General features: G+C 38.8%; 2 protein-coding genes across 2 annotated transcripts; one reads left to right on the top strand and one right to left on the bottom strand.

The window, feature by feature from the left end:
• The first annotated feature begins 58,958 nt into the window (after positions 1–58,958).
• Crispld1 (cysteine rich secretory protein LCCL domain containing 1) lies at positions 58,959–94,527 on the top strand. Its single transcript, XM_028874030.2, has 15 exons — positions 58,959–59,333; positions 60,243–60,562; positions 77,723–77,841; positions 78,142–78,274; positions 79,117–79,232; positions 80,043–80,143; positions 81,520–81,660; positions 82,075–82,135; positions 82,241–82,307; positions 82,508–82,638; positions 84,393–84,436; positions 84,524–84,596; positions 87,790–87,865; positions 91,207–91,337; positions 93,435–94,527. The coding sequence occupies exons 2-15, from the start codon at positions 60,305–60,307 to the stop codon at positions 93,484–93,486; spliced, it is 1,503 nt and encodes a 500-aa protein (XP_028729863.1). The 5' UTR covers positions 58,959–59,333; positions 60,243–60,304; the 3' UTR covers positions 93,487–94,527.
• A 7,074-nt stretch (positions 94,528–101,601) lies between these two features.
• LOC114696354 (PRAME family member 12-like) lies at positions 101,602–103,068 on the bottom strand. The gene has a single exon (XM_028874017.1). The coding sequence runs from the start codon at positions 103,066–103,068 to the stop codon at positions 101,602–101,604; it is 1,467 nt and encodes a 488-aa protein (XP_028729850.1).
• Between the last annotated feature and the right edge of the window lie 41,111 nt (positions 103,069–144,179).

Raw genomic sequence — 144,179 nt, forward strand, 5'->3', positions numbered from 1 at the left:
TGAATGAATATCAACCTTTTCTAAATATTCGCACACATTTTCGTAAATGGAATTTGAAATAAAACGTGAAATATTATTTTGTCCAATTTAAGGATTACTATATGGTAATTAATAATTACTTATAAAATGGGCAGCCTCATTACTACAAACAGAGTTTTTAATGGCAGTTTTTTAACCTTGAAAGTAATTTTTATTAAGGTCTGACATTGTAAACTCCAGCGGAAGTCTTCCAAACAGTATTTCTGGTGATTTACTGATCCAATCAACAATTTTCTGTATTTTTACATGTCCTAATCAGTTATGAAATAAGTTAAAAGTCTTAGTTAAGTGAATATTTTGGTACAAGGAGAATTTATAAAGAGGATTTTATTGATTTTATGTAACAAGTGATGATACTGACTGGACTTAATTCAGATGTGAAGATATGCAAAGGAATACAATGAGGCATTCTGTCCATTTGTCAGAAGTCTGTTTGAAGCAAATGGCCAGACTCCTGAATAATAGAAAGGGATGATTCAGCGAGAATGTAAGAGTTGGGAAACTGATTATGCAGGATCATCTGAAAGTATGGTCACCACACAGAAAATAACAGACATGACAAACTCCTCGAAGAGTGCAAGGGTAATATATTTTATACTCCTTTATACTATTTGGCAATGCCCTATTATTTCAATAGTATTGGGAGCCCATTAAGAAGAAGCTATTACTGTGGCCTAAGAAGAGACATAACATTGCAAGGTACCTAAAACATGAGTTAAGCTAGGTAGGCCATTTAATCACCTGGCTAATTAACCTCCAGAAAGTTTGATTCATGCTAAAGAAATGGGAGGGGTAGCTGTTCCCTTAATGAGATGGTGTAAGCTTGTTTCCCAGAATCTCAGCCCTGATATTTGCTTTTGAGTATCAGCCATATGGCTGTGTTAAACCTGCCCACTGTTGTGAAATATTCAGAAAAGGTGTAACTTTTCCTTTTCTTTCTCTCTTTCCTCAGCATGCCTGCCTTCCCTGATGCTCTGGGTTTCCTTACACTTTCCTCAACACTCCTAAAACTTCTCAACTCAGAAGTTAGTCCTCTTGGTCTTTCTCCTGGACAGCTGATAAGATTTACAACTTGCCTGTCCTGGAAATTATTTTTTTAATGTAATAACAATTATGCTCAAACTTTTTCCTGAGTCCATTCTTAAATTTTTTCATTAAGAAGACCAAGAATCCTTAGAAAGACCCCCAATTTTCTCCATAACATGTGGCTTAAAGTGGGGCTCCCCAAAATTTTGGTAACACTATTAAAGTGAACTCAATATAGTAGCCCATGCTATATTGTAAGGTAACATAGCAAATAAGGCTGAGTACAACATATATGTTTAGTAATAGTATGTGGCTATATTATACATACCATATATATGCATGTATATATTATTATAACTGGATATGTTATACAGTAGTCTCCCTTTGGTGTGGTTTTGCTCTTCCTGGTTTTACTTGCCTGTGGTCAATAGCAGTCTGAAAGTATTACATAGAAAATTCCAGGAATAAATAATTGATATTTTAAATTACACACCATTTGGAGGTACACGGTGAGATCTTAAGTCATCTGCTCATTCCTGCCCACAAATATAAATCATCCCTTTGTTCGGAGTATCCACACTGTATGCTACCTGCCCACCTGGGTTCTAGTCACTTAACTGTTGCAGGTTTTAGATCCACGGTCCCGGTGCTCGTGTTCAAGGAACCTTCATTTCATTAATAGCCCAAAGGGGGAAAGTGGTGGTTCCAGAAATTCACAGACTCCAGAAGAGGCATGGTGTGCTTTCTTCAATTCTCCTGATCTCATCTCCGTCACTGTGCCCAATACACTGCTATAAGGTATTCTGAGCAAGAAAGAGGGTGGGCTTCACAGCCTACTGTTATACTTGCTTTATTTTATTGTCTATTTGTCGATGTCCCTAACTTACAAGTTCAGCTGTACCGAGTGTGTTATTATTCGGAGGGTATAGAGGTCACATTTTAGTCTCTAACAGACGTTTTTCTTCTTTAAATTCAGTTTTATGGTTTGCCATCTTGTTTTGTTGTTGTAATTGTTGCTACCTCTTAAAAAATCCATTTGATCTCTTTATGAATATCATTGCTTAATCTCGAAAAGGATTTCTTGCCTCACACTAATATTAAAAACAAACATGAGAAGTGAAATTACTTTAACTTCAAAAGCGCAACACTATATAGATGCAAAGATCTAGAATATTATGAAAATTAGAATAAAACTTTCTGGAGATCACTTTACACCTGTAATGATAGCAGACCTCTAGACGTACATCGGCTTTATTCTGACGATGCACACCTATGTATAGTTTAAAACACATAAGAGTGACCTTTAGAATGATATTTGAGAGGAGAAATACAAATTAACCACTGTGTGGTCACAAGCAGTAACACGGAGCCAGCAGTTTACACCCACACACTCACTACCACAGGAGACAAACAAGGCTGAACCTTTACCTACTCTGCCTTTGGTCACACTGGGGACAAATTCTATTAACAGATTTGCCTTCAGCACGATGTTGGGTTGTGAGAACTGAAGGAAGACTTGTCTCTATAAATGGTTTTAGCATGTCAACATTCTAATTAACATCCACATGTAAGGGGCCTGTTGTTGTTGGCTGATGTACCTCGGGAATCCTGAAAAACCATGCAATTGAAGAGCCCTGTTGATGTAGTGTATAGCAGCCTGTGGCTTTTTTTGAAAGGGGATATTAAAGCTGGATCCAGATTACAAATGTTTAACCTGGCAAGTAACACTATGACCTCTAAAGCAAATATTGTGTCATTAATATAGCAATGTCCACACATGGGGTTGGCATTCTGAAGTGTGCTGTCTGTAAACATTTTCAAATTATATTTGAGATCCTTAATTAACCCCATTAGGCTTACAGATTGAAGTCAGCATCCAAATAACACTGAAGTACAACTGAATGAAAACAAAAATAGTTATTTTTGTGTGTAGTTATTTTTGTGTGTTATGTGGCTCTAAGCCAAGCTAATGGTACTTTGAATTTATTTTTCCCCGAAAGGGTCAATTTTTTAACATGTAGGAAAATATATGAAATGAAAGCCATCAAACCCATTCATTGGATATCTTGTTTAGAATTGGAAGCTACCTTAAATCCCATGTGTATGACCTCAATTTACAGGTAAGAAACGAGATGTCAAGTGGGTAAGTTACACAGGCTGAAATATACAACTTTACTATTATGTTTAATAAATTACCTTCATTCACATCAAAGCTTTTAAATTGTGAACTCTGAAATAGATCTATAATGGCTATTCTTGGTTGTCAACTTGACTATACCTGAAATGAACTATAATCCAAAAATGGAGGGCATACTTGTGACCCAGACTTTGAGGCAAGAAGACAACATGCGTTTGATCCCATTCTTGAGGATGGATGACATACGCCTTTAATCCAGACCTTGAGGCTTTAATCTGGGCCACACCGACTGCTGGAAGGACAATGGAAGAAGGAATGGTATGTGTTTGTCCTTTGCCTACTTGCCCTCACCTCGTCAGCATATTCATTCCTTCACTGGCACTGGAGACTACTTCTTCGGGATTCCAGAATATACAGAAGACCAGATGGGACAGCCAGCCTCATGGGACTGCTCAACTACTGGCCTCTTGGACTTTCCATTCACAGGTAGCCATTGTTGGACTCAGCCTATAAGTCATTTCAATAAATTTATATATATACATATATATATGTATATATATATGTATATATGTATATATGTAGCTCTAAGCCAGTTTAATGGTACTTTGAATTTATTTTCCCCCAAAGGGTTAAATTTTTAGCAAGTAGGGAAAATATGAAATAAGAACAAGTGAAAGAGAGAGAGAGAGAGAGAGAGAGAGAGATATTGATTCATTCCATAATTTCTGTGACTCTAGTGAACCTTGACTAATACAAGATCCAAAATTTCTTCCCAGCAACATTATGAGCTGATGCTAGTTTTCATAACCGCATCCTTCCTTTTAGATGCACCCCCTTGTTACCACAGTGGTATGATTCCATGTTGTGAATACTCTGTCCATCCATCTGTAAGTCAAGTGACGGCCATTGGTCTTGTTTCTGAGCCTGATGTACTGTTCTTGGTCATGTTCTTTGTACTGCTCAGGGTACTTTCCTTGGTATGATAATGGTCTTCACTTTTCTCTCTTCAGTGCTACAATTGAACCCAGAGCTTCCCGTGTGCTAAGCAGACACTAACGCTGGACTGTGCCTCAGTTCCCTGTCCTCGGGTTTTCTGTCCTAGTTGTTCATTTGCGCACTCTGGCATCATTTGCTGCTTTTTGTGTCTGTTAGCATATCCAATCTTATTGTGTTTGACAGCCAGCAATCATGTGTTCCACTGTAGTTTCCTGGTAAACTTCTGCTCTCTCTAATGCATGTGAAAAATGCTTCAGTGTTTCTTCTCTCTGTCCATCTTCCCTACGTTTGATGATCTACCTTATTTCACAGTAGACTGAGATGTTTCCTGGCCTCTGTCATCATAAATGACTAACTACGTAGACGTTTGCTGCAGTGGGCTTTGCTCCAAACAATGTATAATACATCATATTGTAAATTTTCCTCACTACTAATTCATTATTTAATCATCTTGTGATTAGAAACCAAAACAAAATATTAATGAGAACTTCTTCATTTGGATGAAAATCCACTAGCACTTAAAAATCAGAAGACATTAGTCATAGCTGGAAGCTGAGGAATGCCACTAGACAGTTTGTAGGAAGCATGTTTTAAAAGTTTCAATCTGCGGTGGTGGTGGCATACACCTTTAATCTCAGTGCTCAGGAGTCAGAAGCAGGTGGATCTCTTTGTGAGTTCAAGGCCAGCCTGGTCTACAGAGCTAGTTCCAGGATAGCCAGGGCTACACAAAGAAACCTTGTCTGGAAAAAGTAAACAAACAAACAACAACAACAAAAAAAGTTTCAATCTTAGAGTCTTTAGGTTAAACACCCAGGAGTACACACACACACACACACACACACACACACACACACACACACACACTCACCTTCTGTCTCACTTTCTCCGTCTTTCTCATTTTTTATGTCCCCTGTATAACTTACTCAAACCTTCATAACTTCTCTTTCCCTCCCTGGAGAAAACATCCAGCCATCCCAATCTTATTATACAGAAATCCTTCTTTACTAAAAAATGTTTCCATGCTTACATCCTTTTAAACATTTCTTCTCCTACTTAGTGGTTTCCTTTCCTTTTCTTTTTTAATGCCACTGAATATAATAGCACCAATAACTACATTTACCATCTTACATATGTATCATAATGTAATAAATTATGGTTATGTATACACACACTGTTAAATTATGAGGCTTTTGTAAGTACTCAAGCAAACCTCATAAAAAACATGAGACAATCAATCTTGTACGTTGTACAGTCAAGATAGTGATCTGCCATACCCATGCTTTTGATTTGGATATATGAAAGCAGTAGAGCAAAACATCATCAAATAAGTGTTTACAGCATCCCACATAAGTCAGTGGATGAAGATGTGTTACAAACGTGTTACTGGAGATGCTGTTTGAGAGTGTTTAGGCCAAGTCTTCTCCCCCCTCACCCTTTGGCTCTTTTCACAATAAGGAACTGTCATGGAATAAACACTTACAACATCTGTTGAGAGGAGCTTAATTTTCAGCTGTTCTCAAGGGCACAGTGTGTTTTCTCAAAAATTAGAAAGCCATCTTGACTCAGGAGTGGGAGTTTGGGGTAGACGTTTTGAGAGTCTGGAGGCTACTTTCTCTATTAGGCCAGGCTCAAATATACAGAAATACAAGGCACCCTTTTTCAGGGTCTGTGGGTCAAATGAATGATAGATACCACCATTTTTCTAGTTAGGGTATCCCTTGGTTATCCCTTTGTTTTCTTTTCCATGTTTGAGAAAATGAGGAGTCTGTCAGGCTCAGTAGATCCTTAAATCTGTGTTGTTTTCCCTACTGTGACCACTAGGGAAGAGGAGGCCTATTAAAAGCTTTTCCTGTGCACTATGACATTGATGCTTCCTTAATGTTTTGCTGGTTAACCTTGCATATGCTGGACAAAAAAAAAAAAAAAAAATCCCTTGAGGTAAATACTGAGCCTTCCGTGTCAGGGAAATCAATAATTTCTAATGATTATATGAATCAGTGAGGTCTAGACTTTCTTGTGGGTTGAAACTCTGCTTTCCTTATGTGTGTCCTTTGACTCCCCTCCCTTTATGCAATTTATTATATATCAGTCAATGTTTCATTTCTCTGTTGAGATAGGAGGTAAACATGGTAGCAGCCAGATGGATCAGGGTTAGTAGAACATCTTTGTAATTTGTACATGTAACTTGAAATACTGAACACAGGAAATGACAACAACCTGACATCTAAAAAGACTCTATTTTTCTCTCAAATGTCTGTTTCCCTGCACCTGAGAAATGAAAACAAAGCAAGGTACAATGGGGCAGCAATATCTAGAACAGAGGAAAGAACAGTCTGTCTCAGCTAGAGAAGTTAGACCTGGACATGCCAGTTGGGGAGAGGAAGCATGAAGGGCTAGCATCCATATCCTCCCAGTAGGTGGATCCCACCTCATTCAGGCCGGTGAAGTTGTCCACTGGCAGCGGCCTGTCTAGTCCTCAGAAGTCATGCTACAGTTTGAGTCTCAGCTGTCATCTGTGGTTCCCCAGAACTCAGCCCAGAACTGCTTCAGATTCACTTGGGCATCTCAGGTCTAGCCATCCTAAGAGCTAGTTCTGGCTGGCTGCTGGTGGTTCTGATGGCACATAGCTGGGAACCCAGTAAAGTAATGCCTCAGAAACAAAAGAACTCATCATCATAGATATGTGTTATTATGTACTCAGCCTGTTACAGTAAATACAGTGACCTTCTAACAAGGCATATAGTGTGTGTGTGAGAGAAAGAGTATTTATGACAACAATTACTGAAAAAAGAGGCCTCAATTTGAAGTAGATCAAGAAGGGCATATGGGAGGGTGTAGTGGTTTGAAAGAAAATGGTGCCCAGAGGGAATATCACTATTAGGAGGTATGGCCTTGTTGGAGGAAGTGTGTCACTTTGGGGCAGACTTTGAGGTCTCTGTTGGAGCCCACTAGGTGTCCTAGTGTCTGTACCCAGCAGGACTGCATAAGAGGTCGATTGGACCACAGGCCTGGGTACCAGGTGTTTATAAGGGTCTACACTAGACTGTAACTAGCAAGGGGGGGTGTCTTTTGCTCCACCGCTTGGCATTGTTATAAATAGACCTTTGGAATAAAGTTCTGGGCCGGTGGATAAGGATCCAGGCCCACCTGAGTCTATCCTGTGTTTTTTCTCTCTCTACTTCTAACTAAGTCTCTTATCACTCATTTCTCAAGAGTTCCTGGGGTAAATAAATGTGGGGGCTGGTCCTCTACAGGTCTTGTATGCTTAAGCTATGCCCATTGTGGGTCACAGTCTCCTTCTGCTGCCTGTGGATCAACATGTAAAACTCTCAGTTCCTCCAACACCGAGTCGGCCTGTATGCTGCCATGCTCTCTCTATGATGATAATGGACTAAGCCTCTGAAACTGTAAGCCAGCCCTAATGAAATATTTTCCTTTATAAGAGTTGCCATGCTCATGGTGTCTCTTCACAGCAATAAAACTCTTACTAGGACAGATGAATTGGAGGGAGTGAAGGAAAAGAAGGAAATAATGTAACTATATTATAATCTGAGAAAATAATTTTAAAAAATGAAGATCTGAGTTAGGTTAGCACGGATAGAGCAGGCAACAATACATATAGCCTAGGCATGTGGCCAGAAACAACAAGGCAAGGGCAAGTAAGAGGAAGGAATTCCATGGTCTGTACCTGTGGGGTCCATGTGCCTTACCACCAACTTTAACTGGGCCCTCCAAACCCAGTTGCAGAGAGAAGAGTCATTGAAGGAATCAGGAGTAGGTAGGCTGTGGGTCCCTGTCCTGATGGCCATTACTCAATGGCAGTCTCAGGGAGCAGAGGAGCTGGGGAGCAGGGTCTGGGGATGCGGAACAATCTTGGGGACTGTGTCTGAAGCCGGCTTGTTGATTGAAGCAAGGGGGCTCCCTTATATAGCCAGAGTCAGGAAGGAGGGAGGACAATTGAACAAGGGGGGCGGAGGGGGGCAGATGCACCTAATTTGCATATGCAGACCTGGTGGAAGACAGGCAAGTGTTAATGACAGCACCAATTCAAATATCAAAGCTCCAGGGAGGAAGTACTGTGGTGGAGGTAGGGACTTTTTAAACCTATCAATTAGGTTAACAAATCCTCATATGATTTCTGAGGAGCCAATTCTCTGGTGGGAAACAGAAGGTTAACTGACTCTAAGGTGATGTGGCCTTTGTCTTTATGAAGTTTAGTAGGCCCAAGCCTGATTTAGGTAGGAAGCAGCCCCACTACTTCCATGATCTCTTGAGAGCTGTAGGTGGTACGTGCAGCAGCAGGAGCAGCAGGAGCAGCAGGAGCAGCAGCAGCAGCAGGAGGAGCAGCAGTAGCAGCAGGAGGAGGAGCAGCAGCAGGAGCAGCAGGAGCAGCAGCAGCAGCAGGAGGAGGAGCAGCAGTAGCAGCAGAGGCAGCAGAGGCAGCAGAGGCAGCAGCAGCAGCAGCAGCAGCAGCAGCAGCAGCAGCAGCAGCGCTCTACTGTCTCTCATCCAGCTTGGGAAGCCAAAGTAGGTGTGCCTAATCTCTATAGATCATGCTGTTGCTTTGGAAAGCACATGGAGCAAATGGAGAGGGTAGTAACCATGGCATCATTTATCCTACCCAAGCACGGAGCGGTCTGAGATCACATAGACCTGTGGCTTTCTCTGGGGAATGAAGTCTCTTAGAGAACAACACATTAATAGTAGTTAATACTCATGTAAGACCTGAACATCCCACACAGAAACGAAATGGCAGTTTTGTCTTCTAATTCCAGGAGGAATGTGGGTGGCCCTGGGTCCCCATGAATCTATCTATGTGGGCGCGTCACCAAGTACACTTTCTCTTGGCATCTGCTGCTGCTGTGACTCTTCTCTCTATCCAGGACCAATTTCAGTCAGTGTCCCATGTACATTTCTGCTCCCAGTCTCACAAGCAGCAGAAAGGGAAAAGAGGGGGAAGAGGATTAATGAAGTCTCCCACAAAAGTCTAATGTCAAACTAACATGCTTGGTGCCCCAGCAAAGAGAAGATGAAGTAGAATGGGAGAAATTGGAGATGGAGCAGATCCTGCCTCCTTCCTGAAGGAAGATGTAATATAAAGTAAAGGAGCACAAAAAAAGAGAATGCTGGTGTTGTGCTCAGCCTCTTTCAGATTATCTAGCCTAGAACTCATCAAGACTTTGTTATCTTAAAGAAAATACATTTATTGTTAGCATGGACACTGTATGTGTGTAATGCTCATGAATTTATTTCTCTGTCTCTTTATTGCCAACATAACAGTGTTATATGATGATCAATACTGAAACTTATTGAACAAATAATGAACAAGGGTAGCATTGTTTAATGAAGTTCAATGAGTGTTAACTGGGGGGTCTGGTAGGTATCTCTTCGAGCTGGAAAGTTACCGTAAAGTATGAGCTTGTGGCTTCTTTATTAAAGTCATTCTTTATAGTGGTACAGGAACCTTTGTGTCCATTTGGATCTTATGAATACAACAAAAATAGGAATGGTTTGCACAGGATACTCTATTACCCTACTGTACCTTTTAAAGTGTACCTTTCAGAGTACATTCCTCTGAAGCCTTAATTATCCACTCATTGTTTTTATTTAGTCAATGTTCCATTATTTATTATTATGAATTATATGTCATTAGATTAATATTTAAGAGAAAAAAATTTAACTGGCATGTACTTGGCCTAATTTGTGACCTATAATTAAAAACATATTGTTATTGCTGGAAAGATGGCTCAGTGGTTAAGAGGGTTTGCTGCTCTTGCACAGGATCGGAGTTTATTCCCAATACGACATCCAGCAGCTCACAAATGTTTGCAATTCTAGTTCCAGGCCATCAGACATCCCCTTCTGGCTTCACTGGACACCAACACACACATGGCTTACACACATGCTCATAAATACCATTTGGTTAAAAAAAAATCATTGGGAAAAGAAAAAAAAAAAAACCAAGGCATTAGAAAAAGAGGTAGATGGGCTAGGCAGATGGCTAAGTGGTTAAAAAGATTTAGTCTTGGGCTGGAGAGATGGCTTAGAGATTAAAAACATTGATTGTTCTTCCAGAGGTCCTGAATTCAATTCTTCCAGAGGTCCTGAATTCAATTCCCAGCAACCACATGGTGACTCACAGTCATCTATAATGAGATCTGATGCCCTCTTCTGGCCTGCAGGCATACATGCAGGTAGAACATTGTATACATAATAAATAAATAAATCTTTAAAAAAAGAAGACTTAGTCTTGCAGAGTACTGAAGTTCCATTCATAAACTCCAGGTCAGAGGGCTCACAACTCTCTGTAACTTCAGTTCCATGTATATGACAATCTCTTTGGGCCTTCTTAGGCATCTCCAGACGTGTAACACACACACACACACACACACACACACACACACACACACACTCATATACACTCACACACTCATACACACACTCACACTCATGTATACACTCACACATACAGACACACACAGACATACTCATATACACTCACACACATACACACACTCACACTCAAGTATACATACACACATATATACTCACACATACACACTCTCTCACAAATAAAGATATATCCTTTAATTTCTTTCAGAAAACATAGTGGCACTGTGCCTAACTTTAGGAAATTATAGTTAACAATATTCTTTAACGTAGTTTAATCTATATTTGGGAATAAACTAATTGCTTTAAAAAGTTCTTAGTGTTAAAGAAAATATTCCAAAGGATAACTGGGTTTTACTTCCCTTTTGTCTTAGCAAATTTTCCTCTTTCCAGTGTTTTTCTTGTACACCAAATACTTCCTTGCACATTGTTGTATTTCTTGGTGTGTATAACTGTGGGAAGTGTACTTTTATTGATACTGAAGGCAAGGGGGGCTTAAAATTTGTCAGAACCAGCATGAAAATAGGAAGAACAAACAATTTGTGTATTCTCTTTATAGCACTGAACATATCATCACTTACACATTATTGCGAACATTAAAACTAAAAATGCAAAAGTGGAATTTTCACAAGGGAAAATGCATTCATCCTTGCACACAGATCACCATTCATGTCTAGAGTTCTTGAAAATTTTCTAGACTTTCTTGAGATTAGATATTTTTTTAGTTTTGATATTATCACATTTTGCCTTAGGTATAACTGTTCATGGGCCAACTACTTTTTACTAGTTAGGCAAAGTTTTGTAAAATCTCCCTTCCTGTGACTACTACCTCCAGAGTCAAAGTTGAATACAGAAGAATGCCAGAAATTGAATCACTTAAAACAGAAGTCCCTCTAGTCCAAGTGTGTACAGGAGACCCAAACAAACACGCTAAGATAGCAGAGTGGACATTTTTCAGGCTCTTAGCTGGAAGCATGCACTAATGTTAAACAAACATGGCCTGATCCATAGGAAAGCAGAGACGGCGAATTGAAAAAGGTTTAAAGATGAACATATCTATCTGATCAGGAGCTATAAGCATGTATAGTGATAAGATTATCACAAACATTTAAATGCTGAGACGGGGTTTTTAAAGTTACAAGAACTGACAAGTCATGTTCCCCAACTCTGACTAGAGAAAGAGCTATCTGAGTTCTGATAACTTCAGTCTAAGCTGCACACACAGCTGCCAGGGCAGAGGGGCTATGATCCTACTTGTTATTGGAGAACACAGCACATATCTGTTTGTTTATATGGTTATTTCCTGTTCCCTGCTCCCAAATGCAAACCCTATGGCAAGAACTTCACCTGCCTTCTCACTGCTGCAGATAAACCACACATGACACCAAACCAACACTTCTGAAGGACTTGTTAAAACACTAAACAAGGGGCTAGGGTGGTGGCTCAGTCAGTAAGATGCTTGTCATATAAGCATACATCCAGAGTTCAAAACTCTGGCATCCACATAAAAAGCTGGACACAGCAGCTGTTGCCTGCTGTCCCAACACTATGCAGCAGGAACAGGTGGATCCTGGAGTTCTCTGGATGGTAAGGCCAGCTGAACTGGGGAGCAAGCCATCTGACATTGAACTCAAGCTTCCATACACACATGCACACACAAGCATGAGGGTCTTTATGCACAAGTGCACACACGTGAACACATAAACACATCCATACATCAACAAAATATAACCAAGTACATTGGTTTTGTGCTTAGTAGTTTGAGCTCTTTGCCCTGCTACCTTACTAGTCTTAGTAAGAGTTACCGTTTATTTTGGTTTGCATGCAGATTTTATACGTTATAAATGTAAATTGAAAACCATAAATACCCATTTCTTCCAGTGAATTTATTATTTCAAGCTATTATTAGGCATGTTAGTGATCAACAGTCATTTTTCTTTGGGAATGTGCTCAGTAGTAGATTTCTTGAATCCCTGTAGATGATCTAAACCCACGCACATATGAACAGCACTAATTAGATTCTATGGGTTAAAGAAATAAAAACAATAAGAAAAAAGACATGAATTTGGTATTGAGATGTGCTGGGAAGAATCTTGGGGGTTGGGAGAAGGTAGAAGGAGATGAATATGATGCACTGTGTATGTGTGAAATTTCCAAATAATAAAAGCTATTATTTCGCAAAAGTTTTCTTAAATCCTTCCTTTTCCCCATCCTTCTTTTCTCTTGCTTCTGGTAACTTGTTTAATTCACCAAACAGAGGAGAAGGGAGTACTTGGTAAGAAAATAATTGGACTTGAATCTCGCCTCCCAGCGTATAATAGTGAAGCTCCCTACAGTGGCTGTTTGAGGCTGGTAGCCTCGGTGTGGGTTATGCTTTGTACTGACCTAAGTAAAAACAAATGTGTGATCTTCTCCAGTGTGTTTTCATTTGTATCTCCATTATCAGTATTTTCTTTTTGTTTTAAACATCCTTTATCTCCTGTCTCCTGTTTTCTCCACTCTAGCAGCTTCAAAGGGACTTGATTAGCTACTCATTTTCATTAGGAAGCCTTTTCTGGTTGTAATAATTACAGAAAGGCCCTCAATCGTTAACTTCCTTCTGTTCAGAGCCTGTCTAGACAGGTTTGTGGATCAATACTATCGTTCTAATTGCAGTCTTGATTGGGTCATAAAATCAACTGCTGTAAGATGTCATTAGCTAAAGGAATGTAGACACAGTGATTAAAGAGTTAATGATTCTAGGAGCTCTATCTTCAGAACAATTAACCCCAAAGCAATTTATCTTCCAACAGCAGTACCTACTATGTATAGAGTTTTGTATTGAAATTATACTGTGTGTATAGACTTATGAGTATAATTGCAAAGCAGGAAGTATCATCTTTCTAATTGTTGTCTTTTGATTAAAAATGTTTAATATCTTTTCCTACAATGACAGGGCACTGCGTCTGCCTTCAAGACACTACGGTTTATGTAGGTAAATGAAACTGCCCATTCCCACACTCACACCCCTAACACTCTACTACTCCTCGCTGCTTAAAAAATAAAGGAAGATGATGGAAAGGGAGTGCTGTGTACAGGATACAGGAGAGCTAATTCAAATATTTAAAATGTGACAAGGATTTTTTTGAAGAAATGTTTCTTAAATCAAATTTCTATGATAAGTGGTGTAAGTTGAAGATGGACTTGTTCAGCCTTTCAGAATAACACTGTACCCACGGGTTGAAAGGGAATAATGACACTACCATCAAGGAGATATTGTTGATGTACAATTTTCTAAGTCATGGGTTTCCACTAGGAGGCCTACTTGTTGCTGGAGGGCTTCTCTCCAGGTTCCCCAAGCCCCGCAGTCCCACAATCCACTTATAAAATAATCACTCAGACGCTTATATCACTTATAAACTGTATGGCCGTGGCAGGCTTCTTGCTAACTGTTCTTTTATCTTAAATTAACCCATTTTTATAAATCTATAGCTTGCCACATGGCTGGTGGCTTACCGGCGTCTCTACATGCTCTTCTCCTGGTCGTGGCTGCAGTGTCTCCTCCCCAGCCTTCCGCTTCCCAGAATTCTCCTCTCTCCTTGTCCCACCTACCTCCTGCCTGGTCATTGGCCATCAGTGTTTTATTTACATAGAGTGATATCCACAGCACTTCCCCTTTCTTCTTTTTTTAAAAAGGAAGGTTTTAACTTTAACATGGTAAAATTACATATAACAAAACAATTACCGAGCAAGAATTATAGTTACAATATTAAAGAAGATGTCCTATCTATCTTATATTTGTGAGTTTAAGGTTTTATAGCTAACTTATCTTTTATCATAACTGAGGAAATTACGACTATCTAGCCTTCAACCACATCAAAGACCTGAGAAGGAACATAATGGTACCTGAGAAATGGTAGACGGATGCAAGCAACTTCGGGAATCTTGCAAGAGTAGACCAAGACAGCTGGCAGCCTGGACAGTCACCTGATGTTTCTCAGCATTGTTGGTGCATTCAAATTGGCTACAGGCCTAGAGTATCTGACAGACCATTTTTAGAAGCAGGAATTTTAAGAGACCATCTTACCCTGTCTTGGCAGAGTACAGTGGTCGCTTTCCTTGTGTCCCACTTGTCCAGAAAGGACAGCATTGCATTTGTACTGTCAGCCATCAAGGCAAGGGCAGTTCTTTGCCCAGTAGGCCATTTTGTGCCAAAAGACAAACTTCCAAATGGAAATGTCTTAGAAGCCCAACATTCTCTCGGGATCAATTGGTGCAGCCAGGAGCAATTGTGTCTCACGTCAACAGAATTCTAAGTTATTTAAATGCCATATTCTCTAGGTCTATGAAGTGTTTGAAGATTACCTATCTATCTGAAATATATCTATGTATACCTAGAAGACTTAACTAACATGGCTACAAATATGATTATCATAGATGACTAATTATTAATCTATTTTTAATTATCCATTACAATTTTAAATGAGTTACATAAACATAATATCTCAAACAAGAATAGAAATATATATATATACAGTATAACAAAATTAACCTCAAGTTTGTATCAACAAACCAAAATTTATACCAATGTAAAACATTTTAAACATAAACTAAAATCTATACCAATGTAAAACATTTTAAACATAAACTAAAATCTATACCAATGTAAAACATTTTAAACAAGTTGTTCTTTAAAAGTAGGTTCATTAATCTACCCTTTTATCTTATCATCTCCATATCCTATATATCCATATCATATCCCCTTTTCTTTTTTAGAAAGAGATCACATTTATAATCAACCTGTTTTAAATAAAAATATTGGTTTTTCTCTGTCCCACACCAGAGGGCTCTTCCGATTTGGGACACAAGAATCACTTAACCATTTTTTTTTTTTAAAGCAATATGCCTGGGTTTAGAGGGGAGTGAGCCAATTCCACCTCTAAAGCCAGCTTGGTATATTTGGGAATTTGGGCGTAGCATCTCTTACTACTTCCTGCTGGAGGGGGGCGCTGTATCTTATGGGGATGCAAAGAAAATTTTAGACCTATGGGGTAGTCCATGAGGCTGTATTGTGTGAACCAGTTGCCTTGAAACCGATCTGGATGTTGAATCATCTGGGCCATGGTGTCATCGGAGTCCTTTCAGGGGGTCTTGGCTGGTGAAACCTGATGTATCTTAATCTGGAACAAGTCCACAGCCTCTGGCTTTCTGTGAAAACAAAAGCAGAACCTCTTTTCCAAAGTAACATATCCTTATATCCAAATTTTGAAGTCAAGGTACCTTTAAAATATACATTTTGGCATAACTCAACAGGTTTTGTAATCAAATGTTTTTCTTTAGTTATGAATATCAAAGAGAACATAATCCAGATTCTCTGTGTGGTAGCCATCTTTATGTGGCTTATGTTTTATATTACCTTGAGCCTTGAGCCTATTGCTTTAAACTGTACCATTGTAAGCCTGAAACGGCGCTGTGGCTGCTGGCTCCGCCCACTTCAGCTTCCCAACATGGCAGTGGTACGTTTTCCGCCAGCTCTGGGAGTCATCAAGTCTCAGAAATAGTGGGTCTAAGCTTTTATCAAAGCAGCGTGTAGCCCAGAAACCTCTTTTTTTTTTTTTTTTTTTAAATAATAGTAAAGACTAAATCTACCACACAGCTTAATTTGCCGCTGGTAGATGTCTCATTTCCGCCATACTGCCGGTCAGATGCACCCGCCAGGAACCCGCCAGTGTCCAAACTTGCGTTTTGCCGCATCTAGCTGCCGTATGAGACAAGAAGCAGGAACCTGGTTTTGGCTCTGTTTAGAACTGGTTATAAAATATTCTCAGGTTTAAGGTGGAAACTCGAGCCGTTGGGCGCCATTTGTTGCTGGAGGGCTTCTCTCCAGGTTCCCCAAGCCCCGCAGTCCCACAATCCACTTATAAAATAATCACTCAGACGCTTATATCACTTATAAACTGTATGGCCGTGGCAGGCTTCTTGCTAACTGTTCTTTTATCTTAAATTAACCCATTTTTATAAATCTATAGCTTGCCACATGGCTGGTGGCTTACCGGCGTCTCTACATGCTCTTCTCCTGGTCGTGGCTGCAGTGTCTCCTCCCCAGCCTTCCGCTTCCCAGAATTCTCCTCTCTCCTTGTCCCACCTACCTCCTGCCTGGTCATTGGCCATCAGTGTTTTATTTACATAGAGTGATATCCACAGCACCTACTGGACTTCAGAGTGCTAGTGAATGAGACCCTCTGAGGGGGCTGAATGGATAGATGACAGGCAGCTGCCATTGAAGAGCATCGCCCACAGCAGGAAGGAGATACTGCCTATGAGAGTAAGGCGAAGAGATACATCGGAATGTTGGTCAGTCCAACTAAAGTCCCCACTCAAAGTGACCAGTCTGATATAAGAGGATGTGGTAGCAGGAGAAATCATTGACCGACAGAGGACAGAAGCCCTGTCCCTCTTCCTGACAGGAAAACTGGAAACAGCCTTAAGGGTAGACAGACAAGAGAAACAAAAGGTAAGATGATCTTCACTACAGGTAGGCAACCTGGGCTTGGGCACTAGTTTGAGCCAACAGCTGCAATCAACACTAGTGGAAATCCAACAGGACATTATGGTCCTTGTTAGTATGGGTCTGGGGAGAAAATATTCTTGATGCTCTCACTGACAATCTGGGGCTAAATTCTTGTCACAACTCCCCTCTAGGGATTTTCTTTAGGAAAATTACAGTTCGAGATCCTTTCAGAAATAAGAATGAAATTCCCATGTTTTGTCTCTTCCAGTTACAGTGAAGTGGTGCTCAGCATCCGTCAGATGAGCGTTCTCATCTGCAGAGGGACAGGCAGGGCTGTAGTTCACAACAATGTGCTGTTCATGCGCTAAAGGACTGCTGTAGGGTCTAAGGAACATCCAGACGACATTGCAGTACTGTAGTGGGTAGCCATTCCAGCTTGGATCTGGAAGTTCCAACCCCCATTGAGACTCTGGCAACTGTCACGCCTACGAGGTGGAGCGAGGGGAGGCGCCGGGGGACCCGAGAGCTGGATGGGCCAGCGCTCGCTCTGGGCGCTCTCTCGGTGCCGGGACGCTGACCAGTGCGGATTGACTGTGTAGAGCTCCGGAGAACACCGCTGGACTACATTACACCTTCCCCAGACCCTGCGACCTACCCATTACTTAATTTGTGAGTTTCGCCATTAAATAAATATCCTTTTAACTACGTGGAGTGGCCAAAATAATTTCTCCAATATCTGGCGCTCACGTGGGGCAAACTCCAAAGGCCTGGGCGGCTCCCGCCGTCTCCTCCCTAGCTGGCGGGTACCTAAACCCGCCTGCAAAGTTCCATATAACCAGGGAACACCTACACGGTTCCATTCCCGAAAAAGGGAGCAGCTAGTCCTATCTCAATTCCCTAACTTAGCCCCAGACCAGCGAAAGAGGCAGGAGAGTGCTAGCTCCGATTTCCGCCATCTCCGCCATTCTGCCATCTCCCTCCGACTCCAGCCAAGATCGCCAGCAGGCCCTGTTTCGGAGCTGTACCAACGCCACCTGCTGGCTGAAAAGGGCTACTACACGAAAGGTAAGCATATTGTTTCAAGTAAAGGTACTTGATAATTTTACACCTTAAAATTGACTAACAAATTTTGAGTAATTCGTGTAATATGGCCGACAACATTACCTCACAAGAATTTAAAAACCTTTTTGCCTGTATGATGAATGACATCTTCCTGGAAATATACGACATTCCTAAGGCATATCTGGGCTATACCATTTTGGCATTCATCATAATAATTCACACAGTGTTCAAACACTGGTTTAAGAACAAAGATGAGTCATTATTGGGACTGATACAGGCTTTAAAAGATAGCAATGAAGGCTTACAGAAAAAGATTCTCTCTCTGGAATCTGCTTTCAAAGATAGCAATGAAGGCTTAGAGAAAAAGATTCTTTCTCTGGAATCTGCTTTCAAAGATAGCAATGAAGGCTTAGAGAAAAAGATTCTCTCTCTGGAATCTGCTTTCAAAGATAGCAATGAAGGCTTAGAGAAAAGGATTCTTTCTCTAGAATCTGCTAATCAGGATTTACAAAACAGGCTTGTACCCAAAATTGATTTTATTGATAATAAATATGAATATTTAATGGATAGAACACTAACTCTCCAGAGTGAAGTTGTGGCTACTCAGACAGTATATAAGGAAGAAAGATTATCGTTAATTGATAGGATAAGGTCCATGGAATCATGTGTTTCTGAGGAACATAAAAACTTCTATGATTCCATGAGAAATATGGAGTCCCTTGCAAGAGAGGAGGTTCACTCCCTAGAACAGACCCTAGGTGCTCGTTTGCAAGCCCTAGAAGAAACTCTCAGTAAACATGACAAGGGAACTAATAAGCAGAAGGTCAAGACCATAGAGGTTGTAACATCTCCAAATGGCTCTCATACAATGGCTTATCCTGTTATTGTCCATGAGAAGCCAGCAGATGACACACACCCTGAGCCATATATGACATATACATTACAACCAATTTCAACAAGGGACTTTAAAAATATAAAGGAAGCAGTAGTTACGTATGGGATACAATCCACATATGTAAAACAGATGTTAAATTCGTGGTCTACCTCACATAGAATCATTCCAGATGACTGGCATCAGTTAATTTCAGCTGTTCTAGAATATAGTCAGCAGTTACAGTGGAAAAGCTGGTTGAGAGAAGAGGCAAAAAATTTAGAACAACAAGGTAAAATCAGAGGTTTTGTGATCTCCCAAGATCAAATACTTGGTGAGGGATGTTTCGCTGACAGGAATGTACAAGCCACTTATGATGAGCATACAATATCCCTATGCCGTACAGCAGCTCTAAATGCTTGGGAAAAAATTCCAGAACCTGGAAAACCAACTGAGGTATACACAAAGATATTTCAGGGACCGCAGGAACCCTTCACTGATTTTTTACAAAGACTGAACAGAGCTATAACAAGAGCTGTGTCAGACAAAGAATTAAGAAAAGTATTAACTGAGTCCTTGGCATTCGACAATGCTAATGCAGAATGCAGAAGAATACTTACACCATTAAAGATCAGATCAGCTCCTTTGGAAGAATGGATTCAATATACTAATGGTGTTCAGTCTCTTAACTACAGTAATGAGGCTTGGATAGGAGAGACAAATCCCAGAGGTGAAAGAAGGCCCCATGTTACCAAATGTTTTAAGTGTGGTACACCAGGTCATATAAGTAAAAACTGTACATGGGGTACTCCTAGAAGCAATACTCCTTCTAGGAATAGCCTAAACAGGAGACCCCAACCACCTCCTGGATTATGTAGAAGATGTGGCAAAGGCCGACATTGGACCAGTGAGTGCAGATCAAAAATAGATATACAAGGCAACCCTTTACTACCGGGAAACGCCTCAGGGGGCCTCTTGCAGGCCCCCAAACCAAACGTAGTACGAACATTCCCTGCCACTGTGGAAGAAATTCCTCTCCAGGACAACTGAATAAACCAATGCCTAATGTAAAAACTGATACTGCAATGGATGATAAAACAGCTTTGATAGCTGGATCACAGTTTACAAAGAACACTATAAAACAAATATTTTGGCAGACTTCCATAAATGAACAAAGACCAAAGCTTAGAATTCGAATTAATGGCCTGGTTCTGGAGGGCCTGGTGGACACAGGTGCAGATGTGACTATAATTACACCAAAATCATGGCATCCAAATTGGCCTCTTCAAGAGGTAGATGTCCAACTGTTAGGGATTGGCACCCTATCTCAGATAAAACAGAGTTCGAGATGGGTTGAATGCATAGGGCCAGAAGGACAGAGAGGAAGGCTGAAGCCTTATGTAGCAAATGTAGCAGTAAATCTTTGGGGCCGAGATCTGTTACAACAGTGGAATACCCAGATTAAAATTCCTACACTTTCAGAAAAGGAATACAGACCAATGCATGTTTCTAGGAATAATATCATAACATGCTATAAAAATCAGTCACCAACCATTCAGGCTGTTCACAAACAGAGCACAACTGTTGTTGAACTCTCAGAAGTACCAACTGCCTTACCTTTAAAATGGCTAACTAATAAACCTGTCTGGGTTGGACAATGGCCTTTGACAAAAGAGAAGCTACAAGCTTTAGAACAGCTGGTTCAAGAGCAGTTAAATGCTCAACACATTGAAGAATCTACCAGTCCTTGGAATTCTCCTGTATTTGTTATAAAAAAAAAAATCTGGTAATTGGAGAATGCTGACAGATCTGAGAGCTATTAATAAAGTAATTCAGCCAATGGGCTCCCTACAGACTGGGATGCCCTTGCCCTCTATGCTACCAAAAGAATGGCCTATAATAGTTATTGACTTAAAAGACTGTTTCTTTACCATACCCTTACAGGAAAATGATAGAGAAAAATTTGCCTTCACAGTACCTAATTATAATAATTCTCAGCCAGTCAAGAGATATCAATGGAAGGTCCTCCCACAGGGAATGTTAAACAGTCCTACTTTGTGTCAATACTTTGTGCAGAAACCATTAGAGATAATTCGTGTAAAGTTTCCACAATCCATAATTTATCACTATATGGATGATATCCTATTAGCTGATAAAAAGTTAGATACATTGGAAAGCATGTTTGAAGAAGTAAAAAAGGTTTTGCCTTGCTGGGGACTGCAAATTGCTCCTGAAAAAATACAAAGAGGAGATTCTATTAATTACTTAGGTTATAAGATAGAGCTATAAAAAATTAGACCCCAAAAGGTACAACTAAGAAGAGATAGATTGAGGACTCTTAATGATTTTCAAAAGTTATTAGGAAGCATTTCCAACTTACTGGGTATCATGGGAATACCCAAAGATGGACTACAAAATTTGGCTAATACTCTAGAAGGGGACAAAGAATTAAATAGTCCAAGAGAATTATCAGCCGAAGCTGAGAAGGAATTGGCTCTAGTAGAAAAGACAATTCGAGAAGCACATGTGGATCGGGTGGATCCAGAACTTAAATGCATTCTTGTCATATTCCCCTCCAGACATTCCCCAACAGGTATTTTGATGCAGAGGGAAGATATTATATTGGAATGGATATTCCTACCACGTAAACCAAATAAGAAATTAAAGACTTATATAGAAAAGATCTCTGATTTGATTCAAAAGGGTAAATTAAGACTTCGCCAGTTGACAGGAATGGACCCCCAGCAGAAATTGTAGTACCATTAACTAATGAGGAAATTTCATCACTATGGAAAGATAATGAATACTGGCAGAGAGCCTGCAGTAACTTTTTGGGAGAGATTAACAACCACTATCCCAAAAGCAAGAGAATAGAATTCATAAAGAAGACTGAATGGGTCCTTCCTCACATTGTACGACAAAAGCCAATTTCTGGAGTCCTCACATTCTATACTGATGCAAATAAATCAGGGAAAGCAGGATATAAATCAGGAGACTTAAGTAAAGTGGTGCAAAGTCCATATAGCTCTGTACAAAAGGCAGAACTGTATGCCATTCTTATGGTACTGATGGACTTCACAGAACCCCTCAATATAGTCACTGACTCTCAATATGCAGAGAGAGTTGTTTTACATATTGAAACTGCTGAATTTATTCCTGATAATACAGAATTAACTTCATTATTCATACAATTGCAGGAAATCATCAGAAAAAGGGAACATCTTATATATATAACACATATCAGATCCCATACAGGTCTGCCAGGACCTTTAGCACAAGGTAATGATGAGATTGATCAGTTACTAATAGGTAATGTGCTAGAAGCTTCAGAATATCATAAGAAACACCATATAAATAGCAAAGGTTTGAAGAAGGATTTCTCCATCACTTGGCAACAGGCTAGGGATATTGTGAAAAAATGTCCTACTTGTTCCATCTATAACCAAACTCCATTACCTGCAGGGAGTAATCCAAAAGGTATACAAAGAAATGAAATTTGGCAGATGGATGTGTTTCATTTTGCAGAATTTGGAAGATTAAAGTATGTACATCATACCATTGACACCTATTCAGGATTTCAATGGGCAACTCCTATGAGTTCTGAAAAGGCTGATTCTGTGATTACACACCTATTAGAAGTTATGGCCATCATGGGAATACCTGTACAAATTAAGACAGACAATGCCCCAGCATATGTCTCCAATAAAATGAGACAGTTCTTTGCTTATTATAATATAAAGCATGTTACAGGTATACCACACAATCCCACAGGCCAAGCAGTCATAGAGAGATCCAATCGAACTTTAAAGGATATGCTAAATAAACAGCAACAGGTAACAATGACCCCTAGAAATAGACTGCATAGTGCCTTATTAACCTTGAATTTTCTCAATGCTAATGAGAAAGGAACAACAGCTGCGGAGAGACATTGGACAACAGACAAAACTCCTGAGCTAAACCAACCAGTTTATTTTAAGGATGTGCTGACCTCAGAATGGAAACCTGGATATGTTCTACGTTGGGGAAGGGGTTTTGCCTTTGTTTCTGCAGGAGAAGAAAAGCTATGGATACCAACAAAATTAATAAAAATTCGATTCGAACAGGAAAAACCCCTTGATGAAGAGAAGTAAAAGATCATCCACCAATGTGACATCTCTACAAGTTGTAAGAAAAATTTAACAATCAAAGGGTGGGGTAGGGTTCTGTTTTTGTCTTTCCAGGATAATGGAAATACCCATCTTTCAAAACTCATAAGGCCTTGGATATCCGGATGTTTACAGCAGAAAGGAAGAATCTATTGGTACCAATCTACACATGGTAAAATCTCACTGTCTAACATCTTTCTCTCTATCAATCTAGAAAAGTTGTGGTTCCAATTCAATTATAGCCAAGCTGGCTTTGGAGATGGAATTGGCTCACTCCTTCTCTAAACCCAAGCATATTGCTAAAAGAAAAGTTTAAGAGATTCTTCAGTCCCATATCAGAAGAGCCCTCTGGTGTGAGACAGAAGGAAACCAATAAAAAGGGACCATTGTCTTCTAAATTCTAATTCTCTCCATGCTTACTCTTGATTTCTCAGAATCCTTTCTTACATGCTATGTCCTCTTTAAATCCAAACCTCCCATTTTTGATAACAAATAAGTTTTTCCAATAGCAATCTCAGAAGTCACCAGAAGGAAGATGGGGCCCCAACAACAACAACTCTACCCAATCCAGAATGATGCCATGGTAATCATCATCATACTACACTTCTTGCCAGAATTTCAGACAATCTTACCCATTATAGGGTTGGGGGTGGAAGAAAATATTAACTCAGGATTGTAAAAAAAAAAAAAAAAGGGGGGGGGGGGGAAGAAGAAATGGAACTGATAGGTATAAGATATGATGGTAAATCATTGTATATACTAGTAAACAAACTTAGTAAAATAGCAACCTTAGATAATTTGCACTGTAATTTGTACTGTTATAGAATCTTATATGTTGATACAAATGTAGACTATTTTTATACTCCTGTTTAAGATAATTTGTATATTGATACAAATACAGAACTATATTTGTTATAATGTACATATATTTCTACTCTTATTTGAAACATTTTTATATTGATACAAATGTAAATTTATATCTGTCATACTTTATATATGTTCTACTTCTGTTTAGGATATTCGGTATATTGATATATATTTAATATTATTGTCATATTGCATATCGCACTATATATTCCTACCTCTGTTATAAATATCTTGTGTATTGTCACAATTTTGAAGTCATCGTTCTTCACCATACATTTGCTTATAGACTGTTTACCTTATTTACGTGAAGCCTTAGTCCTTAGGTTATTTCGATAGATAAGATTTATAGATTTATAGTCGCCTATGCTTGTCATCTCTATAGTTACGTTAGTTAGGTTATCCAGATTTACAGATACATAGGTTAGATGGGCAGGTAATCTTCAAACACTTCATAGACCTGGAGAATATGGCATTTAAATAACTTAGAATTCTGTTGACGTGAGACACAATTGCTCCTGGCTGCACCAATTGATCCCGAGAGAATGTTGGGCTTCTAAGACATTTCCATTTGGAAGTTTGTCTTTTGGCACAAAATGGCCTACTGGGCAAAGAACTGCCCTTGCCTTGATGGCTGACAGTACAAATGCAATGCTGTCCTTTCTGGACAAGTGGGACACAAGGAAAGCGACCACTGTACTCTGCCAAGACAGGGTAAGATGGTCTTTCAGAAATCCTGCTTCTGAAAATGGTCTGTCAGATACTCTAGGCCTGTAGCCAATTTGAATGCACCAACAATGCTGAGAAACATTAGGTGACTGTCCAGGCTGCCAGCTGTCTTGGTCTACTCTTGCAAGATTCCCGAAAGTTGCTTGCATCCATCTACCATTTCTCAGGTACCATTATGTTCCTTCTCAGGTCTTTGATGGGATTGAAGACTAGCAGTTATAGTTACAACTTGGTATATATAATATCTTAGATAGAACATATTAAGTATTAGATTCAGGTTCTTTAGGATAGGACACCTTTGAATGATCTTTATAACATGCTGTTTACCTATGCTCTATACTTCTCTGGATTTTAGTATGTGTTTCTTGCTTGATATTGTTTGCATTGGTTGTAGTTCCATCTTATCTAGGTCATTATCTCTCATTATTTCTGGACAATATTTGATAACCATTCCTTTGTATATAGTCTTGTATTAGTTTAGAACTTTCTTATTTAGACAAAAAGGGGGAGATGTAGTGGGTAGCCATTCCAGCTTGGATCTGGAAGTTCCAACCCCCATTGAGACTCTGGCAACTGTCACGCCTACGAGGCGGGGCGAGGGGAGGCGCCGGGGGACCCGAGAGCTGGATGGGCCAGCGCTCGCTCTGGGCGCTCTCTCGGTGCCGGGACGCTGACCAGTGCGGATTGACTGTGTAGAGCTCCGGAGAACACCGCTGGACTGCATTACACCTTCCCCAGACCCTGCGACCTACCCATTACTTAATTTGTGAGTTACGCCATTAAATAAATATCCTTTTAACTACGTGGAGTGGCCAAAATAATTTCTCCAATACAGTACTATCTGTACAGGATGTTTGGAATATGGAGAAATTTGGAAATAGGATCACAGAGCTCTCCCAGCTCTAAGAAAGACATATGAATGATGAGAGAAGTCTATGATCTGAACAAGGAAAAGACTCGAAGACTCATCCTGTGTTCTTCCTAATTTGGCAAAGCAGTGATGTAGAAATCATCTCCCCAAAAGACGATTTGGTGAGTCTAATTCTCAGTATAAATAGGACCAAGGAGCCTCATTTGCATAAGCTTGATTCTAGGATGAACTTCCTGTTGACTCTTGTATTATATCTATGTCCTTGTAACCAATCATCTGAGAAAAATTGTTCAGAAGAAGAGTTCAGATGTTTTGTTACTTGGTTCTCAGTTGCAAAGGGCTTAGCATTGGTTGGGCCTCATGAACTTGGTCAGGACACAGGTAGCAGTTTGTGGTGAAAGATGGCTGATTACCTCAGAACAGGCCAGAATCACAGAGGAAGGAAGTAGTAGGGGGGTGAGGGACAACATTACCCCCACCCCCACCCCCCAGAATCTGCATTTAGTGATCTCCAGGAGAGTTGCACTTCCTAGAGTTTCCAGGACCTCTTGGAATAGTTCCCCTAGCAGAGTACTTAGCCTCCAACACCTAAGCCTCTGGAGGGAACACTTCACACAGAAAATGTAACGATCATCAAACTGAATTTCTGTCATAATACTTTGTCTGTTCATGTAAATGAGGAAATTGTTTTCTAAGGAAAACAAATGTGACATGAAAGAATTGGGACAAACATTGTAACTCAAATACCATGTCAGGAGCCATGTATTACATCTCCTCAGCCGAGCTTCACTTAGGACTGCATGGTATGTGCACAGTGGCATCGGGCCTAGGCTGCTTAATGGAAGCCCAAAACTTCAAGTATTATGTTTTGTTTTCAGATAAATAGACAACTCTATCTCTATAACCAAACAACTGCCCGGAGTTATCATTTCATGAGAAACCTCATAGAAAACTATGTCAGATGACAAAAATGCTTCTTATCATCACACCTACCAGAGTATGGATGCCTTTTATCTCTCCTTGTTGCAGAGCAGTTGACATTTCAATGCCCCTTATTGTGATTTGGGTCTGAAACGTCTCCCAAAGACTCATGTTCTGAAGGCTTGACCCCCAGTGCAGTGGTTCAGAGGTGGGGCTTCCAGGAGACACTTGTGTCATGAAGTTTTCCTTTATCAATGGACGAATCCCATTTTCTGATGGGATATTGGGAGGTGGTGAAACCTTAGAGGTAAGATGTCATTGAAATGAATGGTCCCCAGGCCAAGAGCTCTGTGGAGATACTGCTTGTCACCTGGCACTTTCTCTCCCTTCTTACCATCATTCTCGGCTGCCACAGGTGGCCGCTGCACCCTGCCATACCTTTGCCTTCTGTGGTATTCTGCCTCACCACAGGTCCATAGCAGTGGGGTCTAAGTGACTGAACCCTTCCTCTGACATCTCAGCTGTCATCTCCTTTCCACCCTGTCATGTTTCCATGGGTTATTTGAAAATAGGCAAAGTCTCTCAAGAAATACCCAGCTGTGAGGTGGGTTGAGATTCTGCACAAGCACTGTGGAGTCCTGTTGATTCCACACCAGAACATCCCACAAACTTGCTCATGGAACCCTAGGGAAGTCATCGTCCCACACAGTCACAGCACCTTCATGAATGTAATTTGGAGTATTTCTTGCTCAGAAATTCACTATATATATATATATATATATATACATATATATATATATATATTATGATTTTAAAGAGATTTTTTCTGGTTCAGTGGAGTTTTTAATTGACATTAGACTAGCAGTCTAGCAGGGGAAGCAAGCATGAGGATTCATCAGTCAGTACATGTTCTGTATTTCACTGCCATCTATTGGATTTTAGCTGTATCCAAAATGCTCTAAGTTTCTCTTGTGCAGATCAATTTTCATGCTGGTGCTCTGTTTTTTAAGCAAAAAACCCTCTGCTAAAATTTAATAGTAAATCTATTAGATAATCAAAGATTTATGTGTATGGGTGTCAATTTTGACTATAATGATTAATATTCATTTGCCATGGAAAAATAGACTGAAAACATACAATTATAAAAACCACACATGTTATTTTAAATGTATTTATTTATTATTTGCTTAGAATGTTAAATTAAAATATAATCACGTCACTTTTTCCCTTTCTTTTTTTCTCACCAGCCACTCCCATATCTCCCCCCCCACACACACACTCCTTTCCTGTTCTCCCTTGATCTCAGATTGAGAGTCTTTTCTTCTCTGATTGTCATTGTTACACACACACACACTGGTTTCAGTACTGACCACTTTAGGTAGTCAGTGAATTAGGAAGCTCATCCCTAGGAGAGGCTAATAAAACAGTATCTCTTGTAGACCAGGCCGCCTGCTATGAAGTTGAATATGACCCTGACATCCTCTTCCCCCTGCCACCACTTACAAAGTATTAGGATTACAGGAATGTTCCTCCAGGCCCTGCCAGATTAAACTACTTTGAAGGAAGATCGAACTGAAAAACTTTGTTACTAACACTTGCCAATACTGGTACATAAATTTCATTTTTATGAAAAGATATGAATATGAGCTAGAAATTTGAACAGTCAGTCTAGGCTCTAAACATTTTATGAAGCACTAAGTATATTTTCACATATGTTAAGAGTTCAATAATGTCTTAAACATCTTGAGGAATATCATATAGCAGTAACCCAGAGTCACAGAATACAAATCATATTGTTTTATTTTCTTCTTGAACATTTTATAAAATTATACTCCATCCTTAGAAAGGTGAACAATTTACTCTTAGTTGAAAAATATATCAACCTTCCTTAGCCTCTTGTAAAATATTCAGATATTTATTGAAAAAGTTTTATAAGGAATATCTATTTATAATCTATTCTGAATTAAATTTATTTTAGTATATCTGCTTTGTAAACACCCCTCCCTTTATCTATTGTTTGCCTATTTTATTGTTCTCATTTGATTAATGCAGACATTAGTGTACCTCTCTCTAAGTGATCTGGCATTCATAATATTAATTACAATAAAAGCTTAGTTTCATTCTGTCATGACAGTAAGAGCAACCTTTGTGAGTTGTTGACACGTCAGCTGTGATTGAGACACAGACCTGCATGAAAGTGCGGGGACATTTCCTTTCTTTTCCAGGAAATTTTTGTAGATTTTAACCCAATGACAATCTTTTGACCATTGTAGCACGAATCTTAAAAGGTCTTATTAATAAAAACAAACCCGGAGCCAGGTATTGGGGTGAACACTGAAAGATCAGAGAGACAGAACACGTCACAGCTAACCTCACCTTGCCAACTTCTCAGACAATCCTGTTTCCTCAGACTGAATGCCTCTGAGTCCTCATCGAATTGATCTCAGCTGAACTGCTGCCAAAAGCTTAAAAGTTTAAAAAGACTCTAGTTTCTGGTCCTCACGCCTTGTACACCTTTCTGCTTCCTGCGGTTACTTCCTGGGATTAAAGGCATGTGTCATCATGCCTGGCTTTGAACTCACAGAGATCTGGATGCATCTCTGCCTCCAGAAGGCTAGGATTAAAGGTGTGTGTGTCACCATTTTCTGGCCTCTATGTCTGTTTAGTGGCTGTTCTGTTCTCTGACCCCAGATAAGTTTATTAGGGTGCGAAATATATTGGGGGACACAATATCACCACAGACCATGATTTTTTTTTTAACTTTACAGTAGTAGCAACCAATGGTCTTTATATACTGCTGTCACTCAGCATGGTGTTGGGGATTAATTTATGTTGCTTTCTACATCAGTGTCTGATTCTTCATTCATTGCTAACTGTAACTCCATTATATGACTGTATCAGTTTGTTTATATGGTTTCTGTGGACTGAAACTCAGGCTGTTTCCAGTGTTTGTCTATTTGGGGAGCTGCAACCATACTTCACAGAAAAAGACATTAATAACCAACAAAATGTAAGTGCTCTTTGTCATTATGCTCTTCAAGGAGATGAACTGAGGGCCATACTCGATGCCATTGCATCTCAACTGGCAGGCTGAAGTTACAAAGACCAGTGAGACTAAACACACCAAGTGTTTTAGCGCTGCTTCATTCTCATGCATTGTTGTTGGTAAGAATCTAAAAAAATAAAGCACTGCTCGGTGGTGGTAGTGGCGCGTGCCTTTAATCCCGGCACTCAGGAGGCACGGGCAGGTGATCTCTGAGTTCGAGTCCAGCCTGGTCTATAGGGAGTTCCAGGACAGCAAGTGCCACACAGAGAAACCCTGTCTCAAAACACCAAACCAAAACAGCGGTGGGAAGATTTGGCAGTGAGTTATAAAACTTAAATAATTTCTCCTCAAATGCCTAGAATTTCACCGCATGATATTACCCCTAGCAAAATCAAAGCACATTTTACAAAACACTTTGCATAAGGACAGTTTTAAGATGAGGCAGGTAGATGTGCATGTGTAAGACCAACCTGGTCTGAGTGGTGAGACTTTGTCTGGTCGGGGTGTCTAACCCATACAGTGGAACACTTCTATTAAGGTATTAACAAAAATAAAATACGGACACAAGTCTACATTGCAAATAAACCTCAAACATCAGAGAATGAAAAAAAAAAACCACATTGTATGATTACATATAACATGTGTAAAAGAAGTAAGTCCATGGAGATGTGCATACATCAGCCATTGTTAGAAGACAAGGGAAAGGAAGCCCAGTGGTTGGTGACAATTCTCTTTGTGGAGTGTTGCACATTTTCTGGATTAAATACTGCTGACAGCTGCACCACCCCATGGGTATATAACTCTGCATTTTAAAGCAGTTAATTTTGTGTTTGTGGGTTTTGTGTCAATTTTTGAAGGGCAGTAAGGAAATAAAGATCAGGCAAATTCAAATTATAACCAGAATGCCTATCATTGAGCTCCTATCAGAATGTGCACATGAAAAGACCAACAATGCTGACAGAAACAGGGGGGAATTCCCATCCATCACTGCTGGGAGAGAGAACTGGTTCAAAGCCTATTGAGGTACTCCACCAGTGTGTATATTAGCGCAGATACCTCAGTGTGGAAAGTTGCCAAATACAGCATATGAGCAAAAAAGCTCATTGTTGACAGACATGTACAGTACAGGACCATGCGTGGAGAATTTTCTGTGATGCAACAATACCACCTGCACAGCACCGACCACACTGTAAGAAATAAATGAAAAAAAGTTTCAACCTTTCCCAAAGAACTCCAGGCACCTGAGTAAAGCTGGGAGCAGAAGTGGTCCTCCCTGTGGAAAAGCATGGCTCCCCAGTGCCAAATGGTTAGCCTTGGAAGCATACACATCAAGTAACATTATATGGCTCAACAGGTTATATTTAGGAACATGTATATACAAATATGCAAGCAATAACAATTAATGAAGAAGAGGCCATGAATTTGAAGGAGAGCAGGGAGGAGTATAAGGGAGGATTTAGAGGCAGGAAAGAGAGAAGGGAGAGAGGTAATTAAATTAACAATCTCAGAAACAAGCAAACAAAAGGTCATGAATTTGGGGGCTACTTGCCAGAATTAAGGAATTCCTGAGAAATGAAAAGATGGAATACTGTTGTGGGCCCAGAAAGAGAATTTCATAATTTTTGTATTTTTTTTAATGAAGTGAAGGAGGGAAAGGGGGGAGGGGGAGAGGAAAGTTTTAATTACATTGTGAAACAGTACTGTTTTATTTTACCCTTGAGCAAACTGAAATTAAAAAGAAAAGCATATATTTGTAGTTAATAAGAAGCTCCTGCCCCTTACAAACTAAAGTCATGTCTTTTAATAACTTGACTCCCTGAAGCAGACGAAGAGTCCACATGTGGCCAAGGCAGAGACAGAGGTGAGAACCTGGAAGACTTGAGTCACCCACATGACTCGAATTAACAGGATATGTCTAAGGACAAATGACCAAATTCAGGTGGAGACAGTGAGAAAATGAACCCTTTGATTTTAAAAAGCAAAGTCAGTTTATTTCAAAAATTTCTGATTCCACAATGCACAATTCTAAGTCTCTTTATCAGATTAGGGCCTCGAAAAATCCATCCCAGTTCTGTCTAAAGTTTCCTGTGTCTTGGATTTTCTTGTTTTGCCCACTGAAGGCAGCCTAAAAGGTGAGGCATAAGCCTTAAAGCATATTGCTTTGTACTAACTCTGCATGCCCTAAGAACTCCTCACAGAATCCAGGTGATGTGGCTGCAGCAAACTTTGCATGAAAATGAATGGAGAAGCACTGTGAGTCACTGCATGGACTGGCTGGTGTTCCCTCCCTCCCTCCTTTCCTCCATCTCCCTTTTCCTCTCCCCTGCCACCCTATTGAAGTAATCATCAAAATTTCTGAAATTCTGTAAAGTAAAAAGGCAGATTTCCCAGAACTCCCATGATCACTAAGAAAGTTTTTTTTTAATTTTATTTTATTAACATTTTTTTCAAACCAACCATAGTTTCCCTTCCCTCCTCTCCTCCCATTCTGTTCCTAATCCTCCTATCTAACCCCCTCCCCATACCCTCCTCCTCCATCTCCATTCAGAAAGTGGCAGGTTTCTCATGGGTTGAACAAAGCATGGCACTTCAAGTTGGGGAAATGTGGTACATTTACACGATGGAATATTACTCAGCTGTATAAAACAATGACCTCATGAAATTTGCAGGCAAATGGATAGAACTAGAAAAAAAATCATTCTGAGTGAGGTAATCCAGACCCAGAAGGACAAACATGGCATGTACTCACTCCTAAGTGGATACTAGGAGTAAAGTATAGTATAACTTCAATCCACTAAGAAAATTTAAACTTAAAAAAGTTTACCTTGGCGCCTGGAGAGATAACTCAACAAAAGAGGAATTGCTGCTGTCTCAGAGGACCCAGATTTGACTCTAAGCATCCATATGGCAGCTTATAACTGCCTGTAACTCCAATATCAGGGTATCTGATGCCTTCTTCTGGTCTGCGTTGGCATGTATGCAGAGGTACTTGCACAAAAGCATAAAAATAAATCTTTGTAAAAACAGTTTAATTTGGCTATTATGACTTTTAAATGAAGGTGAAGAATAAGGATCATGTGATGTTCCACGCATATTCTCTTGTCTTTTTAAAGTTTAAATTTCAATGCAACCTTTTTTTTCTTTGGAAAAAAAAAACAAACAACCATTGTCATAAATGATGTTTACATACCTTGCTTTGAGTAAACAGCCTGCTGCAAATTTTCAGATTATAAAGTCTTTTCAAGATACTGAGGGACTCAGTGAGTCTGTACATGTTTGCAGTCCTGCAATACAAGTCAGTTTGTTCTATATGTGTCTTGAGGATTGTTGGGAATTACCTCCATCTGACCAGAATCAACTAAAACACCTGGTCACCATGATTCTCACATCTCTTTTAAAAATTGGCAAAAGCCAAGACCCAGTTAATTCGTAGTGCCCTTACCTTACCTTACCTATTAATGATGTCTTCTTTGGGACTGACCATGGATGAATACTTTAAGCCTGAGTTGTTTAATTTTTTTCAATAGTAAGTACTCTCTGGAGCCACCACTCAATGTTATGTGATGAGGAGGTGAGGAGACGTGTTGTCTAGACCCTTAACTGCAGTTTGTAACTTCATTATGGAGGTCATATGTAGCTAGAGTTTTCCTGCCTTGCCCACAGTCAGGACAAATCATTGTCTCCTGCCAATCCCAAAGCCGCTCAGACCCAACCAAGTAAACACAGAGACTTATATTGCTACAAACTGTATGGCTTGGCAGGCTTCTTACTAACTGTTCTTATAGCTTAAATTAATCCATTTCCACAAATCTATACCCTGCTACGCGGCTCATGGCTTACCGGTACTTTGCATGCTGCTTGTCCTGGTGGGCAGCTGGCAGTGACTCCTTCTGCCTTCCTGTTCTTTTATTTCTCCTCTCTGTTAGTCCTGCTTATACTTCCTGCCTAGCCACGGCCAATCAGGTTTTATTTATTGACCAATCAGAGCAACACATTTGCCATACAGACCATCCCCCAGAACAGCCAAGTGCAGACCATCTCAGACACCTGCACTCAGGCCCATGGTCCTAATCATCCTCTAGGCGGACCTGCTGGGTAAAGCCACGAGGAACCCAAGAACGGGCTCCCACAGGACATACAGAACATCCCACAGCAGTCATATAATGGAGTGTGGCAGCAGGGATAAATTTGACAACAGTAAATGGTTCTCAACACACATAGAACAAAAATTCATTCAAAATCCAATGCGTAGACATGAGGTGCTTTGGCTAATACTCGCCTGTGGTGTGGTGCATGTTTGCACTGCAGCCTGGGTTCTGAAGATACAACATTTCTAGTGTGCACTGTGCACGCTCTTGCACTGTGTAACACCAGCAAACTGCCTCGGATCCCTCAACTCAGATTCAGGGCTGCTGTATGTTATGAGTTCAGTGTTTTTACTGTCCATACACATTTCTCTGCACTTAAAGAAACAACATGGCTCAATTATTAAAAGCAAGGACTTGATATTTTCTTAAAATGTTTTCTCAAGTTAGCACATTACTTTGTTGTGTTGTGTTGTATTATGATGTTTGATTGTAAAAGTGCTGTTTGTGTTTCTGACCTGTGTTTAATAGAACAGTAATTAAGTAGTGTAGGTTTTTTGTTTTTGTTTTTGTTTTTGTTTTTGTTTTTGTTTCTCCACTCTTTGCTCTTTGGGGGCCTGCCACCCAGCTCCCGAATGATCACACAGAGACTTATTCTTTCTTATGAATGCATGGCCTTAGCTTGGCTTATTGCTAGCCAGATTTTCTTAGCTTAAATTATTTCATTTACCTTTTGCCTCCAGGATTTTACTTTTCCTATTTCTGTATATCTTTTCTTTCCTTCTTATTCCGTGTCTGGCTGTGCCTGGGTGTCTGGCCCCTGGCATTCTGTTCCTTCTTTTCTCATTCCTTCTTCTCTTTTTCTCCTTCTATTTATTCTCTCTGCCTGTCTCTCTCCTGCCTTACTATTGGCCTTTCAGCCCTTTATTAGACCAGTCAGGTGTTTTGAGCAGGCAAATTAACACAGCTTCACAGAGTTAAACCAATACAACATAAAAGACTGCAACACATCTTCGCATCATTAAGCAAATGTTCTATAGCATACATGAATGTAACACATCTTAAATTAATATTCTGCAATAAAGTGGATTTGGGTTTAGAGATTAGGACAGAATTTCCTAATGGCCTAAACACATTTCTGCCAGTCTTTACTATCTGCTTATGTGAAACACCATTATCAGCACTGAGGATTATAAAATCAATATTTGGATCAACTCTGAAAAACTTTGAAGATGTTCTATGTCCTTCACTTATCAAATATCCAGCTAAGATTTAATTATTTTAAATTAAAAAAACAAAACAGGTATCTCATTAGTATGCAAATTTGTTTTCTTTTTAATGAATAGTGAAAACTACATGCTGACCAGAGAAATGTTTTAAAATAATTTATAATTTATGATCACCAAATGTTTCATTTGCATACCTACTTTATACACTTATATATCTAGAGTCATGTAAAAATTTCCATGGTGAAAAAAGAACACAAAAAGTTTACCAAACCATGATCTAGGTAGCACTGAATTCTGTAAGATCCCTTAATACAGTGTTCAAAGAACTCAGTATTCTTGTAGTTGTCTGTCTACTTCAGCCATGATGATCTCAATCAAATATGTACAGTGTTAACTGTCATCTCAAAAAAACTCAAAATTTATTTATCCAGTCTACAGCTCTCTTTGGTACTTTGAATTTATTTTGCCACTTCTTTCATTTGGATCTGCTCTTTAGAATTTTTCTAAGGCACCAACACTGCCCAACAAAACTCTGCTTTTTACTTCCCCAGTTTCAGTGAACTATGCAAGTTGCTCGGGATGCAAACCTAAGAGTTCTTTTGAGTTCCCCTTGCTCATAAATCCCATATCCCAACTGCTGGAAAAAACCTCTTCGCTCCATTATTGTAATATACCCGAATTCACCATCTCCTATCAGAAGAACCACTGTCAACAGCATGCTGTACTCATAGAAGCCAAAGGAAGCTCACTGTCTTCACCAGATCTTTGTTATGCTGTCCCAGCTGGTGACAATACCATCATGAAGGGGTCCTTCAGGGTTAGTATGCCAACTTCCTTTGAGCCTCATAGGTCACATAGGAGTCCTGGCTCATGCTCTCCGAGACACTCTGGAGGCAGGGGCACCCAGTGATGGAGTAAAACATCACCTTAGAGGTCATTGGTGCCAACCTCAAGGTCATGTTTTGCACAAGGCAAAGACATTGTGATAAATATATTGACTTTTTCTTCATTTTGATCTGTCAAGGCCTTGGTGGTAGATCAGCAAGGAGACTTAAAGAGCAGACCTGGCAGGAGTCAAGATTGACTTTTCTTGGTGAAAATATAATCTATTGAAAAATGTAAGGTAGGTGTGCTGTAACCCCAGTACTTGAAAAGCCTAGGCAAGAGCATTTCCAGCTTGATTCTAGCCTTGGCTACATAGCAAGACCAACTCTCAAATAAAAGCAAAAATAAAATAAAATTGAATAAGGATACAATAAAATAGCTATTGTTTAGTGCAATTCTGAGCAACAACTGCCAAACATCAATCCTGAATGTTGAGGTCCTGAAAGATGAAAGTCACTGAAAACCTGTGATGCTTAATGAAGAAGCCCCTAGTGTTGAAATTCTAAATGCTGGAATCCTGAAAATCTTGGAGTCATAGGATTTTAATGTCTGAGAGCATTTTAAAATCAAAGTTAAGCCAGTTGGCATTTGCTGTATGACTGGGGTAGGTTGGGGTGATCTTCTCAGGTTTTCCCATGGCCACTTGGCCATTTGAATATTCTATCTCTTCAGTTGACTTCAAACTCTCAGACTTCTCTGAAACTGTTTTTAATTAGCATATTTACTTAAAGTTAGTATATTTACTTAAAATTCTACTTTCTCCTACCTTTTTTTTTTGTTTCTGAGTTGATGACCAGAAATAAAAACTATTACATAGCTGGGTCTCAGTAATATATATGAAAATATTATAAATATAGTTCTGAACAAATTATGTTTGGATTGCTCTTCCTTAAGTGATATAATCACAAATAATATTCACTGGGATGTTTTTCTTAACAAAGTGCCCCCTATCCTCCTTACTCCTCATGATGAGGAAATAATAAACAGAATTCAACATTTTTCCTAATCACTGTTGAAACAGAAACCAGCTATTATTTCATATGACACAAATATGCGAGAGCGGGTGTCACTGTGGAAGAACCAAATCTGAATATCTACCACTCACCAGCTGAGTCGTTATTCAATATTCACTAAAGAAGTAAATGAATAGGAGTCAGAATCACCACTGCTTATATTGTCTTGCATATATTTCTTTTGACTTTGAAAATTGGAGTAGAAAGTGGTTTCAGTTTGACAAATTTCAAATTGCATTTAAAAGTAACAAAACATAATCATTAAAAGAATCATAAACCTCTGCAGTAGCAGATCAGTTTAGAACCAAGGATTCACTTTTATTTCATCCAACTATGTAATTTGCTAAGTAAGAATATACTTTCTTCATTTTTTTCGCAGTTGCTAAACGTGGGCTATACATGTTTATTCAGTAGGCCATTCTTACTTATAGTGTGTTAATATTTAGAATACACTGTTAGGGAATGGCAGGATAGCTAGATGGGTAAAAGCACTTGCTGCTGAAGCCTGGCAACCTGAGGTAGGGTTCCCTAGACTCCAAATAAAGGTAGAAAGAGAGAACTGACTTCACAAAATTATCCCTGTACATTGTGGCACACACTAATAATTAATAGTAATACTGATAATAAACTATTATAAAAAGAAGTAAATTTTCCACTGGCCTAAGGAAAAAAAATACCCTAAAATTTGAAGCTAGTTATCCTTTGATATAACTTAGAAAAGCAAAACATTGACGCATAACTTAATGAGCCGGATGATTAAAGATAACTACTTGAAGAGTGTAGCACGGGTTTTAAAGTTTTTTAAAGCAGTCTCCCATTCACACCATTCTACCATTTGAAACTGGTAAGGTAAGCAGATGGTAGCAATTTTATGTAAGAAAGAATAGTATTCATAGCATAAAGAGACATGTCAGTGTTTCTTGCCAAGGGTAGACCTTTGTAATACATCAAATGAATGTAATGACTCTGATTGGGATAACAGTGGTGAAAGCATAATTGTTCGTTCACAGTGGTGTGGCTTCATTCCAAATGTTCTCCTTCTCATCTCTCAACCTAGAATAGCAAGGTGAGCCTTGTGTTGGCAAGAGCACACCAAGGGGCACTCCAAAACTCACTCTTCTTCCTTACTCTGAGTTAAAGCCAAGGTCCCTGCTGGCATTGTGGAAGGGGCTACTCACAGTGATATAGTTCCTTTCAGTGAGGGGAGTGGGGAAGGAAGAGAGAGAGAGAGAGAGAGAGAGAGAGAGAGAGAGAGAGAGAAGAGACTAGAGCGCGAGAGAGGAAACAGTATTGTATACATATGTGCTAGCTCATGGGCAATTTGTATGATAATTCACAAACAGCTTCTTACACTCGGTCTCTGTCATTTTGAAAACATATTCAATTTATTGCTATGAATTTCCTAGTTTCTCTTCTATTTTTTCTTTTTCACTAGGTAGACAAAAGAAAAAAATGTAATTAGCTGTTATAATTTTTTTACACAAAGCCAAAGTAACAGCTGAAGTATTGTGCATCAATACTTTGTTAATATTTTAGATTTCAGTGTTGACATTAGTAACTAAAAGTTAATAAAAATAAATTGCTGTGTCATGATAATCTACAATGAATGTAAGACTCTGAAATCTAAATATGATGGAGATAAAAATTAATCTAAAACAAACATTTAACTTTTATGTAATTAACAGTTACTACCCCCTTTTAGAGGGGCCATGGGCCATGGTTAAAAAAAATTCAGGTCGTATATATCATTCAAATAGTTTGTTAAAATTCTTGATTGGTGAAAAACTATGATAATATGATTTAGGTTCTTTCTTTTTGATAAAAGTGAGAATGTTCTGTGCATCTTTATATACTTTAGTAATTTTAGCACATAATTACTATGTAAAATAAGGAAAAGTCATTAGAAATTAGTGTTTACTTTTTAATGATGCTTTTGAGTAAACTGGTCCCTTTTATACTCAGATTTTGTTCTGCTATGGTGATTAGGGAAAATTTCAAGTTTTCTTTATTATTGCTTCATCTTGAGGAATGAGGACAGTAGGGGACAGTTTGTTATGAGAAATGCCCAATTGAATACTATTTACGATTGTTTTTGTTACTGATCAATATCTCACAACAATTTTAACATGGAATCCTCTCTATAATAAAATAAGTAAATAAAATTTGTTACACATATTAAATTATGTGTTAGCTACCTATTTACAATAATTTAGATTATCAATTCATTAAGAAAAATGCTTATTTGTGCTCACAGTTTGGAGGTTTCAGTCCATTGTTTGGATTTAAAAAAAGAACTACTCATCTCATGGCAAGGAAGCAAAATAGAGATGAGATCATCTGTGATTTCAACACCCCACTTCAGGCCAATCCCAGCCACAGGGAACCCGCACCAGGTCCCAGGGAAGTTAATATCACTTCCCAATGACTCCAAGAGCCCTTTCGGATGAATTACCCAAGCCATAACAAGTTGAAACAATGGTAAAATGTTATAGTTATCTTCCCGAACTATTGGTGGGCCAGGCAGGACCAGGAAAACTCCAGCTACACAGAACTTAGCCAGAGGCAAGAGAATCAGAAGTTCAAAGCAAACCATAGCTACAGAGTCAACCCAGACTACATGACGCCCGTGTCTCAACAAACAAAAGGTAAACAACAAAAACAAACAAAGAATATCCAAAGTGACACTGGAAAACTCTGAAGTTCAAGTCAAAGAAAGTTTTTTTTTAATGATAATGATAAATAAGTAAATGCTTTAAATATAAAGTTTAACAGAATAGACTAGTTTCCGTTATGTTAGGTATTTAATTGTAATGATATGAGCTGTGCCATTTGGTGGCTTCTTTAATAAACTGTTATGAAATGCCCACATTTCACCTCTGAGAATGTAATATTTCATTCACATAAAGTGAGATCTTAAATCATTGTCTCATTAGCTACACTTCTGTTATAGACGTTCAGTTATAATAAAATTGGAATGTTACAATAAATGGCAAAATTAGAATGTTACAATAAATGGCCATTTTATCAAAACTGTCTATGGAAGCCTCCACTAGATTACTGAGTGTGAAGCAATTCAGTTTTGGGTCAAGGTTATCATTTTTATAAAATTGTCTATCATGTTTCATCTCTCTGTCAAATATCAACTTAATACTTTGCTTATTAAAAAATCTGAACTTTTTTAAGCATTAAAAAGTCTCTAAAGGGTATATATTATTTATTAATAATACTTTTAAACTTGTCAGACCTGCCTAAAATAATCAACTGAAAAATTCAGGTCAGACATGAAGTCTTTGAGAAACTTGTCAATAAATCAATGATAATTTTTTCACTATAAAGGAATCCAATGCATATCATCATTATAAATCTAAAAGAAATTGAGTTTTTCAAGCACAATATTTTGTCATATTATTTCACATTTTAATTTTTATGTTTACATTTCACCTAACCAAACTCTAATGTGGGTCAAAATGCTATGAAATGATTGGAAATTACATTATCAACATTTCTTTTTAGCATGGTTATAGTAATCACTCGTATAATTACGACACCTTTTCTTCATTATTGTGTAGTTCACTATAATTTACAATCTGTCGTGTTCTTTAACTCTCATCTGGAACTTTATATCATTTATATTGTATAATTCTATTTATGTTATATAATTATATAATATAATTCTATTTATATTGTATAATTCTATTTATATTAATGAGATATTTTTAGAATGTTTTAGTAAACTTAAAATTCCCAAGCCTTTCCTTAAAGTCCTAGAAGTGGGAGAAACATTCCTATCAGTAAAATTATGTTTCACTGTGTATCGATCATTTCATTTTGTCAGGCTCCCCTGCCTTGCCGACAGGAATGTTTTCGGGTGGAAGAGGAGTCCTGTGAATTGTTCCTTTGTGGGCAGGGTTCTGAAATCTGCCCAGATTCCACTGGATGTTCTTATTAATCACATTTCTGTGTGTGACATTTGAAGATGATGGTCACATCAAAGTACAAAAGGGTCATGGATGTTCTTATTAATCACATTTCTGTGTGTGACATTTGAAGATGATGGTCACATCAAAGTACAAAAGGGTCATGTTACTTTGCATTTATGTTTCTTTCCCTTGTTTTACTTTTTTGTTTTTGAGGAACAAGATCACAAAGAGTGTTAGAGGTCCCAAACCAGGCTCCTCTGGCCAGGGAGTGTAGAACTAGCAAGTCAGCAGACCAAAACAGACATTTTCACACCTGGAAAGAAGGACCTGATTTGTTCAGAAAAAAATGCTTTGCATGCCCACTTTGAATAAGGCATTTGGTGTTGTCTAGTACCTCTCTGCTCACTGACCCTGCCAGGCCGGGTATTTTTCCCTCCCTCTTAACTAAACCATGAAATGAAAAACCCCCAAGCCTCAAACCTCAACAATTTCAAAGAAGATCCTCTAGAGGGCACCAACGTGCTCACTGTTTCAGATAATGGGGGATGGAGTGAAGGTGGGAAAGACAGAAGCTTTCTGGAGTGAGACCGTGTTCTTGGAAGTTCCTCACTCCTCCAACACCGAGGCAGGAGGTTAGCTCGCCTTCCTCCAGCTCTTTGATACTTTAGGGATTTCTCCTCCGGTTCTCAGAGCTCTAGCACACAGCACACTTCTCGTTGATGAAGGAAAGGACTCAAACGGAATCTTCAGCAGTACAGATTTTCCTCCACTGACTGGCACAGCATTCTGCAGGATTCCTGCACCAGTAGCAACGTGTGACCATCTTCCTTCTGTCATAGTACACGTTCATCTAACTTTCAAGAAACTAACATAACTTTACAGCTCGGTTCTCTGAAAAAAAAAAAAAAGTGAGCCACAGGCCATTGTCTTGGCTTCTTTCTAATCAGCCCTGTTCAGCAATAAGCAAATAAATAAATAAAACTTCAGGGGAAAGTGAGCTTTACTTTCTCATAAAGGTTTAGAAAAAAACCCATCACTGTATTTAAGCAGATTCCCTCAATACACACAGTGCTTCTAGTCACCTAAAATAACATCTGCAATTGTGTGCAAGAGCAGTGGACAGGAGGTCCTCTCAAGTGTTCTTGGGCTCGCACAATCCCACTCCTTACTAGAAGCAAGAAAATGTATGTCCAGTTACCCACCTTTAAATCTCCCCCATAAGGTCCCAGTTTGGAGGCTTGGTTACTTAATGACATTCTATCATAAATAATTAATAGTACAGTTACCTTTTTGACTGAAGATTAAACCTAAGTGAACACCAAGGAGCCTTATTGCCTTTTCTTTTTAATATGTATCTACCAGAAGAGGGAGCAGTCCATCTAGTCTGTGGGTGCTTGAGCGGTCTACCTTCAACCCTTCGAACATGAACTACAGTTTTATGTGCATTTGGCAGTTTCAAGTTTTATTTTGTGTTTCTCAAAATAAGATGTAAAGGAAAGTAATAACTCTAACTTACAATAAGTAATGGGTGATGAGTGCTTATGGAAGGAACTACTTTCAATTACTTTTCCTGAAAGAATTAAATGAGCCTTTGGTACAGTTAGAGTGGAATCCTGGAGGAAATAGAAACATAATTAGGAGGTATGACTTCAGCATAGTAAGGATTGTCAACTGCTTCCCTCCATTTTATCGAAACAATTTTGACCATTTACACTAGAAAAGATCAAGTGGTATTGGGTGATTTTTTTTTCCTGTTATATATCTTGCATTTACATTATCTTAATAAATAGAGTATATAATGGACAATGTAAAATTATTTTGATGCAGTCACTTGAAGACTGAATAGTCATCCATTTTTACTATTAATCATAGTGTAGAATGCATTACCTTCAAAGACCTCCCAAAATGTGTAGTCATTTATTTTACAGTCTAAACAATAGGGAAAATAATTATTTCAATCTAACTTGTGTTGTGATTAGACTGTGCCTATGGCTGATGCTAGGCTGGGTGAGTCCTGTGAACCTTCCCTGAGGAGAAAGGAACACACATCTATTCACCCAACACAGGGCCCTCATGCCAGAAACAAAAGCCAGTTCCACCCAGGCGCAATTTGGTCAACCAATACGCTTAATTGGGATTAATTACAATGATGTGGGCAACTAATGACTGGCAACAACACTAGAGAACAACAACAGAGAATACTGTCTATTAACTAACTATAAATCCTGGGGTGGGATACTTCTGAGTCCCTTCCCCAGTCTATGGCAAAACTAACGAGCCCAGTTCTGTATAGGTCACCTTTGGGTAATTACAGCCTCTCTCAAGAGGGTAAGGACAATGCCCAAAGTATAACATTCCATGCACTGAGATTATTACATTTATTCAAAAATTTCTTTTAAGTAATAACTTGCCCCTGTGAAATAGAATGTGGACACATATGAACTAAGAAACTCAGGTGGACACCTGTTAATATTAAACTCAGAACTAATATTTTTCCAGGGCTATGGTGAAGGAAGGTTTGGTACGTCAGTAGCATGGAGTCCTCTCAACGTGATAACCTGTGAACCGGAAAACTATTTTCTCTTTGTAGCCTGGCTCACCTCCCTTCAAGACTCACCCAGCTGAACACTCTGCTACGTTGCTGACTAGTCTTTCTCAGTGTCTCTTTTAAGCCGCAGACACTTCTCAGCTCACTCAGTCTTGGGAGAGAAGCTTGGGCAGAGTGGATGTGAGCCAAGGCTGTTACTGGAATTAGGGCCCCACAGGGCCAGGTCAGTGTGAAGATGGTTGTGGTGTGGTTTCGTGTGTGTGTGTGTGTGTGTGTGTGTGAAGTTGCTTTCTCTCTGAAGCTGTCCCTGTTTGAACTTCCAGTTCCTTCTTCCCCTGTGGCCTAAATGGAAAGGGTGAGGAGAGCTGCCTTTCACACTGAGCACAGCTTTCCTGTGCAGCAGATGGAGTCCCTGGCTACGGCAACATACATGTTGAGTTTCTCTATGGGGATGACACAGTATGTCCAACTAAGTTTAAGTCCATTAATACTGATGTGATAGACAATATCATTTCTTGTGTTACATTCATTTCTCCCCGCCAGTGCAGTTTAAGAAGTGCCAGCCAGACGTTTCTAACGTCATTTTTGAAACAACTTCCTATACACCTAATGCAAGAAAGTTCTTCCCAAAGTTAACAGAAGCTATTTTTTTTTCAGAGTATATGATTATAAACATCAATGAAATCGCATTAGGATTTTAATTTCTTTAACAGCGAGACTATGAGCTTTGGCGAGAAGGTGATGTTCTCTTCGGCAGTTTCCACTGGAGAATGACTTGAAATTCCCCAGTTTCCTTCCAGCGTTCAACTTGGCTTGACAACTAAGAGTATTCCATGGCTAGTAGGAACTAATAGGCTGGGGGGGGGGGGCTACTGTTCCTCCTCTGCCTGGTAACCTTACAGATAAACGACTTTGCCTTTCCCTATGTACATATGGGCTGGTGGGAAACCTGCTGAAAAGAAGACTTAACAGAGGGGACAATCAGTGGCTATCAGCCACGAAGTGATGGAGAGCAACATTCTGGGCCAATGATTTGCCCAGGCCCCTTTGAGGACCCCAGGGAAAGCACTAGCAACATACATCTGCACTTCTTACATTTTTGTGAAATTTTCAATGCACTGTACTTTGATGAGAACCATTAAGTCTCCTCTTTCCATTCTGTTTCCCAGAAATCTCTGGATGCTTCCACATTATTGAACAAGAGAAGTGTCATAGAAAGTGACTTAGGCTCTCACCCACCATTTATAATGGGATGAATGGGCTTGTGTTATTTATATTTGTTCCAGGTATAAATTATTGCTAACTGTCTATATTAGAAATAACTTCTTTGATTAACCATACTAGAGGGAAAAAAATCTTTCTATTGTATCTTAGAAGTAGTATAAACTGTCGTCATATAAAGAAAGAAAGATCACTCATCCAGAGAATAAATGATCAAGTAATATGGAAGTGTTTCATATAGTAACAGATAAGCTGAAATATATTTTCTCATTTCTCAAAATCCTCTTAGAATCCCCCTTGCAGAGCATGCCTGTCAACTTCTCATCCCTGTAAGTAACTCCTGACACATGCTTTTTTATGAAGAAATGAGGTTTTTCAGCTCATAGTTTGGAAGATTCAACATGTCTCAAAAAAGAAAAATTTTCTAAGTTATTAAAACATTTTAAATGCCATATTCTGTAGATCTCTGAAGGGTTTGAAGATGACCTGTCTTAAACATGTCTGCTCAATTTTTAAAACATATCTAATATGACTACAAGTTCTATTGTAATGTCTAACTACTAACTTTCATTTCTTTATATCATAGTAGTTGGTAATAATAACATTCAAGGGTCAGAAAATTGCATTACATTGTTAAATGAATGGTATGAATACAATTAGAAATATACATATAGCATTTTCTAACAATATCAGTTTCAAATTTGTATACAATATAAAACAATCCAATCCAATGTAAAGTATTTAAAACTAGTAATTGTCTTTTTCTTTTCTTTCTTTCTTCCTTCCTTCCTTCCTTCCTTCCTTCCTCTCTTTCTCTTTCTTTCTTTCTTTCTTTCTTTCTTTCTTTCTTTCTTTCTTTCTTTCTTTCTTTCTTTCTTTTTTAAACAAGAACCTTAAATCTAATCTCCTTTGCTTAGCCTTTTTCCTAACCCTTGACATGAAATCTGTATCAGCTCAGCTGTGGCAAGAGGCCCATGACAGATGGGGTATGAACAACAAGGGTGGCAATGTAGCTCAGGGCAGGCGATCTTTTCCTCACCTGGGAAGCAGAGAGAAAACAGAGAACAGGATGGGCAAAGCTGAGTTCTTCTTGCTCCTCTTTCCCAGGAGAACTCAAAGGGCTGTGTGAGAACTATGCTGCGAAAGCATACTGTGGAGGATCTCGGAACTCACTGGGTCTTCTTAATGTCCTGCACCTCCTCCCTACAGCACTGTCTCGGGACCAAACATTTAACACATGAACTTTGTGGGGGTTAGATTGCATCTGAAGCACCTCACTGGAAATGTATTTGTGGGGGACTCTGGTAAAGAGCTCGGACAACTTAACTTCTGGCTTCCTATCTGGGCAATGAAAACATCTTTATTAGGAGAGAACTGAGGGTGTCAGTGATGATCTCTCGATTCCTCTTCTAAAAGAACTGGGTGCTTCCTTATATTGTTAGAGAACATGATATCTCACAAGTTTCCGCTGAAGTTGTTAACACCCTTTTTAAAGATCTGAATAAACTAAGATGCAGAGAGCACAAAGTGTTTATGACTTCCCTGAGTTCAGAATGCTGACAAATGACTTCCGTCCAAACTCCACACTGTCTCCTGATATAGCCAGTAGCAGGCCTTGCTAGAAAATATTCTTGGAGCACAACAGCTTAGTTGGCTGACTCTCTCATATTGCCAGCTTTGAGTAAGGCACTGAGAGTCTCATGGTGTCTGTTTCACTGTATGTGTGCAGGGAAAATGTCCTTTCCTAAACTTACTATAAATGTTTTCAGCCATACTGACAGGGGATCACAAAAGTTCTATGAGGGCCTGGGGTAAGAAGCCTGGAAAAGTTCCATAATATAAGGATTTTCTCTCTCTCTCCCTCCCTCCCCTTCTCCCTCTCTCTCCTCTTCCTCCCTCTCTCCTTTAAAGATAACGGATAGCAATGCCTTACCCAATGGCATCCCTCTACCACTCTATCAGTGTTTGAATAGTGTAGCTTATGTTTATGCTGGTGTATCTTTCCTATGTGTGTCTTCTATTTGCCCACAAAATACTTAGGTCAATAATAGAATATATTTGATAGGTTCTTAGTATGAGAATCCACTTTTCTGTGCTTTTTAGTAAATATTGATATTACAAGGAGAATGTTGTTTGTTTTAACACTGAATTAACCTAATGAATAACAAGATTGTGTAATTCTCCTAAATCTTTAGATTACCAATTTCTCCTTTTGTTTCTTTTAGCACTTTCCATAATTGAGTCATTTGTGCTATACTGAATGGCTTTTGAGGTTGCTTGTGTATTATGAATACAAATCATCTCACTAATACAACCGTCATAAAAATTTCTTTTTTTTCTTGGTTTTTGGAGATAGGGTTTCTCTGCATAGCTTTGCGCCTTTCCTGGAACTCACTTGGTAGCCTAGGCTGGCCTCGAATTCAGAGAGATCGCCTGCCTTTGCCTCCCGAGTGCTGGGATTAAAGGTGTGTGCCACCACCGCCCGGCAAATTTCCTTTTAAACATTGTCATTTAATTTGATAATTTATTTTATTATACCTAATATGGCAATTTTTAATTTAAATTTTTATTGTTTGAGAATTTTATATATGAGTAATATATACTCTGTATAAATAAAATGCTGATTGGCCAGTGGCCAGGCAGGAAATACAGGCGGGACAAGCAGAGAAGAGAATTCTGGGAAGTGGAAGGCTGAGGCAGAGAGACACGGCCAGCTGCCACCATGACAGGCAGCATGTGAAGATGCCAGTAAACCACGGGCCATGTGGCAAGGTACAGATTTATAGAAATGGGTTAATTTAAGATATAAGAACAGTTAACAAGAAGCCTGAGCCATTAGGCCAAACAGTTTAAATAATATAAGTGGCTGTGTGTTTATTTTATAAGTGGGCTGTCAGACTGCCGGGGCTTGGTGGACCTGGAGAGAAAACTCTCCAGCTACAAGTACTCTATTTCTATCATTTCTATCCCTCTTCTTCTACTTCCTCCTGTTGATGTAATCAACAGTCTTATTAAATAAGAAACACAGAAACAATGTAAAAGAGAAAGCCAAGAGGTCAGAGCTCAGAGCTAAAATCTCACCCTTCCGCCTGCGGTGTCCCAGCTTCCCAAAAGAGAGCTATATCCTGTCTGTTCGTTTTTTTTTTTTATAGTATGTTGTTCTGCCTTCTCATTGGTTGTAAACCCAAACACGTGACTGCCTCGTCACTGTCTGAATGTACAGCCCCCTAGGTCTTAAAGGCATATGTCTCCAATGCTGGCTGTATCCCTGAACACACAGAGATCTATGGGATTAAAGGCGTGTGCCACCACCGCCACACTCTTGCTATGGCTCTAATAGCTCTGACCCCCGGACAACTTTATTTATTAACATACAATCAAAATCACATTTCAGTACAATTAGAATACCACCACATCTTCCATGTCACCTTTCACCACACACACACACACACACACACACACACACACACACACACACAGGAGAGAGAGGGGTGGGGAAGAACAGGGAGAGAGGCTTGTTGTTTACTGGCTTTTAATTCCTGAGAAAGAACTGTTTTAATGACAACCAGAGAAGACTTTGCTAATAGAAGGCAAAAAGGCTCTATGCCACACACGTGCACAGCCTTGGCTACTACTTCTTCCCACACTGAATGATTTTGGTTGCTTCACTTTGATTATGCAGAAGTTACCATGTGATGCTTTCTACAAAATGGACCTCAGAAATCACCTTAGAGGTGACCTGGTGAACACCTTTGTACATAATAAAACTCAACATACAAGAAATACCTGCCTGAGCTACCATTTCATCATCATGGTGCTCTCTCTAGATGGGATCTCCGCAAAAGAGTGAAGTCGGAGGAATCATAACCCTGGTCTTAGGAAATACCACCCTGCCAAACTTTGTCAGCTCTGATTCCAACAGTATCAAAAACATGGCTTTTCCAAATATCTAGGAGATGAGCAACCTTTGCTTATGACTTGGCTTTCTACTTTTTCCAAAGTCAAACTTATACAATCTTCTGACTTTCATCTGGGATCATTTGATTTTGTTGCAGTTTGTCCAGATCAGTTCTAGCAAAGGACTGATGTGTAGTCAGACTTTGTGTGTATGGCAGGACTTTGTTTTTTTTGGGGGCCTCTTAAAGTAAAATTTGTGATTATTTATATTTGGAAAAATTAAAATCTTCTTATATATTCTGAAAATTTTACCTTCCCAAATTATAAAAAAACAATTATGATATATCTGAAAATTTTGCATCTACATAGAGTAGTGGAGAAGACTCATTGACTCTAGTTTTATAAGCAGAGTGTTCATCCCATTCACTCCAACAAAAGATGTATTTTTCCATGGATTGTTCCCTCCAGACCTTGTTTGCTATGAGAACCTGTGGTACTTAAGCCATCTGGTCTTGATAGTAGGGGAAAAGCTGCCACACTGTCAGGACATGCCTGAGACCCTCATCTGGCATAGCCTCAAGGACTTATCTCAGATTTCACCCAAAACAGTCAGTTTTGTTGAAAGTCCTTTCAAGTGGAAGATTACTTGACTAGACTTATAAACAATGAACTTTAAGATACAACATGGTGTAATGTTCATAGATTGGACTTTATTTATAAATTATTCTTCTATTTATAAAATGAATAAACTGGAATAGCTTTATAAAAATTCAAAAACACAAGAAAGGCCACAGAAAATGTCCAGGTCTGCTCAATATTTTGAATTCAAGTTATAATGATTGAAGTATAATTCTATCAGACTTGAATCTAGAAGCAAAAGTGATTTCTTGTATTGGAAGTCTGGAAATAGCAACGAACTAAAATAAAACAGTGTTGGTGAAGTTGGAAAAATAGGTGGAAATATTTTCTCAGAATATGGAAGCAAGGTTGTGTCCCTAGGAGATACTATGGCCTTTGCGTGTACCATTTAATTAAGGCAATATCATAATGAATGTAGTACCTTGGGCACATTTGGGGTTTTCAGATATTATCTTTTGGGTTAAACTTCAAAAGTCGACTGAACTTTGGCTTTTGCTATTTTCTTATAGTCACGAAAAACATGATTCTTGCTTTTCACAACAAACCAAATTTTGACATTTTCTTGGTAGGAAATTGTTACCATTAGATTGGATTTTTGTGAGGTGTTCATGTGTATGCAGAGGGTGGAGTTTGACTTCAGGTGTTTTTCTCCACTACTTTCTACTCTATTTTTTTGAGACTGTGTGTCTCAATGAACCTCCATATTACCAAATCAACTCAATTTGCTGGCCAGGGAACCCCAGAGACCTCTTTCTTTCTGCCTCTCCAGTGCTGGGATCTAGGCTCAGTCTGCTGTGCCTGGCTTTTTCCATGGCGCCTGGGAATACGAGCCTGTGTCCTCATGGTTAAGTGCAGCAGACATTTGACTGCCTGCCTAACACATCTCCCTAGCCTCCCATTTGTAGTTTTTTAATTAAATGATAATTTGGCTTAGAGTCACTCTACATGCACAAATCTGCACCACAGGAGGTGAGCATTTTCTTTGACCTGAACTTGTTTCTTAGTTAAAAAAATTAATAAAGAAAATTTCTTTTCCATACACTTTGTGATCTATGATTATGCCAATAATGATAGGGAGCAGCTCAGTTCTATAATCAGCTAAAGGTATTTGCCATGTTATTATAAAAAAAAAAAATGACTAACTGAAAACTACACGATGAGGAAAATAGATTTCCCAAGAGTTGCTGACACCCTTGGTAGGTATTTTCGGGTGTTGATTACCAGTGGAAAGCAACCAGTCCCAGGATTTAAGAAGCAGGAAATCATGATCACTGACTACTCATAAATGCCAGGACAGAGCCACTTCTGTCTAAGGAAATTATATTCACCTTGGATGGCTACAGAAACAGAATGATGCCAGGCTTATGCCACAAACTGAAGATCAATTGCAAGGTATGTTTTACCAAATTAAATAGCTTTAGAAAAGTTCCGAAAACAGTTCATAGCTGAGTGCATGTTTAAGACATATAAAGTTGCTAATGTTCAAAGCAGCACTGAGTGCCAGAAACAAAAAGTTGTCTTTTGAAAAAGACAGAGGAAGAAAAGGAAAATTGTGGAGGAAATGGTAAAATGGCAAGGAGAAAGGAAACGGGCCTGTATATCTTTAGATGATTTTCTCCCTGGTTTGCATTCCTTTAATTCTATCCCTGTCCCTCGGATTAGCAAACCAAGCCAAGGGCTGGCTTTAAACAAATCTTGAGAAGCCAGAAGTAGAACAGGAAATCTGGTCAGATAGAGCAAGGCAATTTGCTCAACATGTGGGTGCAATGTTCGTCTTGCTAATGGATGGTCTGTGAGCCGAATAGTTACCAACAGATAAGCTATTAATTTAAAGTAAAAATCAAATCCACCTTTTGGGATTTGAAGAAGTGAAAAGCTTTTCTTATATGTTCCTTTCCAAATAATCCTTTCATAAATACAGGCAATGTTAATTTTTACATATTCAAAATGTATAGTTAAAATTACAGTTTCACCTCAATTTATTCTATGAAATCTTGAATGAACTTGGATAGACTGCTGCCTTGGCAAGTGGAGAAACGTGTCTTGAATTTTTCTGATTCCTCGCTCAGCCATTCTGTTGGCCATCTGGACCTTAGCCACTGTTCATGTCTCAAAACACACACCTAGTACTTCCTTCCTGGCTCAGGCTTAGCCTGACTTTGCAGAACATTGCTTCCTTTATATAATAATGTTGAGGGCAGAAAGTCTTTGTACCTCATTTTTATTTTTTCCATATCAAGAAATGTGTCTCACCTTGGATTTGACCCTGCATGCTTCCTGCCGTTCATTTTTTTTTCTTCAGTCAAATGAGTGTTCTTTTTGCAACAACCAGCTCTTTCTAAAGTAAAAAATCCTGTTTGGTTTGAACCATTCTTTCTTTCAGGGTTATATTTTTCTTAAGCAACTCATGTATTAAAATGCTATGTAACAATAGAGTATGATTGACTAAAACATGCATTTTTTAATCTAGAACTTCTTTAGAAAAGCAACTCAATTCTTCCAAGTGGGACAATCTTTTAGGAGGGATAGCTGTGGAGCACAGCTTGGTGCAACATTTTATCCACTGCTGTCCTGCTTCTCTTTAAAATTGAATTGCCTAGGTGGGGTTATTCTTGTACTTATTCATTGTTCTGTTAAGAGGCATTAACTGGAATATTGACAAGATTCATAGAAAAACAAATTTAAAGAAGACAACTTTTCAAATGACAAGCCACTAGTGAAGTCAGAAGTAAGTGTGAGACATTTCAAGACAAAATGGTTAGTACAGATGTCCACTTAGCTTGCTACTGCCTCCTACCTCCAACACTGTTCTTGCAGTGTACAAAGGTTTTCACTTGCACTTTTAAGAAGGCATCAATGGGTGGGGAAGGTTTGTTAATGAGAGTGCTCTGGCAAGGACATTCATTTTGAGGAAAAGATGGGTCATCAAGCACTATTTACTTAATCTCTCTGAACCTCAACAACATTTATTCGAAATGGCTAGCCCACTACTTACAGTGTTTGTTGACCAGCTGGGCTTTTTCTCTGATGATTTTTGTGCAGCATACAACAGTAAGATTTCAGGAGCTCAGAGCAACATTCCCTGGGCATTCATGAATCTGGTAGGTGGACTGTGTGGTCTTGGATAGTCTCAAGAAGAATAAGGTGAATTCTGGGGTTTGGAGTCCAATTCCGGCCTATCTTGAAAGAGTAATTGCAAGGTGGTGTGCTGTTTCATGACAATGGGTGTGTGAGGGTGTGAGGGGGATTCCAAGATGGCAGGTAAAAGTTGCTATGTCTTCACAGTGTTAGTTTGGTATAAATACTCTGTCACTTCCACCAATATTCAAATTGGCAATGAAAGTGACATGGCCAAGCCCAAAGTCATTACAAAAGAAAGACTTGTGGCCCAAAAATTTAATCTATCACTACAGGAGGGATATTTAGTTTAAAATGGATACCCAAAGAAACAAAGAAAAAAACATTTCCATAAAAGAACACACTTTTTTAATCCAAAATTACCGCACATACATACAAATAAATAACCTAGTTGTGCTTATTATAAGTATATATTTATTTCAGATAAAATAGATTATATTGGGAAGCTGGAAAGATGGACTAGTCAGTAAGATGTTTGCCACACAAAGATGAGGACCTGAGTTTGGATCCCTCCCACATACAAAGCCAGGATTTGTGGTATGTGCCTGTAATTCCAGCACTAGAGTGGAAAAGACAGAGGGAGCCCTGGAGGATCTAGCTGCCCAGACAGTCCAGCTGAATTGATGAACTCCAGATTCAGTGAGAAACTCTGTCTCAAACAAATATGGTGATCTGGGCCTCAGAGATTCCTCAGTGATTAAGAGTGCATATTGCTCTTGCAGAAAACCTGAGTTTGGTTCTCAACACTAATGGCTAGAGGTTCAGAACCATCTGTAACTTCGGCTCCAGGGGAGTCCGAGATGCCTGGCCTCTGCAGACATGTGAAATCATCGTGTACATACCACCCCCCACCACTCTCTCACACACAAATGATTTAAATATAATTCCCATTGTAATGAAATCTTACCAATCTCTTTAGGTCTAAAATAAATTACAGTTTTACTCTTAATCTTGACTTTCATTGAGTGTTTTAGGCTATATGCAGATTTTTGAGTATAGGTAAAATATTTTAGTTGGACAACCATGAAAATTTTTTGGAGGGATTAGGATTTGAAATAAAAGGAAAGGAAAGAGATAAGATATCTGCAGCAATTAAGGTACCTTATAACTTAGGAAAGAATTTGCTCAAATGGAATGAAGAAAGAAATGCTTAGAATCAGTAAGAATTCAAAACTTGGTACTGAAATCCAGACCATTAAATGAAGCAGGCCAGATGCAGAAATAGGTGCCTCCCGACAAAGGTGGAGTTTTCAATACTAAAGTTGTGGATGCTTCAGATGTGTTTGCAAACACTGGTTACTTAAGCATATTGTCTATTGTCTCTCCACATGTCTGCAGAGGCCAGGCATCTCAGACATATTTGCCCATGTTTTGCTTATTGTTTATAAAGTCATTGGTCACCCAATATTTTATTTTGTAGCAATTCTCTCTCTCTCTCTCTCTCTCTCTCTCTCTGGTGTGTGTTCATTACTGTGTATGTGTTTATGAGAGTGCATGCCAGGGGATGATGTCGGTTATCTTCCTCAGTTATTCTCCACCTTAGTTTTTGAGACAGGGTCTCTCAGTGAACCTGGAGTTCACTGAATTAACTGACCTGTAAGGCAAATAACCTCCAAGGATCCTCCTGCCTCTGCGTACCCAGTTCTTGTGTTGCCTTGTCCAGGGCTCTGAGGATCCACACTCAGGTCCTTGTGTTCACACAACAAATGCATTATTGACTGAGCCATATCCTCATTGACCATTTTTAGACCAGAAGCATTGATAAGATCTGTACTAATTCTTGGGCTTATTCTCAGGAGCATGCTTGGAGGTTATATATTACATAAAACATTGATCATTTCTTCCCTATTCCTGGTATTTTCTGTTTAATTTGTCTAGTTATAATCAAATTTCATTAATAACTCCCCTGATATGTAGTTAATGAATGTTTAATACTTAGGCACTATACACACACACACACACACACACACACACACACACACACACACACACACTTCTTAATTGTAGAGCTTATCTATATGCCAGACACTAGGATTTTCTATTCACTTTAATTAAGTCTTATTCTGTAAAGCTGTCATTTAAAGTGGAGCACAGGACTTTGCGTCAACTATTTCTTCACAGGCTAGCTAATGACAGCTGAGGAGACTTTCATCCCCTTCAGGCAGGAATGAAAAACTTGCCTCAGCCATTAATTCTTCTGATGAAGAGGTGATGGCTTTCCCCGTCACAATGCTCCTCTTTCAACAGTTCTTCCCAAGAAGCCTGGAAGCCTGGTACTGTGAACATGCCGAGGAGCCCGTCTGCAGGTCCAGATAGCGAGGAGACGTCACCCCTGAACGTGCCTCAGAAACTCCTTTGAAAATAGCTCTGTATTTCTGTCCATTGTGCTCAAAATGGATGGTTTTATGTCAATGAATGCATCTTTCTATGGACAAGCTATAGATTAAAAATCTGCCTGAAGTGTAATTATGCACATAGGCTATACAATGATATGTGGAAACATAACCCACCAGTTCAGATAATATCCATAACACAAATACACCCTCCTGAAATATAATGTGACTTGTCTAATAGAAAGGCTATATGGAAAATAATAAATGGTTATATATGCATTGCATTTATTTATTTAAAGAGGAGTTTATATTCATAAATTTTGGGCAGTACTCCTTAACTGGAAAGCACTGAAAATCTGATAATGTTGTTGGTCTGGACATACTTCCTGGAGTTATGTCTTGTCCACTTTTTACGTTTAAAATCATCTGAATTGTCCCTCTGCTCTGTAGTTCACTTATCTCCCACACATTTACTTCAGCCATAGATGTTTTCCCCCAAGGAAATATCTTAGGTGACAATCATCTCAAACATGATGATCTCTGTTTACTTTGTGGATTCCAGTCCGTCTGCCATGCACATCCTGGAGCACATGTACTGTTAGGTTTGAATGTGTTTACTCACTTGGTCCTTGGCTACTGGTGCTGTATCTAGAGGTTGCACAGGCTTTGGGATAGGAGGCCTAGCTGGTACATGAGGGCCACTGGAGTTAGACCTTAAGGGTCATTGCCTGACTTCTTCTGGCCAGAGCTCTCTGCTTCCTGTCACCTCACATCTGTGACTGGACACCTCATGCTTAAACTGCTCTTCCACCCTACTGAAGACTATATACACCCTGTACTGTAAACTCAAGTAAATCCTTTCTCCCCTGAGTTGCTTCTGTCTGGTATTTTGTTAAAGCAACTGTAAAAGCAACTAACAAATGTACTTTCCCAAGATCATGTTTTGTATTTCCCAAACTCCAATTCATCTGTGTATTTAATTGTAAATGATAAAAGGCATTATGTACACAGAACTTACTCTGCCAAGAATTTTTAGCATTGCTGGGAAGTGGGGCAAGTATATAAGTATCTATCACTTGAGAAGTAGGAAGAGGACTGTGAAGTGGCCGAAAGGATGGCTAAATTGTGAAAACCTATGTGGCAGAGGGTGGTTTTGGTGTAGATCATCAGACTAATGTTACACACTTCATGCACAGACACGAATATTAAGAAAGGCAGAGAAGCACATTGAAATTACTGAATGTTTTTTTAAATGCATAGAGACCAGTACAGCTGTGAGAGAAAATAATTTAAAGGTGAGCCACTGAAGCTAGTGAGTGAAGAGCAACCAGACTAAAAAATAATGACAAAGTGTCTCATTCAAACCAAAAAACAGGCTAATTTCCTAGACATTGAGACATATTTCGAGGAATTTTCTACTTGTGACATGAATATGGGTCTGAACAGTTACAGTCTTTACAAATTCAACTAAAGCATCATAATATGCTCGGCCTCAGCAATGACATTTATTTCTCTGTCTTAGTTTTGAAATTTGAACTTTATGCTGAACAATTCATAACAATTTCCTAGGGATGATGACAATAAATGAGGCTCTTTATAAAACTGTGTCCCTTGTAAACTGTTCCTTCTTCACAATGTATTACAAAATCCATCCCATGTGGAATGAAGAAGATACGATGGATAAATGGCAAGTGATGTGGTTAAGAAATAACATAGCACGATTTTCTTCATGGCTTTGGATAGGCAAGTATTTCTCCTGCGGGGTCAAGGGCTACTGAAATGACTTGGGGATTAAGAACACTTGCTGCTCTTGGAGAGGACATGGGTTTGGTTCTCAGTCCTGATGTGGTGACTCACAACTTTCTGTAACTCCTGTTTCGGGACACCTGACATACTCTTCTGGCCTCCATGGGCACCAGGCATGCCTTTGGTACACATACCAGACAAGCGTGCACTTATTCATACATGTAAGGGAAAAATAAATAAATCTTTAAAATAAATAAATAAATCTATACCAGTTCTATTTCTTAAAATACCAAGCACATGGAATCTATTATTACATATCCTTAGGAGAAGAATTGAAACAATGTCTTGACAGATGAGATATGGGGTCATAATGGTTTAGAGCAACTGCCATCACTATAACACATACTCACTTTTGGAAATTCAGGGGTAGGCTAGAACATTTTAAGGTAATTCCTTACTCTGCACATATACAGAAAATTACAGCATGAAGAATATGGCACTGGCAAAAGAAGAATCATTTCAGAAATGCGTGACTTAGAGTGCTTTGGACTGCAAGTAGCTAGATACTCAAGCCAAGCTAGTGTGGCTTAGACATGCATTTATAATCTCACATAACAAGAAAATGGGGGGGGGTCTAGTGATGTGTCAGGAGCAGGGAGAAATGGACACACTTTGTCCTTTTGCTCAACAGGTAAAGAGGTCTTTGCCTTTAGTAGGTCAGTCTTCTTTACACATGACAGCTGATTTACAGATTATAGAAATTAGCACCTAAAGATACATTTTCTTTTTATGGACCTCTTTTGATCACAAAAGAAAACCTTTCCAGCTCCTTTCCTCAGCCCTAACTACAGGCCTGCCTTCCTTGCAGTATGAGCAAGTATGCTTGAGCTGTCTGTTAACTAAGCTAGTTACTGCTGCTCCAATCTGTTGTGATGACTTGTCTAGAACAAGCCACCCTCCCAGCTTGCTGTCTGACATGAGGAGGTAGATACTCCTAGTAAAACCAGTGGGTGTGGACTAAAGAGGAGGGAGATCTGGTGTTGGCCGGTACCCAACAATGTCCGCCACAAGACAGCAGAAATTCTACCACCCACCATGGCTTTACAAGGGAGGAACTGCTTCAGCCGAAAACCAAAGTTCTACTTTGACATGAATTTTATGTGGACACGATGTTTTCTTCTGTTTACAAATAGACTTTGCAACAATAAACCAAAACATGCACAGTGTACTTCTTGATTATTCAAAACAGCTTATAGACCGAATTGGGAGTGAAAAGCTTATTGAAAGGTTAATGTTTAGCATGGCGACTATTTAAGCCATTCTTTTATTAATATACGATAATTTCCTTACCAAATTTATTTTATTTTCTTTAATCCCAATAAAAGTCTTTTCCAAATATTTCAAATATATGCAGTTACTTTGAACAGGTTTAACTCAGTTCCCTGTGTGGTTTTCAATGATGCATCAGGTGTGTGGTATATTCGCCGTCTCCATCTTCAGTAATATCGCCATTCCTTTACAAAGAACTCCTGCGGTGAACTTGCCTATCATTCGCGCCTGCACAAGCCACTCGTCTGAATGCCAGGCATGAGGATCACGGATTATTTTAAACCTACAAATATACAGCCATTTTGTGTTTAAGAGGCTAAAGATAAAAATTGTGAGTCTCCACCAAAGAAAGTTCTACGTGGGCCACTACTTACTCCTCCTGATAGGTCTGTTTCCCATTCTTCCCTGTGCCAGGCAGCAGGGACTCGCCGGGTACAGGGGAGCAGCTAGTAGTGCCTGCAATGATCTGAGAAGCCCCGCCACAAGGCTTTTATATGATCTTGTGTGATACTCCAGATACAAAGACAAAGTAAACCTGTTGCGATGAGGACTCACTAAGGAACAGAGACAGAGATAAACTAAATAACCCACTTCAAAATAAAAATGCACATGTACAACACAGCACTCAGTAGGGCGACACGTTATGAATTTAAAATTAGTGAATTCCTACTTTAGGTTGCAACATGTCTGTCCTGGGACTGAGACTTGAACTCCTGTTAATCTATCCAAGATAAATTAAAGGACCCTCTCTTATTTTCACAAATGCCAAGTGCTGCGATCTCTTTTGAGAAGTCAATGTTTCATGTTTTATGACTGGAGTAGAGGTCTCAACTGTCAGGCAATATCTGCCTCAATAGTCTTCCGAAACCCTTCTGCATCTGGTCCTCATTAAGGCTTAGAAGCCAAAGAATGATTTCTCCCTTCTAGAAACTAGGGCCTAGAGACCTATGGGTCCCCATCAGAGAAAATGAAAAAACATGTTTTCCCTTCATCCGGCCCCCTAGATCTCCTTTTGTGTGTACAACACTGAAGGTTCTGAGCGCATCTCCATGCCCACCCACCAGCTCCTTTGCAGCCAAGCTATTAGGGAATCTTAGTGCCTCATCAGAGAAGAACAAGGGGGAGGGTTCCCGATGGCAGATGAGCTGAGAGGGGCGGGAGAAGTTCGGGGCTCTCCAACCCCCCAGGGTCCAGACCATCCCCGCCCCTGTCGCAGAGGCTCAGAGCACGCCCACGAAAGCTCCTGGCTTGCTGCTGTCGACTCTCTCGTGGGCCTCGGGCCAGGACTGGGTGGAGGTGGAGGTGGGGGTGGGCAAGGAGGGCTCTGGCGTCACGTGCCTGCGCAGGGACCTCAATAAATGCCCGCGAGCGCTGGGGAGCGGCGGAAGCGCCTGGCGCCGGGGCTCTGCACGCTGAGACTGCACCGGGCTGAAGCTCGAGGTCGCCGCGGTGCCTTCCCCTTGCCCCACCCCTCCTCCAGCATCGACGGCTCCGGGACACAGGGGGCCCCACTCTGCCCAGAGAGCTGCTTTCCGCGGCCCCTCTGCTCTCTAACTTCGGGGCCTGCGTCCGCTGCTCCTCCCAGGTTTGCGAGGAGTCGCGGAGGTAGGGACTTCAGCCAGCTCGGAGTCCCTCGGTGGCCCGGTCCCTCCCTTCCCATTGCTGTGTCTGTGCCGTCCTGTGTGGAGAGGCTGGGGGCAGCTGCGGAGACCCGCCGTCCTGCTCGGCTCAGCTCTCGCGCGGGGAACATCCACACTGGAGAGGTAAGGGCGACTCACAAGCTGCATCCAGAGAGGTCCAGATGCCAGGTTTTCCCAGCTCCCCTTTTGGAAACACGATCTAGGGAAAACACCAACTTGGAGAGAGAGGTCTGGCCCAGACTGGGTAGGTGGGTTGCAGGGCAGGAACCCGCAGCTACAGAGATGAGCCTGACTTAGTTCATACAAGTGACTTCTTTGGTTTCACGCTGTCCTGGGCGCGCCCTCTCTGCCCGGTTCTGAGAACCGCGGGCTCCTGCTGTGTGTGAGAGGCTTGCTCTCAAGTTCTCTGGGAGCATTCTTGGTGGGTCTGGTTCACAAGTTGGGCACAAACTTTGCAGAAAACATAAGTGATTTCTTCATCTGTGGGTGGGTCAAAGAAAAGTAGCTCCAGGGACCCGAGCCATTCATTCGCAGTGATTCATCGGGCCCTCTCCAGGTACCCATGGGTGCAGGCATGGATAGTGTAAAAATCCGCTCGCAATTTCAGAACATTATGGACATTATGAATAGCTATGAACCACAAATGAGATACTGGGTTATTGTGCCTTAAATTAAAAAAAAAAGAAAGAAAGAAAAAGAAAAACTCTTGAAAGTTTCTACAGAAAATATAAACCCTAGACAAAAATAAAACACTGTACCAATTGTATTCTTTGAAGGCTAAATGTAATCTGTTATTTAAAACCTTGTAATTCAGAAATTATTCTCAAGCTTTGAGCTTCCTGGCTACTTTCGTCCTTGACTTTTGGCTTCATGGGTAGCTTGGAAAAATATTTTCTGCAAACAGTGCGCTGTGAAAATTCTCTGTGGGGAAATGGGGGCCATAGAAAAGGTGTTTTCAAAAGCTGAGTGGTTACTTGTTGAAGTTTGCTATTAGAAAATAAATTCATCTCAATCACGTGACATGTCTTATAGCCAAAGGGAGTGGAAGAGCCTATCTTGGAGATTTTCCCGGGGAAACCCCGAGGCCATTCATTATGATGTGTACAGCTCCGGAGTGGCTCAGAGTGACCGCACTGCTCTTCGTGGCTAGAGCGGTTCCAGCGATGGTGGTTCCTAACGCCACTTTGTTGGAGAAACTTTTGGAAAAGTACATGGATGAGGATGGTGAATGGTGGACAGCCAAGCAGAGAGGGAAAAGAGCCATCACAGACAATGACATGCAGAGCATCTTGGACCTCCATAACAAACTGAGAAGTCAGGTGTACCCAACGGCTTCTAATATGGAGTACATGGTAAGACATTTTTCACGTGGGATGTATCAAAAAAATGTTTATTGGTGCATTCAACGCCATAGGTAAATTGCTTCATGCTATTCTTTGATCTATTTATCACATGCTCTGTTTTAATTTTAAGTTTTCTTCGAGTATATCCTTATCTGCCCACTCTTTTGTTCATGTTCCTGTTGTTAAGAGTGTAAAATTAAGTAACTTCCCACCCACTCTTCCTACTAAGCGTTCTAAAAACCTCTGATCCGATCTGAAGGAAGCTCAACACCCTCCTAAATGGCCTCTGGATTGACTTTCAATTTCTTTTTATTACATATATTTATTTTTGTGTAGGGGATCCCCATGCCATGATGAAAGGATGTCAGTCATAGGTCAACTTTCAGGAGTCAGTTCGCTCTTTTGGCATGTGAGTCCAGGTCATCGATCTCCAGTCATCAGGCTTGGCATTTATTGGCTTAGCCATCTGGCCAGCAGCCCCTGTATTGACTTTCAATTTACTTAGTAGAAAGATTCTGCCACAATGCCTGATAGAACCTTCCTATAAATGGTGGAGCATTATAAACACCCAAGACTGAGACTTTGTGGAGAGTTTTGTATTGTGGGAGCACAGGTATGTCCCCAGGTAGACTTCTGTTTCTTGCAAATATGAAAATCACTTTATGGTTGTTTTATGTTAGACTGCTACGGCCATGGGTTACCTCCATGTATTTATTGTTTGTAAGCTTCAAAGTATAAATACAACTCTAGGCAAAGAATTAAATTCTAAAGAATCATTTTGTCCTTAGTCACCTCATATAAATTAACTGGTTTGGGAAACAAAATTAGTTCTTTAAAATTATTAGCATACCTTACATATTTAAACAGGCTTTCAAACTGTATTATATTACTCCCGTGAACTCAGAATGCACTGTGTTAGCGAAGTCTGATAGCAAATACTTTGATGACAGCAAAGCGCATTTAATGAACATTCAAAAGCATAGTTCTCCTTTAGACACCGTTGTAGGGTGCAGTAGTGACAGTCATTCCAGACGTCCCTTTTCTCCCTGTATTTACCTTAGTCCTGATGGATATTCCTTTAGATAAATTTCTAGAAACATGGCAGTTCTAACATTCCATGACCCATTACAAAATAGCGCATTACATTATTTTAACTTTTACTTTAAAATATTTTACCCTAAAGAAAGCAGGCAGCATTCAAGACACCTGATCAGAAACTGGGAATTTGGGCCCATATGGAAGCTAGAAAGAAATTCTGGCATCATCACTGATTGGCTGTGTGAATGGCCACATAGTATCATGTTCCTTAAGGCCATGCCAGGAGGGGTTGTGATGATTCACTGAGATAGCCTATAGTTTAATTCTTTAAGATACATATTACGAGGCAACAATATGTCACTGAAGAAATAAGTAATGGAATTTTAGGCTTCCTCACATTCTTTACATTTGCCATCTAAAGAGATTGCACCCTCTTCTCAAAATTCCATGCAGGATGTGACAAATCATGCTTATTTTGGAGTGTTTGAGATGAAAATTTCTCTAACTTCCTTCATTAGTGAGCCTCCAATGAGATCAAACTGTGGAGCCTCTCTAAGTTGACCATTGTACACTTATTCCATGATGGCTAGCCATGAGTAGCTTTATGTGAGTGTGGTTGTGTGTATGTGGTGTATATGGGTGTACATATACGTGTGTGTGTGCACATGTGTGTTTGTGGGTGCACATGCACTTGTGTGTGCATGCATATGGAGGTCTATCACTCCCTGCCTGAGCATTATTTGAAATAGGGTCTCTCACTGAACCTGGAATTCACTAAATCAGTAAGACTAGGTGGCCGATGAGATCCATGGGTCCTCTGGTCTGTGCTTCTCCAGTGTTCGCATTACAGATTGGCACCACTTGGCCTGGCTCAGGAGCGTGCCTCACTCAAGGGAGTGCCGAGGATGTAACCAGGTGCTTGTGTTCTGTGGTAAGCACTTTGTGGATTGAACCATCTCTCTAGTCCCTCCACTAACTTTTTATTTAAAATAAAGAAGAACTTGGGGCTTCCGTATCACGAAAGGGAATGTGAGGATCTCTGTATGTGATTTAATATGCATATCATGAAAAATATTCTGTGACTATTTTTTCCCTATGTCTACTTACAAAATAAAAACAAAAACCCAACAATAACTACCCAGAGTATGTTTGATGTCTAGTTTGGGATGTTTATTTGGGTTTCATTTTTGTTTCATTGGTTTCTTTCTATCCTTGAAATGTAGATCGAGAAAGCAGCCAGGGTTTATGTTGTGTTGCCCTGAGATACTATTAACATTGGAGCTGTGTGCTGGCTTTAACCAGACTGTAGAGCTCTGTGCTCCACTGTAATACTGAGAGATGTTAATTTTCAAATACACACTGAAGGGGTATTACAAAGTGATTATTGGGAATATTATTGACTTTATGAATTTCATAGGAATGAAAGTGCAGATACTGATCAGTCATTTAGAATATAGTTAGCTCAATGATTTAAAATTATTTTAAGAAGTAAAGCTTAAATCTAAAAGTTGGCCGTAGAACCATTTTCTGTGTAACTTTAAATGTCCACTTACACTCTATATGTCTTTTCAGATTAACTGCTGAGATAACCAATCTCCTTATTTATAATTGTTTCCTATTTCAGTCCTACAATAGCAGGGTCACACACTGACTCACTAAGGTCATGTCCCCACTCCTACCCTATCCTTACTTCACTTGTAAGTTAAAACCCTCCTGTGTAAAGCTATGACTTTTCTTGAAGAGCTTATAATTTGACAGAGGAAAGAGAATAGATAGCCTTGAAATCCTCACATATATGGGATCACAAAATTCTTTGATTATGCCTATGAGTGATGCCAAGGGGACTGAGGGTAATGAATGGTCCTTGTGAGAGCTTTTCAAAAGTAACTTTGAGGTGCTTGCTGTTTATTCATGGTGATCAACACCACTAACTGAAGGCAAGAGCAGATAGCCAGTGTCAGTCTCTGTCAGCCTGCTTTGGGAGAATCAGAATAAGTAAGTTCAAGCACAGAGCTTGGGGAAGAATCTAGAACCATAGAAATGATGTCAGAAACTAGAAACCCTAGGGAGAGTGATTTTCTACATTTGGTTTAGAGAGAATTGAGAATTGAGCTGTAGGCATCAAATGAAGGGACAAGGGATTACCAAGTAAAAACACTGGCTTTGGATGTATACAGCAGCAGGCTCACATCTTGTCCCTGCTGCTTACTGGAATGTGAACTCTGATCCTTTGCTGCCCTTCTGGGCCCTGGCTACATTAGTGGTAAAGCTGGTGGAAAAATACAAAGCCCAGAGGTTACATTGAAGTGAGATGTTTGACTCTGTGGAATGGACATACCTTCTTCCAGCCTGCTGTCATGTGGGTTTATGACTCCGTGGTAGAGTTTGGTCATCTAAATTCTTCTTTTCTTCAACATTGAAAATGTCTTCTCTGGGTTTTGCTTTATCAGTTCCATTTAAATACCATCAGGCTTCCATGGCTCTGTCTTCCATACTTCCATCTGGGAACCCTCTCTGCATTTCCTTCATGTGTTTCCTAGTATGCGTGGGGTGGTCTCCATGTAGAGCCATTCCACAGTAACTTCCAAAGAAAGTCAAAGGCCCTGTGGCGTCTGTTCGGCCTCTCCAGGAAACAGACAAGTAATTGTATTCATCTTCAAGTCCACATCTCTGACTTCCTACCCACACCCATATATAAATACACACCTGCTAACCCGGGTCATGACATTTGTCTCACGGATCTCGTTAAGCCCATCTCTTCTAGTTCATTCTCACCTTTGTTCCTCAGCTCAAACCTGCCTAGGCAGCACAGCTTCCCCTTTAGCAGGCTGCGCGAATTCATTCTTGTTTTATAGCTCAGGTCACCCTCCTCACAGCTGGTAAAGCCGACTTTCTCCTCAGCTTGGCTGTGTTGGCCACTCAGTTGAACAAAAGTTCATTGGATTCCTCCATGGTTCCTAAGTATCTAGAGTTAACTCAGGAAAGTAAGAACCCGTAGTGTGTACCAAGGTCCTCAGCTACATGTGTTCACACTGGCACACTTGCTGTTCTTTTTTTAAATTTTTAAATTTTAACTTTATTTTATAATTTAATTTAATTTTACATATCAGCCACGGATTCCCTTGTTCTCTCCCCTCCCCCCCCATCTTCTCCCCCCCCCCCCCAGCCCATCCCCATTCCTATCTCCTCCAGGGCAAAGACTCCTCTGGGGATTGAGTTCACACATGAACTATGAACCAATAACTGAGGAGCCCCTAACTGGATCAGGCCCTCTGGATAAGTGAGACAGTTGATTAGCTTGATCTGTTTGGGAGGCATCCAGGCACTGGGACCAGGACCTGTCCTCAGTGCATGAGCTGGCTGTTTGGAATCTGGGGCTTATACAGGGACACTTGCTGTTCTTAACCAAGGACATGTTTCTGTGGCTTCTTTCCCTGTTTGGTATCATCCACATTTTTATGCCTGAGTCCACCTCTTCCTATCAGACTCCTGTTTATCCCTCAAAACTGAGCTCAGATGCCATCCTTCTTATCCCTTGTCTAAAGCATTTTCTGATGTGTAGCCAGAAGTTCCTCTGGTCCTGCCTAGCTCCGCGGTAGGAACGAATCTCTTGTACCCGTCTCCCTCAGCCTCTTGGTTCCAAGTAAACACACAGAGGCTTATATTATTTATAAACTGAAGAGCTAGCTAGCCAGAAGCTCTTTCATCTTAAATTAGCCCATTCCTATTAATCTATGCATTGCCACTCGGCTGCTGGCATCTCGTTGTTCCTTTGGCGGCAGGCTGGCATCTCCCTCCGACTCCATCCTTCTTTGACTCGTCTTCAGTCTAAATGTATCAACTAACCTATTTCTGCCCTGCCATAGGCCAATGCAGCTTTATTTATCAACCAATCAGAGCAACACACATTCACAGTGTACAGAAAGACATCCCATAACACTTCCCCTTTTCTGTCTAATCAAAAAGGAAGATTACAACTTTGACAAAGTAATACTACATATAATAGAACAGTTATCAAGCAAGAATTACAGTTACAATATCTAGTCTATTTGTATTTGGCAAAGTTAAATAAAATATTCTATCATCTGTCCTATATTTGTGAGTCTAAAGTTTCATATCTAATTTATCTCTAATCATAACCTAGGAAAAATATAATTGTAACAATCTAGTCTTCAACTATATTAAAGACCTCAGAAGGATATAATATTACCTAAATAAACAGGAAGTACATTGTAAGCAACTTTCATAATTCTAGAAATGACAGAGACAGCTGGCTCCCTGGATAGTCATCCAAAGTTCCTGTCCAACATTGACGCATCCATCTTCAGCCTATAGGCTTAGAATCTCTCAGTCACCTCTCCCTATGTCCTGCAGAATGTCTGGCAGTCTCTTCTGTGAAGCAGGAACCTAAAGGACCATCTTGCCTTGTTTTAGTAAAACACAGTGGTCATTTTCCAATGAGTCCTGTATGTCCAGTTTATACGTTATCCTGTCAAGCAGTTGAGGCAAGGGCACTTTTTTGCCTAGTGACTAACTTTTGCCACAAAAAAGCGAACTCCATTAATGGGTTTCTTTGATGCTCATCATCCTCCTTGAAGTAATTGGTGTTGCTAGGAGCAGATGTGTTTCATTGTCCAGAAACATTTTAAATGCCATATTCTGTAGGTCTTTGAAGTGTTTGAAAGTTACTTACCTAATTGAAATATATCTATGTATACCTAGAAAACTAACATGACTATAAGTTTGATTATCATAGATGACTAATTATTAATCTGTATTTCCTAATTATACACTACAATTTTAAATGAGTTGCATCAACATAATACCTTAAACAAGAGTAGAAATATATATACATTATAACAGAATTAACTTTAAATTGTTGCAATAAACTGAAATCTATAGCAATGTAAAACATTTCAAACAAATTGTTGCTCTTTAAAAGTAGATTCAATAATCTACCCTTTCATTCTATCATATTTATATCACCAGTGGGCCCATTCCTCTGACCCATTCTAAAGTACATCATTGCACCTCGTTTATACTCAAGTTTCAGTGAAATATATGCATGTCTTATTCTAAGACTTTGACTTCCTAGAAAGGTAAGGATTATAACGTATTTCTATTTATGACTCAGTGCCCACTGCAGTAAAAGAATTGCCTATGCAGTAAATGTTTGTGGTTGTAGATTATTAAATTCTAAACTATATGTGGTAAATGAAGGCATAGGAGGAAGAATGAAAACGATAATATCTGAGACAACTGTGGAGAACACACATAAATTAAATTAAATATTCTCTCTCAAATAGAAGCTCCTTATCTAGGCCTTTAGAGAGAAAAGGCAGAGAAAAGGTAGTGGGGATTTACTACTATCCACAAATTGCCTCGTGTGGCTGAGAGAGTGTGCTTGGGAAGTGGTATGGAAAACGAAGACAGAGATTTAATTGGGAGGATGTTATGGGTCACCTTTTGTCAGTATAAAAAGCCATTTGAGCACTTGAATAGAAGACAAACTGATTTTAGGATTGTTCCAGGCTCCACTGGAAATGGCGTGTAGGTAGTTGGAACTCAACTGTGTGCATCAATGTGATGATGTGGCAGCAGCTGTCCAGTCGACAGTGACCAGGGGTGGCCTGCAGTGGGGAGGGGTGAGAAGTGGCAGGAATATGAATGTTACCTCCTGGCAATTCATTTATCCTGAGAAATTCAAAGAAGTTTTGTTCCAAGACACATAAAGTTGACTTGGCTAGCAGGCAGGCCAGCAGACGGAATGCCCTCTCTTGGTGAAAGATCTGTCCAAACTGTGATGCATAATTTTGAAAATTAGTGGCAGTTTCCACTCTTGTTTGCATATGAATGGAAAACATTATTCATCCTACAAACTTGAAAGGACTTTCAGAAAGAACAATGTAAAAATTCTAGAAATCACTGATTACATGCTATTCAACACAATTCTTTGATTAAAGGAGGCAGAACCCACACTCTAGGCGTTTTTTTTTTTTTTTTTTTTTTTTTTTTTTTTTTTTTTTTTTTTTTTTTTATCCAGAACAGAATAGTTGTTTTCCTACCTGATCTGACCTTCTCTCTCCAAATCCAAAGTTGTCTCTTACTCTCTCTGTAATAGAAGATGAAAACTTTAGTGTGATATGCACAGCAGCACAGAGGCCAATTTCTGTTCAGATCGTCATTGTGCTATCATGGGTGGATCATTTGAGCTCATTTATTAAAAAGTAGTATTGTTGCTTTGCATGTGGCAAATGCCTATGTGTCCTTGAGGGACTGACATCTTTGAAGGTACCATTTTCTAAAATGGGGAATAGTTTGTATAGAACAGCTTTTGTTATAGGAAGCTGGAGCTCAGTGTTGGACATTATGTAGATATCCTAGTGAATTTATTAGAATGTGGTTAAGGTGTACAGCAGTAGATGAATGATGTCCAGTTATGGCTCATGAGCATTCAGACAGTAAAGTCAGGAAGAGAGCTCAGATCTCCATAGATAGAGACATTCAAGACATGAGCTCTTGACCTCTTCTGAAGATGGGAGGTGTGGATAGTGTGAAGGAACTGCAAAGAAAATGGGGAGTTAGGAACTGGGATAGGAGCAATGAGGATGGGTTGTGTCAAATACTAACTGGAGAACAGCAGAAAGGTAAGGAACTTGTAAACGATACTTTAAGAACTCTAAGGCAGTGAGAACAAGGATGCTTTATGATGTATTTGATTGTGTGGGAGCCACTAGAAATTTGAGATATTCCAAGGCTGGTTCAAAGAAGAATTAGATAGAAGAAAGTAGCATGTCTTTTCATTTTTTTTTTCAAAATCAGCAGCATTTTATATAGGCTGGTACTATTCACAGTGCTAAATCTTTTCATGCCAAAAGTTTTCAATTTCAATTAGAGATCACTTCTCAAACCTAGTGACAGTTTATAAGAAAATGCAATATCTTTGCATATTCAGCTGTTTTTATTGTATATCTTCATGAAAAATTGAAAAATATTCATGTATACAAATATAATCACAGTCAAAAAGGATGCCGAAGGGGAAACGGGCCAAGGTGAAGAGGAAATCATAAGGTCTTTGGGGACAAGACTGAATTTGAACTGCCATGTCATCCTTAATTCCATTCAGTGCTCAGTGAAGAGATGGGGCTTGATATAAAAATAAGGGAATGGGTGTAGATATTGTCAGGAGTTATCTCTGTGTGAAACAGCTTGAGTCCAAGGGAAGATTGTTATGGACATCTTTGTCCCTTGAATGCTTTGGGTTGAGCCTGAAACACAGCACAGGGCTGTTAAACCAACAGGAAAGGGCCGCCAGGAGCTGGGTGCAAGGACTCAGCCAGAGTGGAGGGACAGATGGCATCCTCAGCTGTCGCTTAAGGCAGGAGGAGAGGGCAAAGAGGGCAACACTCTTTCAGTGCTGTTGAGAAGAAGACAAATCAACAGCGGCTCCCTCAGCGTGCCAGCCATTGGTCGCATTCGGTAAAAGAACGTCCGCAGTGAGGTGTGCCCAGAAGCCTCATAGAAGAGCTGAGAAAAGGGAGCTGAGCAGATGGTGACGTTACCTCAACTCCTTGAGATGTTGCTGTGAAGACCAGAGAAATGGGAGGGGCGACTAATGGGGACGACGGCAAAGATGTTGCTCTTCATTTGAAGAGAAAGTGTGATCACATTAAGGGAAGGACCTTGCGTAGGAGGGAGGAAGCATCGCCCCCACAACGTCAGTTCGTTTGTTCCAGCAGCAGCTCAGAGGCCACAAGTGTGTAAACAGTTGGGTTCATTTGATAAAGAAACGAGATTCTTTTTTGTGGTACTGCTTTTGGTTTTCCTAGTGAGCTCTAGAGTAAAATCCATCAGCCGAGTCTGAGCAGACAAGGATGAAGAGGGTGTAATGGAGAGCGGACATTGTGACATAGCATCTTTGGCTCTTCTTTGCAAGGGGCTGGGTGGAGTCGAATGCAGGTGGGATTTGAGTTACTGCAAGCTCACTTGTTTCACACTGCTCAGAGTTCAGGGGTGGGACCACAGCCTGGTGTGGCCTGGGTTGGGGATGCAGAGCTATATTGGAAGACACAGTCACCATGGACAAGGAGTTGGCTTGGGATAGAAAATATATATATTCTCTGACTACTCTTTGTCTTCCACTGATTAGAGATGGCCAAAATCTAAGGGACAAGTGAGCTCAGGTAACAGCTAAGTGTGAGTTGAGCCTTGAAGCACAGAACATAGCAGTATCTGAGATGGCTGTGCAGAGATCAATGAAGACTGCTTATCATAATTGTTCTCAGATGATCAAATAGAGAAATACTTGAAAGCCATTATATATACCATTATACATACCACAATATATAAATATGAAATATATATTCATGTTTGTGTGCATATATTCATACTCATACATATAAAGTATCATAGTCCTTGTTTATTATCATTTATTATTTAACTCTTCAGGGAAAATTATTCCTCAGCAGTCCCTAGAAGTCTCATAGAAAATATTCTGCCTATCAAACTGGTTTTAACTGCCCTAGCAATCAAGTAAAACAGAGAATATAGGATTTATGTAGCTCCCACTAGCTGGAAAGATACCAATTTATCACTTTGGGGAAGAATTATTAATACAGATAGCATAGACTATGAAGATAGCAGTTTTGTTGAAAGTATGTAAACTTGCATTGAATGATTCTAATATCAATCTTTGATTTAAATGGAAGTTTTTTGGGGGGGGGTAAATTGTGGTTTCAGTTTCTTTTTTTTTATATGCTTTCTTTCACCAATTTATCCAAGAAAGAGCTTTTCATTTTCAGTCTTAAAAAAAAAAAAAAGACACTTCCAAGTACAGCAAATAGAAACAATAAGCTTTTCATTCACCTTCAAAAATCTAAGATACTGGTATTTACTACTGTTTGATTGTGAAATGCCCCGCCCCCAGGATCATGTGTTTGAGCAGTTGGCCATCAGTTGATGGTCCTGTTCTGGGAGTTTATAAGGTCTTCATCACAGTCACGTGGAGGCCAGCTGGTACAGAGAGGCCATTAGGGATGGGACTTGAAGGCCATGCCAACTTCAGCTTCCGATCTGACTCATTGCAGCCTAGCTGCTGCCACACAAAGAACTGTGGCTTTCTGGTCACTTTGCCACAGATGAAACTGCTCCACCATACCTTCCCTGTTACAGTGGGCTATATTCCTCAGAAATCTAACCCAAAACAGAGCTAGCCTTCTTGACATTGTTTCTGACAGATTCTTTGGTCCCAATGATGAGCAAAGTAACTAATACAACATGTAAATATAAAATCTTCATATGTAATTAGATATTGTAATTTATCTTGAGGAGTTTTTCCAATCCTGCATTTTTCTAGGTTCGACTTTCTAAAATTTATTGGGCTATAAATAAACCTAGTGAAGAAATTTTCACAAATTGATCCCATACTCACAGATCAAGATGTAGAGGGCTAATCAGTTAGATTGTTGTTTTTGTTAAAGTGTGCAATTTGTGTTTATATGCAAGTGTGTGTATGCAAGTGCATGTGTGGGCTGGAGGTCAACATTGGGTGTCTTTATCAATCATAGCCTATGCATCTCATTTTTGAGACAAAGTTTTAATGTCTCTTGAACTCACTGATTCACCTAGAATGGCGACCAGCAAGCTGCAGGGATCTTCTGTTTCCATCTTCCCAGCACTGGGATTACATGTGCCTGTGTTCCTAGGTTTTCATGTGCGTTGTGGGATCTGAATGAAGTTCTCATATTTAAGTAGTAAGTGCTTTAACCTACCTAACACATGCTTTACCCCAGATTGCACTTTTTCAATTACTCAGAGATTTTCCTAATTACTATGGCCTCCTGAAATATCTAGAAGGCATTTTTAAACATTAAACTACTCTTTTCTTTTTAAAAAAGACTTTTGAAAAAATTTTTATGCATATGGGTGTTCTGCCCGTGCGCCACCTGCATGCAGTGTCTCCAGAGACCAGTGAGGGTGTTCAGTCCCCTGGAACTGGAGTTAGAGATAGTTGTTCACTAATATGAGGTGCTGGGAATTGAACCCCAGGTCCTGTGAAAGTGTAGCCAGTGCTTTTAAGCATCAGGCAATATCTCCAGTCCAAACTCTTTCCCTCTTAGTTAAACATCAATAAAAATAATGAAGTCATTATAGCCTGGTTTTCCAGAAAGTCTATAGAAAGGTAACAGCATTCACAAAAAGAATTCAAGTTTGCAGACTTTCCTTTTGTGTGACACAGGTGCACTATGGTTGCTTTATCCCAGGAATGTTTGAGGCAAGAAACCTGGGCTGTCTGTTTCTGAACCAAGTCCACGTTCAGCAGCATCCTTGGACAGTCAGGTCTCCTCTAAGTCAAGTTATATATTAGGAGACACAGAAAACTCACAAGACATGCAAAGCAGGGTTCTGCTTTTTTTTTTTTTTTCGAGACAGGGTTTCTCTGTGTAGCTTTGTGCCTTTCCTGGGACTCACTTGGTAGCCCAGGCTGGCCTCGAACTCACAGAGATCCGCCTGGCTCTGCCTCCCGAGTGCTGGGATTAAAGGCATGCGCCACCACCGCCCGGCTAAAAACTTTTTTTTTTTTTTTTTTTTTTTTTGAGACAGGGTTTCTTTGGGTAGCTTTGCGCCTTTCCTGCAACTCACTCGGTAGTCCAGGCTGGCCTCCAACTCACAGAGATCTGCCTGGCTCTGCCTCCCCAGTGCTGGGATTAAAGGCATGCGCCACCACCGCCAAGCTGGGTTCTGCTTTTAAAATTCTCATCTGGAAATTAAAATTCAGAACAATGGAGACAGAGAAAGAAGAAAATATAACAATTGATAAAATATGTGTTTAAACATATCGAGAGGGTGGTCATTCAAGATTGTTGGAATGAACATTTCTTGAGGGATGTTCGGAGTAATTAAGGACAAGAAAAAAGAATGACCAGTCCTCTTGGAGAAACACTAATGAATTCAGCATCCAAGAAAGATGAATGGACAGGTGTGGACTCTGATGCTTTGTATTCTTATTGGTCCTGACTCCAGGTGTTGGACATGTCAGAACTTCTCTCCCGTACAACTGAGTTGTCTTTTGCATTTTGACAAGAAGCCCCTTAAACATGTAAAAGTTTGGTAGTGTAAGTTGTAGAGGGCCAGCAAGGAGGAAAGTCGGGCTATAAAGGCCTTGACAGTGACATGAGGTTAATGAGTACAAATTCTGTAGAAAAATGTAGGAATGGTATCAGATTAATATCTGCTTTACCCCACTAAGACAGTCTGTCCTGTCTCATGCATCTCTTTGATGCTGAACATGGTACTCGTGTAATGTCAGACCACTGAAGTTGTCTGTTGAGTTTATCTGCATACTAAACTTCCATTTCAGAAATTAAACTTAATAAAACGGAAAGACAGTATTCTAAATGGTTAGTTTGCTGCTTTCTGTAATGGTATCAAGGCTTTGTGTGAAAATAGATTTTGAAGGAAGCCTGCCTCACATCTCTGTGGTTTCCAGGAAACCCGAATAAGAACATTTATTGCCTTAGGGTAATGCTGCTTTCTCAGTCTCTGCAGCCTCTGAGACTACTGAGTTCCCTCTCACTACAGAGTCCTTGAGAACAAATAAAGCAGAGTCCTTAAAACCTGAAGTCATGCCCAAACTGGAAGGAATGTGTTACAGCTCTCTCCCATAGGGTGTGTGTGTGTGTGTGTGTGTGTGTGTGTGTGTGTGTGTGTTTGTGTGTGTGTGTCTCTGTGTGTGTGTGTGTGTCTGTGTGTGTGTGTGTGTGTGTGTGTCTCTGTGTGTGTGTGTGTGTCTGTGTGTGTGTGTGTGTGTGTGTGTGTGTGTGTGGTATATGTAGTTGGGAAATAACCATGTTTTTCTTTTCAACATACCTCATGCACTCATTTTATGAAGAAATGATAATTTTAGTATAGGTTGACTTCAAATTACTGCTGGGTGAATAGTTCAGAGGAAGAAAAAAAAAAACCTCTTAAGCCATCTTGATTTGATTTACAGCCAAAATTTAAATAGAAATGTGTAGAGTCCAACCTATATTTATATCATATGGGTATAAATTATTGGCAATCTTAAAGCCTGAAATATTATGTTGTAGGATGAAAATGCACATGTACCAAAAAGCACACATATATGCACTGTGCTGTCATTAGGTCTTTGTAATCATTCATCCAAGACAGCTATATTTTCAGCACTTTATTCTGGAAAATTTTTAAAATTTACATTGTTTGTCTTGACCTAGACACTTAGGCATGATTGAATTAGATAATCACTTTCAATGATTACAAATTAATATTTATAGAATATTGATTTAAAGTTAAATTTAGTTGCATGATTTTCTGCTGTAGTCCTTACAGTCCAAAATGATTTTATGAATAGATTTATATACGTATGATTATAAATGAATTCTGTTGACTCTTTTCTCTTGTTTTCAATGGGTTATAAAAATACTTGATGCTTTTAAAATAAGCTGTTTCTTCTTTTTGAGATTATAAAGTGATCACACAATTCCCCACTTCACTTTCCTATCTCCAAGCTCTCCCATATACTCCTCCTTGCTCAAGTCCTTTTCAAATTCATGGCCTCTTTGTTTCACTAATTGTTGTTTTATATATATATATATATATATATATATATATATATATATATATATATGTATGTATGTATATGTATATATATAACAAAATAAAGTACACACACATATGTGTATATATATATATGTGTGTGTGTGTGTGTGTGTGTGTGTGTGTGTGTGTGTGTGTGTATGTGAGTGTGTGTGTATGTATGGATCCGTATGAGTTATCCACAGTATGTACTGAGTTACTTTGTATTTCATCTGACAGATTTTTATGGTTAAGGAAGGTTAGTCTAACATGTTTGAGCATGCTTTAAATTTTTTTCACTTTCTGTGTAACAGATATAAACACTGTTTTGGAAAACACAGATTTATGAGTTAGTAGCAATTGTATATCCTCTCTCAAAAGTTTCAGTTTCTATGGAAAACCTCGCAGCCCAGAGTATACAGTCAAGTGCAAAGCAAGAAGAAACTGGCTCTCAGTAGTCTCCAGGACTTTCCTGTGGGCTCACCTGGGTGGTCCTTAGGAGAGGGTGGTGGGTGTGAAGCTCTCACTTATTTACTGGACCGGGGCCACCATCACCTGAGGGTCTGTACTCTCTCTGGTCTCAAGCCTGGGCCAAGAACTCTCGCAGCTGCTGCTCCCTCTGTGTGGTCCTTCCACAGTGTCCTTCCCGCCAATTTTCCTCTGTGGTTGGCTGCATAATGTGTTGGCTCTAGGTAGTCAAGATGTATCTGAAAAGAACCGAATAGAAGCTCTGTTTCATAACCTAGCCCCAGAATTCTCAGGGCCTCATTCTGTTTGTTAGAAGTGAGTCACCATGGCTCTGATTGAAGGCAGGGAGGCAGGCATTCTACAATACATTGCATAGGATGAGTACTTAAAAATCAGCACATGCTCTGTGTGTGCTTTTGCTCTTGTTTCTGAATCTCCTTTAGCATGAGGTTGGCCTCCTGGGAAACATGTGGATTGGTGTGGATTTGTAATGTGATTTAACGCACTGTGGGAAACCCAAGTTTTAAGATTGGAGACAAAACGTTTTTGTCTTTTAAGGACACTCTGCATTCCTGATGACTCTGCCTGAAAATCGAATTGCTTTGGGAAAGTGATTATTTTTTCAAATTTTCTGGGTACAAAAGGAAGACAGCATTTTGCCCATGAATAAAATATCCATTCATATTTCTTGTGTAAATTTTTGTTGAATAGGCAATAACAGTGACTTGAATATTTTGTATAGTAAATTAAAATGTGTTATTTAACTTAAACAAATAATGAAATTAATAGCTTACTTATATCTGCAAATAAAGTACTTACCTGATAAATATTTATTGGCAGCATATACTTCTGATGTCTATGGTAATTTGGAGTATTTGATATCAATCCAGAGTAAAAATAAAGTTTTTACTGAAAACCAAGTATTGTTTACCTCTCTTTAGTTTTTAGTTGGATGTAGAAATGTTTTTGTATTTTGGGTAAATGATAAAGATATAGTATATTAAGAATATACTTATCTAATGTAAAATTTTACTTTGTGACTGTGAAAGTATTTTCCATATTTCAAATCCACAATTGAAAAGGAAGAAATACTCACATATGAAAAATATATAATTCATATAAAAATTATATGAATAATACAGTTCCATCCCTGTATGTGTTTGTGCATGTGTGTCTGTGAGTGTGTATGAATGTGTATGTGTATATATGAGTGTTTGTGCATGAGTATACATGTTTGTACTTATACATGTGCATGCATACTTATGTTCATCAGTGTGTGCATGTGTATGTGTGTGTGTATGAATGTGTATGTATATATATGAGTGTGTGTACAAGAGTATACATGTTTGTGCTTATGCGTGTGAATGCACAGCTGTGTTCGTGAGTGTGTATGTGTGTGTGTGAGTGTGTGTGTGTAGGGCCAAGGGATTTTTCATGAGACCTTTTAGCTGTGGTCATATTATGGTTCTTTCAGCTTCTAAATCAGAGGAAGCAGACAAGTTTCCTTGGACCCTGGTCCTTACCTTTCTTAGCTTCTCCATTAACTCTCTTCTAAAATTGTGGGGAAGTCAACATGCTTGAGGTTTCTAGCCTCTATGGCCAGATTTCTCCATCACTGATCTGGACTTGATCTTATCCATGTATTGCTACTTAGCCAACCTTCTGTCTTGTTCTCTTTGTGGCATCATTGCCTGTCTACTCCTAAAATCTCCTTGGTCTTTTTGTAGTTGAATTCACCATTAGCTATTTTCTAGCCCTTATGATTTATTTTTCTTGGCTTTTAAAAAATACCATCTCATTGTCTTTTCCCAGTTTTAATAATTCTAGAATTCTTTATCACTCTCATTGTTCTATGTCATTATTAACATCTGTATTTTTCATTAGATCTACCTATGTGTGTTCTTACACTCTATTTGGTGTGCATGTCACTGTCCTATTGGTGTGCACATTGCAGTCTTGTGCACTTCCACCAGAGGAACACACAGACACATGGCTGTGATTTCCTTTATGCCTTGGTGGTAGCTGTATTGCTCCACCATTTCTTTTCCCTGTCCTCTTACCCTCAGTTACCAATTGACTTTGAGGTGTCTAAATACCTGTGTATTGTTTTTTCCTGTCTGCTCTTCTGCAACCCTGTCCCTTAAACTGTTCAAATGTTCCATTCCTGGGACTGTTTTCCTGTCCCTTCGTCATGTGGGGTCCTGTTCTGGAAAGTGACGGAGAGCTCAGTTCTACATGGTTTTGTGATTTTAATATTGCGTGTAGTGCCTATGTTCTGAATCAGTAACAATGGGACACTAAATCCAGAACTTGGAAAACTCATTAAATTATCAATTTGTATTTTCTTTATAAATTATTTTGTAAATAAGAATCATGTGTACTCTATTGTAGTCAGTTCCATTATTTTTTTCATGTATCCAACATGTATTTATTTGTCACTGTGTCTATATGACGGACACAGAAAATAGACTAAAGGTCTACCAGTAGAAGTTGAATGATTACCTCCAGGCAATTCATACTCTCGTGGGAGAGGTAGACATGTAAATCAACATTGCCATGCCTGCTGATTGTGCCAAACAAAGGAATGTAGCAAAGCTCTGAGAGCACCCAGGAGGGCGGAGCTTACTTCTGGGAGATTTGGAGAGGTAACCCGGAAACCATGTTAGGTAATGCAGAATAGAAAGCCAAGAATAGAGTTCTGCCTGGCGAATAACCAAAGGATGCTTAGACCAGGATCAAGCCCTGCAGGTATAACATGCTTTAGGTATGGAGACCTTGCACTCGATGCCCTTGGGATTTTGTTGGCCACATTTTAGGGAGATGAGTCAGGTAAATGCCTTTGTGATCACTTTGGAAATTCTAAAAATGTGCAGGCACCTTAGAAAAGGGAAAGATGTAGCCAAAGAAGTTGAGTAGGAAGGAAAAGTTCAGGGTAGCAGATGCGGAAAAAACCCAGACCAATGTCTTCACTTAATAAAGAAAGAAGAAAGCAAGAACCCAGTAATTTGTATTTGAAGAAATGTCCGGTGTGCACATTGTATGATTGTGTATGTTCTGTTTTCCCTGCAGACATGGGATGTGGAGCTGGAGAGGTCTGCAGAATCCTGGGCTGAAACATGTTTGTGGGAGCATGGACCAGCAAGCCTGCTGCCCTCCATTGGACAGAATTTGGGAGCACACTGGGGAAGGTAGTGGAAAGCACAGCTTTTTGTTTCTGGAAACACAGATGTCGTGAATGAGATGTTTATTAATCTATCATTGCAAACTTTCTAATGTTTGGTACCTAAGAGTCAAAGAGCTAATCACAGACAAAGAAAACTCTAATAACCTACCAGAAGAGTCACCAACGTCCCCGCTTATTTTTGCATTGTTTGTGTATTTGGGATTTGTAGCTTACATGGGAGCTTTCTATCAAGACTTGTCAATCTAAGTCGGTTTTATATTTTCTCCAACTTTTCTTGTTCCTTGTGATTTTTTTCTTCTACCAGATATCGACCCCCGACGTTTCATGTACAAGCGTGGTATGATGAAGTGAGAGACTTCAGCTACCCGTACGAGCATGAGTGCAACCCGTACTGCCCCTTCCGCTGCTCTGGCCCCGTGTGCACACACTACACTCAGGTACGCTTTGAGGGAGCTACAGTGGGTCCCTCCAGATGCAGTTACTGTAACTGCAGGAACATATGAGCAGGCGTCTTGTGTGACTTAATGTGATTGTTTAAGAAAATCTGTATTGTTGTTAATCTTGTGGAATAGACAAAACAATTTCTGTAAGCAATAACATTATCACAGGAGTCCAAACACTTCTTTTAAAAGGTTATTTTAATGACTTTACGTAGAAAATATCTTACTATGGCTCCAATAGATAATAGTCAAGGAACAGTTTGCCATCTTCTAAATCAATTTGATGCCAAAAATATACTTTACCATTGACATTTACTATTTACATATGTGCAGAATTTATAATACATGCTTATAAATTGTATATTTTCCATTCATATTTAGCATTGGGTGTATTTCTAATCTCTAAATGGAACAAAGGAAGGCAGGCTCAAGGAGACAAGGGTCACTTCTGTCCTGGGTTTCTGAACAGAAGGCCTCTGAACATTGCACTTTTGCTTCTTGTCTGAGATTGAGAGTTCTGTCACTTTGGTCAGTAAGCGTCTTCATAGAAACGTTCATAGCATAAGAGGGAGGTGCAGCCTTGGATTATTTAGTAAGTTTGTGCTTTGAAAATGCTGACATTGCATTGCAGAGAGAGCTATTGACCTGCAAATTTCTTTTATAAATTGAATAACAATCCCAAACCCAAAGCTCAGGCAAGATGCTTGTTGGACACTTCTCACTCTCGTGTGGATAATCTGTGTTGGCTTCTGCAGTTCCGTTTCTACCTGATTCTCTTTGATGCACTGCTGTCTCATTTCCCATCAACCCTGCCTGAGCCTCTCTTTTCTCCATCGCAGGTGGTGTGGGCAACCAGCAGCAGGATAGGCTGTGCCATCAATCTGTGCCACAACATGAACATCTGGGGGCAGATATGGCCCAAGGCCGTCTACTTGGTGTGCAATTACTCTCCCAAGTGAGTGGACAAGGCACAGGTGTCTTGGGGGAAGCTTTCTTAATGTGAAAATCATTTTATAATCCTGATTTTTCTCATTTTCAAGGTATATTCATAGAGTGCATTGCTTCACTCAGTTTATCTCCAATGGCAATGATTATAGTTGCTCAGTGAGTTAGTCGGTGCTTAAAGGGAATGTGAAAATTGAAACTTTGATCTTCCATAAAGACATTAAACATTTTGTTTGTTTTTTGAGACAAAGTTTCTCTGTGTAGCTTTGGAGCCTTTCCCAGAACTCACTAGATAGTCCAGGCTGGCCTCGAACTCACAGAGATCTGCCTGCCTCTGCCTCCCAAGTGCTAAGAAAGTAAACACATTTTTATGTTTCTCAACTTCACTTGTTATGCTGGTCTAGTCTATATTTAGTAATTTTGAAGAGAGATTTCCAGCTACATATTGGTTGAGAAATACATGTATTTTACCTGTGTAAAGAAGACTTGAATGACTATGTTAAAATTTCACAAAACCATTCTGAAAATCAGATTTAAATTATTAGTATATATGAGATGGATGAATATCCTTCTGAGTTCAGTTTTCTGTTAATGTTTTATTTTTAAATATTAACAGTATTCATGCCAGTTACTTAGAAAGTTTTCAAACCAATGAGATGTTTAACTTTATGTAAACCTAGACCAAAAAGAATTCATACTAAAATATATGAAGGCCTTTCTCCTAAGACGCCTGTATCATTACTCCTGAAATGCTATGTGTGATGTTTGCAATGTCTTAGTAATCTATAAGATGTCTTAATGGAGTGGATCATCTCTTTAGGGGAAACTGGTGGGGCCACGCCCCTTACAAGCATGGAAGGCCTTGCTCGGCTTGCCCACCCAGTTTTGGAGGAGGCTGTAGAGAAAACTTGTGCTACAAAGGTCAGTGTTATGTGGTTGTAGTTTACACTTGAAAACCTCTGTTTATCCAGTGTTGTATCACTGTGTATGTTCTTTTTTTCCTGGTTTTTTCGAGACAGCGTTTCTCTGTGTAGCTTTGGTGCATGTCCTGGATCTTACTCTGAAGACCAGGCTGGCCTCGAACTCACAGAGATCCACATGGCTCTGCCTCCTAAGTGCTGGGATTAAAGGTGTGCACCACATTAACCAGGAGTAACAGTACTCACCTTTAATCTCAGCACTAAGAAGGTGGAGGCAGGAGAATCAAGAGTTCCAAGTCATGCTTAGCTGTTGAGCAAATTCAAGGTCAGCCTGGAATAGCTGAAACCACCTTTAAAACATGTAAACATAAATATAAGGCCCTATTAATAATGCCTGTAGATAAAATGCATATGACAAAGATTTGTGAAAAGTCATGAACTTGAGCATCTGTGTGGTCACATTTTACCTTCTACTTTCTATTTTTTGATTAATAATGAAGATTGATGTGGATCATGAGTGTTGGAAAGAGTTGAACCATGCTCAGTGCTCATGGAGAGACATGTCTTTGCTTTCCTTAGTGACTGAATGCTCCTTAATGGTGATGAGCAGACAGGAAACACCCATTGTGCCTTCATATTGTATTGAATTCCTATCCTGTTTGAATTCCTCTCCACTTTGCACATGTCCTCCTTCTGTGATTGTCTTGGTACTCCCCATTCCCAAAGCTACCACCTCTCTGCCCTTCACCAGTGATTGGTGTATTCCTCTTAAACCTGACACTCCTCTGTATTCACACCTTTCTTCTGGGTTCTGAGTTTATGGACACAAATGAAAATAAGTACCTTTTTACACCACCACACTGACGAGTTCTTGAGATAGGCCAAACCAGGGGTGGGTGGAGTTAAAATTCCAAGCTAGAAACTGTTCTCTCTTTAAAGCTAAAAACTTTGCATTTTGAAGTTTATTTTAAAAGAAAAAATCATGGAAATTGATGTTGTAACAGATAACATGGGCATACCAACCCTTTAAGGGGGAAGTGTGCATTTCCTAAACCCTGATATTACTAGAGAACAAGGTGAGTTTCACGGTGTCTTAATGAAAACAAAACACTGATATCGTACTGGAAGTAGATTAGAAATGATTCTACTGAATGTTAGCTAGCTAAATGCTAACATGAAAAAAATCAAGGGCTTGAGGCTACAGTGTGAATTTCATTTAAGTGTGGTACACAGAACCATGAACTTGTGTCAAAACCGGTGCCAAAATAGTGCTGAATTTTTGGTTTTAAATTACTTAGCAGGTGTAGAAAAGCATGTATTAGTAACTTGTGCTCACATAAATAAAATCCGTACTTTTCAATCTTTTCCCTCTGACAGAAGGGTCAGACAGGTATTACACCCCTCGTGAAGAAGAAACAAATGAAATTGAGCGGCAGCAGGCTCAGGTCCACGACACACATGTTCGGACAAGATCGGATGATAGTAACAGAAATGAAGTCATCAGCACCCAGCAGATGTGTAAGACCTTAACCACATATCGGTCGCTATACTTTGCATGGATGATAACTGCTGTAGTTTTATTTGCACATTTTCAGAATATAAAAAGCATGTTTCAGCTGGGTGGCGGTGCACGCTTTTAATCTCGGCACTCAGGAGGCAGAGGCAGGTGGGTCTCTGTGAGTTCAAGGCCAGCCTAGTCTACAGAGCGAGTACCAGGATAGCCAGGGCTACACCAAGAAATTCTGTCTCAAAAAAACCAAACCAAATCAACAACAACAACAACAAAAAAAAAAAAAAAAAAAAAAAAAAAAAAAAAAAAAAAAAAAAAAAAAAAAAAAAAAAAAAAACCTGCATGTTTTCATAATACATAAAACCCATTTTAGAAACTTTAGTATTATTGAAACTATTTTGGTATTTTTGTTTTCCTTCTAGCTCAGATTGTTTCTTGTGAAGTGAGATTGCGAGACCAGTGTAAAGGGACCACTTGCAACAGGTAGGCGTCACGGTGAGCCTCAGCACCAGCAGACAAGGTATAAAAGCAGTGTTTGCATTCTGTGTGCACAGAAGCTAACATTGTCTTCCCATGACTGTCTCTTAGGTATGAGTGCCCTGCAGGCTGCTTGGACAGTAAAGCTAAAGTCATTGGGAGTGTCCATTATGAAATGGTAAGTGGGAATGAAAATGATTTGGCAATACAATCTTTTCATGTAGTATCTATTTTCAGTGTGGAACATGCAACTTACATTAAGTGTAGATATTTTTTCCTGGGAATGTTCATTTAGGTTTAAGTCATATGCAGAGTAATTTGCTTCTTCATACACAACTTGAATTCTTTAAAATCCTGTGTCTCTTCCTTCTCTGCAAGCAATCCAGTATCTGCCGAGCTGCTATCCACTACGGGATAATAGACAACGAAGGCGGATGGGTAGATGTCACCAGACAAGGAAGAAAGCATTACTTCATCAAGTCCAACAGAAACGGCGTTCAGACAATTGGGTAAGAAGCTGAGTGATCTTTTCTATCAGATGAAATGAAGTTGTAATAACGAGCTAACATATCATTTGACCCAAGCATAGAAGAATTTATGCGAGAACAGTTGCTGATTTTCAGAGTTTATTTTATCTTAGACTTTCCACATATAAAAAGATGGGAAAAGCCTCCAAATTCAAAGCTAAATCTTCTTGCTTAAGGGCATGATAAAATTCTGAATTGTCAAGAGAGTCCATAAGTACATGTAAATGTATTGTTAGTTCCCAGGGCTTGACAGATGGTTCCTTGTTTAAAAGCACTGGCTCCTCTTTTAGCAGACCCAGATTTGGTTCCCAGCACCCACATGGTAGCCCACAACTGTCTGTAACTCCAGTTGCAGGGGACCTGAGTCTGTCTTGTGGAATTGGCAGGAACCAAGCATATCCACGATGGATATATACATACAAAACAAAAGTGTTTTTTCAATTATAGCTAATTTTTAAGGTTAAGCAATAAATTTTCAGCTACATCAAAAAAAGAATTAGCCAAAGAAGGCTAATTCATTGCATGTTCTCTCATGCCTGTGAAATTTAAACACGTGAAGAGTATTGATTCACTTTTTAAGTGGTTCCCAAATCTAGTATAGTGTGTCTCATTCTAAAACATGGAACATTTTTATATGTGCTTTAAAGTACAGCAGTGTAGTCTTTTGAAACATCATTGTATAGTGTCTTTTTCCTTCTAAGTAAAAGAACAGTGAACTCCACATAGAAAGCTTTCCTTAGGAATTGTATCAGAGACTCTTTCCTTGTAAGTGTACAACTGCAAGAAGTTTCACAGATTCAGTTGGAATTCTTTGCTGAGTGTAGTGGTGCATGTCTTTCATCCCAGCATTTGGGAGGGAGAAGCAATTGGATCTCTGTGAGTTCAAGGCCAACCAGGTCTGCACAGTGAGTTCCAGAACAGCCAGAGCTTCCATTGTCTTGAAAACAATTCATTAGGGTGTCCCTTGCAAATCAGTGTCCTGACTTGCTATCCATGCATCTGTGTTTCAGTCATTGGCAATGTCTCTTTTTAGTACAATGCTCTTAATTTATTCACTTAGCAAAATTTATAAACTATCATCAATAAATAATAGTCATTAGTAAAACAGACACTGGTTGATGATAGATCACATTACTAATTAAGCATTGAATTTGAAACTGGTGGAAATGAAATAATATTAAGGTTTAGCATCTTTAATACTGAGCAAGAACTGGGGGGGAGTAGAGGGGAAATAAAAAGGAAATTAAAAAAATACTAAACAAGGAATTTAAAGGGTGAAGTATGTTGAAATAACATTGCAAATTAGCCATACCTCAATAACAAATGAGTTTTTCAAAGTTTGAGTATATGTAAAATGGTTAAAATTTTAATACATAATTATATCCCTATTTTTACGTTCCCTTTTTCTGGATGATTCATACAATAGGAAGAGCTTCATTCATTTTCTGTAGACACTTTTACAATAGTGAATAATTGAATAACCACTGCCCCTTTAAGACAGTTTTTTTTTTCTTTTTTTTTTGTCTTATATAGATTATTGTAAAGACTTAAACTGGTTCTGGGGAGAAAGGCCATTAGTGTATAGGTTTATTGTGAAATAGATGATGTGGGCTTACGCTATTTGTCCAGACACTTTAGTAAAAATGTTTAAAAGATAAAGACCTGAGCAGAAATCAGGAGTTACGTTGCTGCTATTGTCCATAAGCAAATGGTTGACATTTCTTTTTTGTCTGCAGCAAATATCATTCTGCTAATTCCTTCACAGTCTCCAAAGTAACAGGTTAGCTCTTTTCTTACTTGTTTTCTTACCATGTGTGGGATGTTTTGCTCCAAATGGATTCATTTGTTTCGTGTTTTAATTGTTCAGTTCAAGCTGTGACGTGTGAAACTACAGTGGAACAGCTCTGTCCTTTTCATAAACCTGCCTCACATTGTCCAAGGTAAAGCTTTCCACATTTCTCTTTTGTGTAATAAAAATAGATACGTGCATATTTGTGCGTGCACCTACACAGTCACTTAATGTGTATGACTTTGGTCTTGTGACATCTGTTTTTGTCTGAAAATCTGGTTCTTTTCAGGTTTAGAATTGTTTATGATCTGGAATTGCTACCTAAAGGAAGTAACAAGATATCACATACTACTTGTGCACAAGTACCCCTACTGTACTTAAGTGATGGCCATTCCATAGTGTCAGAACTTACACATGTGATCATGGGTTCATATGCGCAACCAAGAGTTTGTATTAGTTCACGTGAACTATTGTTATAAGATGTCACACTGGGTGGTATAAACATCAGATATTGATGTGTCACATTGCTCTAGATAGATTGGAAGTCTAAGAGCAAGGTGCTCCTGACTTGGTTACTGATGTAGCTCTCTTTCTAACTTCTAGATGTCCACCTACTGTGTGGCTTTACATGGCGGGAAGAGCTCTTTACCGTCTACCCTTTTTGCAAGGCCACTAATCCAAGTGGATAAGGGCTCTTCTCTTAGGAACTCATTTAGCCAAATTATCTCCATAATGGCCCTGCCTGTGTCCAAAGAGTAATGTGGATTAGGACTTCAACATGTACATGTGGTGCTGACAATAACATACATTCTATGATAAGTTCTTCCAATAGAAACCAACACAATTCACATTTAACATCACTATCTAGTTCCTGTAGTTGAGGAATATAATTGCAATTGGTTAGTGAAAATAAAGCCAATAAGATTGGAATAGGATTCTTCCTTTTCTGACTGTAGGAAGTATCTCTCTTTGAGATGAGGTGTGGATGACTGATCTTGCACATAGACATAGCTATCCTGTATCCTTTCAAAGAAATTACCCCCAAAAGAATGTGAAGAAACATGTCCTCGGGGATTCCATATCTGGCAAGACAACCCAAAATAAACTATGAAACAAATAACTATTAAATAGACAATAAATAGTTATTCAATATTAATGTAAACCTTAGATGCCTTAAATGTAAATAATTAGAATTATAAATACCTATTGAATACCAAATGAGTCATTGGCATTTTCATTCAGAGCATGCAGGCAAATATGAGTCAAGGACTGGTTATTAGATCACCCCCTTCTCAGTAATACAGGGAATGATATTAGAACAGCCAAACAAGCATCCCTCCCCATCTTGCTTTTACATAAACTTATCCACTTAGAAAGGAGATCAAGTTGGAGCTGCTGACACTGACCTTCTGCAGGTTAAACACCAGTTAGGGCGAGGGAGGTGGTTTGACAGCCACAGAAAGAGAATGAATCCCCAGCAGTTTTCACATTTAAGGAGACCATTTCTAGTCAGTGGGGACATATCTCATTTCTCAGAAACCCCAGATAAGTTCTTTTATAATAATCAATCCTCAAAACAATTGTCATTTGTTACTTACATTTAAATGTTTCTGACTTACATATTCTATGAAGTGTTTACAGTATAGAGTATTGTACAGTGTTATGCTAATTTTAATAACAGCTAAATCTATTTCTTGAGGAAGATCTATCTAAATCGGTACTGGTAAATCCAGTTCAGAGTTTTTTTTTCCTTTTTATTAACATTAATAGAAAACTCATGGATGCGATCATGTACAAGTATATAACAACATATAGCTATCATGTTGAAAGTCTCATACACAATGTAAAATGATGTTTTCTCAGTTTTAGTTTATATCTCCTTTAAGTGACTGTTTTGGGGTGTGAGGGACACACACACACCACACACAGCACATGCAAGAGAGAGAGAGAGAGAGAGAGAGAGAGAGAGAGAGAGAGAGAGAGACAGACAGACAGACAGACAGACAGACAGATGGAAACAGAAAGTATCAAAAAGAAGCACCTGGTTATTTTTTTAAATTATCAGTTGATAGTTTCTTGAACTCCAGGGATAGATTTAATTATTATGGGTGAGATGCTTCAATTTAAAAACAGAAAGCTTTTGGAAGCTTTTAAGAAATGTGTCCAGCAAGTCAGATATCTATATGGCAGTAGCCTATCTGGAGAAAAAGCATTCCATGTAAGGAGAAGAGAACTATAAAGGCCCTGAGGCATGAGCACATAGCATATTTTGTATGTTTGAGGAAAAATTATCCTTCACTAGAATGTGGAAAGGAGGTAGAAGAAGAGCCATAAATAAATTTATCAGACATGCAGAACATATTGTAAGGAACTGCTCATCTATTTTCAGCGAGGAAGAAGCCTTTGGAATAATGGGGGGGGGGTGAATGGCATATTTGGACTTGCATCTTTTAGCTTAAATATGTGTAAATTAATTGGAGAGGACCAAGTCAGGCAAGGTCATAGGAGAGGGTGTTGCTGTAAGTTACACAGTGGCTGATCATGTCTGTACTTACCATGGTTTAAGTTCTTTTAGGGAAGCCCTGATCTTGGTTGTATTAAGTATAACTGATAAGTATTACTGCCCAGTTGAATGTAAGGTGTAAGATAAAGAAGAACTAAGGTACAATAGAGGCTTCTGCAGAGGTTCCTGGAATAATGGAATTGCACTGTGTTGTGATGGGAAGCCCACAGAAGAACACAACTTGATGAGAGATACATTTTATTTCATGCCAGATAAGTCTGAGATATTTATTAGATGTAAGTGGAAGTGCTGAGGATGTGATAGGGATTCTCAGTGGAAATAAGAGAAGTCCCAGCTGGAGATGTCAACTTGGAAATTAATTGTTTGTAGATGAAACTAAGACCATGAACCTGAACAAGACACCAAAGATGTGAGCGTAGAGAAGAGAAGCATGTTCTGAAGCATACTGTGACAGGCAGTCACGGTGATTTCCCACGCCATCCATTTACTAAATTTTGCTGACACTGAGTTCCAAACTCAGATCCACAGGGCTTTGTTCATGTTTCTTTATCCTTTGAGTTCCCAAGTCAGAAGGCCTCTGTGCAAACTTAAAAGAAATAAGACATAACAAAACAGAAAAAGTCTATCTTTGTTAAAACCTGGAAGTGAATGAAAGAAACCACTGTGCCAACTGCTGGTTCTGCAGTTGATCTGTTTCAGAGGAGATTAAGGTAAACAGGGCCTACATTGTTGACTTGATTGCTATATGGGATTTTGGCTTTATTACTAAGAAGAAATGAACTTACCTGCCTACTTTATGCGTTTATTTATTTTTTTCCAGAGTGTACTGTCCTCGCAACTGTATGCAGGCAAATCCACACTATGCTCGTGTGATTGGATCCAGAGTTTATTCTGATGTAAGTATGCTACCTTGTGCAGCTCCCTATATCTCTAAGTATATAAATACATGTACTCATTTAAGTGTGCATATAGGCTCTACACAGAGTCAGGGGATCGTTTCTGAACTGGTACACTTATTTTCAGAAGAGCTAATCATCAGTGTCACTGAAACGAGTATTTATATAAAATATGCTTGTGTAATTATTTGCTTTGACCAACTTTTCCTCATGTCTTGCCCATGTATCAAACACTTACCAAGAGAATCTGGAAGGAGTCTTGGAAAGGAAAATGCAGTTTGCTTCTCCTCAGTCTTACCTTTTGACTCTTTTGTCTTTGAACTATGAACTGGAAAGTTAATAATTTGTCAAATATATGTGTCATATGCTCACTGCCAAAGAGGCATTTGACAAGTAATAAAGGGTCAAAACCAGATGACGTATTAAAATACATACAAAGGGGACTGACCTGCCAACACATTGTAATGTGTGCCCTTAAGGCTTTTAGAAAAGGAGCTCCAGTATGGATAGCTTCAGAATGGATACACGCATTGCAAGTGGGTTCTGTAGTACTGGTTGCTAAAGGGTTCTAGGGAAATTGTTCTGGTGGTAGGAATAGAATGTATCTATCTGTCTGTCTGTCTATCTATCTATCTATCTAATATATATGTATATAGAATAGAATGTATATATATGTGTATACACACACACATATATATACATATATATATATATATATATAGAGAGAGAGAGAGAGAGAGAGAGAGAATATATATGTAGGAAGAGTAGATGCAGCAGGCACAGGAGACAGCATTGGTGAGCTCTGGGCAGCGGAGAGAGGAGGGAGAGAGACGGAGAGTCTATATGTGTATACTGATGAATTCAGATTTCCTTCAGTGGATATTTGGAAGGCACTGAAGATTTCAAAGCTAGCATTACAGAAACAAATGTAGGAAGTAGTCTCTTGATGTACGTATTCAGTGGAATATTCTAGAAAATTGGTTGCGTAAGGTGGCTTGGATTGTGGACTTCACCTCACTTCTCTTATCACATTCAGTTAAGTCCAATCCCTTCCCAATTCAGTCCTGCTTTTGATGTCCTTGCTAGGCCTCCAGCCCTGGGTTTTGTGCCAGGAATTTGCTCATCCTCCTGCATCTGAAACATTCTCTTTCTGAAATTTTTCTGTCATGATCGTGCTCATTATTTCTTACCGATCACTTTCTTTGTGAAGTACAAAGTGAGCCACCTACTCTAGTAAGATGACGTCCTTATTTTGACCCCTCTTACTCCCCACCCCTTTTCGCACACTAGCCTATTTACTAGGCATCGGGACCCTTGTTATGATTATTCAACAAGTTCCTTGAAGGCTACTGCTGGGCAGGCAATTCAGTCGTTGCTTTTGTCTGCCGAACTGTGCTCAGTCAGGACCTAGAACATGTAAAAAGCATCATTCCTTGCAGGTTTTCTCTTAAATTTTGAAAGTTTTTCGTTTTAGTCGTATCTGATAAAAAGTCTTTGAAAATGTCCTCCCCACTCTTCTGCCTTTAAAGCATCTCTTGCTAGTTAGTGGATATTGCTAGAACTTCCACCCTAAGAGGATCTTCAAGTCCTCTCTCCGTGAAGTGTGTAGGTGATAGGTATTGGTAGCTAGAGTGAATTAGAAGTATAAAGATTCCCATCACACAGTAACAGCAGAACTGTAGACTACACCTACGAACCTTCTCAGCTCCCACAAAATGTGTTATGTCTCCAGTGAAAGCTGGTGTGCAGGGTATGGGGGAATCAGCCAGCTTCCTCCTGTGGCTTTGTCTCCCCTCCATGTTGCTCCCTTCCTGCCTACAGAGCTAGAAGTATATTGCGTATTCTGCTACTAGGGACATTTTTTGTAGCTTATTACAAGCCATATTAATTTGGCATGTGTTCAGAATTCTTCTATATTCACAGATGAAGGTATCATTTCAATAATATATTCATCTAAACTATAGACAGAAAAAAATATTACCTGTGAACTCAGTAAGAAAGCCTGCTGACTGTATGCTTGGAAATAAAACAGTACTCTAAAAACATCTACAGGGCTTGGATTTTAGTGAATGTCATATGCCAACATTTTCATTGCCTTGAGGAGAAAGTGCTGATAATACTATTTTAATAAAACAAAAAGAACACTGAAATGTGCCGAGAATTACTTTTAATTTAATCTATTATGAGCAGCATCTGTCCTGGATGCAATGACCAATGCCGTCTGGACTGTAACCTGCTGAGTGAGGTGCCTCCTCCTCAGAGGGAGGGAACACAGTGTTTGACAGACAGCATTTTGTCATAGAGCAAAAATAGAAGGATTAGACACCCCGGTCTTCAGGCTCTTGGAGCTAATAAGAACTGACTGATGCCACAGAGTTCAGAGCACCGCGACAAAGCGAGGTCAGGCCCGCCGACACCCACGCTTGTGTGGACTTCAAAACCCTTATGAAACCATCCACATGTGAACCGAGAAAACCCAATCAATGGAGGCCTGCCGCAGGCTGGGGAAAGACTGGGGAGATGAAGTGGATTGTGGGGGGCTGAAACACTTCATGTACGTCCTGTGCAGCATTGTCTCAGTTCCCAGCTAGTGACACGTTTCCACAGAACACTTTGATTGAAGCCAATACTTGGAATGAGGGAAGACTTCCATGGGCCAAAGGAAAGGATTCGACTTTTGGAAGACAGTAGTTTTAAACATTGAAAATTTGGACCTGTAACATTAAACAAGGCGTCTTCTCCATAGAATCTCTGTTTAGTTTGGATTTTGTAGCTGAGTATGTGAGCATGGCACAGTAGACTAGCTGTGCATGGATTATTTACATTAGGGCAAATGCATCTCCAGTTCATGTAAGCCTGAATTCTGGGAGATGGATCTTGGATATTGGCAGAGCCATGGCTGAGTTGTGTACATGTAAAATCTGAACGTAAGTGAGGTCATCTCCTCCATATTGTGACCATTTCATCACTTGTGTCTCCATAGCCACTAGCAAAGGCTAAGACTTATGAATGGCAAATCGTGCTTGAAGGATTAAAAGGAAATAATTTGCTTTGTATTGCTTTGGTTATAAAACTCTTACCAGGACAGGACAAGTGTTTCCAATATTAGGTGGTGGAGAGGTTTCACTATGCCAGCTACTCTTAGCCTCTGCATTCAGACTTGCTGAGAATTGGTTTGACGTACGACGTTCCAAGTACTCCTTTATGTGTGAAACATTATATAACAGCTGCTTACTGGCTATACAAACACACGCCAGAGACCTCAAACTATAGAAGCGTGGGCTAGGCAAGTCCAGCGGGGAATTTCTTCCTAATGGTAGCTATTGTCTTTGCTTCTGCAGCTCTCAAGTATCTGCAGAGCAGCAGTGCATGCTGGGGTGGTTCGAAATCATGGTGGTTATGTGGATGTCATGCCTGTGGACAAAAGAAAGATGTACACCGCTTCTTTTCAAAATGGAATCTTCTCAGAAAGGTAAAGTCAAACAAGATGTGCATTATTTTACATTTCAGTCTGTGGTCTGCCCTATTTGTTACTAGTTTACAGTTCTTAGAGCGGCGTCTAAGTGGCTGAACGGCATGTTTCTTTTGAATCCTTGCACGGCTGCTTGCTGGTCCCTCTGGGATGAGAGGAACTGTAGTACCAGACGTGGATGTCTCCTGCAGGCTTATGAAAAAGCAACATGAAAATCGGATTACGCGGAGAAATACTCTTTTGTTAATTGATCTTATAAAAAGGAAATTGCCTTCATCCTCTTTCAGATTTTCTAGATTAGTTTTCATATTTAATTCTTTCTAGGTGTGCAAGGCACTGAGTATTTCTCTAATCCAGTTATCTGACAAAGTATTTGACCAAAACAACGGATCTTATTTTCCCTAGAAACAAATTCTCTTTTTGATTTGAACTTGGATGCTGAGTGTGATGTAAATGAGCTCTTTCATGCTATCTTATGCCATTCAGCTCATTAGTGGGACATAATTTTATGATTTGTAAAAATTTATCTATTAGTTTAGAAACTGTGACTAAACATTAAAAGAAGAGAATTTTAGTGAATTTTTAAAAAATCCTCAGTATTTATGGAACTACTGTGAAGTTCCATTTATTTGTGCAGATGTCTACGTTTTAGCTGTTTCCTGAATCATATTTCAAAATTATAGCAGAAGATTCAGGTTTCTAGTAGTTTCTCTAAGAACTCAAAGACTATCCCATGGAGAGTCCAGATTGCCATTCCCAATTATCACACGGACGCACACACTGAGTGTCTGTTTTCAGATGGGATTGTATCAGGAGACCATGGTTGAGAAGGCGACTTTCTGTAGCTTGGCTCATGACCTTCCTAATCAGGCAGAACATATAAAACATTCCCGAGTTATGAAATCCAATACACCTTTACAATCTAAGTGGGCTTCAGTTAGCCCTCACACTTAAAACTGTTAAGGATAAGTGATATCCTACCAAAACTGAGGATAGCATTTAATTTTTAATTACTGTGAATATCCCAGCACTTTGACTGTGTCTGGTGGACCCTTCATCTGAATAATGTTGAGTGTCTGAACCCTAATTTATATATGTGGTAGCTGAGGTACAGATTGGTTAAATAATTGATGTATGCCAATTTGGGTTGCTCTCCTGTGTGCATGACTCCTGGCATGGCCCATGGGTGCATTGAGTGTGCTTAGCTACATGAGTGTCGTCATTTTCTCCCTCTAAAATTCTCTCCTACTTACTGTATGAGAATAATATAGAAAGGTATTTCACTTTGTCCTTAGAAACAGTCAATGTGTCCATCTTTAATTTTTTTTAATTATTACAAAACAAAATTTTGTGAAAAATGCAAATAAACTATGTATTTAGAATAAACATAAGTAGTTCTGTATTGCTTTCACTGTCTACTTTAAATAAAAATAGCTCCAACATGGCATTGGGTGGAGAGAGAGAGAGAGAGAGAGAGAGAGAGAGAGAGAGAGAGAGAGAGAGAGAGAGGATGAGAGAATGAGAGAGAGAGAGAATGAGAAAAGTAATTTCCATTTTAGTGTGTAAATTTTTAGGTCTTTCCAAGTTTGAACATTAAATTTCACTGATGTGATGGTATTATAATTCATAATTGTATTAGAGTTAGGAAATGATGATAAGCTAATACTCTATAGCTTTGCTTAAGTATCTGCCAGCTTAGGTTGTACATAACTTTGCAACTGAGATAAACCAATTGCAAAGTCAAGTCTCAATATCTCCACAACGGAATGAAATGGCAGCTGAACTCTGCTGTTTTAGAATCTAAGGAGGCAATGTGTGAAAACATGCTTCAGATGCTGTGAAACTGGATAGTGGCTGCTCCCCTTCCTTGTAAGCTTCTCAAGTTTCTTTAGTGAATTTTCAGTCCAGTAAGCAACCAAGATCTGGAGGATTATGTCATCCTCACTGGAGCTTCCCAGTAAGTGTAAATCATGGCAGTCGGACACTGTTGGGCCATCTGGATTCAGGAGCTACTTGCTGGACTGTCCCCAGAGAGAATGGTTTATTGGGAGGATTATATGTACAGATGACCTCAATGTATCTTTTGTGCTCTTGCAGTTTACAGAACCCTACAGGAGGAAAGGCATTCCGGGTGTTTGCTGTTGTGTGACAGGGAGCACTCGGAGAGGGACTGGAAAGACTGCGCCACATGCCACAGTTTTGAAATTTGTATAGAACTGTAACTGTACAGAAGAAAGCAAGGACTGCCAGCCCACCCCCAGAGTGCAAAGCATGTCACTCCTAAGAAACAAAGTCGATAAAACAAAACATGGGACATTAGCTTTGGGGAAAGTAATGAACATTTAATGGTTTTAGAAATCCTGTGTTAAATATTGCTATATTTTCTTAGCAGTTATTTCTACAGTTTATTACATAGTCGTAATGTTCTACATTTCATATATTATATTACATGGTGCTTTGTATATGCCACTAATAAAGTGAATCTAAACAGTGAATGTGAATGGCCCTTAGAGAATTATCTGGTGCATTGAAAAAGCAATCAACCCTAAAACTGAAAAAAAAAAAAAAAACCTTGTAAGTCCCTCTTCCAGTACAGTGCTATGTTCTTACCTACCCTAAATCTCTAACTGCCTTGCCCTTAAGACTGGGCAGTTTTTCTCTGCTGTCAAGTTGTGTTGTGCAGAGTATTAAGTCCTGATGTTGCACTTGCTATTTTGTATAAAATAATCCTTTCATTTCCAAGTGAAAATATTTGGTTCCTTGGGAATGGCCTCAGTCCTATGTAGGGTAAGGTCCAAGTAGTGCCGTGAGAACACTCCTGGTGATCTTGTAGTAGCTGGAGGATGAGGTGGCAGCCAGCGCTTGCTAGCATTGTTAGAACTGAGTTCCCATGGTTTTCTTTTGTATCCTGGCAAGTACTCCTGCAGGCCAGGAAGTATAATAAAAAAGTCTAATGAGGATGAATGGATGCATTACATTATTATTACCTCTGGTTTTCATAATGGCAAATGGCTTTGTGTATAAACCTTCCATTAGTGTGATCCTCTGGTGGTGATAATATCTGTTTCTGTGAAAATGTATTGTGCTTTGATACTTAAATTTTGTAAAATGTTACTGTTAGTATTTTTTTTTTCCTGCTGGTAAACTTGTTTCCCATAAACGTATTAAAATGAATCATTTTCAAAGGTTATTTTCACTTTTACACACATGCTTTGATTTAGAATTCTTCTAAATAAATGAGAAGAGTTGATTTTACTTTTCTAAATTTGACTTACTGACATCAGTATAAATAAGTGCTTACTAGCAGAAGCCCACGAAGTCCACCTCCTTATGTAGCTCTCTGTTTTAGGAAAATAGTCATTTATTTAGAAACATTCTAACAAGGGAACATTTGAATAAGAGAGAGCTATGAATTTCACAAAGGAGAAGAAAAGTATCAGACAACAAGGTAATGGTTACAATTATGAAAGAGCTGAATAAAGCAGTAGATACTTCAAATATTTTTAAATGAGTAGGTGTTTAGAAGCAGGTAAAATGGAGGTAATTTGCATGCAAGGATCAGGGAAAGCAAGAAAACTGGGTAATACAAAAGAAAAATGTCAAAAACAGTAGTTTCAGAAAAGTAGTTTATAAATAAGCCAAATTGAAGTGTTCAATTGTTCAAAATGTAATCAAGAGTTATAAAGCATAATTTCCTGGGATTCCACGACACACACAAATACATATTATCTTTTTTTTTTCCTTACTGGGATGCATTCTTTGTACACAGAACTAGATTTCATAAGGACATTTTATACAAGTGTTTAATTAGAACTTCCCTCTGTGTGTGTGACTTTCTTCTCATGTGTGTTCTGGTCTCAGTTCTCCCTGGAGAACATCCATCATTTTTAACAGGCATAAGGTCCTTCAGACTGCTCCCTAGTCTACAGCTCTATGGTGGATCCTCCCTACTGTTGCTGTGTCTCCTCCCAGCTCCGTCCCTTCATCCTGCTCCGTTCCTCTTCTGTGCATCCCACAAACCCTGATAGAATTGCTCCCTTCGTAAAATTCCTGTTGCCTAGGAAAATCCAAACCTATTGTAAAAACACTTACTTCTTCATGAGCTGTTTAGTACGTAAGGTAGTACATCTTTGGGTAGCCTCTTTAGGTCTTTATCCCTCTAGCACTTTACCTGTAAAATGAGACACGTACTGTATTATAGAAATGGTGCTAAGAATTAATTGAGACATTATATATGATGTGGCAAAAGAGAACAGTAAACATGCAATATGCCATCAGCATGTATTAGTTTTTATTATACCCATTTTTATTCTGTTTTTCTTGGGAAAACTGTTCACCTATCATATTACACTACTTTTTTCTGCTGGTGATTTCTGCTACTAATTTTCCATAAACATACTAAAATTAATCATGTTTGAAAGCTTTCTTCAACTATCATTCACTATCCTTATTTCACTGATCCTTTGATGAACACCTCACTAAATATGAAATCTTGCAGAAATTTCCCTGCAATTCTTTTGATATAAATTAAGTTCTGTCTACTGTCACACCCTTTAATTCGTCTATACTATCAACGTGCCTCCTATTATATATAGTTCTTTGAATTTAATGAATTGTTTGGCTGCTCAAGATGAAGAGAATACGTGAGAGATGGGGGTGCCAGTCCTTCACAAGTCACTTATGCTTGTAAGGCTCAGGAAACATTGTGGAAGAGGAAGCAGGAAGTATTGAAGGGCTGGAGGATAGATAGGGTACAGAGCTAGGAAACACCATTCTTTAGACTCATCAACTATTGCAGTCATTAACTTGGAAAACTGCAGTTACCTGCCCTGGGCCCACACAAAAATGCCTTATCAAAAATCAGTCAAGGAAGGAGGCATGCTCGTGAATCCATACCTTTTACCTCTTGTAATAGTTAGGTTCCTTTTACTGAGACTCGAAACAACTTTGGAAGGAAAGGAGGTATTTGTCTTACAGATTGTTGAGGAAAGCCAGTGCAAGAATTTGAACCATAACTAGCTTGCCTCCATGGCTTGTTCAGTTTGCTTTATTATATAGTCCTGGACCACCTACCAAGGAGTGGGTCTTCCACATCTGTCACTAATCAATGCCCCATAGACTTGTGTACAAGCCAATCTGATGGAGGTAATTCCTCAACTGAGATTCCCTTTTCCCAGGTGACTCTAGTTTATATCAAATTGAAAAACAGTAACCAGCACAACTCTGCACTATAGGCCATTGGTGGATTCTGGGAGGAGGAGACTCACTATCTTTAGTTGTGAGAAATTGTAATAAAATTCTTTTTAAAAGATAGAGCTCTTTGAGAATAGTAGTTTTACTATCCATTTTCTGCCAAGTAGTAAAATTTTATGGGTGGTTTTTATTCAGATAGAAATTGCTTTCTACAAGTGATTGGTAAATATTATTGAATGAACATTCTAGTAGTTTATTGTTTTATTCCTGATATCATAAGTAAATATTTTCTCATACAATCATATTAGAAGTGACACAAAGATAAAGTATTGTAGTGATTAACATGCCAACTTCTCTGCATTTAGGTTTTAAAAAAAGAGGTCAGTGTTAATAGAACAGTGTTAGTATCACTACTGGAGCTTGTAAATCTGACTAAACTGAACATAACTATAGCTCTTCATTTATTAAAATAATCTGTGTTTTTTAAACAAAAATCACTCTTCCAATTTGTTAGGTTTTTTTTTACTGGTGGCCATTTATTTCTTTTTCATACTTTATTCTATGAAAATTTCATATATGTTCACATAGGCACCTCCCTTCTGATCACATCTTTCCAACACATCTCCTTCCCAATTTCATATCTTCTTTCTTTTATAACCCACTAAATCCAGCTAGTACTTCCCACACATGAATGGGTGTGGGGTCATGCTCTGGGGCATGACAGTCTACCAATGCTCCCCACACACACCAAAGAAAAGTGATTTTCAATTCATCTGCAGCCATCACCTGCCAGTAGTGTCTTAGCTAGGATTGGGAAATCAAGAGCCTCTTTCCCTTGCAGGCTGGAATTTTTGACTAACTTGATCTTGTGGTAGTTTGTTCAGGTAACCACAACTATTGTGAGTTCATGTATGCAACAAGATATCACATCAAGAGTCTAGCATGCTACAGCACTCCATTCCCATCTTCTGACTCTTACATTCTCCACCCGCAACCCCTTCTACAATGTTCTCTAAGCCTTGGGATGCTGGGACAGGGTTGATGCACAGGTTTCATCTGCTGTACAACATTCCCAGTCATGTTCTCAGCATGTTGAATAGTTAAAAGTTTTTGTGTTAATTGTTGCGCTCCACAATAAGAAACTTTGTTGACCTAGGTTGAGAGCAGTATGAGCCTATAGATATAAACACAAATATTTAGTAGAAAACAGTTTGACACCAAAGACATAAATAGATTCTTCCCTAGGACTGATAATTTCCTTAGCCAGGATGACCATTTTTACAGGACCAGGTTGAATTCCCTTCTATGGAATAGGCAAAAAATTCAATGAGGAAAGCAGTAATTTCTCGCATAGAAATTCTAACCAATACTGTATCATCAATATTAGGCACATTAATATTGTAGCATGCAAAGCCCAGCCTGGGGGAAGATGGGAAGACCACCGATGTCTTTTATTCTCCAGTGAGCAACTTGTGTAGCACCTTCCAGCACTGTGAAAGCTAGCTAGCAGGGAGTTTCCTGATCAGTTCTAGATTGATTTTTCTGTGTCCTGGGATCTAGACATGTGGTTTCTTCAGCAAATGGTCTTACCTATGAGTATAGTGGGCAACCAAGAACAGTCACAACAACCTATATTGTTTTGGGTGCCTTTGGGGGCATATTTGATCAATAACTCATAGGGAGATAATCTGTGCCTAATTTGGAGATTTTCATTTAACAGTTTATGGCTTCTGGGAGCGGTGTTCTCCACCCATGAAGGATACCTCTGCTTAAACTCCTTTAAATAAAAACATATTTCAATATTGTGTGTGTGTGTGTGTGTGTGTGTGTGTGTGTGTGTGTGTGTGAATTATCTATACATACAAATGAATTAGCTTACACTAGTGGGGTTCATAAGACTTCCTCATGAATCCTTAGTCTGATTAACCCATTCTCTATTCCTCATTTTTTCTTATCCCTGATTTCCATCTTATATGCAATAATGTAACTTTTAAAGTCTTTACTTTCTTTAATATTTTTAAAGTACTTTGGAAAGATGTAAGTCTTCCTACTAATATGAGCTAAGCAAAGAAACTTCATATTTAGAGTAAGATAATTTTACATACAAAAATTCTATTGTTTAGTTGATATAAAGAAATTACATGAGGTGCAAGTCCCACCCTGATGCCATAATATTCTGGAGCTAAATGAATAGAGGAGTGAATAATCTGATCCTTTTTCATTAATTCATTGGCATTAAGACTAAATTGAATTTTAATAAGGCAGGTGGGAACTCTTTATAATTCAGCTGTTTCTGCTGAGCAATCAGTTCTCTTCTGGTTCACCTAGTCACAGTACTCAAAATAATGACTAATTTTTATCTAATTGAAACCATACTAGTTACCAATTATGTTCATAATTACAGTCAGGAAGCTTAAAATCCAAGGACCCACATGAATATACTCAAAAGTTCAAAATAAGTATGTATGCACAGAAGATGTGAAAATCGAGAGTTCGTATTCTAAATCCTGTGTTGATAAATATCATTATTTTATGGGAGAAAAACACAGACTGAGTCCTTAAGTTCAAGTTAAAACAAACCAGAATTTTTAAATGACCCATATGAAAACGGCATGGCTAGGAACAATGCAGTGAAAACCAGTAAATAAACAACGGTGTCTCCTAGAGCATTCTAGTTTCATTCATTAGAAAACACTGAGTCTTATTCAATCTTCTATGGGATATATTAATCACTGTACAAGTTCTTACAAACATGAAATCTCTCAGAAAATAGATTCTGGTTAGGAAGTTAAATATTATGCGTTTCATCAAATGTGTAATGTTCGACGTGAAGATTGTAGCACTGTGTAACTACAAAGGTATTGCGTGACAGTGGAGAAGGGGCGATAGAAGACAGTTATCTGCATTGATAGTAAATGATGAGTACTTATGGATACAGAAAAATGACGAGGGAGAAGAGCAATTCCCATATTACAGACAAACAGAAGGTGCAAGTTATTGCAGAGATTCTGCAGAGGAAAACTGTGTTACAAACAATAGTTAAGATACTTCTTAAAGGCAGCTAAGAAGAGATATTGTATCTTATATGTCTGGAGTAGAGTAACAAAAGTTGGAGGAGAGAAGGCTAGGCATTCTCCCAACAGCCCCTCCCCCAGACAGCCTCTTCTTCAGTACTAGGCACCAAACCCAGTTGTGTTTACTAGGATAGTGCTCTCCCACCACTAAAATCCCCAGCCTCTCAAACGTCCTCTTATTTCCAATGTGTCGTTCTATAGCCCAGATAAGCCTACAGCTCACTGTAGAATGCAAGTGCCTTGAATTTGCCCTGAATTTATAGGCAATCCTCTTGTCTCAGACTCTGAGTGCTGGGGTTCTAGGTATGAGCCTCCATATCCAGCTTGGTAAAGTTAAATATACACTGCTAAGCTTAAAGAGATGCTTTCCTTGAGTCATACTATGAGGTCACCCACAATATATTCACTAGGCATTCTTGTCCTCACAGATTGAGCAAAGACAAAAGAATGCACTTTATGATAACACAGTCTAAGGAGCTAATATTATTTCCTGGGGAGGTAGATTGACATGCTTGGGATTCAAGGAGTCTGACAGTTAACATAAGTAGTGTTTTTATGCGCAATGGCTTGTAGACAAATGAATAAGGGAGAAAGATTGACATACACCCTGTGAAATGCCATTATAATCTTATACATCATTTGCCTCTAGTAAGAAGCAAGAGGTACAAGAGTATATTCCTGTTCCTAGGACTAGCGCACAGACTCTAAATCTTTAGGAACATTGTCTAGGGACCAGAATTTGTGTATAATTTTCATCTCATTTCTCTAAATTTAAAACCTTTTCCATGCTAGTTGATGATTTCTGCTGGATGATGCCATTCTCCATCAACTACATTATGACTTCACCAAGAGATAGACATTTTATAATCCTATAAAATGCCACAAATTTGCTAGACATAGGAAAGTTGTAGAAGAGGAATAGAGATTTAGTTTTCTTTAAAGTTGGTCCATAAAATAGATTCACAAGAAAATGACTCAGATAACACCAGAAAAAGAGAAGGCTTGCTGTCTTAATCACTTTTCTATTGCTGTGGTAAAAACACCATGACCAATGCAATTTATGAAAGCAAATGCCAAATTGGGCTTCAGTTCCAGAGGTTCGGAGTCATGGTGGCAGGCTGAAGGTATGGCAGTAGGAACTGCTGAGTGTGTGTTTCTTGAACTACAAACAGGAGGCTGGGGACATATTGGGAATAACGTGAGTCTCTTGAAATCTCGAAGTTCACCCCCACTGAAACACCTCCTAATCCTTCCCAAAGAGTTGCATCAATTAGGGACCAAATATTCAAACATGTGAGCCTCTGGGGGCCATTCTTACACAAAACTGCCATACATTTTGAATGAGTCATTACTTTTTCCAGAGAGTAGAGTGAATTATTTTCCTCTCTCAATTTGTAAAAGAATGGACTACAAAGTGAAGTACACATGCCATGCCAGTAAAGGCATGGGAATCCTGAGAACATGGCAGCTAGGTGATTGGATATTATACTTTCTACTTCCTGTCAGTGTCTTCTCAGACAGCATCCTTCGTTTGTCAGACCCCTGCTGACAAGACCCTCAACTAAGTTCAAGACAAAGGCAGAAAGGCTCATCAGATAAAAAACAGATATCCAAATTTCGCATCACCTGACACCAAGATTCAGGCATTATAAAGTCACCTCTAAAAATATAAACAGTTTCCAAGGCTGTTTAGAAGTGGAATGTTTACTAAGCAAGAAGAGGCTACTATGGAAATGGAATATTTTGAAGAAAAAGTACCAGATTTTGGAAATTAGTTAAAACTCAGTGACTTGATTCTTGTTTGTGAGACTAAAGATCAGCTCCAGAGGCCAAGTGTGACTTAAAAGTGAGATTTTTTTTTCCTCTTATTCTTCATCAAGTCATGCAATTTAATTTATTCCAATGAATAATATTTTTTCTTGATGTATCAAACAGTGTCTGAAATCACAGGTTCTCGAACACCTTACTTAAAATTCTCTCTCTCAGATTTTCATTTCTCAGTTTCTTGGTTTAACTAATTCTAGTTTTTGACAGAGACAAAGTGTGGTCTTCCCATCAAAGACACAGCGCTGGGAACATTTACGGCAAACTTTTGTGGAAAATTTCATAACTTTGGGCTGTCTTTTGACTCTGATTGTATTCAGAAGATCAAGACACACATTTTCAAATTTGTTGACTAAGACATGACCCCAGTCATCATAGCACTCCAGTGGGGCAGGGTAAAACTCCTCAGTTAACTTGCTTAGATTGGCCAGGCTTTGCAGAAGGTCCTTCAGGGCAGACATGGAAATGGCAGTGTCATAGAAATATACACTGGTTAGCTGGAGGCACTGGCTCAGGGCAGGCAGGAGGGTACCAGGTTCAGAGTCTCTGATAGAGCAGTTGCTTATCTGCAGAGTCTGCAGAGTGTCTGCTACACTCTTGAGGAGAAATTGCAGAGCTGTGGGACATAAGTTGAATAATGAAGCACTAAAGAGGTTCAGGTGTTTTAGCTGGAAAAGCCCCTGACACTGAGACAGGTGCTTCAAGTCTGAAGATGGGAACTTGTGCAGTTTGATGGACAGAGACTCCAAGGGGGTCTTCAGGCATCTGAACAAATGCTTCATGTGCTCACTGGAAAAGTAGAAATCATTGATGATGAGCTCCTGGAGATATTTGAGTTTGGAGATTTGAGCAAGGAACCTTGTAATATGCTTCTCTCTATCTTCAAAGGTATATATAGCATTGTTGGTGTGAACTGAAATGCGTGCTAGATGGAGTTTGTGCAAATTTCTCATCTGGACAAAGTAATGTGCAAAACAATTCAGCTCACTTGGAGTCCAGTGTATGGATAAATGCAATTCCTCAATGTAGTGTGGCTTGAAAGTACTCAAAACCATCCTGAAAACTTGCTTAGGAGCATCACAGATTATCAACTTTGGACAGCACAGTTGCACAGCATCTTTTTGCTGCTGGGCCCAATGCAGCAAGTATTCTTGCTCCTTATCTAAGGCAACTTTTAAAAAAAAATCAGTGACCACCTTCAAAAGCTGCCTCAGGTCATATCTAGGTAAGTCATTCTCTTTTTCCTCCTCACTCAATATCCCTGTTGAGCTCTCTCCACATTCTATGCCAGGCCATACATCCCAGAAGACATGGCACACTTTTCTCAGGTCCAGGACTCGAAGCTTCGACCTTCTTAGGTGAACATTTTGTTTCAACAGCATGTCTATACCATCCAGCACAGCTTGTAATATCACCACATCAGGGTTCTGCATCAGTGCTCCGACAGGGAGGCAGGAGAAGGGCCATTCTGCCACTATTGCTGTCAGTATCTTCATATGTCTGCTCTTGAAGGCCTCCTTGAAAAGGGATGGGAAGAAAGCCTTCGGAAGCTTCTGCAGAATTGAGATGGCCAAGGCCTCATGCCTCAGCAGACTCTTCATTGCAAGTTCCTGGAGTGTGGATGGGGCCTCAAGGCTCATTCTGATGGCTCTTCAGATGGGAAGGAGCTCACCAGCTCCTCAGCTGATTTGGGAAGAGTCTGTCTCCAGGAATCCTCAGACTCAATGCCTCTGAGTCCTCAGCTCAAATAAAAGTGAGAATTTTTATAAGCAATGAAAAAGGGGGAAGAGATAACTAGGAATGTCTTGTTTGAAACTATAACAAAATGAGTATTTCCATCCAAATGTATGATTAAATTGTAATGGCATGTACAACTCAGGGCAAACCATGACTGAGCACTGAGTTTTTATGATGACATTCTATGTTATCATATCAGTATTGCTCCCTTTTTTGTTGGATACCATAGAAGTTTTGTTAAATTTTTATTATAGATGATGCTATTATGATAATAACCTCACAGTATTGATAAGGGGATTTAATGGAAGAACATGATAGAAATTACCTAGTGTTTCCCAAATATTATGTAAATTATCATTACATTATACATTATATGCATAAGTATATTTGTAGAATAAGATGATGGAGTTAAAAACATTACATTTTCTCCTGGATTGCATGGATTTCTATTTTTGTATTTTCCTAAACTATTCTCAATTATCTTCAAGAAAATGTATTGTAATATGATTCAGATGCACAATGTGGGTTCTTACAGTTATTTGTTTGGATGAATTAAGTTTTTTGTAACTGTTGTAATTGCAGTGCCCCCAGACAGTCTCTCAAGAGAAATGTATGATTTTAATTCTGAAGTCTGAATGTTGGGGACTAAGGTGTTGGCTGGACCATAATGGCCCCTTTGATGTTGATAGAAAATACTGATCTATTCCAAGTCCTTCTCCTAACCTCTCTTGGTTAGCTGTTCATTTCCTGGATTTGACAAAGAATCACTCTCCACAGAACATTCTGTCTGTGTGTGGCTCTGTTGCAGATTTTTCCTTTCAGTAAGGACACTAGTCTAGTTGGATTAGAGATCTACCCTACTCAAATGTGGTCTCTTCTTAAGTAATTTTATCTGCAATGGCTCTATGCCCAAGGTTAGATTCTGAAGTACTGGAGTTTCAGACATAAGCACAGGAAATCAGGTGACAGAATTCAAACCATAAGTATTGACAAACGTATATAAACATATAACATCATGACATTTAAGATGAAACACATTTCTGTAGCCCTTCCCAAATTTTATTGTACTTTCCTGACAATTCCAAATTACTTCAGATTGTGGGAATTAATTTTTGAAAATTAATATTGATCAGAATTTTTTAGAGTATTCTCTAAGTGTAATTGTGTGGTACCTACTGTCTTACTGCTCTAAGGTTTACCTCCATTGTTACAGCTATCTTAAGTTTTCTCCTTATTATCAAATATTATTTTTGTTTTACAGACACACACCAGATTGCTTATCCTTTCACCTGTTGAGAGGCATTAAAATTGTCTTGTGTCTTACCTACTCTCAACAAGGTTCTAGGACATTCTATGAATAACTCTTCATATATACATTTACTTTTATTTATTTGAGGTAAATAAGTAAAATTCTAGGTCACATGGTATACATATGACTGTGTTAAATTTTGCTGAATTATTTTTCAAAATGTTGTGACGCTTCACATTCATGGAGGGATGTTCTAGAACCTTTTGTTGTGTAAGGTTAGGTAAACTTGGTAATTTTACTGTAAGTTTAGCTACTCAACATGTGTGCAATGATGTCTTCTGCGATTTTCTTTTGCATTTATTTAACAGCCAGGACTGCTGAGTATCTTTTCCCTTCCATTTGTTTTTCTCCCTTATAAACTCAGTGTTTGTTCAAATCTTTCACCCATTTTTAAGTTATATTATTGAGTTATGGTAATGAGATTATTTTACATATCCTTGACTCAAGGTCTTTGTCATCAATGCATAATTCAAATATTTTCTTCCACTGAATGGCAGAAATTCTAAATACTGATTAAAAGGCCAACTTAATAAACTTCTTTGTTTTATAGTTCGTGTATCTTTGTCATTCCTAAGATAAATATCTTATTGTAAGGATTTTCTCTTAAGGTTTCTTCTATGTGTTTTATAATTATATAGTTGATTTAATTTTGATGCATTGTGTAAAGTAGGGGTGTAAATTTATGTTAAATGTTTTTTTCCTTTGAACATTCACTTTTCCATATATCATTTGTTAAAAAGGATCTTTCTTTCTCAACCTTTCATTATGCTTCCATTAGAAAACCTATTTCAGGAAACACTCTTCCAACAATGTCTGATGGTGATCTTAAACATGAGCAACATGTATCATCTTAAGTTTTCTAATTTCTCTATTAATAAAAAGAAAAAATGCCAAGTTCAATGTAATAATAATCCATATATCCAATATATTATCATTATTGACTTTAAAATATTTGGTAATTTTGTTCTGAAAATTAATTTGTTTGATATTATTATCACTCCAGACTTTTTTATGATTGTGCTCAAAATATCCATTTGTATCCATTCATTTGCCTTCTTTAGAAACCTAATTTTCATGAATTTTAGTATATGTATTATATTGAGTGCACTGTTCCTGAGTGATTGACACAGGCATAGCTCTCTAGCAAGCAACACTATCAACACAAGACAGCTTTATCAACCAGAAACTTCTTTGGTGTTGGTTTGGTACTCCTGTTGATCAACACTGTTCTGCCTTCTGTCACAATTGCTTTAGCTTCTGTAGAATTTCAAACAGATGGAATTAGTATAACTTTTTGAGTCTGGCTTATTTCTTACAGCATAGCAACTTTGATATCCATGTTGTATACTCACACACTTTATTGAAGTCTTCTGAGTAGCATCCTGTGATATGCAGGCACTATGATGTGCTTATTCATTACTAATTAAAGAAAAGTAATAAAGCTTTTTAGAGAGTTCCTGCAAAGTTATGTTGGGTGTGTATTTTTTTTCTTTTTGTAAACCTCTGAGCAATTTTCTAAAATGTCTCTACCATTTTGTATTTCCTCCAGGAATATACCATTATCCTCCCTAGTGTATGTGGTATTGCCATGCTAATAGATACTCAGTGGGAGTGCACCATTGTAAGTTACCTTTAAGCACTCTATTTCTTTTTGTTTAAAATGGTATTCTTGTAGTAGAATATAATGGAGCCTTGTTTTTGAATACAGCCTGGCAATTTCATTGCTTGAATTATATATTTATGTTATTTACTAAAAAAAAAAGACTAATTATTTAAATGCCCAGACTTAAATCTGTAAGCTTGCAACATTTTTTTTTTTTTTTTTTTTTTTTTTTTTTTTTTTTTTTTTTTTTGCTAATCTCATCTACCTTGTTTTATTTCTTATCTCTTTTAGGTTAATTGAAGATTTTTAATATTCTATATTTTCTCCACTGTTGGTTCCTTTTTACATCTGTATACCCAAATTTCTAGTAGTTTCTCTAGAGATTGCCATACTCCTCTTTACGTTATCACTGTAGCTGGAGTTTTCTCCCTGGGTGACTCCAAGTCCCGACAGTCCCTTAGCCCACTTATAAAATAAACATACAGACACTTATATTATTTAAACTGCTTGGCCATTAGCTCAGGCCTATCATTTTCTAGCTCTTACTCTTGTATTTAGTCCATTTTTATTAATCTATGCTTTGCCATGTGGCTCGTGGCTTATTGGTACCTTACATATTCCTTGTCCTGGCGGTGGCTCCAGCAGTCTCCCCCTCTGCCTTCCTGTTCTCTCACTTCTCCTCTATGTTAGTCCCGCCTATACTTCTTGTCTGGCTACTGGCCAATCAGTGCTTATTTATACAGAGTGATATCCATAGCATATCACTGTTGTTATGTAAAAATGATTGCTCTAGTCATATATACAAAAAAAAAAAAAAACAACAAAACTACTTTTATTGATCCCCTTACTGTTTGAGGCTATCTGAAACACCAGTTTTACTTTTCCATTATTGGCAGCTCTTACAATGCCTCATTATCACTAACTAGAGATGATTCAACTTCTTGCAGCTACCTAGTCCAACTGAGCTCTTAGCTGAAGTTTTCCTGGTCCTGCCTGGCTCCCAGTGCCTCATGGTCCCGCAGCTGCTCAGACCCAAGTAAACACACAGAGGCTTATATTACTTACAAATTGCATGCCCATAGCCTATGGCTCAAGCTTCTTGCTAGCTAGCTCATATATCTTAAATTTACCCATTTCTATTAATCTATAAGTTGCCACGTGGCCCTAGGGTACCAGTCTGCTTGCGTGTTATTCCTTCGGTGGCAGCTGGCATCTCCTGACTCTGCCTTCCTCTTCCCAGAATTCTTTTTGTCTGCTTATCCTGCCTATAATTCCGGCTTGGCTACTGGCAAATTAGCATTTAATTTATCAACCAATCAGAGTAACACATTCACAGCTTGCAGAGCAACATCACCCATCATTTCCCTTGGGTAACTGTCCAGGTAGCCAGCTGTCTCTGTCATTATAGATTTTTGGAAGTTGCTTACAATGTTCTTCCTGTTTACTCAGGTACTATTATATCCTTCTGGGGTCTTTAAAGTAGCCGAAGACTAGATAGTTAAAATTTTGCTTAGTTATGATAAAAGATAAATTAGATATGAAACTTTAGACTCAAATATAGGATAAATAAAATATTTTCTTTGAATTTGCCAAATATAAATGGACTGGATATTATAACTGTCATTCTTGCTTGATAAGTGTTCTATTACATGTAATATTACTGTGTTAGAGTTAAAACCTTCCTTTTTGTTTAGACAGAAAAGGGGAAATGCTGTGGGATAATGCTTTGTACACTGGTTTAATAAATGCTGATTGGCCAGTAGCCAGGCAAGAAGTATAGGTGGAGCAAGCAAACTAAAGGAATGCTGGGAAGAGGAAAAGCAGAGTCAGGAGTCACCAGCCAGACACGGAGGAAGCAAGATGACAAGGCAGAACTGAGACAGGTACCAAGCCACATGGTTAAATAAAAATAAGAATTATGGGTTAATTTAAGTGTAAGAGCTAGTCAATAATAATCCTGAGCTAATGGCCATACATTCCATAATTAATATAAGCCTCTGTATGTTTATTGGGGTCTGAGGAACAGGTGGGACACAGGAAAACTTTCAACTACAGTCTCCATTATCTATTCTATTTCATGAACAAGGCATTTCCACTCTGTGTATTTAGAGATAAAATGTCTCTTGCTCTGGTTAGGAGCATGGGAAATGGTTCCATGTTTTCTTCTCTGATTATTGGTTGTCAGTTTTCTGAAGTCCTGCACTGTTCCTTAATAGTTTCGTATTAGGCAAAGGCTCAAGATGCTTCACACCAACTTTCTAGGTTTCTTTCTTTGCATCTCATCGTCTTTCCAGAATTCTGCTGTACCTTTTCCAGCAGCCAGTCTCCCTGAACTCCATTCTTCTGTACAGTGCAGACCAGGTGCTTTGCCTCAGGATTCTTACTTGAACTACAGAGGGATGTTCCTTAGAACATACAGCCGAGTGATGTTTGTTTTCCTTCTCAGACACTATTAATGTTTCCTAATAACCAGCTACTGAACATACTTATTAAATGCCTTTTCTGTGCTTTCATGTACTTAAAGTCTGTTCCCTGTTATTCTATCATGGTAAGAATCAGAAATCATCAGTTTTCAGGAAATACAATCCTCTAATAAATTTCTACTTCTTAAATGCCAATTAGCTTAAATACATAAGTAATGGCAACAGTTTAACTTTTAAAAATAGCATAAGCTGAAGAAACATTTAGTATTGTTTCTGATATGTAGATTTCCAAAATCATCCAATGTTCACAGTTTCTTGTGAAAAAAGGGAGTTTATCAGATCATGGGCTCTGACTTAAAGAAGGAAATTCTTGGTGGAGGCTTGCTGGAGGGTTTCTGGAGCTTGGAGAAACACAGCGTACCAAATGTGACAGATAACTGGCTCTCTAAACAATCAGAAATGTCACCTTACAAATATGGTGAAAGCATAAACTGAGAAGGATGAGTGTTTCAAAACATCACCATTCTAAAATGGAAAAAAGTAGAAAGGGCAGAACTAAAAAAAGCTAGCATAGTCTAGACAGGCTTATTTTAACATCTTAGATGGAACTGATTTCTTTAACATGTTTTCAAAGCTCACAACTCATTATTATCATATAATAGTGCTCTTGTATCTTTGATAACATAGATCAATGCTAATATCTTATATAAGTGCCTTCTATGATGAAAATGTTTATGAGTCTTGTATGAATTTACCTAATTTCAAATGTTTGGTACTTTTTAAATATTATAAATAGTATAAACATGAGTAAATTTATGACCTAATATTTAATGTAATAACAGGAACAATTTAAGATAACCTGGGAGTTATTTTGGCTACAGAAAATTTATCTTATGAACTGAAAAACTGTTTCTCAAGAAACATATTTATTTACCATGAAAATCTTCATTTTCAAAGAACGCCCTTTCCATGTTACTGGTAAGAAAAATATGTAGCACATATACCTCCAAGCAAATCCTATCCATTTCAGGGGGAAAGATGTAGTTGGGGGGTCACCTTGATTTCATTCTGAAGAACTGATAATCACTGTACAACTCAGCTACTTGCCAGTGGAGACTGAAGAACAATTTCTGGCTGGGTTATACCATTCCTACAGAATGACATCAAAATCCTGGGTCTTTGTTAATATTTGGAGCACCAGTATGAACACCAGTTACAGATTTTATACATTCACTTCAACGTTCTTAAAGTCAATGGACTTCTTCATTAGCAAATATGCTTTCAGTTAATATAGTATTCATAATTTCAAGGTAATCTTTTCACGCAGTCACAAACTTGAAGTACTTCTGGATTGTTTTCCTTTGTTTACATTTGATACCAAAGTCATGTTGACTTTTTCTAATTCATAATCCACCCCCACTCACACACACACACCATCAGTGCTGCTGTCCTACCTCATTTAAGTCCTTAGCCTTTTTTGTTTGGTTTATGTTGAGTACTCACTAGATTCACCTATCAATTACTTTGCTCCTTCAAGTTCTTTTTTACATGATAACTTATTTTACATGATAATTTACACTTGTATCTTATGAGATTTACATTCCAAAATTCATTAATGGTATCCATTATCTATCGAACAAAAATATTACTCAGAAAGTAATTGCTTACTTAAACCCAGAACATCTCTCCAACTTCATTCCTCACCAGCCTTGTATGACTTCTTTCCTTGGAACTTAGTGCCAATCAGACACAATAGAGTTTCCATCCACTTCATGCTTGTGTAATGGCAGTTCTTCAATCTGTTATATTATTGCCCCCTTTCTATTCTTTTTTAAATTATTTCTTTTATTATTTTTTGAGATTATAAGATAATTTCATTTCCCCCTTCCCTTTTTTCCCAAACCAGCATTTCTCAGCATTCCTAATGCTGAGACCCTTCAATACAGTTCTTCATATTATGGTGATTTCCAACCATAAAATTAGTTTTGTTTCTACTTCATAACTAATTTTCATACTGTTATGAATCATAATGTAAATATGTGTTTTCTCTTTGTCTTAGATGATCCCTGTGAAAGGATCTTCAACCCCAATAATCGTGACCTGTGGGCTTGAGTGGGATTGAGAGCCACTTCTCCAAGTCCTTTCATATACTCCTCTTTGATCTCTTTCAAATGGAAGACTCTTTTTTGTTAATTGTTTTACACACACACACACACACACACATTCCTAAGTAAAACCTGTTCTGTCTACATAATGCTGCTTGTATGTATGTTTTCAGGGCTGACAATTTAGTGTTGGATAATCAATTAATACCTCATTTTCCCTTTACATTTCAAGATTCAGCACAGAACTTTTATTCCATGTATGATGACAAATACATGCTAAGAATTAGAATAATTGGGCTAAAAATAATAAATAAAATGCATCTGAAAATAGATGGGAAGTGTGAGGGAAGCTAGTGCTTTAACACCCAGAAGTTGTTTGCTGTAAGCTCAACTTCAGCTTATGTATGTCTTTCCCACAGGGCACTTGCCAATTTTGGTACTAGGGACAAAGTTGGCATGACAGGTAGAGAATGACTGTTGGTAGAGACACCAACAAAGTTCTAGGAAAACTCAAGAAATTTGGTCAGAATGTTTCAGGTGGCTAGGACCTGTGAAACTGTGTCTTAAAAGAGAGATGAGGACTAGTATGTGCTGAATAACTTCCCATCTTGAAGTCAGGTAATTTGCTAATTACATTGTGAAAGACAATATGCAAAGAAAGCAAGCACAGGGCATCAGAGTGAAACAGAGCTATTATGCATGGTAGTAGGTGGCAAAGATAAGAATCTGAGCCTGTCATTGACAACAAATGTCCTATGAAAACACAGGACCTCATCAACCTCCATCTTGGGACTGGAGATGGAAAAAAAAGTGTCTATGATGGTTAAGTCTGTGAGACATCCTTCAATCAGAAGATTGAGGGTAATCTGCCTTTCTGCTTTCCCTTCAGATGGTAAATCCTTTCTGCTTTCCCTTCAGATGGTAAGTCTCTTTCATATAGAGACTATGAATTTGAATGCAAAATGTTCAGTGCTTCCTTAGAAATGGCCAGACCTGAAATAACTCTTTGTATCTTATCAGACCACCATGGATTAAACCTGGATTTCAAAAGCAACAGAAGCAACAGAAAGTCTACAAACTCATGGAAACTGAACAACTCTCTACTGAGTTACCATTGGAAAGTCTCAGTAGATAAAGTACTTGCTGGGAAAGCATGAAAACCCGAGTTCTGATCCCCAAAAGCAACCTAAAAGCCAGGTATGGTGGTCCATGCATGTACCACAGTGCTGCAGGGTTGGGGAGCATGGTCCTGAGGGTTCAGAGGCCTTCCAGTCTATCTGAATGAGCGAACTCTACATTCAGCAGCTGGCCTTGTCTCAAAAATAAATTGGAGCAGTAATTGAGGAAGACATCACAGCATAACCTCTGGCTCTGCATTGGTGAGTTCACACACACACACACACACACACACACACACGCGCGCGCGCGCGCACACACACACACACACACACGTACAGGAATAAATATGGAACAGATTGTGTATTTTCAATTTGTTGAGATGTGAATGTTCATTTGTAGCCATCAAGTAATGAAAGTTTTATTTTGAAAGAATTACTCAGAAATCTTAAAGTAATTGGTATAAATTATCATACATAAAAAGAACAAAAGAATTTAAAGAGAATAAAATAATTTTATTTAAATTTAAAGTTACAATAAAGGAATTTATTGTAACCTCAGTAGTAGAACTTTTGCTCCCAATTTTTTGCTCCCATTTTCTATAGCACTGGTGAGATGATGCCTTACTGCAGGCAGAGGCAGAGAGCTGATATCAATGTGAGGAGAACTGTTTGGATAAAGGACTCAGCTGCATAGCTGGACAGCTGCTGGATACACTGTTACAGAAACAAGCTGATGAGGGGCACAGAGTTGAGTCAGGCCTTAACATTGAAGTCATCTGGGGAGATTAAGTGTAGAGTCATGGAGGGCACAGGGGTTAAGGTACAGAGCCTGTCCAGAGAATGGGCAATGCAATGATGCACAGCAGTTACCTTAGTGGATCTGATCATCAGCCTGGCCAAACTGAGCTGATGTCCCCGAACAGTCAGGAGTTAAATGATTGTTGGCCCCTTGATGAACACACAGGGTCAGATGATACCTCTGCAGAAAGGACATCACCACCAGTGGTAAGTGTTCTCTTTATGGGGTCCAAGTGAGTGTGCTGTACCATTTTCCTGTCTGATGTGCTGGTAAGTTCTTGGACTTGAGTTCTCTGATCTGTTTTCAATATGTCCATGCACTCATGTGTTCCTAATCTCTTTTGATAAGTTTATAGGTAGGTGCATTTTCACTCTTAGGCATATTTTATGAGTCTGTGTCTCAGGGGTGGTGCTGAATAGCTGAGTATACATTCACAGTAAGGCACAGAGTAATCCTGCCTTAACATTTTCACTCAAACCAGAGTCAAATGCTGCTTACAAAATAGTCATTCAGAGCACAGCAGAGTCTGAAAACTACTGCTTCATACCATATGGGCTATCTTAGAGCAGAGCACAGGCTAGCTTTGACAAAGATGTCGAGGAGTATAGTTGGACTTCTTCTTTTGATGTGTGAGTTTAGGTGTGTGTACTTACAATTCTATTTTTGAAGAGCGATAGTCTATTATATCAATGTCTTAGTATTCCTCTAAACTGTCATGTACTCACTCAGTTCCAAAAGAAAAACGTTGATGATGTGCCTACTTTGACAAACTCATGTAGAATTGAGACTAATTCCAAACAATTTAAAAATTTTTTTCAGAGGCAAAGGCAGGAGTATAAGCTAACACTGAGTTTTAGTATCTAGGTACATAGATATTTTAAATACATCTTCATAACTTTAGAACATATCATGTCAATATTCTGTTTACAAACAGCATAAATGTAATAATGAGAATCAGACAAACAGCAAATAACTGATCTGGATGCTTAGTGCTCTGACTCAAACATGCAAGTTCTTGCCAAATACACTGTTCCCTGATAATTCATTGCTCTCCACCCCATATGGAAAGCAGCCCTATCTCCCTTATCCTCTACAGAGTATCATGCTGTGAAGGTCTCCTTGCATTCAAGTCTGGAAAACTTCCTTCCAGTATTGTGTGTGTGTGTGTGTGTGTGTGTGTGTGTGTATGTGTGTGTATGTGTGTGTATGTGTGTAGATAGAGGGAGAGAATATTCACTAATATTTAACTGTCCAGTATTTGTCTTTTTCCCTAAACTCCTGTATTTCCACAAGATGCCGTATTTATTTGTTACTGGGAACCCTCATAGCCCTTGCAGTGTATACTTATTGTTCTTCAATTTATTCAGTCTTCATTTATCTTAAGCATCGATATTTTTATTTCATTAAAATTATTTATTTTATAATTTTTTTAACTCACTTAGTCAAATTAGTGTGGACCTTATCTACACCCATGTGGCATCATCTACTTGGACATGAACAGCTTAACAGTCATCGCTACCATAGAGAAAAATGACTCTTCCTCTCCTGGAGGAGGTCATCAACTGCCAATACCTCCTCAGCTAGAAGTGGAGCCTCAGTAGCCACACACATACACACACACATACACACGCACGCACGCACACACACACACACACACACACACACACACACACACCTGAATCCTGTAGTTTTGACTGCTTTGATCTTATACAGGTATTATGTAAATGACCACAGCTGCTGTTGAGTTGATGCATGCAACAGGCTCATCATGTCAAAAACCAAGTAGCTCAAGATACTCTTCCCTATAACCTGACCCTTATATTGTTTCATTTCTGAGAAACTTTTGTTTTCTAGAAAATTCTAGGTGAATCATTTTTCTCTTTGAGGATCAGACATTGTCTTCTGCCTTTGCAGGAACTAGGAACTTGCAGCTGGAACTAACTTTTCCTCCTCTGAGGAAAAGTTTTTTTATTCTGTTTTGGTTTGGTTTGGTTTTGGGTTTTTTTGATGTTTTTAAATTTCACAACCAAACTGATGACTGAAGTATCTAACTTATCTCTAGCTTTCTGCTCCTCTTTGTCTTCAACTTTCTCTCCCATGGTCTGCCTTCTTTTGGTTGAGGCTCAGACCTAGGCCTTGGAAGGTACCAAGCAGGTGCTCCAGCTCTGAACTGGACAGGGACACTCCATGTTCTGGCCCAGTGGTGTTTCTCAGGAGAGTAAGCTCCTCACTTCTCAGTTGCACTCTCTCCTCCCTTCTGAAGTTCGGAAAAGGCCAGCACAAGAGCTCACACATTCCACACTTCCTTCCCTCACAGCTCAACTTTGTCAACTTTGTAGGCTCTACTATCACTGGAGATTTAAGCTGTTGGATATGTCTGTGTGGAATTATCTAGATCAGGGTAATGGAAGTGGAAAAACACCCTCCTCCCAAATGTGCTCAGGCTATAGCCTGGATTCCCAGACTTCGCAAATGGAGAAAGTGAGCTGAGCACAAGTGTTATCATTTTCTGCTTCCTGGTTATGGATGCAATGTGGCCGGGTGCCTTAAGCTCCTGCCACCGTGATGGATGTACCCTTGAACTGTAAGCAAAGATAAACCACTTCTCCTTTAAGTTGCTTGTGTCCAGGTATTTTTATCTCTGAAAAGGAAACTAATGCATTCACCTTCTGTCAAGGATGCTAGTCCTTCAAGGCTTGCCAACATTGTTTGGTTTCCAAAATTTTAAAACACATGCTTTATATATTTCTTCTGTGCTGTGTGTGTTTGTGTGTGTGTGTGTGTGTGTGTGTGTGTGTGTGTGTGTGTTTTCTACAAGCTTATTCCACACTAAGCTACTTAATTATGGCTGTAACTAGAAGTAATATATAAGAATTATTTAATAGAAAAGGAAATATAACTTATGAGAACAATAAAATTTTTGTAAAAAAAATTCAAAGAATACATGATGAAAAGTAATTGTTCTGATGAGCTAGACCCATTGATTTCCCGTTATAAATTCAGCAAAGTTCTGGATGTATACAGTCACAAATATCCATGCTAGTGTGTATGTTCATGAATGTAAATGGGTGTGTGTGAATGTCTAACCTTTCTGCTACTCTGACAATTTGCCATTTTTCATTCAAACACTTTCCCTAGTCTTTGCTCTTTGCTTTTTAAAAATTTACATTTGCATGCTTATTCATTAAAAACTTTTTTTTTTAGTTTCTTATTTTACTCAGAAGGGCCATTCTTAATCCAACCATAAATTTAAAAGAAAATCTTGAATGGTTTCTTCAAATGTTTTGACATTTTCTTATCTTTCTCAAAAGTTAGATAGATCTAGAATTTATTTTGGTATAAGGACAGAACAAAGAAGAAATCAAGTGTATTTTTTTCCAAGTGATAATCCAGTTTGACCACTTTATATAACACTGTCTTTTGAATAAGCCATCTTTATTGGTGAAATTATTAAGGCCACTCCACGTAGTTAAAAGGGAGGTTTATTTTGCGGGGTAACTTACAAGCGAATGGATAGTTTACAGAGTCTGGGAAAGGTGTAGCACAGTCCGGCTGTGTTCTCTGGAGAACTGTGCTCTGTCTACCTCCAGCGTCCAGGGTTCAGGAATCAAGAGAGCCGGCACATCCTGATCTCGGGTCTTCAGGGTCCTCCTTTGGCCCAGCCTTGTAGGCGTGACAGTTACTGAAGCCTCAGTGGGGGTTGAAATTCCAGATCAAAGCTGGAATGGCTACCGACTACACATCTTTGCTAAATAAAGTGAAAATGCTACCTGATTTGAGTTGAAATTTGATGAAGATTTGGTATGGCTGTCTGTTTTCTGATCCATTGATCTGATCCAATATTCAGATGTTTGATTAACTGACTTATGCTTTAATAATTGACATGCTATATTCATGCTTTGGCATTTTTAACAAGTCTCACATGTTCATATTTCCATAGGAAATGTGACTTTTTCTTTGCTTAATTGTCCAGTTTGAGAAATGGAAACATGACGCATGTTCCCTATGCTTTGCTTCAGTTATCATTATAGTTTTTATGACCATAATTTCTAAAGTATTTATTAAAACAGATCAGAGCTGTTGCTAGAATATATGGTGGTATTTTAGACACTAGTAGCCATGGGCATTTTGTGGCATTCCCCAGAGGCACTAACTTTAAGAGGAAGTGTATTTTATTAAATGTCCCTAAACACTCAAGGCTTCAAGTAATGATTCCAGAGCTGTGGACTTTTTGCCTTTGAAGAAAGGCAAATTCTCCAGAGGATTTTAAATCATGAAGTCTCAGAGTAGACTCTGTTGGTCTGGGGCTTCCCTGACCAATAACTCACAGGGAGGTAACTGTGTCTGGCTCTAAGATTCTCACTTAATAATCTAGCCTTCTGGGAGCTGTGCTGTTTTCCCATGTGAGGTCCCTCTGCTCCAACTCTTTTGAAGCATATTTAAATTAGCCTACAAAGCACAGGGCCTTGACAAATCACTTCTTACACCCTTAGCTTTTGCTAACCCATCTCTTGTCTTCTATTTTTCCGCATTGTTGACCTCATCACCACTTAACATTTAGCTCCAAGCCCCTCTCCCCATTCTTTCATATCTCATGTGTTCTATAATCTTTTTTATTGTAATTTTTGCTTGGGTTGCAAGAGTACATTTTCTTAGGTAGCTTCCCCATGCACATGCCATTTTATTTAACCCCATCCTTCAGCTATCAACTGCCTCAAACATTTTCTAATGAGTTGTTATCAAGTGTGAATCTGAAAGGAATAAGACTGTTGCTTAAAGTGAAATAGATGAATGATGTGCAAAATATTATTTACATTAAGTTTTGTTACTGATTTCCAAACATGTATCTGGGGTCCAGCATTTGTGAAAAAACATGGTCTCAGGTTTTTGTTTTTAATGTTTATAGTAACCAGTCTCCAACATAAACCCAAGTAAGTTTTATTATAGTGTGTGTGTCTCAGGGTAGCCTCCTACTGTATAGAGACTGTCTTAGTTAGGGTTTCTATTGCTGTGAAGAGACACACCATGACCATGGTAACTCTTATGAAGAAAACATTTATTTGCGGTGCCTTATTATTTGGGTTTTGGAGGTTCAGTCCACTATCATTATGGAAGGGAGCATGGTGACATGCAGGCAGACATGGTGTTGGCTACATCTTGACTTTTAGTCAACAAGAAGTTGACTGAGACACTGGGTAGTATCCTGAGCATAGGAAACTTCAAAGCCCAGCCCAACAGTGACACACTTCCTCCAACGAGGCCATACCCGCTCATAATAGTGACCCACTCCTTATGAGATTTTGGGAGCCAATTGCATTCAACCTACTTTAGGGACCAACATATTATGGCAGAAATTATAAATGTAACTTTTAAGGCTAAATAATGAAAAATATTTTTTATTTTCTTATATGCTTTTTGAATATCATGAGACATACAAGCATGCCTATTGAGAGAAAGTCCTAAAGGGGCCCCTTTCCAAGTACCAATACCACATTGCTAGCTATTTGAGTGAAATCATTTAACAGTTGGTCTCTGCTTTATCCCTTTCTGGTTCTAGACCCCAGGCTTAGTGTCTTCAAGATGAGACAATAGATACCATGGAGCCAAGATCAGAATGGCAGTGGTTATTTTTTATGAGCTTCTAATAAACAGATATCAATTTTGTTGTTTGAAGTCAGGAGCTTACCGTGGTTGGTTTTAAGGGACTAGAGAAGTATAATATTATTTCGAGGCCTACTTAGGTTGAAGAGGAACATTTTGTCAGTGGTCCATCTTTGCTCACTTGGCAGAAAGTAGTCACCTGAGAAGAGGGGACCTCAGTTGAGGAAGTCCTCACCAGAATGGCCTGAGAACATGTTTGTATGTGCATCTCTTGAACGTTAATTGATACAGTGGGTGGTACCATGCCCAAGCAGGTGCACCTGAGGTAGAGAAGAAAGCTACACAAGTAAGCTGACGGGAACAAGACAGTGATCAACATTCCTTTTGGTTTCTGTTTGAAGCTCTTGCCTTGAGTTCCTGCCTTAGCTTACTTTGGTGGTAGAATATAACATGTAAGCCAAACAAACCCTTTTCCTGCCTATGTTACTTTGGGTCCATGTATATCATGGCATCAGATAATCAAACTTGAACAATTGTCTTACCTAGGAATTTTTGACTGGTTTCCAAAAAGCAATAAACAAGATAATAATCATTGAAAAAAATGACAGGTTCACACTGAAAAACTCATTAGGATTTCATCATTGTATTATAGCTGTGGGTTTTTATTAAGCTTTTAGCTTTGGACATATTAGCTGGATGTTTTGATTCCTAGTTTCTAAAGACATTGCATTGAAAAATTTTCAAATGCTTTTACTTTTTTCTAATTGTATTTAGACTTAATGTTACTGTGTTTCTTAAGATCTCATCTAAGTTTTCAATTAGTGAAATGCCAAGCGTAAATGCCTGCAACAAAGATACTAACCACACACTAACCATACACTTTTGGGAAACAGTAAATATAAATAAATTAGACCATGTATGTGAAGTTTAGTTATATTTTTCTGTAATTTAATTGCTTGGAAAATTCTCCAGATTTTGGAAGAAAACCTTTAATATTTTCATTTAATAATATGTGTAGCATAAGAAATATTATGTCAATTATAAAATAAGAGAAATAAGCTGAAATCCCTGTTTGGGGATATATACAGTCATATGTAACTTAAGGACAAGGTCACATGCTAGAAACATTCTAAAAGCATTTTCTGATAGAGTGAACATCATACAGTATATTTTCACAATCATACAGTGTTCATGTATAACAATATGGCCTCTCAATGAAATCAAGAAATATAGATTAGATAGAGCAGGCATCCACTGGTATAATGAGATAAGCTGCATTTCAATATATATTTTAAATAAATATGGGTACATTCTAAAATATGGACAAAAACTATAGTATAGTCAACACATAGCTAGGAAAATAGTCTTATTTTTAGCAAGCACTGTTTACTGCATTTGCTTATCTACATATATATGTATGTATGTACAGTCTTAGGCTATAATTCTGTGTGACTAGAGACAGGAGGTTTGTTGAATCCAGCATCAGCTCACACACTGGCAGTGTGTTATGCTGTGCAGTTGTGCTGGCAACATTAGTAAGGGCAAGAAAATCTGTATTTAACCATATGGGGCATCTTCCCTATGCATGATTGATATTGACATGGACTAAAATATCACTATGAGATACATGACTGTACTCCAAGCAAAGTTTTAATTTGTTGTTTATAGCTCAAACTGAGTTCATCATCTAAGTTAAAGCCAAATTTGCCATATATGAAATTAATAATCCTTTACATAATTCTAAATATATGCAAATTGGAAAACATTTTTTTTAATCTATCTTCTAAGTTATGTGTTTAGGATATGATGTGAAGCAAAAACAGTCTGTAATTTATTCAATATTATTTGATAATCATGTTTCTTTGATGAAGTTTACTTATTATTTCAAATTTTCATGCACATATAATACCCTGTGATCATGACTCATCTCCATTTTTATCTATTACCCACGACCTCCTCTCACTGCTGTTGGGAGGTCACAGATGCAACAGCCGTATCATGTCAGAAGTCATTTTCAGCACTCCTTTCCATGGTTGGACACTTTCGCTGCTTCTGCCCCTCTTCTGCAATGTTCCTTGAGCCTTGGAGGGAGTGATATAGATACTTAACTTAGGGCTGAGAACTCAGTAGTTACTCTTAGCATTCTGATCAGTTATGAGTTTCTGCATTTTGTCCACTGAAAATAGAAACTTCTCTGACTGGGGCTGAGGGGTGCACTAATTTATGCATATAAATAACAATGCCTAGAAGATCATTTGAAAACATCTATTTTGCAAAAGCACACTAGTAGGTTTCCCCCTAAGGACTGCTGCCTCCCTATCTGTGGGCTTTTGACCAGAATTAGAGGAATCCTGTAGAGCAGGTTTCATATTCAAACACAGCAACTGATTACCCCTTTAACAGTCACTCCAATATTGCACCAGTGTGCATGTCTTGTCACACAGGTTCTCCCTCACAACCTAGGCTTGACAGTCGCAGTTGTTAATAATGGCCAGACAAGGCCTCCTCAGGGACTCAGACCCTACTACACATTGTCTGACCTCAGATGGGCCATGAAACCATTTAACAAGACTCCTTAATTATTTCAGGTAACAATGACTGTGAGTTTATGGTAGACCAAAACTGCTGACATCTGGACAAGAAGCAAAAGAACTGGCAGAGGCCATAACTTTATGATCCATTTCTAAACCATCCCTCTAATCATGCAAAGTCTTCCGAGCCTCATATCTTAAATGTTCTATTACATCCCAGTAGTATAATCCTGGAGATAAAACCTTTAATACACGGCCTTGGGAAACATTCAATATTCAAACCATGCCATTATGAATGCATTGTTTCTTTGTGTCTACACACAATACCGCATATTATAAAGTACTAGTAAAACATTTGGTATGTGATAGAATAAATGAGGAATTCATTTAGGTTTGGTGTTTGTGTTGAATCTAAACTGGCCTCAGACCCATATGTAGCTCAGGATGATCTTGACCTCCAGATCTTCTTCCTGCCTCCTCCCAAATGCTAGTATGAGAGGCATGAGCCATCACATCCAGTTTATTAGGTACTGTGGATTAAACTCAGGGCTTTGTGAATGCTAGGGAAGCACTCTCCCAACCTATTCATAGCCATGAGAGATTTATACATATTTAAATTCTAAAATGTGAGTTAGAAAATTTTTATGTGATTTATTAAACTGTTAGTAGGTCTAAATATTACTGCTTACATTGTATTGTCTTTTCTTCCTCATTCAATCAACCTGTTTAAAACCATTTAAACATTAAATGTTTTCTTCATGTCAATAGGGGAATAGAACAACCCTAAAAAGAAGAAGCATATTCTCTCACAGCATAAGAGAAATAATAAGAAGACAACCCCACAGATAATTTCCACCAGTTCTAATGGCTCTTCCCCAGCTCTTTTGGTCAATATGATATTCTGGTTGACAGTAACCTTCAGTGTAGCCTTGCCAGGGAAAGCCAGGCTGGCACTCTCCAGCCAAGGACTCCTCCACATCCTCATACACTGAGTAAATCTTTGCTTACTGGCAGGCTTATCCACTGCTTGGAGTGCTTAACTGGAAAGGAGAAACAGATATAGATGTGGAAACCTGAACTTCAATAAAAGAGAAATGGAAAAGTTCGGGAAAACAGAAGAGGCAAGGATCCAAGGATTCATCTTTTTTTTTTTTTTTCATTTGAACTTTTAAAATGAATTAAAGTGAGGCATATTCTTGTATAATGAAGCTGAGGAATGTTTTTTAAAATTAACTAAGAAATTCCCCCAGAAAGCATATTGTATAGCCATAGAAAACATAAAAGAACTGCTAAAAGATGCTGACACCAGACACAGAATTATACAAATCTGTGAGACATTCAAGAGCAAAAAGAAAAAAATACAAGAGGTATTTGAATACATATGCCCTGTATTGAGAAAAGATGAAGGGCAAACCTGTGCTTACAAGTTTGAGAATCTAAGACAAGAGAAAGGTGAATCCTCACCTACTACAGAAAAGTTTAATAATACCACAGAGAAAAAAATCTAAGTATTTCCAGGGAGAAAGAAAAAAATTAGAAAAAAGGAAATGTACAGATCATATACACATTCCTGTAACACCACTACAACTATCAAAGAAGTAATATTTTTAAAGTATTGAAAATAAAGAACTTAAATTCATAGCACTTTACAGTCAATCAAATTAACTCCGAATGTGGGAGTACAATATGAGTATCAGTCACACAAGTTTTCATAGTTTGTGACCTGGAGAGATGCATACTGGAAAGATCCTTGGCTGTGTCACTTAGGTGAATGGGGAAATTATTACAAGGTGGTCCTGTAAAAAGTACAGCATGTCAATTCCCTGTTGCTGATGTCAGGAATAGGGTCATTCATTTTAGAGATGAAAGAGTTGTCTTTGACAGGCTCTTCTGTTATTCAGTACTATTGAAGTTAAAGGGTTGGGCTATTCCTTAAGGTTATATATTTTTTTTTCCAGAGCTGAGGACCGAACCTAGGGCCTTATGCCTGCTAGGCAAGCTCTCTACCACTGAGCTAAATCACCAACCCTAAGGTTATATTCTTAAAAGGTTGGATGACTACCCATTTTCCCATGATGGACCAGTTTCTTATAAGGAAGAGCTCTCGGATGCATTGCAGACACAAAGCACAGGAAATCTCTGATGGGCAGAAGAAGGCAAGTTGCTTAGGAGGTTCAATGCTGGAAGAACTCCATGGTAGTGAGTTCCCTAGACCAGGTAGTCACAAGTCCACCAACCCTGCTTTACATAAGTGCAAATATGCTTATAAAGCTCCAAAAAGTATTTTCTCTGATGTAAGAGACAAGAAAAAAGGGGAAAGTGTGATCTGATAATAGGACAGATTTAGGGGAATACACCCTTACTATAGGAGAACTCTGGCAATACAATCTCCCCCGAATTATGGCTCATTAAATCGGGGATGGGTTGGCCATCTCTCCATTCCCACCCCATACCATCAGGCAATGTTCTGATTTTTCCCATCCAAGTGCTCTAAAGAGAAGAGAGAGACTAATCTCTTAGCCTCAGCTTCCTGAGATCAAGGTTCCCATTTTCCTTACTAAAGGACTAGCAGATTGCCCTGAACAGGGACTGACTGTCATTCCCACCCATCAGAAACAGACCATATCTCTCCATGTCCTTCCTGCCTGTCTCTACTACCTTATCTCTGCCTAGGAAACAGGAGCCCCTTTGACAACTGGAAATCAAGAAGACTGAACAGGGTGGCAGAGGCAGGCTGCTCTCCTCCCTTCTGGTGGTTCAGTGGGCAGTTGAGCTTTCATTGGAATCCGAGGAAGAGCTAGCTGGTCACCCTCGCCTTAGGATAGACTAAGGGAGGTGCTTTTACCTAGATGACCATATACTTGGCAATTTCTCTGTAGCAGAGATTGGCTAGCTACAAGCCCTCTAATTTCCCAGTCTTTAACTAATTATATATAGAAGAAGGGAAAATATAAGCAAATATAGGTGCAACCAGTGGTCTGAAATGCCTTAATTATGGTATCTGTTGTTGAATTTGACCTAACAGAAAGTTCTGTATAGAGATAATGCCTTTAGCTGCTTAGGTATTAAAGTCTTTGCTATGAAAGTACAAGGATCTGAGTTGGATCCCAAAATTGGTGTGAAAAAGGCTGCATGGGGTAGCATTCATTTGTAACTCCAGTGCTGGGGGTGTAGAAAGAGGTAGTTCCTGGGGCTCACTGGTTACCTAGCTACTCACCAACAGGTACATGTGCAATGCTCATACAGGATCACACACACACACACACACACAACTAAATCAACTTCAAATCCAATTACACAGAGTTATTGAAGGTAACAGGATGAAAAGTGATGGCATGTGAAAAGTCAAAATGGGTACATTAACATCAGAAAAAAATAATTGAAGAAGGAACCAGTGGAGGCTATTATAAATGTTTCAGACTGACAAAGGGTGTCAATTTGTGGAAATACCCCAGAAGCCCTAAATATGAATTCAGTTAATCACAGAACTTCAGAATAAATGAAGTGAAAGGTCATCAAATGATAAAGAGAATATACAAATTTAAAATCATATTTCCTAAAGAAATGTATTTTTTTTTACAGTTAGGAACAAGCAATTAACCTCTGTTCTCACCTTATCCATTAAACACTGTGTGGTCTGAAATAATAAGTCAAAAAAGACTTTTATTCATAAGTCAAGATATTTACATGCACACGCATTCACACATAGGCACACTCACACTCACAACGTTAAGGATTCTAAGACTGATCAGGGATGTTTATCAGTTGTTTGCACACTTAGGGCTGTATAAACTATTATTTGTGCAAAAGGACCAGGGCCCACATCACAGCGGTCCTCTCTCTGAGACCTCAGACCACAGAGTCAATGGAGTGAGTGTAGGAGCTGCTGGCTGGAGGGAGGAGGGGAAGACTCACTACTCCTATTCTTCACATTTCATCAGGAGGTGACTGGCATTACAATAGTCAATACTCAAGGCCAAGTTTAATTTCAAGGCTTCAGGGAGTAGATACTTTTCTCATGAAAGGGCACTGGACTTTTTCAACACAAGCTACTTAAGTGACTGATTAAAACTTCCCCTTTAGGGACACTGCTTTTGGATTATAGGGCATAGGCCCTATAATCTAGTAAACCAAATTTTCAGTTTTTGTGTTGAGGGGAATCCTCTAATTTGACTTTAAATTCAGCACAACCAAGCAAAGCAAAGGTCAGCTCACTGATAATGACAATAGCTTCCAATTCATGTTTATATCTATATTTTATGTTTTTCCTATGGATTGCGGTGGACTCATCAGATGTCTTCTGTTTTCTTGAGTTATTTCTCTTTCTAGTATCAGAGGTATTCTTCTCCTGTGAAAATTTTATTATAGAACCAACTTCCAAGCCCATTACTCACTGTGTGCAGATACGTTTGTTTATGTTAATAGCTTCTTGTCTGAGGATAAACATCCTTGAGGGCATGGGATTTTCCTATTTGTTTACTGATTCATTTACTGCACATAAAGAGCAAAACGTATTCCATAAATACATGTTGAACAAAAAAGAAGAAGCATTACAATTTTAATGGATGATCTGGCTGTAGGGCTGTTCAATCTACTAAATTTTACTATCCTTAGCAAAGACCATCTTTTTATTTTAAATGAAATAAAAAATTTAAGCTGCTAATCAGACATTTTGTACCTCAATAAAAATACTAAGAAGTATAAAAAGAAGTTTAAATGAAGTGTGATGATGTCCTTGTTTGGATGCCTGGATATGGATGCCCAAATCAGGGCTGTCAGTACTTCTGTCTCTGTTGCTAGAGTGGTCATGTAAAATATTAATCATAGTGGAAGCTGGGTCAAGAGTACACTGGATCTGCTTTCTCCTATTTTTGTAACTTCATTTTTAAACCCTAACAAAGTTCTTAAAATAAGAAAAAAATTACTGACACATCTTGTGCCTATTAGGGCATTCTTTACAGGAACTAGCCACATTTACAAGGTCTTCACTTATGATTTTTAATGTGATGGGAATATTGTTAGACATTTGAATATACTTATCACAGCAAAATCTTAAGGAAGGAATATTATGATGCTGAATGTTCTTGTAGGACTCTACAGCAACAGTGAGTGGATAGGTAAAGGCATGCTGGCCCAGCATCTCAAGTAGGTACAGTGGGTTGGTTGGTACTGGTATTGGAAAGATCGGTCACTCACTTTACTTTCATACATTTGAGTTTTCCATGATAAAAGTTTAAGAAAGAATTTAAACTGCAGTTTATCTTTTTCATGGATACTCTATCAAGTGCTGCTGCTGGGTTTACTTCATAGTTCTGCATAAGTTCAGAGTGCCTTGCCAGGCGGTGTTGGCTCATGCCTTTAATCCCAGCACTCGGGAGGCAGAGGCAGGCGGATCTCTGTGAGTTCGAGGCCAGCCTGGTCTCCAAAGTGAGTTCCAGGAAAGGCACAAAGCTACACAGAGAAACCCTGTCTCAAACAAAAACAAAAACAAAAACAAAAAAACAACAAAATAACAGAGTGCCTCAAGATTTTAGGAGTTAAAATGCTCAAGGAAAACAAGCTCATTCTAGGTCACAAAGCAAGGAAGCATGGGTAACTAAACTGAGCTGTGGGGTACATTTCACTCAGTTATAGGTGTGAGGGGTGATCTGGTTATGAAAAAGATATTTAAGAAGATATCTGCTTGAGGGCAGAATGGTTGATAATGATTTTGAACCATGTATTAAAGGATGGATAACAGGATACATACACTCTACTTGTGAAAAAAATCACATGTGGATAAAACAAATTGGAATTGTAATTTCCATTCTGTCCAGTGGAAATGTTGAGAATTTATTGCAATGAAGTTAATATGCCAAGAATTATAAAACTGAAGAAGCTAAGGTTCTGAGTCCTTAATAATTTTTAAGTGATGGTATCAGACCTAAAAACTTCCTTTAGCCAAAGATTTTAAAGACTTCATTTCCTAAGCCACAATTATTCATCTTCTGCTACCAGTAGGCAAAGTCATCATAGCTAACTTATACAAACATTACTGGTGTGTGTGGGGGGGGTGGGGGGTCATGACTAATTGGAATAGGGATTTCTTTTTTTCTTTTCTTTTCTTTTTTTTTTTCTGGTTTCAAAAAGTCTAAGTTCTCTATGTCCAGACACTTTAGCTGGTTTAAAAACAGCTAGGTCCTGTCAACATCTTTTCCCTGTTAATCTTAGACAACCGTTCTCTCTCATCACTTTTTTTGTGCCTATACAGAGAAATTGAAAGAAAAACAGCTGTTTGGCAAATCTGGGTTCTTTCTGATCGGCAGCTGCTGAGCATTTCTGTTTCTTATTTATCTTATTATTAAAACATGATTTTTAGAAACATCATTTTTATAGGAAATTTTGAAGTTGAATCTTAGCTGAGTCTGGATTCCACCGCATCTGTAATACTCTTATTTGCTCATAATTCCTTTTCTCGGCTTACTAGAGGCCAAAGGCACTTTCAAACATATTGAACCACATTTTCTTCCCATTTTATTTTCTGGCCTTTTCTATTGTCAACCTATAACAATATTGTTTTACAATAAAAACCCACTCTATAAAGTTTAGGAAATCCAAACACACAATTATTAAAACAATTGTGTGTACAGTGTGGGGTGCCCCAGCGTGAGGTGTCTTGGGGAGAGAAAGCCCCATGCAGAGCGATTCTTGCTTCCTGAAAAATGGAATATTAGCAATTTCTGATATTTTCACTAGTCAAAGGAAAATACTAAAGTCATCCTTCTGTGGTTTTGTCTTTTTAAATTGAGTCCAAGTTTCCATTTTTATAGGCAGCAATTTCTTGGTCCTTGGTACTTTAGACTGGCAAGAATGTGATACTTTTACAGAAACTTCTGAATGAAACTGCTAGTGTTGGGGAACTAGGAGATTGTGAATCCCATTACTGGGATGACTGACTGTCTCACGCCTACTTTGCTGTCCATGGTGTCACCTGTGTTTAGTAAATCTTAACCTGGATTTCTTTCCTGATGAGACATCTATGGTTCTTCTCCCACTGTGTGGTGGGCAAAGCTCTTTTTCCAATCCAGGTAAAGCTTTACATCTTAATGGCATGGCTTCTTCTCTCTTAGGACCTTAGAATGAATGGCCCAATTCTAACACTGATTTGTACACTTCAAATGTGTGTGGTGTGTTTTGCTCTGCTTGCTGGGTGTGGTAGTTTGAATAAGAGTGACCCCTCCCCCCATAGACTCATGTATTCAAATGCTTAATCATGAGGGAGTAGCACTCTTTGAGAAGATTGTGAGGTGTGGTCATGTTGGAGGAAGCACGTTACTGGGAGTGGGCTTTGAGGTTTCCAAAGCCCACTCGACCCAACATCTTTCTCTCTCCCTGTGAATCAGCATGTATCTCTCGGCCATTTTTCTGGCACCATGCCCCTGTCATAATGATAATGGACTAAGGTTCTGAAATTGTAAACCAGCCCCTAATTAAATGCTTTATTTTATAAGAGTTGCCTTGGTCATGGTGTCTCTTCACAGCAATTGAACAGTAACTAAGACAATAGGTAAGGAAGTGCCTCCCATTGGAATACAATATTAAATAAATACATTTGCCTAAGTCATCCACATGGCTTGGAATGAATATATACCCAATCTTACAGTCCCATATAGTTTTTCTTCATGTCTCTGGTGGGAAGGTATGTTTAGCATTTGTAGAAAATGTCCACTCCTGGGGTCTGATTTTGAATGCAGACCTGGATTTCAACTTCTGATCCTGCTGATTGATACTCAATGTCACTTTCTTAGGATGGTATTCCTGTCATGGTTCCACACCAAACCAGACATATAATAAGATCTCTTTAGTGATGTTTCCTTACATGAAATATTCTATATGCAAATAAGTGCCACCATCTTGAGATGTCTCAAGATTCTACATTGCTCAGGTAGAGCAGAACATTATTATAGAAATGTTTTTATAAAGCCACACATAATATAGAGATGCTGTTTCTGATTAATATTGTAAACATAAGATTTTATGAAATTAGTTTTAAATTTCGAGTTAAAGCTCATATAAATGTAACCATCTCAGAGTTCACAATTCAGTCACATTTAGTGAGTCCATGGTATGGTATTAAAACCACAACTTCTACCAAGTCCTAAAATATTTCCATCACTTAAGAATTAAACCTGGGAACCTCCACATTCACCTTTGCTCACAGCTCTGGTAATTTCTCATCTTCTGTCTGTTTCTATGAAGGTATCTATTCTGGTTGGCTCAGATAAGAGAATCTTGGGATACAGGAAACGTATGTTTAGAGCCTTTCAATTAGCACAATGTTCTTAAGGTTCATTCACATGAGAGCATTCACCAGTAATACATTACTTCTTGCGTGTATGTGTGTGTGTGTGTGTGTGTGTGTGCGTGCGCGCGCGCGTGTGTTATAGTTTGTAGGCATATTCAATTATTGATGGACATTGGGCTTCCCTCTTAGTTATTTTGTTAATGTTCTGTTAGCATGTGTGCATTTACATTTGCTTAAATGCCTTTTTTCAAATTTTAAGCTTGTACACCAAAGAGGCATTTATAGGTAATACCTTCAATCTGTGTGTAAATGTCTGAGGAGATAATGACATATTTTCCATAGTGGATACTTCACTGTATCTATCTATCAGCAACGCATTGTTTTTTTTTTTTTTTAACTTCTTGCATCCTTGCCCTCTCTGTTCTGGAGTTACTGTTTGTTTTTCTGACTCTAGTCATCCTGTGGTTTTGATTTATATTTCTCTAATGACTAATGGTGCTAAGCATCACTAGATGGTCTCATTGCCTGTTTTTATCTGTGCTTTTGAAAAGTACCTGTTTAAATTTGTTGCCTGTATTTTAGATGGATTGCTTCATACTTTGGTCATTGAACTGTCAGGAAAAAATTATATATTGTGGATTCTAGGCTCTTATCTGACATACACTTTTCTAACTTTTATTCTTTTCTTTCAAAGAATTGTCTTTTCGCTTACCTGATAATGTTTTGATATATAAGAGCACTTCATTTTCATTATTCATTGCGATTCATTTATTCATTTGCTGTTTACATGTTTATAGTATGTGGTTTGTGTTTATAAACAGTCTGCACCAAACATGTTACATTATGAAGATACATGTTTGTGTCCTGGAGGAACTTATTTGTTTTTAAATGGACAGTGGACTCCACATGGTAAAAGTATCAGCAAACAATTATTTTCTTTGCAAAGGCCCATTTTTCTTTCTTTTGTGTTATTATTTATTTATTTATTTTGATTTTTTTGAGCATGTGTGTGTGTGTGTGTGTGTGTGTGTGTGTGTGTGTGTGTGTAGCCCTGGATGTTCTGGAACTTGCTCTGTAGACCAGGCTGGTCTCGAACTCCAGAGATCTGTCAGCCACTGCCTCCCAAGTGCTGGGATTTAAGGCATGTGCCATCACTACCTGGCTGCAAGGCCCCATTTTTCTTAAGAGACTTTTGAATAATCCTTTTTATAGACAATTATATTACTTCACCTAATTGAACAAAACAATTTGGAGATATCTGTTTAATTTCTCTTAAAATATTCTATTTATTCATTTGACTACTTATCTATTGACAGGATATTTCTATATAGCCCAGGCTAACATGGGACTCACTATTAGTCCATGCTGATCTCAAACTTATAATCCTCCTGCCTCATCTTTTCAAGTGTAGGAATTATAGGTTTGCATCTTTAGTTAGTGCTTTTGCTTTTACCTTCTAGGTACATGAAAATCACAGTGACCTGTCAATTTCATTCTGTTCCAGCATCACATAAATAGAAAGAATAAGCTTAAAGATCCACAAATTATTTGTTGTCTTCTAAGATTGGTTTTTGTTAGAATAAGCCAGATGTTTAGTGCTGTTTTCAATTGGTGTAGACACTTTAAAATCTAGGTTACACGAAATCTTGTACAAATGACCGCGTTTAACAAGAAAATCCCACCCACAATTGATCAGTTCCTGTTTGACAGACAGTAGTGGATATCTGCAGCAGCATGTCTGCAGTTGGTAGAAGAAGGGAAGTCAAAGAAAGCTGTCCCTAGAAGACAGGCCTGAGCTTGCACAGATGTGTGTGGGTTGTTCTTCGATTTTGTGGAATATTTATGGCATAACTCCTTTGTGATACCAATATACTGCTTCCTGTAACTGTACCAAGGGTCATACTCTTTGTGTTCTCATCCCAAATGCAGAAGGCAAATAATAAAGTAACAAAATGTTAAAAGTCAAGGAGAAGAAAACAGGATGGGAAATGTTCTATAAGTGTTTTAAAAAGCTACAATACTGCTCTACCATTGAGCTATAGTTTTGACAACTTGATGATGGTATTTCAGCATATGACTTATTTTGGGGGAATCAACCTGCTAGTGCTGAATTCGTACTCAGTAACAATCTGAGTTGGATGCATTGTTCCCAACACAAAGGGGACAGCCTTCACTGTGTGCTCTCCTTGGGTCCTGGCACTTCTGGAGGAGGCAGTGACAGGCCACTTAGAACTGAGTCCTCTTGTGCTGACTGGGAGGCGAGTACTGGGCGGGCCAGGAGTTCCTCCGGGCAGACGTCATTCGGGTTCTCTAATTTAATAGGGTGCAAATAGATCCTAAAATTAAAAACCCAGTACTCTGTTTATTTCTTCTGTTTGGGAAGCAGTCAACAAGTTTCACAAAACATGAGCTCTGTGCTATGTTTCCACTGTCAGCTGCCCCTGTGGCCAACTCTCACTTGCTATGAAAGGATGCTATTGATTTCCACCAACTGAAAACACAGGAGGCTGACTATCCAGGAACCCCACTTTATTTCCAGTTATGGCTTCTTCTCTTTCCATATTTAAAACAAAAAGGCTCTCTTACTTCTGGGTTTCCCATTGAGCTTGGTCTTCAATCGTAACTGTGTATCTATATAGAGTTTCAGCCCAAATATGCTCAATCCATTACATGAGCGTGTACAGAGTGGCTTGCCCTCCTCTTACCCTCCCATCCCCCAAATCTGTGCACAAAAATGATGTCATCTCTGAAACAAGTCCTCTCTAGAGTGAGGTATGCTTGAAGCTGAAACAACATAGAATATTGCTGGGTAATATTACTTCCTTCATATAGAGCTTTTGAAAAAAACATAGAATACCAGGAAGCAAACATTAACAACATGAACAAAACTCTTGCTTGCATGCACAAGTGCATACATGTGTGTGCGCACCTACACACACACACACACACACACACACACACACACACAAAATGGGAAAAGAAGAAAAATAATATAACAACACAACAAGATAAGAAATTAAACAGAAATGTATATTTTCCTGTTCAGAATTTAAAGAGAAATGTATTAGATACAAGTGGGGACACACACACACACAGAAGGATCACTTCATTAAATGACAATAAATGACCTAAAAACACTACTTTTGTAATTAAGGTTAATAATACAAAGTTTGAAACACACATTTTATCACAAACCATGTTTTGGGAGCTTAGAGTAAGCAGACAGAAAATGGCCCTGAGACTACTGGATTTGTGGAATTTGATTTTAATTAAAACTATAAAAATATAAGGTGAGCAGTTAGGAAGAGAGATCTTGAAAATCCAGGCCAACGCATGTGACTGGTAACAGAAACATCCCAGGCTCCTAATTACAGCACAGATTCTGGCTTCCTGTAAAGGGGAAGGAAAACAAGCAAAGCCCAGGCCACCGAGGTTGAAAATCAAAGTTCTTAGCAGAGACTCAGCAAAGAGACACGGACACAAGTGTGCCTACACCTGTAGACCTAAGCTCAACAACTGAAAAAGAAAGAAAGAGAAAAGAAAAGCATGCTACAAAAGGAACAAAAATCAGAAGAAATGTGCATTTGTCTTCCTCAAATGTAACTCCTGGTGCATTTGTGTTCTCTGTGAGAACAGCCATTGACTGGATAAGGGTAATAACTTGAAGAAAGACATTCAATCTAGCATTTAAAGTCCTTCACTGTGTAGGGAAACTTGGTTTTCTTTTACTATTTCCTATTCTTATTGATGCCTTTCATGATATCAAAAAGCAAAGCAAAATGTTCTTCATCTTTCTTTCATGTTAGGGAGTTTGGTTTGCTAAATTGCTCTTTCATTTTTTTCTATTTGTGTTTAGCATCTGTTTTATATGGGTAATAGCTTTCTCTGGGCATCTCAGCATATAACCTGAACTCGTTGACTTCTGCTGTTTTTATTCTTTGTATATTTACAGTGAACATCAAATCCAGTTCTTCTGTGTGACAAAATGCTAAGGTATTGAGATGGCAGAGAACATTGCCAAGTTTACAACACAATTCCTTAAGGCAGGAGAAATAAACTGAGATTGTCCATCTTACTGTTGTCATGCTTCACCCAGGTTGTTTTATAGGCCTGATTATTGGGTTTCTTGTTAGATACTCGGTGAAAACTAAAACAGTCTAAGGCTCCAATAATTCCATAAGTAGATACCTTATGGATTACTCAGGCCAATGTATTGTGCATATATGTATGTATTTATCTCGCATTTTCTATTCTCTGAACTTGATATTATGAATAATTTTTTTATATTTGGGGAATGCAAAGAAGACTTTTTTGTTTATATTCTTCTGTAATTTTGGCTTTAGAGCATAGACCATTACTGTCTTTTTATTTGCATAAAATAAAACATAAAAATTATTTTTGTTTTTTTCTATAATATGGAATAAATAGTTAATAGAGGCATCAAATATTATATGAGGATTAAAGTAATTAATTTTGACATGATATCTGGTGTGAATATTTTCAGAATCTTTGTGCTCTTGGTTTTAGGGTTTGCAGGATCTTTAATAGTAAGTCAACAAAATTAAGAGAATTTAGTGTTTTTCCCCAGTATGGGAAAAACCTCATATGCTCTAGAATTAACTCCCATCAAAGTGGCAAAAAGTTGGCCATGGCATGCACAAGGGTGTGCAGATTCCCCTTTAAACAGGGCTGATGTGGGGTACCACTGGCTCCAGTTTTGCTTAGGACAGGGACAATTCAGAGACACAGAAATGCTGGTGACCCTATAGTTAACAGAATCTTGACTGGCCTTCTGGGCTACAGCAGGATCATAAGAGAGACTTGGAGAGGAGAGGAGCGATAAGTAGATCTTAGGGAAAGAAGAAGAGTAAAAGAATGAAATTGTAGAAGATGTGGGCTGCTGTGACCCTACCCAACTCTTGTATTAGTTAAAATCACAGATTAATTCCTAGCCTATTCCCCAGAAAGCAGAGCAAATTAATGAGTAAAACACACTGTGAAATGTAGGAGAAGAGTGAGAGGGACATAGGGTTTGGAGAACTGTGAAACTGAAAAAAAAATCAAGTCAAGGAGCTACACCACCATTGCCAGGTGGTTGGATGCAGTGCCAGACCACACCTGCTCAAGAGCATCCAGCATCTTATGTAGGATGGGTTATTTTGATTCCTGTCCTGAGCAAGCCTTGCTTGGACATGGAAAATTTTAGTTCTAGTAATCTGGCCAAAACCAGGGAGTAGATTTACAACTGCTGTGAATTTGCCTCCTGAAATACAAACATAGGTTAGCCAATCACTCACTAGATACCTTTCACTGTATACGGAAACAGAGCTGGCAAAGGTAACACCTGCCTGTAACTTCAGCATTTGAAAGGGTAAGGCAGGAAAATCACAAGTTTGAGGCCAGCCTAAAGTACATAGTGACTTTCAGACCAGCCAGGGTTACATAGTGAGGAACTGTCTCAAGAAAAAGAGGCAAATGGGCTGAATATCTAATGAAAGACATTTCTTAAAATGGACTTTTATTCAACTCATGTTGTAGAGAACGCTTTAAAATAGGATTTCCATACGTTAGGTGAAATAAACTTTACTCAAAAGTTATCGCAATGAAAAATTGCTTCTATTGAAACAATGAACAATTCCACAACCGTGTCAGGGCTGGAGACAGTGCAGCAGTTAAGAGCATATATTGCTCCAGAGTGCCTGGGTGTGCCGGTTTACAAGTGCCTGCAACTTCAGTTCCAGGGAATTGAATGCCTTCTTCTGGGCTCTGCAGCACCTGCATACAAGTAGTGCACATACAGAGTTGAAGTACTTGTGTACGCACAAGTAAAAATAAAATCCATCTTTAAAAAAAATTAGAACCAAAACCATATTGAATGTATAATATTCCAGATTAAGCTAACATTTGTACTGTTTTAATATTTATCACATATTTGTACGTGTTTACCTGTTAAATCGTATAAGGTATCCTGAGGGATAATTAACATCATTGCTACACAAACAAGGGATTTGTTCTTCCCTATCATAAAGCTATTTTTCTTTGTTTTTGGAATTCCATCCAAGCTCTCCTGAATCTAGAATAGCAACAGTAGCATCTTCCCAAATACGTCTTCTTTAGCTAAAATATTTTCTCTTCCAGACAACTCTAGCCATTTTTAAAAAATCTACGGGTGGAAATATTTTTAAGTAAATATTAGTATACTGGTGTCTTTGCAGTTTCTAAAATGTGTCATTCAAGGAAGGTGAATTTGACCTGCGTGTGCTCAAATTTCACACAACTCTGTGTAGCAGGTATACACATGAGACTCTCCAGGCAAACTTTGTATTGTCCATTATTCCTTTATTTTGTCATGCCTACTAACTCACCAGAATCATGTCCTAGGAGTTCCAGAAATGAGTTCATGAACAAAGTCCTCTAAAGCCGGCACTGTTCTTCTTTAAGCAGCCAAAGCCATCCTGTGTTCTACATGAAATTAAAGACAGACAACGTGTCAGGCATCCTCATTGTTCTTAGGGTAGGTTCAGCCTGGATCACCCTGTTCTGCTGTTTTGTACTTTTGTACATTTGCACTAGAGTTGTTGGTCCACACGGTAACAAAGAAAAGTATCACTTGAGGACATTAAGGCAAATTGTACACTCTCTTTATAAGTTTTGTTCCTTTTGAATTAAAAATAGATTTTTCTCATATACTATATCAATGTAACAGTTTCCCCTTTCCTCCACTCCTCACATTTCCTCCCTACCTCCCCTCCAATCCACATCCACTCCCATTCTGTCTCTCACTGGAAAAAAAAAAAAAACAGGCCTCTAAGAGATAACAACAAAATATGACAAAATAAAACTCATTAAAATATAGCAAAAACCATCACATCAAAGTTGCACAAGGTAAACCAACAGAAGGAAAGGAGCCCTAAGAGGAGTCACAGGAATCAGAGACACATTCGTTCACACACTCAGGCGTCCGACAAAACTGTTAAATTGGAAGCTATAATACACATGTAGAGAACCTGATGCCGATCACTGTTGGCCCTGTGCATGCTGCTTCAGTCTCTGAGTTCATGTATGCTTTAGTCAGTGGACTTGGAGGGCCTTGGTCTCCTGGTGTCCTCCACCCCCTCTGGCTCTTACACTCTTTCTGCAGGGCTTCTCCTCGTCTGTGAGGCTTCCTGAGATCTGAGGAAGGGATTTGTTGGAGACAGCCCTAAATCCAAGGTCTCACTCTCTGTGGAATATCCGGTTGTGTGCTCTGTATTTGTTCCCATCTGCTGCAGGAGGAAGCATCTCTGATAATGGTCGAGAAAGGTACTGATTTATGAGTATGGGAACATTTTATTGTCAGTTTTTTTAGAGCAGTAGTAATTATTTTTGTTTTGTTTTTAATAGCTTTCAGGAGTTTTATTAGGACCTTCAACAACAACAAAGGTTTCCTTAGCTTCCTGGCTCTTCACTTATGCATAATCTTGTGTACCATCAAAGGTGCCTACAACTGAAACCGCTCCAAACTGTCAGCTTGTTGATCACAAATGTTTAACTTAACATGATAAAAGCATAAATCTGCTTTTTCTTTTATCTTTAATTGGTGCTATTGAAGCCATCAAAGTAATTCACATTTCTTAAGTATAGTTACATACAGGTTGGATATCCCTAACCCAAATATCCAAATTCTAAGTTTTTTTAAAATTTGAAACATTTTAAGCATTGACATGACATTGTAAGTTAAAAATTCCACTCCTGACTTCATGTGAAAAGTTGTGGTTAAAAAAACAAAAAACAGTCGGGCGTGGAGGCGCACGCCTTTAATCCCAGCACTTGGGAGGCAGAGGCAGGCGGATCTCTGTGAGTTCGAGGCCAGCCTGGGCTACCAAGTGAGCTCCAGGAAAGGCGCAAAGCTACACAGAGAAACGCTGTCTCGAAAAAAGAAGAAAAAAAAAAAAAAAAAAAGAGAAAAAAAACAAAAACAAAAAAAAACAAATTCAGGGGCTGGAGAGTTGGCCCAGGGGTTAAGAAGACTGGCTGCTCTTGCAGAGGACCTGCATTCAATTCCAGTACCCATATGGTGGCTCATAACCACCTATAATAGGATCCAGGGCCCTCTTCTGGTGTGCAGACATTCATGAAGACCAAGTACCCATACAAATAAAATATATCAATTTAAAAAAAAATCAAGTGCACTGAAAACATTTTAGAAAGTTACCTTCAGATTATATGAACTAAACCAAATTGAAGACCCGGATGTAAGTCCATGTATCTATGGATACCTGCTTCTTGATAAAGAAGCCAGAAATATAAAATATGAAAAAAAGAAAGCATCTTCAACAAATGGTGCTAATCTATCTAGATGTCAGCATGTAGAAGAATGCAAATAGATTCATATCTATCACCCTGCAAAAAACTCAAATCCAGGTGCATCAAAGACCTAAATGTAAAACTAGATACAGTGAACCTGATAGAAGAGAAAGTGGAGAACAGCCTTGAGTGCATTGGTGCAGGAGACAACTTTCTGAAAATAACACCAATAGTTTTCTAAGATCAACAATTAAAAAATGGGACCTCATGAAACTGAAAAGCTTCTGTAAGGCAAAGGACACCATCAAAAGGAAAAAATGGCAGCCTATAAAGTGGGAAAAGCTCTTCCTCAACCCTGCATTTGACAGAAGGCTGATTTCTAAAATCTATAAAGAACTCATGAAACTAGACATCATCAAAACAAATAATCCAAGTATTTGGTTCTACTTTAGATCTCTGAGCTATGCAGCCCCTGGTTCTTGGTCACCTAAGCAGTATCAGTTATGGGTTCCATCTTGTGGAGAGGGCCTTAAGTGAAATCGGATATTAGTTGGTTACCCCCACAAATGTGACACCATTGCCCTAGTGGGTTTTGCAGGAAGGACAGACTGCAGCTGGGTCAGTGTTCACATGCCTTTTTTGGTAGTCTTCAGAGTACCAAATACACTAGAGTCTAGGGGTGAAGGCTCTATGGAGGCACCAGTTCACCCTCTCCATGTTCAGTGAGTTGTGCGGGGTTTGTCTTTAGCAGTGGGGCCTTGATTTCAGTTTAAGCAAAGTATTTTTGTCTTGACTTCAATTTCTTCATCTTTACATTTTGAGTCTTAATATTGTCAGTAACAAGGACTAGATTGTGGACTCCAAGGATAGACCATATTTAGTTGTACATTTTTGTACAGATCTACTCCACATGTTGGGACTTTTTTGGTTTTCTATGATGGAATGTATTTTTCTCCATTTGAAAGAAAGCAGAATATGTGTGGCACATCCAATATAGTGTGTCATGATCTGATGGTGAGTGTTCCATTATTTCTGAGTGTATAACATGTGCCTATTTTACTTCTTATCTTAATTCAAATTTATGTTTTCTCCTGATTCACAAAAGCTCTCTTGCATACAAAGGACCTGGCTAGAGCTGGCAGGCTCCCATTCTGTTAAGGAACAGAAGTTCATGCTGTAGTTTGGATTTGATTTCTATGTATCCACTTGAGTTTCATGTGTTGGTCACTTGTCCCAGCATGATGGTGTGAGAGGCAGCAAAGGCTTTTAAGAAGCTGGGCTTCCTGACAAGTAGGTAGATCACTTGTAATCCTGCCTATGGATGTAGTTCTTAGGGAACCACACAGGTGATTTGTTATGAATGAACAAGTCTTTCTAGCTCCATGTCTAGACATGGGATTGCTGTCATATGCACTCCAGCCATCGTGGTGTCATCTGTCATATTCCAAGAATCATCTCCCGAGCTGAGAAATTCAGGAACACCATCATCTTGAGTTTCCAAAACAGTAATATAAATCATAATAATAATAATATAAAAAACTCTTCTTTCTAACCTAGCCTTGAGTATTTTATCATGACATCAAAACAACAAGCTCCCCCTCTATTTTTAATATTACACATTTCAAAATGGCTCTGGTTGGCTGTGGTTATACATCTAATTCTTTGACAAACTTCTAAACACAGCTGGACACATGGGGCTACAGTTTAGAATAACCATAAGAAAGTCAGTTGATATGAGAGAAAATTCTGGCTGTAGTTTTGAACAGAAAGGGGCCAGTTGCCCACTGTTAACGTTTGCTGTATCAACAGCTTTCTGATGAATCTGATACTTCTTTTGTCATCCTTTTGCAATCCTCTCCTTTCTGACTGATGCCATTCAGCATCAATCTACCTGTCTTTTATCGAATTCCTACTCATTGACTAGCAATACCAAGTACTGAGGAAACAAAGATGAAATGATACGGCCCTCAAAAGCTCATTGGTGAATTGGGGAAGCAGTGATGGCACTGTATAAGCTCTCCATACTAGAGATGGGTACAGGCTGCACAGGAATACCATCCATGTTGTGTGGGCTGGGCCGGTTTGATCCACTGAGGCATGCTTCCCAATGAAGTAAATGTCTGAGATGACTCTTGAAAGACAAATATAAAGTAACCAGACAAAGATAGTAAGAAAGGATGTTCCCAGACAGTTAAATATAACATCCCATCTTACATTCACCATATTCAATTTGAATATACCTTTCCTGTCGTTTGTGCACTCAGGTGCTTACTCAGTTTCACCTGCTTTTATGTATTTTTTTTTTTATCATTGGCCATTTGAAATGCTTTCCCCTTTAGGATATCGAGCTAATCAGCCACAGTGATGAAATTGCTTATGAAATCAAGTGTCCATTTTCCTGAAAAGATTTGTATATTCCTTTTTTCTGATCCATATTCTTTTTCTTTCATTGAAAATAGATTTTTCCTCACATAATATATCCTGATTATGGTTTCCCCTCTCTCTATTCCTCCCTGATCCTTCTCATCTTCCCTTACATCCAGATCCACTCCCTTTCTGTTTCTCATTAGAAAGCAAACAGATTTCTAATATATAATATACTATTATAATATAATAATATAAAACAAAAACTAACACATCAGAATAGTGAAAACAAACAAATAGAAGGAAAAGAACCCAAGAAAAGGCACAAGAAACAAATAGAGAGGAAAAGACCCATTCATTCCCATACTTGGAAATCCCATAAAAACACTAAACTGGAAGCCATAATGTACACACAAAGGATCTGTAGGGTAAAAGGAGAGAAAAGATATAAATAAAATAAAAATTAAATTAAAAAAATCAGGAGACAAGAAACTGCCAATGATGTCATTGAGTTTGCTTTTATTGGCCATCTATTGATGGGCATTCGGGTTACTCTTAACAGTCATTTGTTTCTCCATAGAGACTTCCTTGGAGGAATCTAAATTTTCATTTTCAAGTGGTTATCCATCCACCCGTGGATTTTTAGTGCTACTCTAAGAACAATTTTTTAGTCCATTGACAATAACATAACAGCCATTTGTGCATCATACACCCCCAGTTATGTCTCTTTTAAACCTTCTCAAACTGCTTTGGTCAAACTTTTGTTCATAAAAATATATTCATCTAGGAAAATAACATCATATAACTATGCCATGCCAGTAAAAATACCACCTTGTCCAAAAAACAGTCTCTTGGGTGGCTTGATTTGCCTACAACACCTAATTAAATTCTCTCCTCCCTCCCACAATGGCATATTCATAACAACTGATTGGCTGCCCATTATTCATGCACCTCAAAAATGACTGATTGCTGCTTTAATTTGTGTGTAATACTTGATGCAAAAAAATCCACGTGCTCTCTTTGATGGTACTAAGAGTCATTCTCTTGCTCTGTGTTTGTTTATCAACCTCATATACTATTGATTTCCTGAGATACAGACACACATTGACTGCACAGAATATTGATTCTTAATATATTATATGTAAAGACTAATTTTAAATTTAAATATGTCAGTTGGCTGAACCTTGTAAGTGGTTGGGGAACAGATTTTTTTTCTGTGAGTGTGAGGTAATTCTCAGTTTTGTGGCTTTTTTCACACAAGAAAGGAATGAGGCTCAGTGACGAACCCTCTCTGGAGACTGTCTGGCAGCACCAGAATTTTCCAGGCCTGCTTTCCTATTCACTTCTAGTCCTGTAAGTTTGTTTTAGGTATTTATTTTTCAAGCAATGAAATATGAACACTAGTATAGCCATTGCCTCTAACCAGTGTGGAGCATATTTTAAAATCCTATTCAGGGGGGTGGGAGGAGGGAGGATGGGGTAATCCGTGGCTGATATGTGAAATTAAGTTAATTATAAAATAAAAATACTATAAAAAATCCCATTCAGTTCAGTTTCTTTCAAGTTACTTAAGGAAATGTTAAATGAGATTTTTTTCTTTTAAACTTCAATGTTGTCCTTTGAGGACAATTAACCTAGAAATTTGTATTTGACTAGAGTGTGCCAATAGTGGTATTCTCCTGTTTGATATAAACAAAAGGAAGCTGAAAGGACAAAGGGATGAATTCTTAGCAAAAACAAAAGGTGTTTGTACCTGACCTTAAGTCATGCATAGGCCAATCAGAAGGCAAGCTCCAAGGCCATGGGCAGCACAAGATTAGGACAGACATGGTGAGATCCTAGGATTATAATAAACAGGCTCACATCTTTGTTGTAGGCCACTAAAGAAAATCTTTGAATTGCTAAGAACATTCTGAGAGTGGAGAAATTCTTTAATGAAAATATGTGGAGTCAGGTTTCCTCAGATTGAGGAGCACTTCTAATATACTTAACAAAATTTTCAGAATTTTGGTGCCAACTACTTTCCCTGATCAGAGACTGCCCTTGGGATAGCCAGTCTTAGTGCCATGGGATTATTTTCACAATGCTTCCTTCCTTCAGAGGGGAGAATGGAAGCTCTGTGGACTACTAGCAAAAGAAAGAGTTGAAACACCCAAAATCTCTTGGATGAGATTTCAGGAACATAAGAAACTGAGAGAATGTCTTCCATCACAGTGAAAAAGCTTGTGGACCACCATCTGACTTTCCACTGGTCATAGGGCAGTGGATGAAAAGGGGTCAGGTGGGACCTTCCCCCTGATGTCTTCCTATGGAATGTGTGACAGCAATGTGCTTGTCATCTGACATTTGCTACTGTCTCATGTATTTTATTTTATTTTATTTATTTATTTTTTTTTTTTTGGTTTTTTCGAGACAGGGTTTCTCTGTGTAGCTTTGCGCCTTTCCTGGAACTCACTTGGTAGCCCAGGCTGGCCTCGAACTCACAGAGATCCACCTGCCTCTGCCTCCCGAGTGCTGGAATTAAAGGCGTGCGCCACCACCGCCCGGCCATGTATTTTATAAAGTCATTCTGAGTGGCCTATATCTCCTGGGGTTTTGATTAGCTACTGCTGTTTTAGGACTCATGAGTAAGTACTAGGCGGTGGTAACATTAGTACTACAAATGGGGATATTTTCCATGGAGAGGATAAGTATGGCATGGATAGAAAGATGAGGGGTTAGTGTCATTTATAATGAAAATGTGCTTTCAGCACAGTGATGGAATTCTATGTTTAGACCTGCTTCTGTGGATTATGAGCAGTGGAAAGTGCACATGGACTGGGACCACATGAGCCTCTTCCAAATCCAGGAGACTACTGAGGGGTCGGAGAAATTGACTACAGGACTGCTTAGTGTCCCAGATAGAGAGCATGCAGGCAGTCTTCTCAGAGGGGGTGGCTCCTGAGCCTCCACTGGAGTTTGTGACTTGGCTTCCAGCTTGGAAAGGAAAAGTGCCTGTTTGGGGAGTATACAGGCACCAGGCTGTTAGGACCAATTTAATTGCAGTCTTCCTCACACAAACATATAACAGGTCTTGGCACAGAGATATTTATTGGATTCTATTAAAATTAAATTGAAACCAAGACATTTTGCTCTAAACTCTATGCTTATTTTGACACTGAATCTAGAGAATCAAATAATGCTTTAATTTTTCTTTTTATTCATATCTATTTACTTGTCTATGAAACCCTTTGTAAATTTCTGATTTCTTCAAATTATCTTATAGCATTGCAAAATGTTAATGAGCAACATTAGGCTCATGCCTTGTGGCATATTTTCTTAAAGAGAAACAGCCCCTTCCCTGCTATATCTAACTGAAAAGTTCTCAAGGGATCACCATGTGGAAAAGCTTGGATCCAAGGGTATTTCTGAGGTAGAATAACTTGATTGACTATTCCTTTGCCAACTTTATACTCCCATGGCTTCTGGGAGATGAGGGCATGTTGTTGTGGTTGAGAGTTCCAGGTAAACCATATGGCCTTTTTTTTTTTTTTAATGAAAGGACCATTCACACTTCAGATGGAACATTTCTTCTCTATTTATTTAATGATTCTAAAGTTCTCCTAATGAAAAGGGTTATTATTCTCAGTGAAGCAGCATGACACAGCATCACAGATAGATATAAAAATGCCATTAGAATAATCTATTATGGAGATGCTATACTTTAAAATTGAAATAGAGAATTCTGCACATGTGCTGTGCGCTTGCTCACGCGCGTGTGCACACACACACACAAACATATGTGAAGTTTTCAAAAATTTTATTTAAAATTCTAGGCTAAGTCGATGTAATGTTGTATATTTCACCACAGTCATCATAGGTAATTGACAATCAAAATGTTTCTATGACGTTTATAGTAGAGCAGAAACAAAGATGATAAAACAAAGGTCAAGGGAAAATTCTGAGGTGAACAAAATGTCAGAAATCAAACTCAAGTTTGATAGTTTGATTACATTCAGACTTAAAACCTCACATACTAAAAGATACAAAGACAGACAAAATCAGAAGACAAGCCTGTGGAGCCCAAGGTTGTTCTGAAAATAGGAGAACACACTCAACAACTCTGAGTTCAAAACTGCTCCAGGTTAAACTGCCATTGTTTTTCAACTTAATAATGGAAACAGAGTTGCAATTAGGCTCTTTCCTTCCAGTTTGCTCCTAGTCACCTTGTCACTTCAACCACTGCAATGGTCAGAAGATGGAAATATTGCCTACAGTCAGGAAATACCAAAGTGGTTTGGACAGGAAGCTGACTCTACTGGATAGAGGGAATGTATAAGAGAACGCCAAAGCAAGAGAACATAACATGGTGCTGAAAGCCTTCTAAGGGAGGCAGGTGATGCTATTCAGGGTCTCAAAGGTAGCAGCATGCTCAGTAATAAAGTAATAGGATTCCTATAGAAAAAGGTTTCAGTATATGTCAGGTTTCGTAGACACACAGCAAGGAAGATGATTTGATGCTTTTAAAATGATTCTAGTTAGCTTGAAAAGAATGGGGTTCCTTATGGTGATTTATACACGTGTCTCACTGAACTTTGCTCATGTTTGCTTC

The sequence above is a fragment of the Peromyscus leucopus genome, chromosome 2, assembly GCF_004664715.2.
Source record: "Peromyscus leucopus breed LL Stock chromosome 2, UCI_PerLeu_2.1, whole genome shotgun sequence".
NCBI lineage: Eukaryota > Metazoa > Chordata > Mammalia > Rodentia > Cricetidae > Peromyscus > Peromyscus leucopus.

Bases quoted from the DNA above. Each gene is read 5' to 3' on its own strand.
- Crispld1 (XM_028874030.2), top strand. From the start codon at position 60,305: ATGATGTGTACAGCTCCGGAGTGGCTCAGAGTGACCGCACTGCTCTTC. The intron at 84,437-84,523 runs GTTAGCTCTTTT...TTAATTGTTCAG, and splicing joins CACAGTCTCCAAAGTAACAG to TTCAAGCTGTGACGTGTGAA. The intron at 87,866-91,206 runs GTAAGTATGCTA...TTGCTTCTGCAG, and splicing joins GATCCAGAGTTTATTCTGAT to CTCTCAAGTATCTGCAGAGC.
- LOC114696354 (XM_028874017.1), bottom strand. From the start codon at position 103,068: ATGAGCCTTGAGGCCCCATCCACACTCCAGGAACTTGCAATGAAGAGT.